Source organism: Puccinia triticina, chromosome 12A (genome assembly GCF_026914185.1).
Source record: "Puccinia triticina chromosome 12A, complete sequence".
Lineage (NCBI taxonomy): Eukaryota > Fungi > Basidiomycota > Pucciniomycetes > Pucciniales > Pucciniaceae > Puccinia > Puccinia triticina.
The window spans coordinates 5,791,798-5,929,757 of NC_070569.1; the positions used below are offsets into that span (position 1 = coordinate 5,791,798).

Consider the following 137,960-nt stretch of genomic DNA (forward strand, 5'->3'; position numbering starts at 1 on the left):
GTTGGAGGAGACAGAGAAAATCTTGGCGAAACTCTGACTGGAGTAATCGGAGAAATGACAGAGGGTTCTGACATGCCGAAAAATTTTATAATATGTATGTATATAACTCTATTCTTGATGATTGATATATAATTGTGAGGACTTGGCTACTACTCAGTTCGCTATATAAGGCTATGAAACTATCCAAGAGGATAGTTTGCCAATGCTTGAGTAATAACTAAGTTTATAGTTCTATGCGATTGCAATAGAAGAAAGATTCACAATGATAATGTAGTCTTTTCTGAGTGTTTTGAGATTTCTCGGATACACGAAGATGATAGTGATGGATGAAATGAAAAAGAATATATCGATGGGGAAAAGAAGAGAAAGGGAAAAGAGGAAAACATGAAAACCACAGAAAGATAACAATAAGAATCCAAACCGAACTGACAAAGGATTGTGAAAGAGATACGTCATGATCATTCGGATAATCTCAATTAATCCACCATTAGGATTAATAACCCAAAGCGCATGACAGGAGATTTGCCAACCGACAAATTAGCCGGATGAATAAGCATTTGCCGCCCTGTAACGAAAAACAAGACGTTACACCTCTCCCGGTCGACTGCTTCATACAGTACTTGACTCGGAGCGATCCCTCCCGTCCAACAAAGACATAGGATAGTCGACTGGGAGGGATCCCTCCCAGTCAACTAATACATGGAAAAGTTGTCCGGGAGGCATCCCTCCCGGTTGACTGATAAATAGAATAGTCGACCGAAAGATATCCCTCCCGGTCAACTGCTTCATACAATAGTGACTGGGAGGGATCCCTCCCAGTCGTCCGGGAGGGATCCCTCCCGGACAACTGATACATACAGTAGTCGACCGGGAGGGAATACATTTATCAGTCCTCCGGGAGGGATCCCTCCCGGTCAACTGCTCCATACAACAGTCGTCCGGAAAGGATCCCTCCCGGACGACTGTTCTATGTATCAGTCCTCCGGGAAGCATCCCTCCCGGACAACAGGTTCATACAATAGTCGTCCGGAAGGGATCCCTCCCGGACGACTGTTCTATGTATCAGTCGTCCGGGAGGGATCCCTCCCGGACAACAGGTTCATACAATAGTCGTCCGGAAGGGATCCCTCCCGGACGACTGTTCTATGTATCAGTCGACCGGGAGGGATGCTTCCCGGAGGACTGATATATGTATCAGTCGTCCGGGAGGCATCCCTCCCGGTCGACTATTGTATGAACCTCTCGACCGGGAGGGATGCCTCCCGGACGAATATTCCCTATATCAGTCGAACGGGAGGGATCCCTCCCGCAGGACTGATAAATGTATCAGTCGACCGGGAGGGATCCCTCCCGGACAACTGATACATACAATAGTCGACCGGGAGGGATCCCTCCCGGACGACAGGTTCATACGATAGTCGACCGGGAGGGATCCCTCCCGGACAACTGATACATACAATAGTCGACCGGGAGGGATCCCTCCCGGTCGACTGATAGGTCGACATGGGCTGGTCGACATGAGTGCCCTTTCATCTAGCCTTGTCAACCCCGCCTAGGACGGGAGGGTTTACTACGAGTCAACATGGGCGCATATTCTGGTTGACCTGGTGGAATTCCCTTCAAGGGCTAGTCAACAAGGGCTTGTATTATGTGTATGGAAATACATCCCCTTGTTGATGACCAATGAGCACCAGTACAGCTCCGGAGCTTGGCGCATGCAAATACTGAGCTACAATGCTGAGCTAGCTGAGCTGCCCTGTGATTAATCAAGGAATGAACGTGGATGTCCTGGAAGTCTCACTCTGGATTGCGCATGTCAACTGACGGCGCTTTCTCGAGTTTTTTTCACAGTGCCTATTATAGTTAGATCATCATAGTTAAGAATTAGATCATAAATTTAGAAATTGATAATTCTCAACGCAATCACTAGATTACTCACAGAAAGAATAACCTTGCCAGCGTTAGCCACCAGAAGAAGCCTTAATAATATTAAGTACGTAGACAATGATGTTCAAAAGATTAGCTGACCCATAAACAATGCGAAATGTAGGCATTGATCAATAGCATCATTGGAACAAGCATAGTTGAATGAAGGAGACCAGCCATTCTTGTCAACCAATAAGGTGAGCAGACTAACCTGCTCTAGTTCTCAAAGGAGAGCAAGATTGACTAACTTGGTGGGATCAACCAATAAGATCAATTGCAGATCTTTCTTTGTTCTTTCAATCATCTTTTCTTTTTTTTTCAAAATCTTCCTCCACAAAATCTCTATCTCAGTCAACTACCAGTCGACCATTTCACCTTCCATCAGAAACACAGCCAAGAAGCAAACAATCTGTTCTGCTCTTAGGTACTTAAAATTTCATTTATTTGTCTACAATGCAGTCTCTTTTAGTTCATTGTACATAGTTAAGAAGAAGCTTTAGTCCAACAAAAACAACATGCTCTTAGTGGCTTGGAATTTTACAGGTACCTGCGGCTTTTTTTGGCAAAATGGTACACCCGCACCTGCACCCGCAAAGTGGGTCAGAGCGGGTAGTAGGTACCTGCCCCTCAAAATCATTGGACTGGAAGGAATCCTTCCAGTCAAAGGGGTTCTGTAGCCTCTTTGACTGGAAGGAATCCTTCCAATCAAAGAGGTTACAAAACCTCTTTGGTCAGAAGAGATTCCTCCTGGTGAAGAACCTCCTCAACCGGAAGGAATCCCTTCCGGCAAAAGAGGTTACAGAAACTCTTTGGCTGTAAATAATCCCTTCTGGCCAAAGAGGTTTTGTAACCTCTTTTACTGGAAGGAATGCCTTCCCATTCCTTCCAGTTGTTGTGGCAGCCGCCACATGCCCAAAAAAGAGCGGGTACCCGCTCAATTTCTCCCAGCAACCCAGCATCTGCACCCAAAACCGTAACGCTGGCGGGTACCCGCCAGCAGATAACAGGTGGTGTGGTGTGCCAAATGTGTTTCAAGTATCAAATCACATAAATTCACAGTTTAATATTGAGAAGGAGCCATATTTCTAGATGTATTATTTCACAATTGAATTCTACAGGTCAATTAACCCCAGTCACTCACTGGAACCATTAGGCTAGCTGTACTCAGTCAAAAATTATTAGGATTGTACTGTTTTCATAAGCAGAATTACATACTGTAGAGATATTTTGATAGTATGTAGTATAGAATTAGACTCAAGTACATATTCATAGTATATGGGTGGCGTGGTTTTGGCCCTGCCCATGTACCATGGCATGGTTCCACCTGTGGAAACCTCCAGGGTTGTTGTTTTGCTCCACCCACGTACCACAGTATGGCTCCACCTGTGGAAACCTCCATAATTGTGTAGGTTCCATGGACACCACCACATGGACACCACCACTACCACGTAGACACCATATGGGCACCACCACCACAACCACGTGGATACCATCACCATGTACATGGACTATGGTGGTCACACCAGAAAAAATCCCTCAAAAGGATCCCCACCAGCAAAAATCCCTCACATTTTACTATAAAAGGAGGATATTTTCCCTCCTCAGTTTTGGCATGCCACTCAGGCAATCCTAACCAGAGCACACGTCTCACTCAGAGTTACAAGTCCCATCCACATAAACACAGCAGTGTGATCTCAATCAAGTTGCCCATCAAAATCTTTCATGCCTCAGAAGATATATAAGTAGTCAAGTAGCTAGAATCACCACTTGTGCTCTTAACCAGCCAAAGTGATCTTAACCCATTGTGCTCTTAACTGAAGGTTAAGGAAGAGGGCAAAGACACTTTGAATGGTTCACATATAACATCAGTTCACTCAGAAATCTTGTATCAGGTTATCTCTGCTTTCATATCTCACAAACATATAAAACCATATAAAACATATCTTATGTTAAGACTCATTGAATTCCCATTATCTGACTCAAGGCTGTTTTAAAGCACTCCGACCCCATTACCCATACAAAATCCACTAAACCCATTTCTGCTGAATTCAAGTCTGATCTAGGTCTGATAAGAGACTGCTGCACATAGTTTTCTTTATCATTAGTTTGCCACAACAATAAATAAATTTGTTGTGATAGCTCTTGTGTAGTATCATAGAGGGGCAGGTCTTTCAAACCACCTGTAACAGTTGTAATAGCTTCTTACATCTTTGAAATATTATAACTGGTATTTCCCCCTCGCAGAACTGCCACCCGTCCCAAAGGAGTTCTCACCATGGGTTCGTCGGGGCCATCTCTAGAAAGAATTTTAAATCCGACTACTGTTTGGTATTTCCATTTTTGACTTCTGACTACCAAATTGCATCTGGGTCAATTTTTGGTCCGCGCGACCTGGGGTGCACCTCCTCCCAACGTAAACCGCATTTGGTAGTCAGAAGTCAAATTTAGGGTCTGGGTAGTCAATTAATCAAGACTCAAAATTTATAACTTCTCACTGGGGTGCCCAAAGCCCGGCACTATTAACAGTACCAGAGGAACTGTTCACTAGCATACCCAGCATTGTTAGTAGTAGGAAATATGACAAAAAGCCCCACTGCCTTAAAATTGTTTTTGGTTTGTGGGTTGCAGCCTAGAAGCTAACAATTTGGAGAAAGAGTAATTCAATTGACACTGTGAAATTGTGGTGCACTTCAAGGCACCCATGCCAAGGTTTTGGTAGTTGTCCTTAGTAGGAAATCCAAGGCATCAAAATTCAGTCTTCTGGATGTCCAATAATTTTGGGAGTCAGACACCAGGGGTGATTTTGACGCACTCTCCAGAGAGTGCCATACCGTACCTTTTTTCCGGAACTGTGCTGGATGCTTTTGGTGAAATTAGTGTAAGAAATAATGAACAATGCTTGAACTCATCCACAACTGTTCTGCAAATGATCCTGGATTCATCCATAAATCATCAAGAATTCATGCAGAACTCAACTGGAACTCAATCAGAACACAGCTGAAACAACCAAGACACACTGGCCACAATTAAATCATAACTCAATTTGACCTGTTTTTTGATTGTGATGATTTCTTGGGATTCAATTCATGTTATTCACATGCTCATGAAGGTGTTCATTGTTTTCACTTTGCTAATTTTTCCCTCATGTGCGCGCGTAAAATGTTGTTACAAATTGTAGGCTGGGCCTCTTTCAGATCAACAACACGTACACACCGGTTAGAATCATGTGAAAGGCCCACCTGAATTGTCATATTTCCCTCAATAAAAGCAGGTATCATCTATAATTGAGCCAAAACAGGATGAAAATAGGGTGAAAGTATGTGTCAAGTCAAGCTTGGAGTTTTGTTGTACCAGATTTCAGCTAGACAACCTGGATTCTTAACACATATAAGATTGTGATTTGTTTTTATGGTTTTTTGTTTTTCAATGTCTTCATGCACATGCATGTGAGCTGTTTTCCATTTTTACAATGTCACCTTCGTGTACGCGCGTACATTGTGGTGACAGATCACCAGAGGGGCCTTTCACAGCTCCATGACAAGTAAAAACTGGTCAGAAAGCCATTAAAGCCCCAGCTAGTCACATTTATGTTGTGTGAAACCCCTTGCACATAGATAAATTGATCAACATAAATTCACCATAAATGATTGATAATTGGGCATTGAGTAAATATCATTTCATTATAGGTTGTAATTGAGTTATCCTTAAGGAATGAAACAGTTCTATACAACATTGCATGAGGTCCTGTGATACTTCCTCATAAATTATGAAAGACTTCCCATTGACTTCTGAATAATTTATCAATCATTTCCTAATACACATCTGACTGACATCAGACCCAGAACAACATAAAATTACAGTCAGGCACTCTCTGCAGAGTGCGTCAAATCCTCCCCTGGTGAGAATTCAAATTCTTGGGAGTCAATTGGTTAAGCCCCTGTGTAATTAGGTCCCGTTTGGCCATGCAGGGGCCAAAATCTCAATCTTGCGATATCAGAATCTTCCCATGGGCAGATTCTGATCTTGGCCAATGAAAGCCGGGCAGCCAAACATGCCCAGAATCTGTATCTGTGACATCAAGATCCTGATCCAGGACTGTTTGGCTGCCGAGAATCTTGGGTCAACCCTGCCAACCCATGCCACTTCACCAGCATCCAAGCAAGAACAATACCTATGTATGTACTGGTAGATACACAGGTATTGTTCTTGCCACCTGCAACAAATCCATTACAGGAATTTGTATTTTAGTGTATTGAACTCAAATGCATTACCAATACCATGTATTGGTATTGTATTTGTCCTGCAATAAAATACATTTTATTTTTGTAGATTTGTATTGGCTGTCCAATACATTTTTGTTTGGCTATCATGTATCAAGGGGGTCCATGCAATACAGATAAAATCCCAATACATTCAACATGTATACATGAGATCATCAGTTTTGGTAGTGGCTGGGCCGGTATGGAGCTCCGCTCGGTGCTAGGCCGGCGGCAGCGCTGGGAGGGGAAAAAGTGCCTGGTGGCTGCCCTCTCGGATGGTCCGGAAAGGAGTTGTAGGGATTTGAGTTGATAGCGTTTTGGGGAAGTGGTTTTGAGGTAACGTCAAGCTGTGGAGTCTCGACGGCGGTTGTTGGGTTGGATGCGTGAGGATTCTGGAAGGGACTGGGGATCGGATGAAGGACTCGGACTTGGGATTCTTGATGATGATTGAAAAGGTGATGCCCTTATTCTTGGATCAGAATGGCATGCCTCTCCCATCATCCAAGTTCAGCGAACTTGGACTCCGGGAGGCGACCTGTCACATACATTTCATCACATCCTCCTGTGCGCTACGCGCGCACACACACACACAACAAAACCGCAGAAAGAAAGAAAGAAGAGAACAAAGAACAAAGAAAACACAACACAAAAGAAAAGAAAAGAGGAAACAGAAAGAGAACAACCAGGACCAGAGAGGGAGAAAGAGAAGGGAGAATAAGATGAAATGGAAATCAAAAACAAACAGAGAATAAATCCACAGCAGATGCTGTGTTAGGACCAAGAAATGAGAAGATTGACTTGAGAGGGAAGGGAGACTATCAAGAAAAGAAGATGGAGGGGAAAAAAAAGAAAAGGTGAGGTAACAGAGCAGGAAAAGAGGCTGGGAATAAGAATCTGAAGTCTTGAGGATTGCAGCTTGGAGGTCCTGGAACTGAAACTTGACGTCTGATGCCGGTGAGAGCGGAAACTGAGGACTGAGCTTGACCACCGTATTGGTCACCACATCCACCCACCACTTACAGTCTATCCCTAGACTGCACCGCCTCTTGTTGCAAGCTCCAAATACCGCCCTAAAGAGAAGACGAAACACAGGCGGGGTCCCGCGGATGGCTCACGACAGTGTCATAAAGTAGAGCTTACGAATATTGCGGTAGTAGATACCTGAGGTGCATACTAAGGAGGGGGAACTTACTTTGAGTCCTCAATGCCCCCACAAGGAAAATACTCCTTAACCTGATCAGCCGCGAACCGGAGTTTCAACTCCGTACCATCGAGCTCGGCAAGAACATAGGAACCGCCCTGCACCTGCTCGACGATCCGATGTGGCCCGTTCCATTTGGGAGCAAAGAGCTGGCCCCATTGGACCTCCAGTGACCGGTCATAAGCGAGAACCAGCGTGCCAGGCGTTAGAGAACCGCGTATCCGACTAGGGTTTCTGTCTTGCCAATACCGGATAGCATCCGCCCGAGACTTCATCATTTGCTGATGCGCAAGTTGTCGAGAGTCTTCGCTGCGCTCCAGTTGACGTGAGCGCGCTACCAAGAGATCAGAGGTACTGCGGACCTCCTCCCAATCAACGCCGAGAAACGACTCGATATCCAGGTCGATGGGAAGCGCGGCGCGCTGCCCGAAAACCAACTCATAAGGCGAGTAGCCCGTCGATCGTTTGGTTGAGATGCGGTCGGCGAACAAAACAAGAGGAAGATACCTCCTGCAGTGCTTTCCCGATTCGCCCGCCAATTTGACAAGAGCAGCCTTAAGAGGCGCATGCCCGCGCTCCACCATTCCTTGAGCTTCCGGATAGTAGGGCGTTGATACTCAATGTTGTCCGGGCAGGGACCTAAGCATCTCTGCCAAGGCTCCGCCGAATTCGGAGCCGCCGTCCGTCGAGTAAGCGCGCGCTAGACCATATCGCATGGTCCAGTGCTCGTGCAGAAAGGCTGCGACAGCGTCAGAAGTTATATTGTTGAGGAATTTAGCCTTGACCCACCCCGAGAAGTCATCGCGGGCAACAATTAGATACTTCGCCCCACTAGCCTTGACATGAACGACGTCCATAGAGACTCTTCCAAAAAGTGTGTTCTCGCCCGTTGGATAGCAAATCTCCATCGGCCGCCTTAAGTCTCTCTTTTGACACGCCTCACAGCTCCGACACCACGCTTGGACAGACTTCTTCAGCGACGGCCACCAAAACCGCTCGGCGATCCGTCGATAGGTTTCGGTTGCACCCCGGTGGCCCAAATCTTCATGCAGGCGCCGAAGAATATCATCTTGCTTGCTCGGAATAGTGACTACGATCCTTGGGAGGGGGCTGCCCCTCTTCATGAGCCGCCCCGCCTGGACAAAGAAATCTGACGCCTTCCTCCGAAGGGCACGCAAGTCTTTCGGGTCCATTTCAGAGGAAGGAACCAAAGTTATCAGATACTGCTCCATCTGTCGCCAGAATCCCTGCTGGAGCCCAGAATACCCCCCTTCGTCGAACATGAAGTAGGAGTGTAACGGCCTGACGTGCGGAAATTCTTCATCAAACTCCGAAGAGGGCGGGTCCGATTCACTGTCTCCTTGGGGACGCCGAGAGAGACCGTCTGGCATTGTGAAACTTTTACCGGGCCTGTGCACCACTGTAAACAAAAACAAGTGGATAAACGCAACCCACCAAGTCATTGGCGCGTTTGGTAGACTGGGTGAGTTGATCATCTGCACCAGAGACTGAGCGTCAACTTGTAGCTCAAAAAACTGCCCCCACAGAATCGTTTGTAACTTCTTCAGAATGCGGGCCATGCCGCACAACTCGAGTTTTGGTTGCGAATATCGGGACTCCACGTCCGAGAATAGCAAGGATTCGTACAGGGCGGGTCGATCCCAACCGGCGGCGTCAGCTTGCGTAAGAACCGCTCCCACAGCGTGGAAACTGGAGTTGACCGCCAACTTGAGTAGACCTGCTTCCGGCCCATAGTCGATCTTCGCCAGCACGATGTCCCTTCCGACAAGATTTTTGTCAGGATTTCAGCTCAAGAAAGTGAGGCAAAGAACAGGGGTCAAGGAGATTGAACGAGGAGCTTATTGATGATGTGTTAGGCACCTGTGGGACTTAGGTGTTAATGCTTGGACTCGATGATTTGATTACATCTCCGAGGAGCGGACATAGACCAAACAACTAGAGAGCCCCCCAGCAAGATCCAAAGGGGGGCCTAGAACAGTGACATGACTGAAAACAAGACAGGACAGGGCAGGGCCACGCGGCCAGACAGAGACGGACAAAACAGGGCCACATGGCCAGACAGGACAGGACAAAACAGGGCCACTCAGCCAGACAAGACAGGACAGGACAAGGCCACGCGGCCAGACAGGAGGATGGGCCACTCGGCCAGACATGATAAAGAAAAGACCACGCGGTCAGATAGGACAGGTGACAAAGAATATTGAGCGGACAGGCTATAATTCTGACAATTTTTAAGCTTCTCGAAAGCCTCCTTGCACTCGGCCGTCCAGACAAAATTTGCGTCCTTCCGAGTCAGACAACGAAGTGGAACGCAGATCTCTGATAACGCCGGAATAAAAATGTGCACATACACGATCACCCCTAAGAAACCCCTAACTTCCGTCGCGTCGGTCGGGGTCGGCCAGGAGAGCACCTTGTTCACTTTGCTCTTCGCCATCATCCGACCCTCCTTGCAGACCACATGGCCGACGATTTCCAGCGCAGGTACACAGGCCGCCAGCTTAGATGCCGACACCGTGAGCCCGGCCTCCTCAATCCGAAAAAGAATGCGTTTGAGTGTCTCGGCGTACTCCCAAATGAACCTCCGAATGCCGCCATGCCAACTCAAGGTTTCGTTATTGTAATCAGAAGATGGGCCCTGTAACCCCCCCCTTCGGAGGTGTCACAAGCAGGATCACAGGATCCCAAATATTGATCCCGCTTATAGTCTCGCTCTTCCCCCGCCCCTCCTGACTTGGCAGAGATCGTCTTGACATCTCTCCCGAGTCAGGTAAGCTCAGTCCCTTCCTACCTCTTCTTCCCTCTCCCCTTATATCATGTATCTAGACTAACGCAGAGATTGTCTTGACATCTCTCCCGAGTCAGCAATTCATCCCGCCGCGGTTCTAGAAACCGCTCGAGGCCCTGCCTCTGTGTCCCTGAGTCCTGCCCCAGTGAAGAGCCCCGCCCCTCTGTAGCGGCCTCTTACAGGCCCTTGATGCCCCTGTCATCGATAAACACCCCAGCATGATCCGGTATCTCGTCCTGAAGGACCCATACCATTTGGGCTTGATAGACAGCCACCGAATTGGTGGCCCCCTGTGGTAGACGGGTGAGCTGAAACCTTCCCAACGGAGTGTCAAAAGAAGTCAAGGGCCGGGAAATAGGGTCAAGAGCACACTCGTTGTAGCCCCCCAAGATGTCTCCCAACCCGTAACAAGCACGGCCGGAAAAAGATTCGACGAAGTCCTCCGTTGCTGGAGGGATACCTGCATCCTTTACCATGACCTTGTTTAGAGGCTGGAGGTCGTGCACGACTCGAAGCTTCCCGTTATTTTTGAGGACACAGAACACTGGACTCGTATAGGAGGAAGTCAATTGTTTGTAGAGGCCGTTTTGAACCCACTCTCTCAGAATTCGAATGTATTCATCCATTTTCGCGGCTGGGATTGGGATTTTCTTCTTCTGCCATGGTTCATGCTCGACGACCGGGATGATATACGGCAGCCCATACGACTCCTTCAACAGACCACGCTCCGCTTCAGAGAACGCAATTGACTGATTTTGCTCCAACAAAACATTCTTGATGAGATTTCTTTTGTCAGGCCAAAGCCAGCCGTCCGGACCGAAATTCACCACCGCCAGGCGCTCCTCCGTAACCCTTCCCTTTGGGACAAATGGACCCGCTAATGATCGAGGAAGGGGCCGGTAAGGGTCCCGAGAGAGAGGCGGCCGCCGAAGAGGAGGGTTCAAACCCTGAGGCATGGCCTGATTGACCGGCTTGACTTTTCAAGACACCGGTTTGTATTTGGCCGCAAACGCCAAGAACTCCCCGACTTTCCACGCTTCCAGTAGGGCGGATTGGGAACGGTGATCCAACCCGTGCTGAAGCAAACGCCAGGTTCAAAACTCCGCCGGATTCTTGAAGGGTGCCTTATCTGCGTATGACGAACCAAAAAATGCGGGGTGGCTCACGAGTGTGGCATGTCTTAGGGTTTTGAAACAAGCGTGGGTATCTACCCTCGGAGGTGCACAATGGAGAGAACTTACTTTGAGTCTCCCATCCCTCCGCGGAATACCAAAATAAACCCATCCTTTCTCCGCCTCCACCCCATAGCCAGCTAGTTTCACCTCATTGCGGAGGATCATTAGTTTCTCCTCATCGCGGAGGCTTGGAAGTTTAGCCTCATTGCGGAGGGTCCTTGCAGACAGGCCTAGTTTAACCTCGTCGCAGAGGGTCACGAAGGACAAAACTAGTTTATCCTCGTCGCGGAGGGTCAGACCAGTATCTTGAGATGAAACGTTTTGTTCCATAGATGAGTAAACTTGCTGCGAGGTTAAGGAGAGGGGAATTTCCTCGTTGGAGAAGGGTACCCGGTGGGATGAAGGTCCACCTGGAAAAGAAGAAGAAAGCAGAACCGGCGAATTGCTCACAAGTGTGGCCCGAGGTGTTGTTTTTGAAATTGCAGTAGAATCTACCCAGGAAGTGCATACTTGGAGGGGGAACTTACTTTGAGTCTCCATTGCCCCCACAAAAGAACCATGCTGCGCGCCGCACGCAAATCGCGTGCCTTTGGAAACGTTGGAAGAAAACACGCAAGAGAGAAGCGGAGACGGAGAACGAAAAGAGATTGAGCCAATTTTTTTGAGGGTTTGCTGATTTTCTCGATGTTTTTGGTTTTTGTGTTTTCTGGTTGAAGTAATTGAGGAATGCAAGACTGATGAAGGTAAAGAATCTAAGTAAATAGGAACCTCTTGAATGGAAGTCGATCTGCCGGTCAGAGTTTGAGGCCTATGATTAAAACTGCCGGATGATGGACCGACGCCATTCATAAAAAAGGCAAGTCCTCCTCGGAGTCCTCGCGGATGCGCCCACAATGCGCCAACACTCCCTTCTTGCCGTAAGCCGGAAACTCGCGCTCCCACTTCCCTTTGTCCACAGGGCAGAGAGTCACTTCAATGTTTCGTCCACTAGAATCGGGGAGGATGATTCGTTCTCCGGCAGCTGACAAGAACATTAAAGTCGCATTGAAGTCCATCAAAAAGGGCCTCCCCAAAATGAACGGACCGTCGGCACGCGTAATCCAGAAATGGCAAGAACCGACGATAGAGCGCCCCACACGAATGGGGACATCCTCTGCCACCCCTATTAACTCGCATGCTTGGTTATTGATCCCATAGACGGCCGAGCTGAAGTTTACCCTAGGTGTCAAGTTCAGCTTCTTGGCCAACGTGTCCGAGATGATGTTCAATTGCGATCCGGAGTCCACTAACGGCGACGAGATGGTCTCTCCGTCCCCTACACTACAGTTGAGATAGCCAAGGGGACAAGAGTAGAGATTCGGGTCAAAGTCCCCGTCGGGGTCAATTCCTTCCGCTAGCGTCCCCGAGTTCACTTTCAGCGCCTCCGAACCGACCTCGACCCGCCTGCGGGAGACCCATTTCTTCACACCGTCCGCTACAGAAGGAGATATAGAGAAAATCTTGGCGACTGTTGTCGTCACCTGCAGGTCGAAGATCTTCTTGATGAACCCATCCGTTGCGTCTGGGTGATCCCGAGAGACCTCACGCTTGAACCGGACTTTTGGCTGCGATCCGGTTGCCTTCGGCGGAGTGGCCGCTTGAGCGGGGGTCTCCTGAGGAATAGGGGCTGTTGGATCCGGCTCGTTCATGATTCGGTCAAAGAGTTCGGGCTCCTCCTCTAATCCAGCCTTCTTAGCATCCACAGGTCTAGCGGGTCCTTTGCGAATTGGTCTCTTCAGCTGACGGGAAGGTACAAGAGGAGCCTTATACGTCCAAGGCTCCTTGTGACGCTTCTTCCCTGCTGGATCGGCTTTGTAAACGTCCGCAAAAGGCTGCGAAGAAACCGCGGGCGCATACCAAGGTTGCAGAGATCCGCAACTCGTCTTGTACTCAGTTGTAGCCGATTTGGATGCCTGGCGAGTCGGTGTTGAGGGCCTGGGTGGAACAGAAGAAGACGTAGGCTGATAGGAAGCCACAACATGTCGGATTGGCCGGCTACGATCGAATGGGATGAGAGCACCATTTGGGAGGAAGAAATTTGTTCCCCTCTGTTCGACCAACCCCTCATCCTTATCCTTTTGAAGTTCCATGCAACGAGATGTGCCGTGACGCTCACGGTGACAATAGTAACAGATTAACAGTGGGCGCTCGGTCGTGCCCGGAGTCTGTTCCTTCTTCATGTACTGTTCAAAAGCCTTGAACATCTTGGTGAGTTCCTCCATCGATGGCTCCGTCTTGGTCGTCGCCTCCGGCGCCTTTGGTCGCTGCTCATCGGCCATCTTCTTCATCACCTCATTCGCCACTTGAAATGGGGACGATACCGGCGCAGAAGAACGATTATCTTCAAAAGTAAGAGAGATCTGGCCTTTCATGACGGTATCCACAGCACCTCGCAAGACCTTGAAAGCAGGAAGCCGCGCCCAATTATCGGGCGTAACAATAAGTGTACCCTCTTTGATGAGCTGATCTCGGATTCGGCTCTGAAAACCCTCCGAGAAGGCCTGGTAGAATGGCTTCTTGAGCTCCTCGGCCGACTCGATGTGACTCTTCGAAACGAGGTAAGCTTGAACGGGGTCCCATGATTTGTGAAAGGCGTGATAATCCGAGACCGAAGCTACACCTCCCTTCTTAACCCACTGATCCACCAGGGTTCCAATGTCGCGCTCGGTAAAGAGAGCCTTATCGACATCCGCCCAGTAACCCAGCATCGCAGTTTTTAGCTTGGTCCAGTCAGGCGGCTTGTAGCCATCGAGAGTCGCCAAGATTGTACGCGTCTCCCCAGACTCGACGAAAGATCCGATCTGACGAGCCTTGTCGTAGTCAGACGCACCGTCCAACTCCGCCGCTAGCTCGTAGTCATCAAGGAATTGCTCAACATCGGAGCCCGTGAACTTCAGTGCCTTATCTTGAGGCTTGATCTTGACCATCCTCACGCGCGGAGGGTCCGGAGAGATATTGGCCATCGCAAAGGAAAATCTGAGGGGAAAACCAAACGGAGAATCGAAGGGCGGCTCACAGTGGTGGCAATGATGCTTACGACACAAGTGTAGACTTCGGAGGTGCTACTAATTAGAGGGGACTTACTTCTGCTACTCCTATGCCTCGCGACTGAACACCTAAAGAAAAGACAAGAAAAAAAGGAAAAGAAAACTGGAGCCTGAAACAACTTGATCCTTCGAATCGAGGACTAGGGCAGCTCCTGCGACGGGGTGCGCGGCGAAAAATGAGAGATGGCTCTGAGGCACCGTCAGCGCCTCAAAGGAATCTGTTGAGGTGTTGTTTTCTTCTTTATGCTTCCATCTGTCTGTGTTTTCCTTTTCTTGTTTCCTTTCACCTCTCATATCACAGTGTGTGACATCTCAGCTTGTATGTAGTCTAGGCCAGGGAGGCAGGCGCGGAAATCCTCTTCTTCACTCTTTCCGCGCTCTGTCCTTCCTGACCTAGGTTAGTGTCATTTCTTTTCTCTCTCTTTCTTTTCTTCTTATTGCAATGAACTCACTCTTTCCGCGCTCTGTCCTTCCTGACCTAGTTCATTGCAACAGGTTATGAGCTCCAGTAGCCTTTGAAGCGACAACCTCACTATAAGAGTCCGTAAGCTTTCGAAAAAGCCTAATAAACCTATGTCTTCTTCCTCGACACCTCAAGGCGACAAAACTACTTCCACCATGTCGTCCGATCCCTCTCCCGACTTTAAAGAGCATCCAGCTCTGAAAACTTCCGGAATCGAGCCTCTCAAGCCGCCAGGGATGGGCTCCAACTACCTAGACTGGTCTTGGACTCTCATGATCCATTTTCGCACTACAGGCGTGGCCTACATTCTCGAACCCGACGAGAAGAAAGCTAAAGCTTTAGCGGTCGGTAAGAACTGGTCTCTCGACAACCAGACGATCGTCGCTGTCATCTCTCGTACGATCCACACAGCCAATATTCGATACTGTCGTCAATATGATCAAGACGCTCGGGGCTGTTGGCATGCTCTCAAAACCGCCCACCTCAACTGCTCGGCGGGCGGCAAAATGTACTGGCTACGAAAGCTCAACAGCTCTAGAATGACTGGCGATGATGTCACCGCCCATCTCGACGAGATGACTCAAATCTACGAGCAGCTTACGTCCGTGATCACTCCAACAAACCCACTAACTCCTGAGGACATCTTTGCCTCGGACATCCTCAACTCTCTCCCTTCCGACTGGCTTTCCTGCGTGTCGTCTATGCTCAACGAGCCTAAACTCGAACCCGTTAAACTCATCCAGTGTCTGAAGGCCGAACATCTTCGTTGAAAGACCAGAGCCGAGGACCCTGTCTCATCTGAACAGGCCTCCAGAGTCTCCACCAGGCCTCCTTCTGCTTCTAGAAAACCCCGCACGGCTTTCAACCGCGACCTGTACTGCTTGTTCTGCAGACGAAACGGCCACAACCTAGAAATTTGCGAAAATGCTGCAAAAATCCTGGCCAATCACGACCGTCACACTTCCTCACCTTCTGACCGTCGAAGAGAGGGGACCGATCGCACACGATATCCCACAGGTAGCCGATCCAACAAAAAGCCTGCGGCCAAGGCCGGTAAAACCACGGTGGTGGAACTCGGAGGAGCCGCCAGCGGTGACGACTCCGACTACTCAGGTTCTGAAGTCGACACCTATGCCAAGTCCGCTGCCTCCCATCGCTCTGGGAGGTCCCATGCCAGGGCCAACAATGCAGTGGCGAGCAATGCCACCCTTGTCAAACGTGACCCCCCTCATCCCCGGTACAACACGCCCCCACTCCTCAGCCAACACCACCACCACCCGCTGTCGCGCCTCCCCCAGCCAGGAAGTCGTCTCGTCAGCGGCGACCACCTGACAGGTACGGCAACTGGGCCAAGACTACCACCACTGATGACTCAATTGACACGCCAAAGACTTGGCGCCAGCTCCTGAAGTCTCCCAACAAGGCAAAGTGGCTCAAAGCGGCGGACGAGGAATACGCCTCCCTTCTTGGCATGGCCACCTGGAAGCTGGTCCCGCGTCCGGAAAAACGAAAAATTATCAAATCGAAATGGGTCTTCAAGGTCAAACGTCGCCCGGACCATTCAATTCAGAAACTGAAAGCCAGACTAGTAGCAATGGGCTTTACACAAATCAAAGGGCTAGACTACCAGGAAGTCTTTTCTCCCACCCTTTGGCTCAAAACTCTGCGATTAATACTCAGTCTACTTGGCATCAAGAGATGGAAAGGCAGGCAGGTCGACTTCAAAACTGCCTTTCTGAATGGCAAACTATCAGAACCCGTGTACATGGCTCAACCTCCTGGATTTGAAGACCCGGCCCATCCTGACTGGGTCTGCGAGGTGACCCGATCTATCTACAGCCTCAAGCAGTCGCCCCGGGAATGGAACCTCGAGCTGCACAAGGCACTGCTTTCCGGGGGTCTCACTCAGTCCAAATACGACCCAACTCTTTATTTCCGTGTCGAAAAGGAGCAACTTCAAGGCGCCATCACAGTCCATGTTGATGATCTGGCGGTCGTCGGTGAACCCGCCTTTGTCGATCACATCATCTCCTTCCTTGGGACGCAGTTCAAAATCGGCGCTGACGAAGACCTCCACCATTTCCTCTCAATGAAGATCTCCAGAGACCTGAACAGTTGTTCCGTGTACATCTCTCAACCGCATTATATTGATGAGATGGCGTCCAGATTCCTGTCCGTTCCCCACACTCCGGTCCCGACTCCCACAGACTCCGCCTTCAAAGATCTCGGTCCTCGACGTCCCGAGGAGCCCGCGTGTCAAAACTCATACCCTCAGCTCATTGGCTCTCTTCTGTGGGCGTCTCAGTGCACGCGCCCTGACATTGCTTTTGCAGTAAATCGACTTTCTCAGTTCCTGAGGGATCCTTCCGAAGCACACTGGGCCGCAGGCCTGCGTGTACTAAACTACCTCTTGACAACCAAACATCTACGGCTTCAACTGGGTGGCGACCTCAACTGCTGCGGCTATTCGGATTCGGACTGGGCGGAAGACCGCCACGACTGCCGTTCCACCTCTGGATACACCTTCCGTATTGGTGACGGGGCGATCTCGTGGAAATCCAGAAAACAGGCCACAGTGTCTCTCTCCAGCACGGAGGCTGAGTACAAGGCCATGTCCGACTCGTGCAAGGAAGGCCTCTGGCTCTGATACATGCTTTCAGAGCTTCATCTTTGTCCTAAGTCAGCTCTTCCGCTCCACGTTGACAACGCAGGCGCCAAGGCACTCGCAAAAAACCCTGAACACCACTCCAGAACAAAACACATCCACGCTCGGTACCATTTCGTGCGGGAATGCGTCAAAGCTCAACGTCTGACGGTTCTCCATGTCTCCACCAAGGATATGTTGGCGGATATGCTAACAAAACCCCTCCCCCGAATCAACTTCGAATCTCAACGGTCCTCTTTTGGTTTAGTCTGATTTCTACTATCCCATCATCCTTCACATTCCACTTTCCAATTCTCCTCTCCTTTTGTGTTGTCTTCTTCAATTCTTTTTTTCCTTTCTTTCAGCCAGGTTGTCAGCAAGGGGGGGTGTTGAGGTGTTGTTTTCTTCTTTATGCTTCCATCTGTCTGTGTTTTCCTTTTCTTGTTTCCTTTCACCTCTCATATCACAGTGTGTGACATCTCAGCTTGTATGTAGTCTAGGCCAGGGAGGCAGGCGCGGAAATCCTCTTCTTCACTCTTTCCGCACTCTGTCCTTCCTGACCTAGGTTAGTGTCATTTCTTTTCTCTCTCTTTCTTTTCTTCTTATTGCAATGAACTCACTCTTTCCGCGCTCTGTCCTTCCTGACCTAGTTCATTGCAACAGAATCCGCTCAAAGAGGGGGAAAACCGATTGATCGAGATCGCTCGCGGAGGACTGATGGGATGGGTTCCGAGAGACCGTTGGCGCCTCAAAGGAATCCGTGCCTTGTGTTGAGGGTGTTCAAAGTTGAAATCATAAACTTTTTAATGCATAAAATCATAAAATTATAAAACTTTCAAGTGATGATTTCATATGTACCATTCTAGAAATGTTGCTCTAATTTGAGTGCTTGGGTGCAACATATTTTTTTCAGATTAGAATTTTATGATTTTATGGTGTTATGATTTTATGCAAGTCAACTTTGAACACCCTAGTTGTAAATGGGATGAAAATTTGATTGGGAGAGAATCGAAGCGGTTTCAGCTAGGATTCCAAGATTCAGCCGTATAGGAATCAAAAGAACAAGGGAAAAGAAAAATTATAACCGCCAAGCGCCTCAAAACCACAGTGCGAGACTGTAAATCTTGAGGTCGCTGGTTTGATCCCGGCTCGGGGGACCAAATATGGAGCTCTGCCCGGTGCTAGGCCGGCGGCAGCGCTGGGAGGGGAAAAGGTGCTCTGGGAGCTGCCCTCACGGATGGTCCGGAAAGGAGTTGTAGGGATTCGAGTTGATAGCGTTTTGGGGAAGTGGTTTTGAGGTAACGTCGAGCTGTGGAGTCTCGACAGCAGTTGTTGGTTTGGATGCGTGAGGATTCTGGAAGGGACTGGGTCTGGAAGGGACTGGGGATCGGATGAAGGACTCGGACTCGGGATTCTTGATGATGATCAAAAAGGTGATGCCCTTATTCTTGGATCAGAATGGCATGCCTCTCCCATCATCCAAGTTCAGCGAACTTGGACTCCGGGAGGCGACCTGTCACATACATTTCATCACATCCTCCTGTGCGCTACGCGCGCACACACACACACAACAAAACCGCAGAAAGAAAGAAAGAAGAGAACAAAGAACAAAGAAAACACAACACAAAAGAAAAGAAAAGAGGAAACAGAAAGAGAACAACCAGGACCAGAGAGGGAGAAAGAGAAGGGAGAATAAGATGAAATGGAAATCACAAACAAACAGAGAATAAATCCACAGCAGATGCTGTGTTAGGACTAAGAAGGATGGAAGGGAAGTGGGTGAGAGGGAGACAGTGGAAAGAAAAGAAAGAGGTTTGGGGATGGGAATGGAAAAGTGGGGGGGGGAGAGAATTTGAAGGATGAGAAAGAGATGGGGAAGGGGAAAGTTCTTGAGGATCTTGAAGTCTTGAGGATGGGTGAGAATCTTGATGGTTTCTTTAGATCTTGATGCTTGCTGAGTATCTTGATTATCTTGCTGGCGGTGGCAATGCTCCTGACTAGCTGACCACAAAATGGGTCACCACACCGGGCCTGACAGCGAAAACCCCTGTCCAGCCCAGCCCATCCCCTCAACCACCTCATGCGGAATCTGGACAGCAGTAGCCGGTAACCTCTCCACTCTCAATCACTGCGCTGGACGGCATTGCAACCTCCTCGACTCCAAATCACCCCACTTGCTGGAAGCCTCTCCAATTCCAAATCACTGCGCTGACCAGCAGCCTCTCGGACTCCAACTCAATCCACTTCCATATCCACAATGGCCCTTTCCTCATATTCTCCACCGTGCTCACAATCTCGTTCAAGCTGCAGTACTCTTCCCTCCCACTTCCCATATTGTCAATCTTCCCAGGTTCCAACTTCTGTCAAGTCGCATGCAAACTACATCTGTACAGGCAACAATAATCACCAATCCCTCCGTCAAGATACCGAGAATACCAGCTCATCGACTCACCCTGTTTCAAAAAAAACTGCACCTTGAAAGAAGCCAAAGTTATCAAAATCCAATCCCGGCAAACGCCCACGGGTCGAAACTCCTCATTTGGACTGGAATGTCACCCCTGAACCAGATGAGGATGCTTGCTTGATGAACCTGCCTCAAGATTCAGAAAAAGTGAATGCCAAGGTCATCACTCTTGCTCAAGCCAAAAAAAACCAAGGAGAAAATTCAAGTGATTTTGACAGCGTCGATTTGTACTTTCATCGTCCAGTGTATGATGACGGCCAAGTAAGTTATTTAAAAGCTATCCAAGTTTATTAAAATCACAGAAACACAGAAGGCAAGATCAAAGTTGTTACCTGTGCTCATTAGCAAAAATCACATAAAAGTTGAACTTAATCCCCAAACACCCCGGAGGGCACCTCGGATTGACCCTCCAGCCCGTGCCGGAGCAACAGGCAAAAGAAGGCCGGTCAAAAATGTCATCAAGGAGGCCCTAATCAAGTGATTAGTGGGCTCCAGGGAGGGGACGAAACCACATCCCCTGGGGGGACAAACAGCTTACCCCACGCCCTTTAAGTATCCAAACCAGCTGCACACCACCTGGGCCTTCATGCTTTGCACCCTGAAGGTTGCCAGGGCCCTGCGCCTGGGCAGGCACAATGCTGGCCTGTACACACTCATCCGAGTGGTTACAGGTCAGCTCGAGGGCCTAAAGAGGGTTCTCAGTATGTATTAGTACAGATGGTCTGTGACCGATCTGGACCACCGGTCCGTACTGGTCATTGGGACTCACATCTCTCCTACCGGTCATTGAGAGGACTCACCACCTCTCGATGACCGGCACAGACCGGTCATCAAGAGGACTCACCACCTCTCAATGACCGGTTAGACCGGTCATTGAGAGGACTCACCACCTCTTGATGACTGATTAGACCGGTCCTTGAGAGGACTCACCACCTCTCAATGACCGGCACAGACCGGTCATCGAGAGGACTCACCGCCTCTCGATGACCGGCACATACCGGTCATTGAGAGGAATCACCACCTCTTGATGACCGGCACATACCGGTCATTGAGAGGACTCACCACCTCTCAATGACCGGCATAGACCGGTCAACAGTGTATCCGCTGCGCTGCGTTTAGCGCAGCGAAGCGGGTAGCGCAGCGATTTTTCGGGTCGCTGCGCTACGCGCTACGCGCAGCGGGCAGATCGCTGCGCTACGCGCTTTTTGATTTTTCCGGAAAAAAAATCAAAAAATAGCGCGCTAAAGAAGCGAACACGTAGCGGTCAGCGTCGCTATTCTCTATGCCATGTGGGAACCAAAGAAAAAAAATGACAAAGGTTTTAAACCACATAAAAACATGTTTAGAACATAAAACTGTTCTGCTATCCGCTAATTTAGCGGGTAGCGTAGCAAATTTTCGCTTTCGCTGCGCTTTCGCTAATGGCCCTGGGAGGTAGCGGACAATCGCTGCGCGTAGCGATTAGCGCAGCGGTGTTCTCGCTGCGCTATCGCTTTTTGGTCTGGTCACGTAGCGGTCAACCGCTGCGCTACGCTAAAAGGCCGCTTTTTTTAGCGTAGCGCAGCGGATACACCGTTGGACCGGTCATCGAGAGGACTCACCACCTCTCAATGAACGGTCTAACCGGTCATTGAGAGGACTCACAGCTCTTGATGACCGGTTTGTGCCGGTCACCGTGGGGACTAACAGCTGTTGATGACCGGTCTTTGCCGGTCATCGAGGGGACTCACCTCTCCTCTCAATGACTGGTCAGACCAGTCATTGAGGGGACTCACCACCTCTTGATGACCAGTTAGACCGGTCATCAAGAGTAGATGTGATAATGTGACTCCCCCACCGTCCCTTCCCCTGCCGTACCGCTTGCGAGTCGAAGGCCCCCTCCCGAAATGAGCTAGGTCCCTCCTGGGCGCTTCGCGCCTGCCTCCGAAGGAGGGACTTCTGAATCAGTGGACTTTTTCAGATTTTCCAGAGAAAATCCCAAGTCAGCAATAACTTTTGCAAAACAATAGCTATTGTGGCACCGTAACAAACATGATGAGGGTCTACACCTGGCCTACAACCTCACAAAATTTTGGGGCTGTACCACCCCTCCTTCAACAAAAAAACAGCATCAGAAGTTGACCTGTGAGACACTCCACCGGGTACCCTAAAACAGTGAAGTGAATACAGTTCCTTTGAGGCAAAAAAGTGACACATTGGTCTTCTTTTTTTCCATAGCTCTGACAGGTGTATGTACAAAGGATGAGAAGCAGATGCAATTTTGCTTTTTTTGATGACACAAACATCCAATAGATTGTAATCTGTGAGACAATGCCCCTAGGGATCCGCGTCTTACCCATTATGAGACCTTCTTGCTAGCTGATTCCTTGAGCATTAAGGTGGGGTGATATATAACAAAACAAATACTGATAGATTTGCAGGCTTCTTGCCTGTTCATGTACATTGAGCAAACCTGTCATGCCAAAAAAGTTTTTTTTTGTTAGGCCCTCATTTCAAGGGGGGCGCTTTGCGCCCAGGAGGGACTTGGTTAAGTCCAGCCCCCTCTGACCAAAAACCCTTGCCCCTGCGTGGGTGGCACTTGTGCAGAGCAACTGGAAAGTGTCAATGGCAATCCGTGCTGCACCCGCTCCAGATGCATCTCCCTGGCGCCCTCCTCCCAGCAACCTTGATCAAAATCCAGACGGACTGGGTCACACAATCAGACAGCAGGGCTCATGGACAGAGATTGCTTGGATATGGAGGAGTATGAAGTGATTAGATGAATCATAATGAAATTGTCATTAGATTCTTTAATCATTTTTGCTATACATTGATCAGTCTCACAGAAACATCAGGGCTTGACTTATTCAGATTAAGACTTGTGCAATCCATTTTTTTTGCATGAAATTGATTTGAATGAGAAATTTGTTTTTTTTTGCATTCATGGGATGCAATGGAGTTTGTGTTCCTTAGCAGGGAATGGGGGATACTTCACAACAGTCTACTTAGCCAGTTTTAAAATCATTTTTGCCTATCTAATATGGCTAGCCTGTGAAGAGAAAGGGTGATTGAAAGTGGTGGGATGGTCATTGAATTTGCAGCGGCGAAGCCGCCTTGGCCTCTAGTTTTATTCATAAACGGTATTAATCAATTTTTATTTTGTTTATAGACCAAAGGCCCAAAGCTCCACTATAGATGCAAGTGGTGCTTGTGTAAATACAAGAAGGGTGCTCATACTTGATCCAACCTTTACAAGTATCAGTACGGCGCCGTGGGACATGCACCTTGCTCGGAGATAAAGAATGACATTGAGAACGGGGCCCGCTTACCGGTAACAACAAAACAAAAGGAAGCTGACCTAAAGAAGAAACAGGCATTAGACAACATTGTTGAGTCCATACTTGATCCAACCTTTACAAGTATCAGTACGGCGCCGTGGGACATGCACCTTGCTTGGAGATAAAGAATGACATTGAGAACGGGGCCCGCTTACCGGTAACAACAAAACAAAAGGAAGCTGACCTAAAGAAGAAACAGGCATTAGACAACATTGTTGAGTCTTCAGCCTTCGAAAACCGGACTCTGAACCAGATTCTTGTAATTTGGCTCATGGACTTGGCACTTCCTTGGATCTGACTTGAGGATGCTCTTCTGGCGATATCTTTCAACTATGCTTGACCTGGTATCAACCTTTTTTCGTGCACATGGGCAGCGTTCAAAGCTCATAAGCTATACATAAACTTGCAGGATAAGGTCATCTCAAACCTTATTTTATGTTTTCTCTCATTCCAACTCACAAGTTCTAATTCTTATTAATATACATTTGGCTAATTTTTGATTGGTATTTCTGCATTTTAGTCACTTCAATCAAAAATCACCTTAATCCACAACATTTGGACTACAAAAGGTAACCATCACGCCTTTTTGGGGATTGCTGCTGCTTATGTCTCCGAAGATTGGGTGTTTCACATCTGCCACCTTAGCCTCAAGTACATATCTTGGACTCACAAGGGGAAGTACCTTGCTGTCCCTTTTGCAAATTTTATCACCAAGTCGTTACTCCACAAAAAGATAAGAGAATTTCTTTAAACTGGTTTATTATTCTTATTGATTCCTATCTAACCTCCTTTTCACTTATTACATCCTAGCTCAGACAACAGACTTGGGTTCAAACAACCGCACATTAACTGCTGAAGTTGATTGCTTAATCACAAAGAAGACCGGGGCCAATCCAAACCTTAGCGCAAACCACATACAATGTGTATGTCACAAGATCGCCCTAATTCTGACACACCACCCCAAAAAGGGAGGCAACATGTGCATGTTGCCATGCTTGAAACATTGATATTATACAGAAATTACTCATATAATAGCCTTGAGTTACAATTGTATTACTCACTTTCAATCCTGGTGTTATATTTAGTGTAATTCAAACGTACCATCCACAGATGTGTTTTACTCAAATCCAGTAGTTTTATTTTATGCTTATTTAGTAGACAGTACTCATTTTTAAAGTCACCTTTTTTCCCTGTTGTTATTCTGTTGACTGTAGAATCATTAAATTTGTAAGGAAGGCTGACAGCTTAGGATGAAACACCCCATTAAGATGTGTTTGCAAATTGTATCTGAAATATAAGAAATATAAGAATACTAAAAGAAATAATTTTGCCATTCAAAGAGACAATATGTCAAGGTGACAAAGCATGATGCCTAGAATGCCGCCTGACTTTTGATCTTCAAGAAATTTTTCACAGTATGTTGTATTTTGATCAAGATGAATTGCATGCCAGGATTGCTGAGCTGGTCCTGTTTTTCTGTGTGCTAACAAGTGCAGGCAGTTCTGTGTTCCAGTTCAAAGTTCTAAAATGGTGTAGCAAGCAACATATCATATATGTTACCTCTCAAAGAAGCAAAATGTATCACTTAAAAAGTTTATAACTTAATCCAAATTTCAAAGTTATTGGGAGATTGCAATGAGCGCCTAGATTGGGTGATCATTCCTTATGAGTGTGCACTGGTTTTGAAGCCATGTGTATTTATCACAACCGCGACATTCATAGTCTTACAATTTGATTTTTGCTATGGGACGTTAGTTGCATGGTTGCCGAGTTTACTGTCAGCTTACACATTGGGTTTGATATCAACTTCAATCAACAAAATCTGAGCAGCAAATTTTGGGACCTATTGACAAGCTTTTGACCAACCAAAAGTTTGTGTAGGCACTCAGTCAACCCCACACTTGACCAAAGCTTACCACATAGGTCACCCGCAATGACCGGGATCACTAGATATGTATTTCATCTGTTATTCCCCTCTCCTACTATCTATCTATCAACTATTATTGCTAAACTGCCTGTTTGATTTCTTCTAAATAAAAATGAACCCACCCCCAGAGAAAAGTACCCAAAGCGAAAACCAAAAGAACCTCGAATGCCTTGGAACAGTCTCTGCTAACTGTGTAATGGTTGCCGGCCTTCGAGGATCAATCAAATACCCAAGCCAAACGCGCGCGCTCCTTCAAAAAGGACCTGAGAGCATCAATGTCTTTACCTGGCCAGGGGCGCAAGCCGGGCATGTCTCCGAGCCCCTCTCTGGTGTTTTGCAAAAGTTGCTTGTGGGGCCCATTGGCACGGTGTCAACGGAGCTCAATACATTTTTGAATTGCAAGCCACATGATCGAAGCTTGCCCGAGACGTCATTCCCAACCGTTATTATGGATGCCACCCTTGTCGCTTCCCCCACACCAACACCTACTCTCACGGTAGTCTTAATGCTGTTTGTCGCTTCTTCACACTCTGCCGAGGTAATTCAAATATTTCGCGAAAGCGGTCTGCAAGTTGAGAGGATCGAACGCTACCATCCGGAAAACTGCTGGGGGATTCCCCATTTGTTGCATCTCGAGGTCGGGCAACGGTTGCCAGCTGCAAGACCAATTCATGGCTGCAAAACAAAGATCTTGACGCACCAGCAACAAGCCTTGGACTTCATTTTGAACTTAGAATCCCCAGAATCAAGCACACTTTCCGCCTTTTGGAATTCATCGAGCTGCGCGTGGCTGAAGCAATTCTTTGAAAACTCAACAAGTACTGGCAGAACCAAGGAGCATATTAATCATAATAATCAAGGGTCAATCTTGGCCGACGATATGGGTCTTGGAAAGACTTTAACGTCCCTAGCGCTAATTGTCAGTTCAAAGGATGCGGCTGAATTGTTTGCCAACACAAACAAGCAAAACACAAAGGCAAAATTAGTGATATGCCCATTATCGACGTTGGCCAATTTGGAGGCGGAAATCCATAAGCACCTCAACCAGAGCCTTACCAAGTACGCTGTGTATCACAGAGAAGAACGCAAACAGTGGACAGCACAAATGCTTTGGGACAATGATATCGTTCTTGTCACTTATGATACGGTAGCAAATCTTTATGAGTCCAGATGTGATGCTTTATTTGAAGCAACCTGGTTTCGTACCATATTGGATGAAGGCCAGTGAGTTCATTCTGGCCTGTATAATGTGCTTAAAGGATGCACTGCTGACTGTTATTTTTTTCACTAGCTTGATTCGTGACTCAGCAACAAAGCGAAGCCGGGCAATTCTAGCGTTGGAGACCCAACGGAAACTATGCTTGACAGGAACCCCGTTGCAGAATAACTTAAGCGACCTTTACACGTTGATCAGATTTATAAAGGTGGACCCGTGGATGAGAGAAGAGGTTTGGCAGACGTTCATCAAACCAAACATACGACGAAAATCCGAGAAAGCAATTGAATTGCTTCAACAACTTCTGGCAACTGTTTCGATAAGGAGACTGAAAGCAGATGTGCTCCGTTTACCACCAAAAGTAGAACAAAAAGTAGGCTTACAGATGCCAGAACCTTGGGCGGAAGACTACCGCCAGCGATATCACATTTTTGCCGACAAGTATGGACTCGACCGAGAAAATGAAAGCTGGGATTCAGCAGAATTTTTTCAACAATTGACTATGCTCCGAATTTATTGCGATCACCCACGATTGGCTGGTGGGAGCCACTATGATCTACCACGGCAGGAAACTACATGGCACAATAGTCCAAAAATTGCGCATTTGGTAGAAGATCTGAAGACGCACTTAACTTCGGAGCAAGGTGGTAATATTCCCAAGGCGGTGGTTTTTTCTCAGTGGACCTCCTTCCTGGAAATGTGAGCTCCGACTTAGATTTTTTTACCTGGAATCTATAATCCGCTGATGAAATTGTGATCCAGTGTGGGTGTAGCACTTCTCAAAAATCAGATAGCCTTTGAAACACTAGACGGCTCCTGCTCACTACAGCAGAGGGAAAAAAGTTTGGCTAGGATTAGACAGGAACCTAATGTCCAAGTCCTTTTGGCAACGATTGGAGCAGGTGGCGTGGGGATTGACCTGACCTGTACACAAAAGGTCTACTTGATGGTGAGTTCAGTGTGTATTAACACTATCGCGCCTTGGACTGACAAAAAATGCTTCAAGGAACCTTGTTGGAATCCAAGTGTAGAAAGCCAGGCAACAGATCGCGCCTATCGGCTGGGCCAGAGCTGCACCACTCGCATCATTCGTTACTTCATAGAAGGGAGCATTGAGGTGAATATGATAGAGGTAAGCTCTACCTGATAATGTAGCTCTAAAAGAGGCTAATGAAAATCCGTATATAATAAATTTTAGATACAAAACAGGAAGAAGGAATTGGCACAGTAAGCAATTTTTATTTACATATTTCAAAGAAGAATTCACGCCAAACAATAGTGATTGCACAGTTTAGCATTGGATCAGCCGGGCGATAACATGAAGGAAGTGGTACGGATGATGATCGAATCAATTAATCTCAAACGCCAGCAAGAGGATCAGATGGAAGGAAATTCAAAGGGTTCATCCTGAATATTCAAGACTTCCTGGGCTACTTTTGGTCTGGATTGGAGAAATGCGGGATCGTAGCAGCTGCGAGGCAAGCCGATGGGGACCGCCAAATCTGGAGATGTGTTGATAGGGTTGCGACGTCGTAATTCAAGTAATTTAGTTCTCTGTACAACCCTAGGACCTTTTTCTTTGTGCAAGCGTTGTGGTGGCCCCTCTCGTGGCCAGCTATTCAGGAGCATCACCGCCGCCAGCAGGATCATCAAGACTCAAGTTTATTTTCACTTCCCAAGACTCAATTTCCACGCTGGGGTGGACAGAAATCCGTCATTGGGTCCCGCGACTCAATGAAAGTTGATTAGGTAATCCGTCATTGGGTCCCGCGACTCAATGAAAGTTGATTAGGTAATCCGTCATTGGGTCCCGCGACTCAATGAAAGTTGATTAGGTAATCCGACATTGGGTCTTGCGACTCAATGAAAGTTATGGTGCAGTCCCGACTCCCCAGGCCTCAAGATCTCTTCTCATCACATTTCCACCTTCAACTGGCTCCCCTATCTCTCCTTTTCCTTCTGTCCATTTTCCCATCTCCCTTCCTTCTCAGTTCCCCATGCCTCTTCAGCTTTCTTGGTCCTAACACAGCGCCTGATGTGGGTTTATTTCCTTGTTTGTTTCTGATTTCTTTCTCTTCTGTTTGTTCTGCCTGTCTTGAGTGTTTTCTGTTTTCTCTTTCCTCTTTTTATTTTCCTCCCTCTGGTTCTTTTCTTCCTGACTCATCACGCTGTGTTTTCCTTAATTTTCCCTTGTGTTGTTTCCTTTCTTCTTTTTTATCTTGTTTGTTGTGAGTGTGTGCGCGTGTAGCGCGCGGAGGATGTGATGAAATGTATGTGACATGTCGCCCGGAGTCCAAGTTCAGCTCGAACTTGGATGATGGGTGGCCATGGCATTCTGATCCCCGGAATACGGACCATCACTGAGCTTATAGATCCTATCTTCAGAGTTTCAACTTACGGGCTCCGCCCGCCGATCATCCTTCATCAGAGTTTTCCGGATCTTTTTCCTTCCTCTTCCTTAAGATCACATCTCCCTTCCCCTCAAACAAAACAACCGCCGCCGAGGATCCAAACCCCCGGCGAACTTCTCAAAACCACCCAAAACCCAATAGCTATCCCTGATCCCCCCCATTTTCAGCGCTCATCACCACGGACCACCCAGCCACGAGGGCAGCCTAAACAGCACCCATCCCCTCACACGACTGCCTCCGCTTGTACGGACAGGAGTCTCTCAGCGTTCAACCGTGGCTTTGTCCAATTTGTGAGCAAACTCAGTGAGTTCATGGGAGCGCCAAGGTAAGTGAATTCGAGAGAGGTCCCCTGCTCCGTCTTCTTCTGTGTCAGAGGTGCAAGCGGGATCCATGAAAATGTGAATTACACTTGTAGGGAGAGACAAGGCCACACAGGTATCCACACGACGATTGCTCAACTGCAGATATGCATGATTCAAAGCAAATCAGAGGGTGAAAGTCAGAGACATTTTAGCTTCTGTGAGCAACAAGAAAACACACCTGTTTTTGCCTTTTGCTTCGAGTTTCACGGGCAGACTTTGACTGACGCCAAGTGGGGTTGCGAGAAGATTGTTGGAGATCGGCATGGCGCCCATGTACCCAAAGAAATAGGACCTTTTGACCGTTAGAAAATGTATCGTCGGTGGGTGAGATGGCGAATTTGTGCAAAAGACCGTTATTTTTGGCAAAAGTCCAATGCTTCCAGATCATACTTGCAAACCACTCGTTGTAAGGAGATCCTGGGGATTCATACCATGCAAAACTAATATGCTGGATATTCACGGCGGCAAGATCTTCAATGAAAAATTGTCGGCAGATGATCGGAATACATTTGATTCTCCCCGCAACCTCAAGGTCTGAAAGATTGTGTTTGGTGAGGTACAAGCGGAAGCGGGCAAGAATTGCATCGTTAGTGTATGCCTCGTTTGCCTTCTGCTTGAACGTGGAAAGCTGTGATTGGGGTGGCAAAGGCGGGAGGTCGCTCTTGGCAGCGTCGATTCCAAGCAAAACCCTTGTGAAGTCGTAGAGGGATCGAGTGAATGCAGAGTTAGCAGATGAAATACCACTCGCAACAAGCTGTGAGTGGAGGTTAGTGACAGTGGTTTGCATAAGTCCGTTCTTGAGGCTGGGATGATGGGTCTTCATCTTGGTGATCGGAAGAGGTTGATCTGATAGTGTGACGATCAAAGGAGTGAGGGAGAAAGTGGAAATGGTGGTGTGGTTGGCAAAAAAATCAACACCCGGTGGCCAAGCACCCAGACATTGGGGATCTGTTGTACATGGTTGATTTGGACGCAGAAAATCCCCTTTCATTGATGTAGCCGCCCAAGATGAACCGGTCCCTTGTGGCGGAGGGATGAAGGGCTCATGGGTGGAAATTTCAAGCCCATGGTGTCCAATGAACAATTGGACATTTGGACGATCGTCCAAGTTGTCCTGAGGGGGTGAAATTTTGAGAGGCAAAGATGGTCATGAGTTTTTGCAAAAAAAATGCATTGCAGAGTATGTATTTAGATTCTGAAGCGAGGTGGTTTATGTTTTGGAAATGACTTGGACGATCATCCAAGTTGTTAAAGACCTTGGACCATCGTTCAAGTCAAACTCTGGCAATAAAATTGACTGCCATGGCTATCATTCTCTTAGACAATGTGCCTAAGAAGAAGGCGGTGCGGTAATTTGAAAAAGGAACAACTTGGACGATCGTCCAAAGCGTCCGGAAATGCTAGCAATGATAATCCCTTGGTTGGATGTTTAACCCCCAGCATATGTAGTACATGGCGAGTGGATCATGGCCCGTTGAGCTCCTTGAATTCACAGGGATTCAAGGATATCAGCCGGACGCTTGTGCCATTGCGCCAGCGGGATGGCAAAAATGTACAAACATGTGTGTGTGTACATATGTAAATTTTGGGCGCCCAGGAGCTGTTGCACATACGTAGAAAATGCACCCAAACCTTGCATTCATGCCAGTGCTGGTGTTTGCCGACAACCAGGAATTCATTCAACCTTCCAAACATCCCTCTTGTCGGTCAGCATAATCACACTCAACCACATACTCCAACACCATCTGTGAGTACCTCCTTGTCCTTTCCTCGCCTCAACAGCATGTAGCAATGATGGTAACGGTATGCATCTCAGGTTATGCGCGTTTGTAGCTGCGAGGAATTTGGTTGTGGGCAAAAGGTTTACCGTGACAGCAATGGAATTGAGCGGATGGGTGTTCCGTTGTCAGATGTGAGTTTTCGAAGACACAAAAGGTTGGCTAATTTGACCGGCATACTGGGAAGTAGACGGCTCAATAATCAAGAAACTACCCCCCATCCGCGGCCCCTCTCCACGGCCTCCGGAATACAAGCCGCTGAATCTCAAATCCCAATCCCGGACGCCGTCAACCAGGACAACCGCCCAGAAGGCCCAAGCAGCAACTCGGCCGTATTCGTTGCGAGATCCCAATCAGACACTGAAAATCCCAGGCGCGATCCCAACGACACACATAGCGTTCCACAGACGCAGGAAAACCACCATCTAGACCCAGGGCTGCGATTCATAGATCCACATTCCCTCCATGTGTTACTTCAAGCCGCTCGCTTCCACTTTGAGGATTATATGAGTGAAGAGGCGTGTGAGCGGTTCCTGGCTGACGAGAAACAAAAGTTATCTCGCTTGGGTACCAGATTCGGCTTCAAAACATCGATCATGTTGAAAAACATCCCAGCTTCAATGAGTACTGTAACATTGCATCTTGGGTTGGACTGTTTTTTTCAGGAGCAGGCGACTTGTCCAAAATGTTGGACGCTCTACGAAGCCATTCCAGATTCTGCTAGTTGGGCGAAGCAAAGACTTCACGCTACATTGACGACTCGCTGTACGGCCAAATTCTTCACATCCGCCAGGAGCCTCTCTGCGTCAAATGAACAAGAGCCTCGGAAGTGCGAAGAGCCAGTTTTCAAGGAATTCGTAGCCTCCGGGAAACCAGCCTGGCGACCAATTAAAAGTTTCTGCTATCAGAGGCTGAGAGACTGGCTGAAGAGGAAGCTTCTCCTTCAGGACTTTGAGGACCTGATCGAAGCGCCTTTGAAGTATACGAGTCAAGACGGTGTCATGCGGGATATATGGGACGGTACCGTATGGAAGACTTTCAAACATCCCAGCACAGCCTTGGAGCCTTACACACGCACTTCTGGAAACCTGGTATTTAGCCTCTACGTCGACTGGTTCAATCCTCATGGGAATAAGATAGGTGGAAAGTGTTTGGAGGCTGGCGCTGTAACCTTAGTCTGTCTTAACTTGCCTCCAGGAGACTGCTATCTAGAGCAAAATATTTTCCTGTTTGGAATCACTCCGGGCCAGCCCTCAGCCGATCACATACACAATGTCCTTCAACCGCTGGTGACGGAGTTCTTGGAATTTGCTGATGGAGTTGCATTCGAACAAACGTCACGCTTTCCCGGTGGAAGAACGATCCGCGCAGTTCTACTCCCATTGATAGCCAATCTCCCAGCACTGAGAAAGGTGGCCGGATTTGCGTCTCATTCAGCCACTCTGTTCTGTTCTTTGTGTAAGCTTACTCGTCCGCAGATCAATGTTTATGATCCGTCAAAATTTCCTCCCCGGAATCATGAAGATCACATTGAGTGGGCTAGAAAATGGCTCGATAGCCCTGATAGTACGCGCAGGAATGCCATCGTCAAAGACAAAGGTGTCCGCTGTAGCCCGTTGAACAAATTACCATACTGGAGGCCCCTGGAATACTCTAGTATTGATGTTATGCATGCTTTAATGCTGGGCGTGCTCAAAGACCATTCTCTCTTGTACTTTGGGTTGGCAGCTACTGGGAAGAAGCTCGAGGCCGATCTGAAGAAGATGCGAAAAATTCAACCGAGCAAACAAGAGGCCGTGTTTGAGGTGTTACTTGAAAGGAGAACTCAGAGCAAAAAACGTCCCGCCAAAGACGACGAACATCCAGCAAAACGCCGCTTAAAAACAGAAAATGTTCTAGCTTTGGCCGCAACAAGTGCAGACAACCTTCCAGCAACACGCCCACAAGGAAATTCTTCCCGAGGAACACAAGCTTCCGGCGCCACAGTTCATCAGTACAGCCTACGAGCGCGCCTCACCAGCCAAAAAGGAAGTGTTTCAAGCCAAGCAACCATAAATCCGTGCAAGGAATCTGCCCGAGCATCACGTCATTCTCTTGGGGGAAGCTTGGCGAGCGAAGCGGACACTCACGACGAGGAGGAAAGCACGCCGGAGAGGCAGTTAGACGATCAGATGCCGCGCTTGCTCCCTGAAGAACTCGAGTGTGTTCGGCGGGCTATTGAGCAAACTTGCCTACCGTCGTGGGTTGACTGCCTGCCTCTCAAATTAGGCGCCGCAAGTGCAGGTTCACTGAAAGCAGCCGAATGGGGAATCTTGTACACTGTGTTTTACCCTCTTGTCTTATTGCCTCAATGGGACCTTTGTGAGGAAAACAATCATTGTAAAGTGTTAGCCAAAAGCTTGGTGAAAATCGTTCACATCATCCATCTGTTGAACCATCGGATGATCACCAGTGCACAGTTAAACTCCATCCGCAAGGCAATCGAGCAGTACAGGAAGCACACGCTTGAGAGCTGGCCGACAGTTAAATCAAAGCCAAACATCCATATTCTCCAACATTTCCCGGAAGTAATTGAACGCTTTGGGCCACCAGCTTCGTATGCCGCATGGGCCCAGGAGCGCTTGAACGGACTCCTTGGGAAAGCCAAAACCAATAATCATTCCGGTCAGCAATTCACTTGGTTCTGATTCTGGATGTGTGGCAATTGACTAACATATTGTGATCCGGATCCAGGTGTTTTGAGCGAGACATTGTTTCGCCGATGGATGCAGCGGAGTACATTTAAACGCTTGAGTGAGCTTACTGATAGGAACGTTTGTGGCGTCAGTGCGGGGACAAGGCCAACGGTTTCTCAAACAGTGCTCCCAGGTGAATTATATGCCAACTGGAGAGATCATCTGAACAAATACCCTCCATACTCATCGTCCCAATGGATTCGCGAAGCATCGGAAAGGAATTCAAACACGTCCACAATTTTAAATCCTTTGGTGACCTTGCAGCCAAGCTTTAAGGATGCACAAAAGAAGAATTACACTGTTGAAAAGGACCATAAAGGCAACTCCTACATTCACTTTAGGTTGGGAGGAAAGAACCAGTTTGGAAGTATCCAAACAATCTTCACCTCTGAGCAGTTTCCTAACGCCACATGGGTACATGTGGCCCTCTTTGCGGAACTGGACAAGAAGGACGCGCATATCAATCCGTACCGAGAGGTTTTGAGGCTCCACTACCAACTTCTTGTCCGATCTAACACTCCTCAAACACTTGTGTTACCCACCAAGGATATCATAGGACATGTGGCAGTAATGACAAATCCTTCAGGGGTCTTTGGCGTGAACATTGAAACCATTTCAGTGGCCTTAGTCCATCATTGGGTGAGTGAACCCCTGGTATCATGCCGTTGTATCCCCCTCATTCTCATTGGCGTCCACTGATGCATAAGCTTTAACCTCAGGGCGTGACAAGGGATTGACAACATCCAACGGTTTCTTCGCTGGACGTATTGCGGAACTTGACACACAACCCTTGGCCCCTGGGACTTGGACAATCGTCCAAACCACCATTCCTCCCCAGTTGGACGATTGTCCAAGTTTCCAAACCTTCCCACTTGGACAATCGTCCAAGTTTCCGGCCAATGGCCATTTGGATGCTCGTCCAAATCTCCCTCAGCCTCCCTCTTTTGCCGTACGTGTCGCCGGCAACTTGTTCCACAGCCTCCAACCCTTTCCAAACATTTCCAACTTTCAAAACCCCCCTACATGTTTCTTTCTCTCAGCTTCTCCGCCCCACTCCCCCTCTGACGCAGTCCCTCTCTACAACCAATCTGTAGAAATGCTACCTACCACAAGATGTACGCCCATTTCTATTCCTCCCCCGTTTTGTTCCATTTCTACATCTTCCGCGGCGTGGTTCTCAAACTACAGCAATGTTGTAATTTCAATATATCTACCACCCCCTCCGATCCTCCCTAAGACTTTGGATATAGATTTAACTTTTGACAATCTCACTGCATGATAAGATGTGTCCGGCACAGCCCATCCTCTACTCTGAAGAGCATCTCCACATGTTTCAGTAGACCCTGTGCGGTGTTTGGTCTTCAGACTGCCATCTGCCAGCCAGCAGGCTTTCAAAAATAAATAAGAGCTCCCCCAGCCTTAATGGATATCTCTTGTGCCTGCCCCCATTCAAGCCTCCCGCAAGATTTCCCAACTGATACCCCTGCGAGCTCCTCAATGTGTTCCCACCCGGAGTCTTCCAAAAAAAGAGATTTGGATGGTTCTTGGTCCAATCACCTGACTCAATCCCAAAAGCAATGGATTTACGGCGTAATTGATTCCATGAAATCCTTGGTCAATACCAAGTTTGAACCAGACAACGACCCCAGGACCCCCCTCCAAAAGGCACTGGATGACAATCATGTGCTGAGGCACATTAACATTTACTACAATGGTGCAAGACAGGAAGCCGTATCCATGCGGTTGAGTGATCAATTCCCTGACCTTTACTCTCTCTGGGTAGCTCGCCGGGCCAAGCTCAGCAGAGGTTAGTCATTCTCCTGCAAAAACCCCCGGGACACACTTCTGACTATTCTTTCCAAGCAGGAATCCCCGTCAAGAAGGAATTCAACATAGTATATTGTTTGGCCGTTCAGAGAGGTGAAATCCCACTGGCCAAACATGACAATTGATACAAATAGATGAAGCTTTCTCCAGAACATCTATTTACAAACCCTACCCCTCTGGCGCCTCACTCCTCTTCATTGATAAACACGTATATATACACACAAATGAAATCAAATGAAAAACTACTATGTAAATCTATAGCAGGGAAAACTCTGACCACGATTTACCACATCCTTAAGTTATGTTGAGCTTTTATTGGCCCACATTTCCATACAAATACATCAAGTCATGTTATAAGTCGTACTTTTCCCCATCTCCTACGCCGTTGTGAATGATAAGCAAAACCAGATCGCCCATCATTATTCCCCCGGCTGTCCTATGAAAATTCAGACTCCTCTATCTCTATCCACCTCATCCCTGCCCGTCACATGATTCCCAATCAAGCCCAAATATCCAAATGTCTCAGTGGCAATCATAAAATTTTAGGTTTAACTGACTGGACACATACCTTCATCCAGACATTTGAACTTCTGGACCTGAGGAGCCTGCCTGTTTGCTGGCCGCCGGTGCCGCCTGTTGCGGCCCGGTTGAACGACTGCTTCCCTGGACCGGGGGGCGGTGATTTGATGCGCCAGATGATTTTTCCAACATCTCATTTGCCAGCTTATCGAGGTCCATGCGTTCACTCGCGATATGTTCTGCGTGGAATTCGCCAACTTCTTGTAAATAGTTATCCCCATATGCGTCGCGGGGGTAGCAATTGGGTACAGTTTGCTCGGTCCGTTCTTCAGCGGTAGGGCTTCGGGTGTCTTTGCGGTCCAACAGGCCTTTTACCAACATCTTCTTTTGAGGGGTTTTGGCACGCTGCAATGCAGCACGGTCAATACAGCGAATTATGTTTTCCATTTGCGCGCTCCGCCAGTATGCTGTGATTCGTCGAGGCAAGGAGTTCACATCGTCTTCTTCAAAGTCCGAGACTGCATCTGGATCACAAAGTAAATGCCCCAGAATCTTCTTTGTGGGGTAGAGGGATAGGAAGGTGTCCGCGCGGAGGTTGGCAATCTGATATAATTAAAGCCACATTCTTTCAATTAATCATGTTGTTCCAAGCGGGTCATGAGGACAAACGGAATGCACCTATCTTACCTTTCTCTTTGTAGATCGAACATACTGGGTGCGCTTCCTCTGTGCGACCACAACAGCTGGGGTGACCTGAGCCTTCAACCTAGTCAACCCTTGGTTGCTGACCCATTCGAAAAATCGTGTTTTGATTCCGGGAATTGCTGACTCAAGAACTTCAACATTGATGCGTTTCGCCCATGGCAGCCAGTGCCAAACCGTAATGTCTGCCATAACTGTGTTCCATAAGCAATCCCGTACAAACGGTGCATTCCAGTCAAAGGTGAAGCGGGGAAACCCATGCTTGGCTAGATTGGCTTCCATCTCCCTCTTCACATGGATCGAGACAGCTGAGGTCGTGTTAACGGGAGAAGCTCGGAAAGTCACAGGTACAAGGCAAGTTTTAAGTAATTCCATCTCAGTCTTCCGGATGAGTTTGATCTCCTGTTCATTTGCTTGCGGGTGCTTCTTCGTTGCTTCTTCCAATCGCTGACTAAAGGCTTCCTTTCGGCGCTCTCTCCAGGTGTCCCAATTCGCGAGTTCCTCTACAGTTACAGAAGTCGGAAGATCTTGTGGCTTTGCGTTGGGTGGTAGCCCCATCATGGCCCGAGTGAATGTTTGAAGACTCCGTAGAACTTTGTCCCGATGATGAGGCTTCTCATCAGCTGCCCGCGTAATGATCCTAGACAAGTCCTGATTGGTTTGTCGGTCCTGAGTGCGGGCCTTGGTGGCCCTTCGGCGACGGCTGCTGCCTTCAGCTAGGGTTTCCAGCGGGACATCTGTAAACATAATTAAAAGCAAAACTCATTAGTCATCAGATTTAGCACACATCGGTACTTAGAGAGAAACAGCGATTACCTCCAACCGCTCTTTCAGTCAAACCGGGATCCACAGCTGCCTCCGTAAAGAAGATGTCATCAATATCCATGACAAAAAACCGCGACGCTTGCAATCCGGGGGCGGCGATCCAACTACTAAAGGCTAGACAGGTAACGGGTGAGAAGTTGAGATGGTGTTGAGACTACCGGCAAGTGTACTTAGTGTACTTGATGGATACACTACAGCTAATCAAGTACCAGGTCAACAGGGGCACATGCTCATTTTTGCGGCTTGACCCGGCAATTGAAATACTCCAAATCATCACTGAAAGGGGGACGCAAAGCCCGCACAACTTCCAATGAACTTCTTGAATTCAATTGGCTGCATGGAAGTTACATTCAACCAGGGCAAACTGCCTGTCTACCATCGTTTGTGTTATCTTATGTATCTGCATTTGTTCGTGTAAGGTATTTCCCACCCCAATGGATCACACTGCCTTAGTATGTACTCAAAATCACAGGGCATCCCATGTTGGTGGCGGTGGTCGGCTCCAGGAGATATGATTCTCAATGTATAACCAGAAAGCCAACCCCAAGCACCAGGAGCTCCTTGACTGATCACCTGTTACCTTGCGAAGCCAGATATTTATTTGGCTTTTGTGTGGCTCGGATCAGCCACTTAAGACTTAGGCACATTTGTTTTGTTTGTTGAGAGGGAGCAAGAGCGGTCCCAAGTAGCTTTAAGTGCTGACCTCAGGGAAAAGCATCAATAAAGGTGTGCAGAATAAGGTATCGGCCTTCACAATCATCACCAGCTGCATCAATCAGGCGATCCCCACAACTGTCTTGATGCAATTCATATATAGCCTGCGCCCTATTGTCTTCAGTAAGGTGTGCCCGGCCGCTTGGACTTTGGCCAATCGTCCAACACAAGCACAATCAAGAAACGATGATGGGTGCTTGAACATGCATGTTCCCATACCCTCACAAATTGATTGTTGAATGATAAGGCCTTCCACCTCTCAAAGCGAATTGAAGTAGTAGGTAAAGGTTTCCATCGATTTGGCCCTTGCCCAATGCAAAACCCTCCAAACTGCCATCCCAATTCCCAGACAAGGTCAGACTTGCACGATTGTCCATCTTGAATCACGATCTCGATTGATCCAGATCGTGATCTGACCTGGATGACTATCCTGCACCTGAAGAATTGTTCAAGTTGGATGATCGTCCAAGTTGGACGATCGTCCAAGCTGGCCAATTGTCCAATCATCCGAGCGGCGTAGCTGGGATGGATATCATCATGGACATTTGTCTACAACTCCATTTTCCACCAGAATGATAGAGTCTCTCTATGGCAGAATTTCAGACAATGTGCGGACATCCCGCACACATACATATCTACTCCTGTTATTCACTTAGGTCGTAGCAGTTAGGTGCCCTCCACACCATTGCGGCCTATTATGTACATACATTTGCACAAGTCCAAACAATTTTGACATGGCGCAAAGTTATATGTATGCGCCTGCGTAGGCATGTATGATCATCGAACATTACATAGTGAGCCTGAAACGTGACAATGAAAATGTACATGAATCCGGACGTACATATAGCTGCAACCAATCACCCCACAAGTGAGCGCCCAACTTCTTTCACCTCCCCTTCACTTTCCACGCTATGTACATTCTAAGAAATATCTTATCTTGCTCTTTTGGAAAGGTTCACCCACTTACAGTTTGGGAACATCAACATCGACGCTCTGGCCCTTGTCGTTCCTCTATCCCTTCTGCTGACGTCCCATGAGCTCATCAATTTTCAGCGCTTTTCTAGCTTCAGAATTCTATGTAAGCCTCATCTCCCTTCAAGCTTTCGCGTATGTTTGAGCTCAACGCCTTCCTTTGCTCACGGCCCTATCTCTTTGCAGACTTGAAGATTAGATCATAAACTTAATCCCTTTTGTATTTTCATAGCAGCTGCCTTCCTTTGAGCTTTCCGTCAACAATCCAAACAATCATGAATGGCTCAGGTAGTCCGTCATCATCTGTCCGTAGGTCAGCTTTTCTACAATTTTCAAGCTTTCTTCCCACTACCTTCAACGATCGGTCCCTCCCCCAAAATAGTCTGCCATGTAAGGGTCTCAGTCTCGTCTTTGTTCCTTGGTGTTGTCTTTCCCCCCCTCTATCAATCTTCACTTGTCAAGCCGGCCAGTTTCATCCTTGTTAACTCTCAAAAAAATCTATCTATTCATTCCGTCACACTAGTGCACTCCCCTCCCACTTTTACTCTCCCCAGGCCTTATCTCTATGGATCCTGCTTCCGATGCCTCCCTGCTCCCAAATCCAGCCCTCCTACCAAACGCGCCCGCTCCGGATGTCCACAGTGATGCAGAAAATGTGGTCTTGTCTTCTGGTATGTACATCTAACACTTTCCTATCTCCTCCAAGCATTTACCAACTTCAAATTATGCTTTTGTAGCTTTAGATACGCTCAGGGGGCCGGCCCCTTCGCTCGAAGCCTACGCGAATTACAAGGCAATCTCACAACCTACTCTCCTTCGTAGTGAGAGAAGGCAAGCTGGAAAAAAGGAGTATGTGACGAGTTGTTCCAGGCTCGAGGAAATATTGGAGCAGGCTTTGGGTCTTTCAGAGTCTCTTCCTGTCCCTCCGGCCCAAATCATTTCCGGGATCAGAGACATCCAAGAGGAGTGCCAAAAGAGAAAGCAAGGTGAGTCATGTCTACGTGACTACTGGCTGCATGGTACAACACTAACTCCCCAACTTCTTTCAGACGTGAACGAAGGGAAGCCAATCCCTCCGGAGGATTTGATAGACCTTACGAACGAGAGCGACGATGAAGATTTTGATAAATCCACGCAAGTAACCTCAGCTTCCAAATCACTCCCCAAACGTAAGCGCTTAGAGGACAACAAATTACCGTGCAAAAAAACGAGTCCCCAGCAGTCCCCTCGCCCAGAATCCCCCCATTCTTCCCCATCGGTCGGCCAACACAAGCCAGATCATCTTGGTCCCGCCGAGGATGCTCATGATGCCCCGTTACATGGAAAAATAGGTAAGTTTTTATTCGACTTCCCCTTCATTGTTCAAAGTCTAAATGTGGCTTTTTTGTAAGATCATCCAGACGCTGCATCTCGGACCGCCTCACATACCACCGGTACCCTTCCTGAAATTGCTGCCCCTGCGGCCACCACCACACTCAACTCAACTCGGCCAGATCTTGCTAAGACTCAGACACCAGCCAACTTGACTGACGAGCAGGTGCGAGTGAATCTTTCCTCAGCAACATCGACTGGTCCGACTTCTACCAACAATCAGGCCTTACCACCCGCTACTGGGCCACAAGTCAACCCCAATTTGCCTCATGATAGCTTCCCAACTCCTTCGCCGGCCAATCCCACCAATGCTCCTCTCCTTAAAGCACCACCTGCCCCCATGATCACTCTTCTCTCATCGGCCGCAAACACAGGCTCAGCACATCCTGCTCCTTCAGATCAAACACACGCTCCTTCTACATCTACCAGCCAGCCAAGTCCTATCAGTTTCATCAAAGACGAATCTATCAGAAGCGAGGTGCATGTCATCCTGAAGAATTTCCAGGGAAACCTCAACCGTCAAAAGTTCACGGCTGCGCACAATTCTATCCATTCCTTCCTTGACTGTTGAGCAAAATCTATGCACAAGAGGACCCCGCCACCGGATTTACCTCAGTTCAGCTTGGTTCAGTCTGAATCTACCCATAAATCTTGGTTGAAAGAGATTCAAAAGCATTGTAAGTCTGACCGTTTGCCGGAATATTATTTTTCATAATAAATTGCTTTATCTCCTTCTTAATTCACCCTCTTCTTTTGTTTCAATTCAGTGGGAACGATTTTATTACCCGCAAACGATGAGCCTTGGTTCGCGCCTACATTGATTGATATCTCACAAATCCAGTCGGCAAACCTCGAAGACTTGAAGGCAAGTAGCCATGTCGAATTCAGCTTTGCCCTGTTGCTTTGGGAAATCCAAAAACCGTCAAAGCTCCAGTTGTCTCGATGGTCCAACTGCATCGCCACCTCGATCCAGTTGACTGCACAAGGATTCTCCGTTAAGCCGCCGCCATTAGCCAACTTGGAAAGCAACAACCTTGGGTCGCATTTGCGCATTCTTGACTATCTGACTAACTGCAAGACTTCTACATCGAACTTGAATGCAGACGACGGAACCGTGCGCAACGACATGGCACTTAAACCCTTGAATCAGTTGCATGACTTGATAATCGATGTTTTCATCACCTACGGAATCATCCGAGGTTCTGCTGCCGCCGATGTGGAACCCAAGGCAAATTCTGCAGATAGTCAGGAACTCGTGCTGCAAAAGAAGGACCTCGAAAAATATTGCTCAAGACATAATTATATTCCTTTCTGCCTTTACCTTGTCGCTGGTGTTCGTGGTCTTATGTTGGCTCCTAACAACCGGCAGTTTGCCTCCGGTGCATCGACTTTGGGTTTCCTGAGCGCTGTGGAACTCCTCTTCAAAAAAAACGTTCCTCAGCGCGAGGCTTTGGAACCTGTTTGGAAAAGGCTTGGCTCCTATATTGACGGTCTTTTCATCAAATCTTTCCTCACCCCCAACTGCCTATTCAATTTCCGCCGTCCACAAATCCTTCAACTTGCCAAAGCAATTACCGCCGACTTCCTAGTTTGCCTTCAAAACCAATTCCCGGCGACTAAATTTGAACTCCCTCGCAGCATTACTGCCAAATGATTTGTTTTTTCTTGCTCACCAATATGCTCTTCCAGTATAAAATTATTTTCCTTTTTAAATTATGTTACTTTCCAAAATATAAAAATACAAAAACACCAAATGTCAAATTTATTTTTTGTCTGTTATATAATGCTCATGTCTACAGGGTGGTTTGAAATGTGGATTTTCACTAACTATCTAGAAATGTCATGGATGCCTCTTCATGCTTCTGAATTGAAACATAATTTCCTGACAAAGTACTTGTGCCTGTCAAAAATGCTTGGTTAATCAATATTAATGAATTCCTGCTGTTGCTTGTGCCAATTTTACTCATTTTTGTTGAAACATTCTCAAGTAGTATTACAATCTTTAGCAAATCACATAGCATGTTTAAGACAACATGAGCTCTGGGGCCAGAATATAACAAAATGGACATTATGAGGCCCATGCATCTTTGTGGAGATGGACAGCCCAAACTGAATCCAGTGACATCTGATGCCCTGCCTGCATAGTTTTCATTGAGGAACCAGGTGAGGTGATGGAGGAGGGTAAATTGAAAAAAAAATCACGCAACATATCTACTTCCTCAAATAAAAAAAGAAGGCATTTTGACATAAATTGCACACTTTTGATGTGGTTTTTTTGTGCTACACTAGAAGTATCCATGCCACATTTCTGGGGGGGAAAGATTAGGAATACATAAGTAAAATGTAAGGATGATATAAAAATTGCATGAGAAACATGTAAGAAACATATAGGAAACATGTAAGAAACATATAGGAAACATGTAAAAAACATATAGGAAACATGTAAGAAACATATAGGAAACATGTAAGAAACATATAGGAAACATGTAAGAAACATATACAAGGCATGTTTCAGTTTTATTTGATGAATTTACAACTATTTTTATATAAATGTTTCAGCATGGCAATGTGCACATGTTGCCTCCCTTTTTGGGGTGGTGACAGCAGGTCTCAAGGCGATTGACACCAACCCTGAAGAACTAACAAATTCCAAACAAAAAACACTTGGCTATGTTCCGATCCTTACCTCAATTGCTGAAGACTCAGGGGTGCAAGACACGTCAATTGCTGAAGACTTGGGGGTTCGAGACAATGACAATCAAACAAGCAACTTTGTTTCAGATGACAAGGAGGATGGAGAAAATTCTGAAGAAGAGGGGAATTAAAATGAACATGGGAAAGACTCGGGTAGCCGCCAGACAATCTCAGATATCCTGATCAAGGTCGATTTTGTCATTCAGCGTATCATGTCCTCAGCTTCCAAACGTTCGGAGTTTGATGTATGGCACAGAAAGCTTGAAGACACTCGGCCAAATCTCATTGCTTGTTATGTAATTCGTTGGAATTTCAAATGGCAGAGCAGAGATTGTGCTTACCGGGCTCAAAATGTTGTGAACAAGCTCATTGAGAATGAGAAGGACCAACAAGAACGGGACGGTGGGAAGAATTTCTTTCAAAATAATGTGATCACACGCGAGGACTGGGATGTTGTGAAGCGTCTTAATGATATTCTGGGTGTAAGTATTTCAGATTTCTTTTCTTCTACTTTGAGCTATTGTCTGACACATCCATTGTGCATTGCACATAGGAATTTTATTTCATCACCAAAAAAATGGAAGGCGACCATTTGTCGGCAGGCCTGTTACTAGTAGAATACTACTACATCAAGGAATTTCTCCAAAAACAAATCAAATCTAGTACGGGACAAGAATTCAAGGGTATGTTGGAGAAGATGATTGAAAAAACCAAAACTTATCTAGACAAGGCATTTCTGTGATGCAATACTGCTTGTCACAATCTTGAACCCGTCCTATTGACTTTCCATTTTCCAAATCTATTTCCCTTCTTGTCATAGCTATCCCAAACAATTGATCCGACGGAAATTTGCTGAACAAAAGGCTGAACTTGCCATGGACAACCACTCAAGAGAAACCACTCCGCTACCCTCATCTCAACAACCAGCATCCAACCATTGCCGACCAATTGATGATATTGACTTATTCCCACAGCAATACCAGTCTCTTATCACTGACGAATTAGCCATATACCTTGGCGGGAAGCATAAACTTCTTCCTTCGCAAGCTGGCCATTCTCTTGAATGGTGGAAAGTAAGTGACATCCTCCCCATGATCTATATGTTTTGATTAGATTCTAATGTTGAAATTCCAATTTATTTTTATGCAGGAACACTGTGAGGACTTCCCCATTTTGGCTTCCTTGGCCAAGGATTACTTGGCTTGCTTGGCAACCTCAGCAAGTGTCAAACAATGCTTCTCAGCCGCCTCCAACATTTGCGGACATGACCGAGGTAGCTTGGTACCACAAACCATCAAGAGATCAGTGAGCTCTCATCAGTGGCTACAGCAAGGATTCCAGGCAGATGGCGACTTTAAAAATGCTCAGGAGGTCATCACACAAAGTTTTGCTGAATTGGAGGAGCACAAATAAAAAATTGTGGTTGCTTCAGGCTCCACTTAGCTGGTGTTACAGTTTATTTTTCTTTTTATTTGCTTTGGTGTCCCGTACATTTGCTCATCCTCTCACAACTTCACCACCCATGTATGTATGCTAGAACACACAAATTAGCAAGAAATGTGCCTGAAGTCTGTTTTCAAAAAACATACAACCAATACTGTATTTGTATTGTATTGGATACCTGATACAATACAAATCTTTTTTGAATTTTGTATTGGGCAGACCAATACATTGTATCTGTATTGTATTTGTGCCCCAATACAATACAGATACATAAAAAATCATGTATCAAAGCCAGAATACACTGCACAATACGTGCCAACACAATAAATGTGACACTAAAGTACATGAGACATTAGAAAAAATGTAACAAAAAAAATCCAATACACTGTATATGCAGATACAATACGTGTATTGGATTTGTTGCAGCGTTGGTCAGACTGGTCATTGAGTAGGTTGATTCCTCTTGATGACTGGTTTGATTGGTCATCAAGAGGGTTGATTCCTCTTGATGACCTCTGACTGGTCATCAAGAGGGTTGATTCCTCTTGATGACCTCTGACTGGTCATCAAGAGGGTTGATTCCTCTTGATGACCTCTGACTGGTCATCAAGAGGTTTGATTCCTCTTGATGACCTCTTACTGGGCATCAAGAGGTTTGATTCCTCTTGTTGACCTCTGACTAGTCATCAAGAGGTTTTATTCTTCTTGATGACCTCTGACTGGGCATCAAGAGGTTTGATTCCTCTTGTTGACCTCTGACTAGTCATTGAGAGGTTTCATCAAGAGGTTTGATCCCTCTCAATGAACGGTCAGATTGGTCATCAAGAGGTTTGTTGATGACTGGTACAGACCCATGAAGAGTGTTTTTGGGCAATCTCAAAGCTCCCAGGGAGCCATGAGATTGTGATTTGGTGTTGAGATACAGCAAAATAGCTGTATCTCAGTGTAATCTGTCTTTGGTGGCTGGTGAGATTGCCAACCGGAGATTTTTGGGAATCTCACAAATTTCTCATGTTGCGAGATTCTGAATCTCGCCAGAATCTCAATTTTGCAGGGGATCGCAAGTTCAGATTGAGATTCTGCCGCATGGCTGAACAGGCCCTTAACATCTAGACAAAGTACCATCCCTTAGAGCATCCGCATTGGTGAGGGTGTAACTCAAGGAGTAACAGATCTGCTTAATCCCAGCCAGCAACCGCATTGGTGTGGGATAAAGAGAGGTGTAAGTATGTTTTATGCACCTACAGCTTATGTAAGCTATGTTTGGTGCATACTTTTGGGTGGGAATGAGTGTCTGCATGCAGCACTTACTTTCAGGATTAGCAAGGAGTAAATTTACTCCTGCTTACTCCAATTCGTACTACTGGGAGGAGTTTAGTCTGATCAAATCGGACCCAATGCGGTTGCCAACACCAGGAAAAAACAATCATCACTTGTCTGCAAGTGACATAGCAAAGTACAAAGGCCCCTTTGTACTTTCTCATGTCACTTGTAGGCAAGTGATCATTTTCTTTTCCTGGTGCAAGGAGGATTATTTACGGGAGATGAATCTAGCCTAAGCAATTCTGCTTTGGTAGAATCACCATGGTTACATTGCTGGGCCAGCTACGCTAACCGTAGCGTAGCGGAATTCCGCTAACCAAAAATTTTCCGCTAAAAGCGCTGTAGCGCAGCGTAGCGTAGCTTAGCAACTGTAGCGGCGCGCTAACTCTAACAAAGAATTGGCACACTGTTAGCGCCACTAAAAATTAGCGCAGCGTAGCGGCGCTAACAGCGAGCTAACGCTATTCAAAATTGGCGGGTGCTTTTTGCCGCTACGCTAACGCGTAGTGCTGAATAGCGTAGTGTAGCGTAGCAGCCCACCGTTGATGGTTATGTACACACAGAAAAAAAGCTCAAGTATGTATGCTAACCATCTCAGGTGCCCACCCTCCCACCCAGCCACGGGTGGCTCTCATCCAGTATGACCAATACCAATTGCCTGCGCGGGTATTGGTCATACTGAAACGGACCAGAACAGCCGGAACAAAATGCCCATTGAGGGGAGTAGATTGATCCCCTCTTGATGACCGGTTGGGGTTGGCCATCAAAGGCTTGGTGAGTTGTTCTTGAAGGCCAGATGGCAGGTCCCAAAGGGAGTGTGTACCTGACAATGATCAAGAGGAGATTCACACTCCCCTCAATGACCAGAATAGACGGGCCATCAATGGGAGTGTGTACCCCCTCTTGATGGCTGGCTATCAAGTAGCGTGTTGCTCTTGATGACCTGTACAAGCGCCGGCCATTGAGAGGACTGTTCACACTCCTTTTGATGGCCGGATGTACAAGAAAGTAGAATATACACACCCAGCATCAAGAGTTCAGCCTTGATGACCGGTACGGACCAGCTACCCGGTGTGGAACTCCGTCCGTGCCAGGCGGCGGCAGTTGTTGGAGGGGAAAAGGTTGGGAAATGCCCTCCGGGGATTGGTCGCGGGAAGAAGGGGGGATCCGGGGAGGCTACTTGGCATGTTGGTTGCTTTTTTTTGTTGCACTTTTTTTTTGCTGTTGTTGCAAATCCACAACCAAATTTGTGGTCTTTGTTTAGGCTACATTCAGGTTTGCAATTAGTTACACTAATCCTTCCTTAATCCGCAACCAATGCAGATGCTCAGAAGAAGAAAAAATACAAGTTCACATATGCACCCTCATCAACACTGCAAGAGAAAGTCAAGCAACTACTAGCAGTTGACATGCAGGTTACTGCTGTTCTAGCTCCACCCAAACACACATAAGCTTTTTCTGCACAGTCACTGTGCATGATGCACTATGCATGATGCAAAGTGACTGTGCATTGAAGCTTGGTCAACAGTAAGCCTTGACAAAGCCTTGTGTAATACCACAAGCTTGCTTGGAGTTCTCACATGTCAACTGCTTGCAGTTGCTTGACTTTTTCTTGCAGTGCAACCATCTAACAACTTGATACCAGCTACATAATCAAATCCCTAAAGAAACATTTCTGAGATATTTATTTGCGTGTCATCTATAGAGAAAAAGTCCTATTTCTGAAGTTGGACTTTGAACGCCGCCGATTTCACTTGAATCTTCCGCTTGACTCCCTGGCAGGTGAACACAAGCACTAGAACGGTAGTGATGGGCAAAGCTAGAAACCAAAAACTGGATGATCAGACAAAAAAAGCAAGAAAACACTATCAGGAACATGGATACATCCCACCCCCCCCCCCCCAAAAAAAAAAAAAAAAAAAAGATCATACTTACAAGGCATCTGACTTTTGGATCGCATCAAACTTCACAAAGTTCATGCCGAAGTACCCCGTAAGGAAAGTTAAGGGTAGGAAGATGATCGTGACAATACTGAGCTGGCGCATCGACTCGTTCGTCGAGAAGCTCATCGTATCTACCCCAGAAATGTTTTTAGTCGTTCTTCCATCCACTCACAGGCAAGTAACAAAACCACTGAACTGAATGTGAAATCGACCAGGTTGGATGCTAAGCCACTGAATAATTCAAGCGAGCTCAAAACACTGTCGATGTGGTCCAGGACATCAGACATATAAATCTACAGAAACCGCCCAAAAGAGGTAATCAGCAACAAATAGAAATCAAACCGGGCAGCCATCAATCGAGTTACTTTAGCTTGGGAGGACAGAAAGCCCGTGCAGAATGTACTCGACTGCGGCTCGAGCGAGCGGACATCTTCGCCGCCGCCTCGTTCGGATTCTGACGACCGCTGCGTGCCGCGGTAGTTCGTCGCCCGCCGTTCGCTCGGGTCGTGGTTCATGATCCCATGGACGAGAGTCGACAGAGGATTGAGGGTCCGCTTGAGGAGCAAGAGCTCGCCAGACAAAACATGCACTACAAAATAAAGGAAACGGGAATAATGAGTCTCATTTTCGGATTGACAACAAAGTCGGAGATCGCAAATAGACAGACAGTGTCGGACGGTATCGAGGTCCGGAGAGACGAGCACTTTGGCTTCCAGGCCGGTCAGCTTGGACCGGAAAGCCTCAACGACATCCAGGGCTTGGTCGACGACGATGTCGAGGACAGCTTGCAAGAGCATCGAGCCATCCGCCGAGCTTCGGAGGAGGGTGTCCATCGACTTCAAGCGGGCCAGGAGTGGTAGAACACTCTTCGACCCGTCGTGCGAGAAGATCGTGATCAGAGTCCCTATTGATCGGTCATCAATCAGTCGCAACGTAAATATCTCGGTGTCAAACTCACTGACCGTCGCGCAGCAAGAAGATCGATAGCTTCTCGACATGGATCCGCACCTTGTAGTCCTTGGTCAACTGTCTTACGACTTCACGCTCGGCATCAAACACCTCCTAAATATCTCCAATGCGCGAGCAAAAGAAACCCTCTTGAGCATGAGAAATGTAACGTTTCTGAGTGGGGAGCGGGGCCAGAGCATCTACCTTTCCTGGCACCCGGGGTCCGTTGGTGGCGGTGCGAAGGTCCATGATGGGCTGGTCGGAAGGTTCGTGAGTGTAATCGGAGGACTTATACAAGCTGGGGGCGGACCCGACCGGGTCGATCTCGGGATCCATGGTCCCGCTCTCTAGCGGCCGATCGGAGGCGGGGCCAGGTTTAGATGGGTTCTTCTCAGCAGGCGGTGGCGAATCCGGCCACTCCGAGCGTTCTTCTAAGGTGTGCACCGCCGCATGTACGAAGAGGTGTTGCTTGTAGTACTCGCTTTTCGACCGGGCTGATGTGTGTAGGCAGTCCTCAACTGCAAGCGGATGCAGTTGGTACTGGATCGCTAGTAGCTTGATCACTTCCCAGCTGAGACCCTGGCAGTTTTTATAAATATGTACATCGAGTCAACATGCCCCTTTTGTATCCCGTCCGTTTTTTGAGTGTTATGTGACTGACATTGACATTGATCCATCGGACAGCAGCCCATGGAGGCCTGGACGTCTCCTCCTGTGGAGCAGCTTGGGCAGTGAATGGTCGAGTGTGCGCACCAACGGCGCGTTCGAGCCGGTGGAGCTCTGAAGGGAGGGCGGGTTCGAAGGACTGGAAGCGCACTTGTGCGTCCGAATAGTCCACAACGTCCACGGAGACCGGCTGGTTCGAGAGATGGGCAAATTGCGGCTGGGGGTGGTTGGGGTTGATGCCTGGCTCGAGTGGGCCCGTGTGGCTCCATTGGTAGCGGTGTTGGCTCGAATCGTTCGTCGTCGGTGAGCTGTGGAAGGTCGGGTTGGAGGGACCTGAGACGACTCTTTGGGCGGCGGTGACTGCTTGGACGCCGGCCCGAAAACGAGACCTGACTGACGGAAGAAAAAAAGTCCATCATTCTGGGCCACATAGTCTTCATCTTGCATCCTGTAATTATCTGAGGATTGGAGTGTCGACCTACTGGTTGAAGGAGAGCTCTCCCCAGACAACAATCGATCATTGGCGCCGTTTTGCGTCCCGGGCTCAGACGGGCCGCTGCGGGGAGCGGTGGCAAGATTCAGCAGCCGATCTGTTGACATCTATTTGCGATCACGGACCGGCTGAGGTGGGGTCAGTGTCCTTCCGGTGATGAGATCCTATGGGCCGAGATGGAGGTAAAACTCACCTTCACCGCTGCACTGTTCGGAGGTTGGGATTTGCAGTTTGAAGTTGCATTAGCTCATCGGGGATACGGTATGTAGCGGATACCCCGACTGCCCTCAGATTCACCCCGGGCAAATCGGGGTCATGACAGGATGACCTCAGGTATTGAATCCAGGTGTGATCTGAGTGTCAAACTCAGGACAACAACCGACAAAACAAAAGAAAATGAAAAAAAAACAAAAATATGTAGTTATGGGGTTGCGACGTTAGACGGAAACAAACAATAGAGACAGATCCCTTTGAATGAATAGTTACCTTATTTACGAACCTCTACACAGAAACATTCATTTAGATAATCTATCTTTCTTAAAGAATTCTCTTAAATATAAACAGTCCCTTCAGATTGTAAACTTTTCTTTTTCTCAAGAGACTTACTTTGTTATTTCCCTTTATCTTTCAAAAATCACCGACAAAATTCCAAAAAAGAAAGCAATATCACTTTATATTTCGTATCTCGTAAAAATATAGTACAAAAGTACTCGTGTGTCAGAAGTCAGAAAGTAAAATTTAGTCAGAAAGTACAATAGTCAAAAGTCAAAGTGCGAAAGTAGCGGTGTTCTTTACACTGAGGTCAGGACTGGGATTTGTGTGTAACAAGTGAATCCTCCCTAACTACGGCCCATCTGTGATCCGATTGCTTCTGCGTTACATTTGTACAGCTCCGCTTTAGGGTGGTCGATGTCCAGATTGTGATCAAGTCGGGCTGATTATGTAATGTGTTTAAAGGGGTCCTGCTGGGAAACGGACTGGTTTCTGACCAGCATGTACTCCATAACCTTAACTGAATCGGTACAGCCTTATCAGTCTTCCCTCTCTTCGTCTCTCCTCCCCACGAACCACCCAAAACCAACCATCAACCAACCAAACCGAACTCACGGGCCATGCACTCAGTCAACTCAACCCCATCCCCATCCCGAAGAAGAGCACAATCAGTAGCCATCCCATCCAACAACTCATCACCCGCAAAACCACCACCACTACCAGCAACCATCCCCAACCACTCTGCAGATCAAGAACATCCAAGCCCGTCATCCAGCAAGCAGCCCAAGCATACGATCAGTAAATCATCAGATAAAACATTATCCAGACCTAGCACTCTCCAGGAACTAATCCCAACCATCTCTCCACAACAGAATCCCCAGTCGACGAATCACTCCAGAGCTTCAAACTACTCCAAGCACTCAGGACTTCAGACACCGAATCCATCACCCACCTACTCTCAACCCAGTACTACCCCAAACACCAACCACATCCAGCCACCCAACTCACCCCACTCCATCTGGCCGTCCGCTGTGCAACCTGTAACAACCTCAATCACATCTCTATAACGCTTGTTCAGCCCTTCTGACCGTCTCTCTCTCTCTCTCTCTCCCTCTATCCTCCGACGACCACAGACGAAATTGCAGAATTGGTTCTAGCCAACTCACCCGCTAATGTCCTTACCTCACAAGATTCATCTGGACAAACTCCACTTCATATCGCATGCAACCTCTCCAGAGCCGATCTCGTCACCCTCTTGCTCGCCCATCCCCAGGCAGACGACTCGATTCGCGACCACCAATCTCGTACCTGCTTAGAAGTCTGTAAGACGGCTCAAGTAGCTAAACTCATCCAAGGTCCGGCTCCATCTCTACCCCTCGTTAAGTAATCATATGCTGACCCATCCCCACAGCCGCTCGCGATCAACTCAGTGCTAGCTTCCTAGCCCTTCTTTCAGCATACATAGCCTCCCCTCAATCATCGGTCGTCTCCTCCTCATCCCTCACCACTACTCAATCGACTGGCAATATCTCTGACGTCATCCCTGCGTCCACCGCCATCAACAACCACGAATCGGCTGCTGATCAACTCTATAAGTTCATGAACCTACCCAGGTGCAAGTCGATCGACTTCAACTTGAGAGAAGAGCAAACTGGTACCACTCTGCTTCATGAAGGTCCGTATATATATATCTCTCTCCTGACCTGTCCAGTTGGATGCTAATTGATTCTCTTGACTTCTTACAGCCGCGAAACGCAAGGATATCCATCTGATCAACCTGGCCATCTCAAGAGGCGCAGATGTCCTGGCCAGAGACAAAAGAAACAAGATGCCGATAGATGTGGCGATTGACGAAAAAGTTAAAGTCATCTTGAGACAAGGTAGACACATGAACTTCCTCCGAAAGCCATTTTCTGTCTAACAAAGTATCTGCTCCTCAGCTGCGTCCACAGAAGGCCAGGCCTTAAAAGCAAGCTCCCACGGAAAAGCCTGGAGTCCAGATACCCACCAATCAACTTCAACTTTTCCCAACTATCCAAATGCTCCAGCCATCACTTCAAGCGGTCCCCTCACTCAGCCCACTCTCAAAGGTTATCTAAGCAAGTGGACCAACATGGCTCGTGGCTACAGTACCCGCTGGATCGTATTGGAAAAAGGTAAAGAATAAATTAGCTGATCTGTTTTACCCTGAGCTGATCGCAACACTACCCATCTAGGTTTCCTCAGTTATTACCGTGACGAAAATGACGAAGGTAAGACTTTAAGAGGTTCGATTGCGATGTCGGTGGCTATCGTGGTGGGTCCAGACGTGACCAAAGATAAACTTCGATTCGAGGTCTCCTCCAAACTAGGCAATTCGTACCCGCGATTTTATCTGAAAGGTGCCCATCCCTTAGAAGTGATGAGGTGGGTAGACGCGCTGAAACAAGCCATCGAAGTGGCAAACCAAACCTCGTCACCGTCCCACGAAAGAGGGCTCTCTCGCAAAGCATCGGCTCCTCTTGGCAACGCTGACAAACGCAATTTCGTCAGTCGCCATCTGCGCCACTCGCGGCACATTCCCAGCACTGGTTCGGGCTCAACCCGTCGCAAGGCGTCCATGGCCGACCCCTCAGGTCGCCTTCGTGGTAACACCACCGATCCCGACTCTCCTCCGCGTAGTGTCTTTGCACACTCAACCTCCGAAGATGATGATGTCTCCCGCGCCGACAAGTCTCAACCGCCGTTTGAGAACGAGCTAGACCTGCTCGTCCAAAGCCTCAAAGCTCACATCGAAATGACTGACCAACTCGTAAATTCTCTCACAATCCCCTCTGGGGCCCCAACCCCACCGCTAGAGTCTTCTGTGAACAGCGCCCCCGCCACGGCCGTCGATGAAACTGCAACCACTTTCGCAGCTGCATCTCAGCGCCAGACTGAAGTCAAGCACGCCTTGAAGCGCTCAGTGGAAGACCTTAGTGTGATGTTCGATGACTATATTACGAAGATCAACAAAAGAGAAAAGTACCACATTCGGCGCTACGAAGAAGAATTGCAAGCCAAGAGGTTGTGGGAAGAGAATATGCAGGCCCTGTTGGCCTCTCAAGCTGAGATGGAGATGCAATTGCAATCAGTGGCACGAGATAGCAGTCGTAGGAAGAAACAGCTCAAATCACTCAGAGCCGGGATCAATGAAAGTAATGCGGCCATCAATACTAGCAATTTGGAAGTCAATGCAACTGCACACGTGTCTGAAAAATCAGAAGTCCGTTCACTTTTTTCTTACCCATGTTGATATTTGCGTGCTAACATTTATTTGTGTCCGCTCTCCGCGTAACCAGGACAGGAAGCTAAGCGGAACGCCTGCACACTCCACCAGCCGTCCAGCATCTGTAGCACCCACTCGACTCGAGGAAATCTCGGATTCCAGCTCTGAAGACGAGGACGAGGATGATGAGTTCTTCGAAGCAATCGAGACGGGCGCAATAGCTGTCGAGCCGATGTCGGTCACCAAAACCGAGGCCTCCGAACGCATCTTGCCCGAATTCGACATCGAAGCCCTCAGGGAAGGCTACGAGACCAAACGGACTACGCTGCCCATTACCGCGGATGACAGACCTTCGGTGTCCCTCTGGGGCATCCTGAAGAACTCGATCGGCAAAGACTTGACCAAGATCTCGTTTCCCGTTAGTTTTAACGAACCGGTTAGTATGCTTCAGAGAATGGCTGAAGACATGCAGTTTTCAGAATGCCGTTAGTCCCTGTCTTTCTTTCGAAGGAGTATTGACGTCCTAGCATAACAATTTCAAACAATTATCCTTCTACAGTCGATGCAGCTGCTGAGCAACCAGAGTCATTGGTCCGAATAGCCTATGTGGCGGGTTTCGCCATGAGTAATTACTCAAGTACCGTGGGCAGATTAGCCAAGTACGTCCCACCCTGCTCGGACCTTTTCACGTTCTAGACCTGGTGAGACTGACGTTCTACGTCTACACCCAGGCCTTTCAACCCTCTCTTAGGTGAAACGTATGAATATATTGATCCGGATAAAGAGTTCCGCTACCTTTCGGAGCAAGTCAGCCATCATCCTGTAAGTTATATCCTACTGAGGCCCAACAATATTTCCGCATGTAAACTGACTTGTTTATGGATTTAGCCCACAAGCGCATGTTATGCCGAGTCTCCACGATGGTCGTACTATGGGGAAACAGACGCCAAGAACAAGTTTACCGGAAAATCGTTCGAAATCAAGCCGACAGGAGTCGCCCATGCGGTCCTCAACATCCCCAAGACCTTCGAAGGCACAGAGGATTATCCCCCGTTCAAGAGGAACCCTAATCGAGTTGAGGAGCATTACAGTTGGAAGAAGGTGACGACGGTCGTCAGTAATTTTCTCATGGGGTCGCCGACGATCGATCACTATGGAGTAAGTATCATTCCCACTTCGTAATGTGAAGCTATCAAAACTAATTGTTTTTGTTTTTGTTTATTCAGGATATGGAGATCACCAACCACCGAACCAAAGAGAAATGTATACTGACTTTCAAGCCTCGAGGATGGAGAGGAAAAGATGCCAACGAGGTGAAAGGAAGTGTGTATGACAAGAACGGGGAATTGGTGTGGGAGTTGGCAGGTAAATGGACTACCCAACTGATTGGCCGACGCGCAGGGTCAGCGAGCGGCGATCTCGGGCCAGACGAGTCGGTGACGGCGAACCGAGGACGGGAGTATCTGCAACTGTGGAAGAACGGGGAACAGCCAGGGAACATGCCATTCAACCTGACGACGTTTGCGATGACGCTGAATGCGATGAACGGGCGACTGAAGCAGTTCCTGCCGCCAACGGACTGTCGTCTACGGCCGGATCAACACGCGTTTGAGAAGGGCCAATGGGAGAAAGCCAACGAGCTTAAAATTGCGCTCGAGGAGTTCCAGCGTGCCACAAAGAAACGCCGCGAGCTCGGCGAGCTGCCCCCGCATTCCCCTAGATGGTTCATCCAGGTCGACGATCCAGACTCCGGCGAACTCACATGGGACGCTATACGTTCCCCCGATAACGGCGTCTCGATCCTCTATTGGGAGGAACGTAAACGCGTAGGCTCGGCGCGGAAACAGAACCAAGAGGTCGAGTGGACCGATGTGACTCACGTCAGTCTTCTTCTCCCACTCCATTTTTTCCCTTCCTTCTTTGCTGACTTTTCGCTCTCCCCTCTTTCTCGATCAGATTTTCGGAGAATTTGAATCAGTTGAAACCGACTGTTGATTTTCACCCTTCTTCCATCAGCTGGCTACCTTTTCTCGACCTCTTACAACCAACCCCACCTAGTAATGCCGCAATGCACTCTGTTCTTTTGTTCGTGTTTCCGTCCTTTCCTTCATTTCTTTTTGTGTCCTCTTTGTCGCCGCCGTCCTTTCTAAGTGTATTCGATTGAAATGAAGCCCCCAACAGTAGAAGTAATCTAAACAGTAGACAAGAAACACGTTTTTTTTTCAGTCCCATCATCTTTCTCTTTTTAGATGGTGAGGATGGGGGGATGAATGCATACACGAAAGACATACAATTTTTCCATCTTTCTCCGTTCAACTTCTGTCTCTTGACAGCTTCGCAGTTCAGTTGCACTAGCCTTGTTCATCTTGCTCGAAGTTAATGCTGGTGAGTATACGTACAATCTTTCCGCTTCAAATTTCTTCCAGATGTTTTAGACACGAAGAGTGTACATTCTCGCGGAGGACTCACGCCCTCGTGGCTTTTAAGTGGCATCTGCATGCTGCCCAGATCCTGACGGCAAATGATTCAGCGATTGTAACCCACCGGATCGAACTACACCCAAGTCCCCCTGATGCCTGGCCCAAGATCAGTCCATACTAGTGTTCGGAAAACCGATGGGCCGATGAATAACATGAAACATAAGGGAAGGGTGGGTCATACATATGCAAGAAGAATATCCATTTATGGTCGTTTCACTAGTCGTGTCCCGATGTGATCAGGGTAGATATTTTCCTGATCCTCAAAGAAGCAGTATTGCCCTTAAATACGAGCGCTCCTTGTGACATGGGCGCTGATTCCATCCACTTCGCTGATAGCCAGCAAAACAGTAAACAGCATGAGGAGCGGCATTTCTAATCTAGGCTTTCTGCTCTTCGTAACTACCTGCATTGGCGTAAATGAATCCCCACAGCGTATTACTAGGGATGTTCTTTCTCCGTGGATCGTGGACGGTGAGTGAACTGCCTTCCTATGCGCTGCTGGTCCCCGATTTTAAAGGACTCACTTTCCAATCGATACCCAGGCAACACTGGCGATACTCCACAAGTCATGCATAGCTCGAATTGGCTCGCATGCGGTTCCGCGGGTCACGAGCAAACCAAAGAATTTCATCTCTTCTCAAAATCGGACTCTCGCCCTCCGCTATCCTCCGGCAACTGGGAGGGAATTCGTCTCCGGGACCCCCCAGGGGCTCACAGTCGAACGAAGCATGGTATGCCTCTTGAACCTCACATTCAAACGCCATCGACCAAAAGGAGGAAAGAAGACGAGATTCGCATGGAATCATACGTGGACCCCGGATCCCCAAACGCACCGCAAACAATTGATCTTTTCAAGTTAGAAATGCTTCAGTCGCCAGACCCCTCGACCAACCTCGATAAGATTCCGATACCGGTAGTGTTTGGTGCGAAACTTGTTCATAGTCCAACCCCGGATAAGCCAGCAGCCAACCGCCATGAGCCCATGATCCAGGCAGATCTTGCGCCTCATGGAGAGACGCAACCTCCTTCGACTCCTGTCCATGAAGAAAATGCTCGAAATTCTTTTCATCAAATGCCAGGAAACCCAGCCAGCATTGAAGGCAACTTGGAGGAGCCGCTACAACAATCGGAGTCTGCTCGTGGTACCACTCTTTCTCCTAATCCGACGCCAGACAAAACAGCCAGGCTTGATGAGCAAGCGATGCAGGCTGTCTCTTCGCACAGGGCGGAAAGATCTGGGTCGAGTTCCGTGCAGATCGAAGGTCAGGCAAAAAACCTTCCACTCGATCCTAGTACTCTTCCTATAAAAAAGAGGAAACTTCGTGTGCTCGAAACGATTGCAACAGATGACACTGTTGAGGGATCTTCGTTGCACTCCGATCCCAAAAACGTCGACGATTCTCTTCCAACCCCGATAATCCAAAACAGAGCGAGTTCCCGTCAAAAAAAGATGAGAAAAGCTACCAAGGATCCTCACCGCACCGAGGCTCTCGAAAGTCAACCTTCAAGTAGTCGTGATGGTCAGTTTACTAGAGTCAAATTTACTTATGAGGTTCTTCAGGAAGAGAACCCGTTGCCCGAAGATGGAAAATTTATTAGACAACTGAAAAAACTATGTCCAGATGAGAAGAAGGAAATTGTCATTTATGAAAGCAGCCACAAAAAGGCTTTCAAGAGGTTCCAAAAGTGTGCCAACATCATGAAAGGTTCCAAGAAGGCTGTTCTCGCGGCCAGATACAAAAATACGAGACCAAGGAGAAAGTACATCACAGTGTTTCAAAAGATGCTATGGAAAAATCGGGGAATATGGACCGACTTTTGGGCTAAAAAAACTAACATCAAACTCAAAAAGGTCAATCCTCTGAACCTGGCGCAATCAACACAAATAAAAAAAGTATTTATCCTCTTCTTATTTTATGTGGAGATGATTAGCGCAATACTTCCCAACATTCGGAGAAAAGAAATGTTGCTGGATGAAGATAATGCAAAAATCCTCAAATCCGCCGTTGAATTCTTCCAATCAACGATTGAAGATACAAACCTCTATTCTGTGTTAGATCTCTCCAAAATTCAAATTCGCTTCCAAAAATCATTAGCAGATCAAGTTTATCCAGTTCAGAGAATCAATCCTAATACATTGCTTTGGAAGTACTTGGAGATTTGGATTCACCAGTCAGACAGATATAGTGCTCTGAAACAGTACTTGCAGGCAGACGCAAAGAACCCATTAGTGTTACAGGTTTTCTTCAACAAAATATTCTGTCTTTTGTTTGTCAATTTCAACACAAAACTCTCAAAATATAATCAAGTACTAGAATCTGGTCAAACTGGTCAAAAGTGAAAGAATTCAGACAACTGAGAGATTGTATTTCTTGTCAGATTTTGTGCAGTACATGATAAAAAACAATAAAATGAAACAGTAGTCTTTCCTGAGGTGATTTATCTAAGAGCAGGTGTTAGGCGGCTCTCTGCTGAGATAAGATAAAGAAAGAAGAAATGTATCCGTTTTCACAAGAATTGTCTTGCATCAATCTACGGATATGTACAATGCATTAGTTCCGTCATTTTTATCTCTTGAGACTCTGAGATGTCTTGTCTCTGACGCTCTTTGAGCTCTAGGCCCTTAGGGTCCTTTTGTTTTTGCTTTGGAAAAACGGTGGAGGAGCTGCGCTACGTTATCTGAAATAGTATCACACTCCACCAGGGTTGATTTTCACGCACTCTCCAGAGAGTGCCATACCATACCCTTTTTCCGGAACTGTGCTGGATGCTTTTGGTGAAAGTAATGTAAGAAATAATAAGGGGTTTCAAAGTAGACCCGCGCATGCAACTTGCAAGGCAAGGCAAGCGGGCGTTCAACTCAAATGTTGAACATTGACTTGCAGTCTCCCCGCAAAACTGGGTTATGCAAAGTGACCTGCATGCACGTGCGGGTCTACTTTGAAACTCCCCAATGAACAATGCTTGAACTCGTCCACAAATGTTCTGAAACTGATCCTGGATTCATCCATAAATCATCAAGAAGTCATGCAGAACTCAACTGGAACTCAATCAGAACACAGTTGAAACCACTAATACACAATGACCACAATTGCATAATAACTCAATTTGACCTGTTTGTTGATTGGGATGATTTCTTGGGGTTCAATTCATGTTATTCACATGCTCATGAAGGTGTTCATTGTTTTCACTTTGTTAATTTTTCCCTCATGTGCGCGCATAAAAGGTTGTTACAAATTGCAGGCTGGGCCTCTTTCAGATCAACAACACGTACACACTGGTAAGAATGATGTGAAAGGCCTGCCTGGATTGTCATATTTCCCTAAAAAAAGGCAGGTATCATCTATAATTGAGTCAAAAAAGGATGAAAATAGGGTGAAAGTATGTTTCAAGTCAAGCTTGGAGGTTTGTGGTACAAGATTTCAGCTAAACAACTTGGCTTCTTAACACATATAAGCTTGTGAGTCGTTTTTATGGTTTTTTGTTTTCCAATGTCTCCGTCTTCATCCACTTCCTCTTCTCCGCCCTTGTCACCCTCGGCCTGCTCCTCCTCCTACCCAAGGCCTCCCTTGGCGAACCCGGAACCTGTCCAGACACCCCCATCTCATTCTGCCAACATGCACATGCATGTGAGCTGTTTTCCATTTTGACAATTTCACCTTTGTGTACACGCGTGCATTGGGGTGACAGATCACCAGAGGGGACTTTCACAGCTCCATGACAAGTAAAAACTGGTCAGAAAGCCATTAAAGCCCTGCACCAGGGGGGAATGTGTTGCACTCTCCAGAGAGTGCCAGACCATCATTTCTCTCTAGAATTATGCCAGATATGATCTGTTGCATCATGTGTAACTGAATCACAGGTTAGTCTTATGTATATACTCAACTCATATTTATCTGATATGTATTAAATCTTGTTAGATCTGGTGAGTCAAACTCAACTAATGGATTTCTCCACTGCGTGGCCAGTACAAACAGGGATTCTCCACTGATTGGTTTGTACCCATCATCAAGTGGGGACATTTTCACTTTATTAATGGCTTTCATTATGGCCATCAAGTGGAGAAACCTTTGAATTGATGACTGGTTTTTACTGCCATCAAGTGGAGAAAACCTTTGATCAACTTCTGTATTGTCCATAGAGTTAAGAAATCTTCCACTTGAAGACCATGTATGCTGGCCATTGAGTGGAGACATCCTCCAACTCAATGACTGGTTTGTATTTCCATTGAGTGGATGAATTCTCATCTCAATGACTGGTGTACACCAGCCATTGAGTGGAGACACCCTCCACTTGATTAAAGTTTACTGGTCTGTGGAAAGCCCAGTCAATGATACATACATCTTTTTCATTGAGGAGGTCCTTTCCCAGATTGGTGAACCAGCAATTACTGTATGTACATTGGGCTGGGAACGTCCCGTCTCAGCGGCCAGTAAATGCTTGCCATCCAGCTGGGATTTTGCGAGCTGGATGGCCAGTATATACTGCCTACCAATCTTGGGAGGGCCAGCTCAATGACCGGTATGTGCTGGTCATCGGGCTAGGGATTTTCCATTTTCATGACCAGTAGGTACTGGTCATCAGATTTGAGCTTGGTTGATGTGCACTGAACTTGTCGACCACCATGTTCGGCAAAACATGGCGGTGGACAAATGACAGGGGTCCTTGAGTTGGGGAAGCCCATCCCAATGGCTAGCACATAATGGATATTGTTCCAGCCTTTCTGAGATTGGCAGGCAGTATGTACTGTCCACCAAGCTCGGAAAAGCTCAACTGTATGGCCAGAATGTGGTCTTCATTGAGATGTGACTCTCCCAGCGTGATTAAACGCACACACTGCTCATCAATTCTGAATACATGTGCAAGCTGCTTGTAAATGTCCACCCCAATGTTTGCGCGAACATGAGGGTGGACATAACATAAGAAAAAAACACTCCCCAAGGAAACAGGGGGATGCTGAGCCAATCCATGTTTCCCCACGCGGCCATAGTTCACTTGTGCCAACCTTCAAGCCCCCACACACACATTTTTTTAATGATTACAATCACATATCTGTGTCCCGATTTTCAATAATTCTGAGTGGTAAGGATACAGCAGGTCTGCTTTGCAGGAGTTTTAACTTATAGCCGGTTCTACTGAAGGACCATGTGATAAGAGCAATCAACACCATTTTTTGCACCATGCACATGGAAACAAAGGTGCCTGTGATGAAATAATTCTATGAAAAGGAGAAATGTAATGGGAACTGGTTGTGGAAAAGATGTGAAGATGATGAATCTACAAGAAAAAAGGTATTGCCCACACTGGGATGTTCCTGGGAATTCAAGAATTGAATGTTCACATTGGAGTTCTCAGACCAGCTTTTGAATTATTTCTCCAGCTGCCTCCAGGAGCAAGGGAATACTGGTGCGCCTGTTAATATCCACCAATATACTTTACCTTGAGAATCTTTATTTAGGCCTCTAGAACCTTCAATTTTCAGCCAGTTCTAGGTAAATTTACAAGAATTGTACAATTTTTATTCTTCCACTAGCCAAGAGGCATATTCACAAATGAACAGCTATTCACACTTCAAACATTAACATTGCTTTATGGTTCATACCTTGGTGAAAATGGTTGGGAAAACTCCGTTAATTGCACATTTCATATTGCTGGTTGTAAAATTGCACATTGCACGGGTTTGCCAGGCTTTAGCAGTGGGCCCTGTTTGATACTTGAAGAATATAAATTTTGTTGAGTTTTTGACCTCAGGTTTCTTCCCTTTCTGCCTTCTACCTCATTCCCCTTCCTGCTCACTCTCAAATGAGTCCATCTGATTCAACTTCTTCACTTCTTATGTTCAATCACATCTTATGATCTGGTGTAGTTAGTGGTCATGATTGTATCCGTACTTGCCTTGTGACCTCGTTCCCTGCCGAGATTAGATTATCAATCTTTCTCAATTCCCCTTATTCTCTGATGTGTGCGTGCTCTGCTTGTGACAGTCCTGATTCATTTGTGATATCTCTCAGAGTTTGAGAATCTTCTATTCAATTTCTTTTCATATTCATTATAGCTCTCAACCACAAGTTGATATCATGTACTTAGTCTATATATACATTGCCTAGTACACTGAAATCAAATCATTGGTTCATCTCATTCTTTTTCCGCGTCACCCTTGAGCCGCATCCAGTGAGCACTCATACTCACTGTCCCCCTTCCTCAAGCCTTTTTGGCCTCTCTTGTTGTGCTCGCTTTAGACATTGCTTCCGGAGTCAAATCTCAACAAATTTGATGTTGAACAACTTTGCTCCCAATTTAATATGTGAATTGGCATGGCAGAAATGTTCCAAAAGGATTCATCTGCCAGCTTCATGATCCTCTGAAGATGCTATATCTTACAATCATGTTTCATAATGTGATGTTTTGTGTTTTTTGAATGAAAAAACTCTGTGATTCAAAACATTCCCTTGCACTTGGCTAAGTATATATTTTGGCATAAAGATAGATAAATTCTCAAAATTATTTCTGTGAAATGAAGCTCACTTCTGAATTTGTTACCATGATTAAACAAACACAAAACTTCAGCAGAGATATGTTTGTGTGCTGGCATTGAGTGACACATCACTGCACAACAAATTGACCTACAGTTAATGTTGCATTGTGTATAAAGTGGACAAAGAGTTAAAATTAACATTTGACTCACATCAGACCCCATGACAAAAAAATTACAGCATGGCACTCTCTAGAGAGTGCAACACTTTCCTCCCTGGTGCTGGCTAGTCATATTTATGTTGTGTGAAACCCCTTGCACATAGAGAAATTTATCAACATAAATTCACCATAAATGATTGATAATTGGGCATTGAGTAAGTATCATTTCATTATAGGTTGTAATTGAGTTATCCTTAAAGAATGGAACAGTTCTATACAACATTGAATGAGTTCCTGTGATACTTCCTCATAAATTATGAGAGACTTCCCATTGACTTCTGAATACAATTTTCAATGTTTACTTTGATCAATCTATGCCCAATACACACCAGGGGGGAATGTGTTGCACTCTCTAGAGAGTGCCAGGCCGTAATTTTATACCCAATCAGGTCTGATATGAGTCCAATGTTAACTTGAACTCTTTCTTCACTTTATTCCCAACACAGGGGTAACTTTAGGTCAAGTTGTTTTGGAATAATCTTTCACTCAATTCCATAACATGAATATCTCTCTGGTGAATTTTTGTGTTTGGTTCATCATGATCACAACTGTGGAATGAGCTTCAATGCACAAAATTTTTGCCAAGAATTTCCCTATCTTTATGCTCAAATATCTCCTTAGCCAAGTGGCAGGGACTATTTTGCATTGCAGAATTTTTTCATTCAAAACAAAAATAACGTCACATTATGAAAAATTCTTGTAAAATATGGCAACTTCAGAGGATCAGCCAACTGGCGGATGAATCCTTGCAGAATATTTATGACATGCCAGTCCCCGTATTCCATTGGGCAGAAAGTGGTGTGAAATCAGTTTTGTATTCTTCAAGTATTGAACAGTTCCAAAGCTAGGAATGCCTGTGTAATGTGGAATGCACTCCCAGCAACATGGAATGTGAAAATACAGGAGTCGGTTTTCCGTACCATTTCTACCAAGTTATGAACCATAAAATAATATGAAAGTTTGAATTATGAATAGCTGTTCATTTGGGAACCTGCACCTTGCCTAGTAAATGACTACAAATCATTCAATTTCTGCAAATTTAGTTACCACTGACTGGAAAATGCACGGCCTAGAGGCAAAAATAAAGCTTCTGATAGGAAAGGGGGGTATATTGGTGTATATTGACAGGTGCACCAATATTCCCTTGCGACTGGAACCAGCTGGAGAAAAAAATCAACAGCTGGTCTGAGAACTCCAAAGTGAACAGTCTATTCTTAACTTTTTGTGCACATCTAATCGTGGGTAACACCTTTTGTCTTGTGGATTGACCATCTTCACATCTTTTCCCCAAAACGTTTCCATGAATTTTCTCATATTTGATGCATTTTTTCATCACAGCTACCTTTATTTCCATGTGCATGGTGCAACAAAATGGTGCTAATTGCTCTTGTCACATCGTGCTTAAGTAGCACTGGCTTTTAGTTATGACTTCGGCACTGTTGACGTGCTGTATCCAGACCACTCAAAATCGTTGGCTTTAGGACAGCAGGAGCAGCGCAAATATGTGAGGACAAGCATTAAACAAATGTGCGTCCGGGGGTTTGAAGGTTGGTGCAAATGAACTATGGTTGCGTGAGGAAACACAGTTCGGCTCAGCATCCCCCTTGAGAGAAAACAGGTTTTATTATTGAAACTAGGACCAGAACTAAAATAAAAGGATCAGAATACAATAAAAAGTTTAAGGATGAAAGAGTTTGAAGAGAGACAATGATCGTACCACGATAGGATTGAGTTTTTGGAGGAATCAAGACAGCCAAACAAAAGTAAATGAAGGTAATAGACACTGCAAAAATAAGATTTGTCGAATGAGAGAGGTCAATAAGGAGATTGAATGAAGGTTTGCTGAGAGGTTTTTTAGACTGTTTTCTCACCAAATTGGAAGTATCCAATTGATGAATTCAAGGTTGAGAGTCGGAGCGATCAGAATGAGCTGAGGTGAAGCTGAAGTTGGTGCGATGTGAGATCGGAACCGATGAGATCGAATGATGAGTGAGAATAGCGAGAGAAGGAATAGAACAAGGGAAGGAAGGAGACGAAGTCGGACTGAGAAGTTGAGGTATGGAATGTTGATTGATTTTTTAGGGTAGGAGAGTAGGTTGGGCAGCTGAGTAGAAGTCGAATGTCGCAGGGAGAGAGGCGAATGTCGAAGAGGCCGCTGACGAGAGATGGCCAGCTTTTATAGGTTTGAGAGGGAGGCCGAGTTGTGGTTGAGGAGATTTGAGGATCGGGCCGACTTGTGGTTGAGGACCGGATTGAGAATTGATCAGTTTCGTCTCTGTTGAAGTGTTTCGAGATCGTTCTTGTTTGAGGATGATTGAGGTGTTTGAAGGAGAAAAAAGGAGAGTGCGGCGGAGTAAGCGGATGAAGAATGAACGGGGAGAGAAGCGGGGAAGACCGAGGGAACGGAGACTCCAAGCGAAGACTGGAGAGATCATTCCTGGCAGAATTCCAACACCCCTGTTTCCCTGGGGAGGATTTTTTTTTAATTTTTTAATGTCCACCCTCAGGTATGGGAGAATGTCAGGGTGGACACTGGCCAGCAGCTAACACCTGTACCCAGACTCGATGAACAGTTAGTGTGGTCCTTCGCGCTGGGAAAGTCCGGCTTGTTGTCCACCACATGCTGGCCATTCAGCTGGGATTTCCCGAGCTCTTTGGACAGTATATGCTGTCTAACAACCTCAGAAAGGCTGGCGCGATGCCCATTATCTGCCAGTCATCGGGATAGGGCTTCCCCAACTCGGGGACCCCTGTCATTCGTCCACCGCAATGTGCGGCCGAACATCGTGGTGGACCAGTGCCCTGGACATGAATCCGCTGCCTCTCCAAGCTTGAAACCAATGACCAGTACCTACTGGTCATCAAATTGGTGAAGCCCTAGCCCGATGACCAGCACATACTGGTCATCTAGATGGCATTCCGAAGCTCTGTAGGCAGTATAAACTGGCCACTCAGCTTGCAAGAGCCCAGCTGGGTGGCCAGAATGTCCTGGCCGTTTAGCTGGGACTTCCCCAGGGCGATGCACATTAATTTCTGGTTCATCAAACTGAGAAAGAGAATCCTCAATCAGCAACATGTAATGGTTGTTGAGCTGGTCCTTTCACAGCCCAGCCACCTGTAATCAAGTGGGGGCTTTCTCCACTCAATGGACGATATACACAAGTCATTGAGATGAGATTCTCTCCACTCAATGTCCATACAAACTGTTCATGCAGTGGAGTGTTTCTCCACTTAATGGCTGTCATACATGGTCATCAAGCGGATGATTTCTCTGCTCCATGGCGAATACAGACAAGCATAGAATGGAGGATTTCTCCACTTGATGGCCATCTAAACAAGTCATCAAGTGGAGGGTTTCTCCACTGGATGGCCATACAACCCAGTAATAAATTGGAGGCTGTCTCAACTGGATGGCAGGTACACATCGGTTGGTGGAGAATCCCTTTTTGTACCGGCCACTGAGTGGAAATATACCCATTAGTTCAGTTTAAATTGCAGGATACAACAAGATTAGATACAGATAAGATCAGTATGAGTTGATTATAAACATACAACCAACCCACAATTCAGTTACACATGAGACAATGGAACATATCTGGCAGAATTCTAGATAAAAAATATGGTCTGGCACTCTCTAGTGAGTGCAACACATCCCCCCCTGGTGACAAGATTGCTTTTGCGAAGTGCTGGACAGGTAGGGAATGGGCTTTTGTCAAAGTGTGCATGCTTTGCGGTTATTACTTGCTTATCCTCCAGTTTAAATATTTTTTAGGAGGATTAATTGTTTTCATAACCTACCAGAACTCCTTCCCAGGAGATTGAGTAAAATTTGTTGAGACAGTGTTGCTTGGGTTTAACCACCCAGACGCGGCAGCCAAACAGTTTGAAGAAATTTATGTTTGGAGGAACTTTGAAGAGAAGTTTGACTGGACACTTTTTGCTCTTTGCTAGAGATGGTAGGCAGTTTGTTGTTGCTGTGGCCATTTGAACAGCCTCACCCCACCATTTGGGGGCCAGATTTGACTGCATAATCATGCATCTTGTCATCTCAATCAGAGTCTGATTTTCTTGCTCTGCTAAGCTGTTGTTCTGAGGTGCATACGGCAGAGCCACATTGTGCTGGATTCCAGCTTCCTTGAGGAGCTCACCTAAAACCTGATTACAGAACTCCCCACCTCTGTCTGTGATGAGCTTTTTCATGATGAGGTCAGTTTGCTTCTCAAAGGTTTTTCTGTAGAGACTGTAAAGTGAAGATGTGTCTGGTGAGAGTCAAACTCACGACCTCAGCTAAGCTGAGAAACATACTAGCAACGCTGAAACCGCTGCCCTAAATGTAGTTGCAGCGGCCAGTAGCACATCTTAAAAAAGCACAGTTACAATGCAGCGGTAGCGCATTGGCCAGCCGCTACACTGCATTGAATTTGTAGCGGCAGGCCAATGCGCTACCGCTGTTTCTGGATTGGTGTACAAAACGTGGCTTGCGGTGTTTTACTTCAGACCTGCCAGAAAAGACAGTCTAGGTCTAGCGGTAGCAGTACTGGTACCCGGAAGCTGGGTCCTAGCCCGGAGTTGTCGCATCTTGACATTGGCTTTGTTCTCCGCTGATGTGACCCATTTTGCCACCAGATCAATCTGAAGTTCTAACAGGAGCTTCTGGATGCTCTTACACTCTTTGTTGACGTGGATGTCGTGGGATACTACATATGGCCATTGTAATGACAAAAAAAAATCTCAAAAAAAGACACCACCCCCAAAGAAATCCTCCTTCCGCAAAAGGACCATCCTGATGCCCCGGACCCTGGGGCATGACACCGGGGTCATGACCCGAACCCCGCTTTTGGGTTAACTTCACCCGTGGTGTACATGCTACCCCCCGGTAAGCGGTCACCGGTGGCCCCGACTGGTTTCGGTCGGTTTCTATGTACTTTCGTGCACTGCCTCGTTGTTCCACGAGTAAGACCACCCAGGACCAACTCCACGACCATCAACCCTTCTCATCAAGAAGTACTCCCCAGCGAAGAATTTGCACGATGTCACCAAATGGCTACCCCGTACCACCACCGTCTTACTCTGGACAACAGCCTAAATCTCCCGACCAAGAACCACTCTTGCCAGACCACACCGATAAGCGTCGTGATGGCGCTGGCTGGGGACAAACCAATCTCAGGAACTCGTGGAGCGATCAAGCCCAGCCTGGTGACATTCCTGAAGACTTTCTGATCGGCGTCACCGTTTCTCAATCGAGTATCGAGATCAGGATGGCATTCATTCGAAAGGTCTAGTAAGGATTTCTCAACACAAAGTTTCAATATATCCCTTACGAGCCCAAGACAAGAAACCTAACTTGAGGCCGCATTCTCTCCGTTTCTTTTTATTTCTCCGACCGTAGTTCCATTCTTTTTCTCCAGATTGCAGCCACGACGATCGTTGCTAGTTTGATGCGGCTCGACAGCTGCCGAGCCTTGCTTCTGGCACACTCCTGGATCATATTCATCCCCCTCGTCGGTGCTCTGGTTAGCATGTTGGTGCTTTTTGCCAAGCGCCATTCATCGCCCGCCAATTTGATCCTTCTGGGGCTCTTCACCGTGCTGGAGGCCATGGGGCTTGGTGCCGCGGTGGCCTTTGTGAATACGGTCATCGTCCTTGAAGCACTTGTTCTGACCGGATTGGTCTTTATCGGCTTGACCATGTACACCCTACGTGAGCATCACTCATAGCATGCGTCCAATGTGATCATATTCTCATCTAATCTGTCTGCGTATTGTCTGTAGAATCGAAACGGGACTTTAGTGGAATGGCCCCCTACTTGGGCACTGCCCTTATGGTGATGATCTTTTCGTCCTTCCTCACCCTCTTCTTCCCTCTCAGTCGGACGATGGATGCTGTTTACGCCGGGTTCGGAACGCTCGTCTTTTCGGCCTATATTGTGTACGTGCTTGCCTACCCATCAGTTCATCAATGGCTGTGATACTGAAATCTGTTTTGGATCGTTTGAACCCGGTAGGTTTGACACTCAAATGATCTGCAAACATCTGAGCCCCGATGACTGGGTCGTTGCCTGTGTATCACTTTACCTTGATGCTGTGAACCTCTTCAGTAAGCATTTGGAGAGACGTGTTCTCTTTCTCCTTTATCACAATATGCTTTCCCCGCGGGCCTAGTTTTATGAACTAACTACGGCTTCGCTTGATCTTCCTATAACCAGTCAACATTGTTCGCATCCTTTCTGACCTCCAAGAGCGTTAAGCATTTTCCCATGGCGAAATGCTTTCATTGCATCTGACCACCCATACGTAAATATGCACGTAAAACTCGCCATGCATCCAATACCACAGCCTTCGAACCGTTACATTTCGCCAGACGAAGTCCCCCCCTCCCCGAGAAGTCTCATTCAGATGTGAATGGGCGGTCACTCAAAATCTTTGCAGGACACCTTCCTCTGGATTGTCGCTCCCAATTCATATGATCTAACTGTACATCTCCTTAGCTCGCTTGTATTTCTTTTCTGTCATCTATGCTGCCTTATCTCGTTCGTCTCAATCCCATATGTATGTATACATGTGCACACCACATCGTTTGGCTCTCTAAAACTTATTCGAGCCTGACTGGCCAAGTTTCCAGCCCATGCTCAGTTATCATTCATATCACTCTTCTCCCCACCGTACGTGAGAATACGCATGCAATCAGGCCCTCCACGTTACATATAACCGAGGTGTACAAATTTCGCAGTAAGATGGTCAACTCACAGCACCATCAAAATATTGTCTGCCCATAATCATGAAATCCAGTGATTGATTGATCCAAGAACCAGATAATATAATGTGTTTGCAAGAGTGAGAGATCTGTGTGTAGATAAGGATAGGAACATCAATAAAAGTACAAAGCTGCAGAGTTACGTTCCAGGAGAAACAGAAACACAGGGAAAGAAGCAAGGAGGAAAAAGGGAACAAGAAATAAAACAGGTGGAGAATGAATTGAAGAGAAGACATGATTTTTCATGAGATCATTTCCGTGTGAAAATATATAGTTATGTATAGCCAAATAATTGTACAAAATGAATGCTATCTATTGAGTCCTGGGCGTGCTGGTTCATGTTTGATTTGGGTGGAAGGAGACGGTTGACACTGGTGACAAAGGAAGCATGGTCTATTTTATTTTTCCCTTTTGATCTTACCAGTACTAGAGCATATCTTCAACGATAACCTCCACTCTCCAGTAGGAGCATATTTTCAACGGGAAGTTCCACTTTCCAGTACCGTAATAACAGAAGCTTTGTCGATTGAATCGGGACATAATTGTCAGCCATTGCTTTTCAATTTCGTCAGTGGTTTCGGACGTTTTTGGCCTGTTCGAAAGACTGGGGCTTGATCATCAAGGAGAAAGCATGGGTGATGAGACAAATCTACGTCGAAGAGGGGAGAACGTTCTGGTTAGAAACGCATAGGGTTTGTGGTTCGCCAAAAAAGAAACGTTTACCAAAACCATGATGATCCAAACGAAGTTACCCCCCAGAATATTCAAAGATATGCTGAAAGCATATAAAGAGGTACCGACGACAGGAGCAACAGCCTGAGCGAACGCGCGAACAGTCTAACAGGGGGAAGAGATCGAGTAAGAAGCGACACAAAAAAGTGAGACAGTCAGAGCTGCAGTACTTGTGTCATCCCATTCAATGTTCCTAGGGCCAGCGTGTTCGGCGACAACATCTTGGTCATCATCAGCGTACAGACTAAAGGAGAAGATCACCAGATGGAATCGAACACAAAATCATCAAACGTAATCAGCGCAAGACCAAACCCAACATATTACACCGGTCCCCCAGGCCCATATCAGTGCCCAAATCTTACCATAGCACATGGTCGTTGGGCTCCTTAGCATCAAGACAGCCGACATATAGGCAACCGTTGACGAGACCTTGGTATTGGGTACTGAGGGCAAAGAAATCGAAACAATCAAAAACAGATCGATGAAAACCATTTTCACACAAGAAACCAAATTGGTTGTGGTGGCGGGAATATTAATGAAGGTTGGACTCACATCGAGCAAGGTAGGTGACGAGTGGAGGTAATATGGTTGAGATCGTGAAGAGTCCTAGCGTCAACTGAAAGACTCTGAGGGCACCAAACCTCCTTTGCAGTGCTGGGAAGACCCATAGCTGGACGACAATCATGCCAAAGCCACTAGTACTGAGCATGAACCCTTCAAAAAAAAAGTATCAGCATGTTCTTGCTTATCAATTTTGCGCGCTTGCATGTAAAAAAAACTCTACGCGTACCGATATCGTCCAAGCCTAAACCCAGTCCGCCGTTTTCGATCTCTGCGCGAAAAACAAGGAGCATTCAGATGACTGTCCGGATAAGTAGTGGAGAAAAAAAATAAGGCTGGTGGAAAAAATAGGGGAGCAAACTTGTGTAGCTGTACAGAGGTACAATAGCCCCCCAGGCAGTATTCTGGAAATGCATGAGTCCGAGGGAGAGAAGGACCATCAAGAGCGGTTGGGTACAGAGAGAGCGGATTGACGGGGGCTTTGCGTGTATTATGATGGCCGGTGACATCATCACATCCGTCGGCTCCATCGCGTCGACGTTGGTCGTTATCGTACCATAGTCCGCTCGGCAGTCGTTTGCTGAGATGGTCGTGGCAGGTCGTTTCTTCTTCGTTACTAGCGTCTGAGTGTTTGTGGTGCACACAATGTAAGAGGGAGAGAAAGAAAATTGAATGGGTAGGCAAGATTATTCGAATTTGACTAAGAAAACTTACTTCTTCCATGAAAAAAAATCCTACGATAATTGAAGCGAAGTTCAAAAGTCCGCCCACCAAACAGGGCAAAAAGTAGGGATATTCGATCAACAATGCCGATCCTCCGAATAAGCTGGGATATTGTTGGGCGGGTAATGACAAGTATCCACCAATGATTGGTCCGACAATGCTGCCAATTGCCTACGAGCACATAGGTCAGTAGGAGGCTGGGGTATGGTGATGATACAATGTGGACACATTTAATCTTACAAAACAAAGGGGCAAATACGAGGCGGCGCTATGTTTGTAAAAGAAAATAGATGGCATTTTTCATTTTAAGTTTCGCCAAAATACAGGGTAAAAGATAGACAAAAAGAAGAAGAACTAACTCAGCGAAATTCGTGGCATCCGTAATTTCCCCCACAATACTCTGTCATGAGCAAAAAAGGTGAAATCAGATTACAGAAGCTGAATCGAAGTGCAAACAAAAGCTGGGATTGTTTTCCTTCGAGGAAGAAGGTCAGTGCGTGTAGACGAACCTGTAGGACGGCAACATTACCTGTAGTTGATAAGAGGATCAGCGGGGGTGAGGATGAAGAGAGTGAAGGGAGAGGAAGGACCCGTACCATTCATCATTCCGGCAAGAAATCGACAGATGATTAAGCCGCAATAGGTCTTCTGCAGTCCGAATAGGATCACACTAACAGCCATCCCTAACAGACCGGTCATCATCACCGGTTTCCGTCCAATCTTATCCGACAATCTACCCCAGAAGATCGCTTTTTGGAGTTGAGCAACATTAGCAATACTGAAAATGATGCTTATTTCCTGCTCTCTCACATGGAATTAGAGGAACAGACTGACCGGTGAGCAGCTGGCCAATTGCAAATAAGCCTTTCATCACATGGAAGATGTGAGTACAAGGCCCCTTTTTCCGCCAGAAAAGCCTCCGGAGAGATGTTGAACATTCAATCGGTGCTTACTTTCAATCACTCCAGCATAATAGCCGATCTGTCTAGGATCTTCGGTGACTTTCATGTCTTCTAACATTTGGCTGCAGTTGATTGTTTGATTGTTTCAAATTTGAATGTATCTAGATCAGTAGGGCACGTTTGATGGAGTGGGCTAGAAGACTGAAAGTGGGTTTGCTTACTTGATGAAGGGAAATATCAAGGTGTACGATATGGGTTCTGCGTTGTAGAGATGTGGATCAGGGGGAATGATGGTCAGAGGAGGCACCCGAGGTTTGATGAAAGAGTCCACTGACCTGATATTCTCATCATACAGAGTACTACTAGTTGCCTGACGGGTAACGGGGTACGACTGGCACGCTCTTGAGGGCGAGAATGCGAATGAGATCCCTCGGCAAGTAACGACTGAGCATGTTGCTGCTGGATAAAAAATAATTGATGCAGGGTATTATTAATCGCGTACATCTATATGTATATGCTGATTGTTTCATCTGAAGTTGAGGAACACTCACTTCTGCATCTTCGGTTGACTCTACTGATGAGGATGCCCTTGACAGAAGCGGTTTACGTTCGTTTGATGGGTTTGATGCCATTTTCCTACCTGGTCTGGTTCTTGTTGAGGATATTCAAGTGCTGGTGTTTTGTATTTTGTTGGCGCTCTTGAGGTCGTAATGCTTAGGTTTTTCTATGGAATTTTGTGTGTTTACCGTTTGGCTGTCGGGGTTTTGATTGGTATGACGGGTGTGATCTCTGTCAGATGTGTGTTTGATGGGCAAAGTTTCCCGAGTCTGTTGCACTCTTTCAGTTTTTTTGTCTCCGCTCTGTTATGTAATCGACCACAACACTGCTGAGATCTGTATGTACATGTAGCCGCGGGCGTATTATAGTTCAATCGGCAATGTTTACATATCAAATACAAAATATACATGCATATATCGTCGGAGTTGCACACACAAATCGGCACACCTATAAGGCTCCGTTTGGCCGGCCAGGGCCGGCCCCAAAAATGTGGGAGCGTATTGATAAGCAAATAGGCAGATTATTCGGGGGGACAGGGGAAATGACAATATCCCATGTCCCTGTTTGGCATCCCGCCGAGCGTCATAAACGTGACGACCGGAGTTGACGCTCCATTATTCCCCCCGCCAAAAGGGATAATTCGGTCCGACCCAAAATTTCCCTGTAATTTTTGCTTCCCGCCCGCCTCAAAACACAGCCTCAGCGCTACATGACGGTGGCCATCCCAAACAACCAAGTAAAATAATTGAAGCCTGGTAATAATCCCAATAAGGTTCATAAACCTTAGGCCCTGTTTGGCACCGATATAATTATAGGTGATATAATTGCTGATTAATTCACTAAAAAATAGAAAATTCAACATACAGCCTCCAAATTTTTTTTGTAGGCAACCTACAGTGCTGGTCTCTTCAACATTGAAATCAGATTCAACTGATTCAGCCATCTTCAGCACCATAATACCATTATATCACTTTTGACCAATATGAAGTGATATAATGGTAGCCGCGGGGCAGCCGCCGGCGAGTTGAGAGGCAAGGGGAAGTCGTTGAGGCTTGGGCTGAGCGGGTTCCGGGCGGACTCTCGCACGGGACATGAGCCCATGAGCCGCAGCGCCCGTTCGGCAAACCGGGAGGAGATGCCGAGGCCGGTGTGCTGCCAGAACCGGAACTGGGAAACTCCCCCAAGGGGAAAATAGTATTGAATTTGATGTAAGGTATTTATAGTATTTACAAGTGTATATTTGGGTTGGTGAGATAGTAAATAAGGGAATATTCTAGAACTTGTAAGTGAATAGTATGTGAGTATGTGTTATGGCAATAAGAAATATGTAATAATCCATAAAGCCATAATCCCGCCACAACAGAGGCGACCCGCCACGCAATAAGCAAGCGGTCGCATGTTGCGTGGCGTGCGGCCCGGCACGCTGAACTATATGTGCATGCGGCTCCCACACGCCCATTTTGAGCGGCGTGTGGGCAAGCGTGCGGGAAACAGGGGGTGTGCGTTTATCAACGCCCAAACGCGCGAGCGTACGTTTGTGTGACACAATGTGTTACAGAAACCCGCACAGGTTACATGGTTGTGTGACAGCTGGCCCCACAGCACCAAATTCAAACCGTAGTACCAGAGAAAAATCAGACCTCCCACTAGAGCTGACACTTTGCACCCGGGTACCCGCGGCGGGTGTGAGTACCTGCCTGAATTTTGACCCAGAATGCCCAGAGTGGACACCAGCAACCGTACCCAGAACCCGCTGGCAGTTACCTGCCTACTTCCATGGGTACCTGTCCACAGGTACCTAGTACCCGCCAATGGGCACTAGGGGCAAGCAGAGCTGTGCAGAATGGCAATTTGTGCACAGGTACCTGCCTGAATTTGGACCCAGACTGGACACCCGCACCGGCACCCGGCAGATAACTGCACACTTCCACGGGTACCCGCCAACAGGTACTAGGGACCAGCTCTACCTCCCACAGTATCACTACACTCCATCCAAATTTTTCACCATGTGTAATAGAAAAAACTTAAAAAGAACTGGCGGCTTTTTGGTGTGTGCCCTGAAAATAAATAAATAAACGTTTCAGAGAAACCTACTGGGTATGGGTTTCCTAAGAGGTTGAAAATCATGATAATTGAAATATGAGGAACTTTGGTCAAGCTTGAGGATCAAGTAAAACTTATCATTAAAATGGCCTTGTTTTTGGCGTAGGTATAGCATACATTTTACACATACATTACACAATACATCAAGTATTGTTCCAGGTCATTTCAGGATATTTTGTGGCAGACATGAACCTTGCCTTCAAACCAGCATCTACGTGAGATCCAACCAAATCTATGACTGAGTTAAGAGATGGCACTTGCACGCAAGTGCTGAGGAAACTTCCATGGTGTGAGTCCAAGGTATACAAGTCCAATCCAAGTCCAATAGTCCTATGTATCCAGAGTATCCATAGTCCAGTTTCCAATCCAAAGAGTCCAGTATCCAAAATAAGGTCCAATTATCAATGAGGGGTGATGATTATATCACCTATATTTATATCAGTGCCAAACAGGGCCTTACTTGGGATTATTACGCAGCAGCTTATTCCTACATATGACGCTGGGCCCTGCCAAATGGGGCCTTACATATCAGCGTGTTACTAGTTGCAACATGCCACAAAATATAATGCTTGTAGGTAGATATCATGATGTTCATAGTGTGCAATGCCAAAGGCAAAACTTACACTTTTCAAAAAAAAAAAAAAAACATGCCACTGTAAGGGTTCTGTGAACCCTCACTGGAAGGATCAGTGGGATGGAGGGCCAAAGGCCAGAAGTCTATAACAAAGAATGTGATTCCTGAGATCGGCCGATGAAAGGAGGAGAAGGGTGAAGACCAGCTTGAGGGAGAAGAGAAGAGATGGGATGAAAACTATATAAAGCGGGAATACTATGTATAAGCATGGATAACAATGCTTCTATCAAAACACAGCTTATGTAAGGGTGGAGCCTTGGTGAAACCCTTACAGCCACACTCAACCAAACAACTTGGGCTGCTCCAGGAATTGAGGAATTGACTTGGCTTCATGAGCACATCACTGTCAGAACAAAACTTCGCTAAGTCCAAAGGTTGTGCAAAGCGCCTCCACTGGAGGGGGTTATGCGTTATGACCAGCCAACTTGTGGCAGCACCATGTACTGCAAAAACAAGCTGGGTCAACTACCCACAGTTGACATGCAGGATACTCCAGCCAATCTGCCATTGTAACTCCATATGGTTACATAATGGTTTTTTTTAGCAAAATCAATGTGCAATGTGCCACGTGACTGTGCTTTGAAGCTTGGTTGATTTAAGCTTTGAAAGTTTGAAGTAACACCACAAGCTTCCTCAGAGTTCCCACATTTCAAATGCTCACAGATGACACAGTTTTGCTTGCATTGATGGAAGACCTGATCTCCAGACATACCCTGGAGACTTGTCCTGACAGGAATGCCTGTCAAAACAACCTGTCAGATTTCTTGCCAAGGCTTGCTGGGGTTTATTGGGATCAGACCAGAAAGCTCAAGAAAAACTGATACAGATTTTTCCCCCTACTTTTGAGCTGTGTGGATGGCTTAGCCTTGATGGACAAGCACCAACAACTTGTTGGTGCTTTTCAATCAAGTTTCGAGGTCCTGCCCCTGATAAAACAACCAACAGGTGACAGAACAGTTGAGATATTAATATGCTTATATTACATATAGTGTATGCTTCAACCAAAACACTGCCAATCTTGTATTTAGTCCTCACTAGATTGTCATAGGAGCTTTTCCTCTTAGTGAATCATGACCATTTTATTCTCACTCCCAGAGTGTCAACCATGAACTTTGGTTTTCATCTTGCGTCCCCTGCAACAGGTTATGAGTCCCATCTGCTCATCCTGCTTGCAACTCGTCATTCTCAATAAACCTCAAACTCAACCTAACACAACTTTGACATTCCCACAAACTATTGACTCCAGTCTCAGACCAATGTACCTTGACTCAGTAGAATGCCTCCAAGAATGATGCATAATCCCTTGGCTCTTATTGGGAACGTTCCTGTTCTTGACGGAAACTTGTTTGGTTTCCTGGCATGGTGCACCCGACTCAAAGATTTGTTTGCTATCCAGGGTGTGCACAATATTGTGGTCAGCAATCTTCTCTGACCTGAAACTGATTGGAAGGACAGCGTAACCAAACCAGTCACTCAGGGGTCTCATTGAGTTTACTGCGCCAAAGAGTCTGGATCAGACTGGGATACTCTCTCCAACGTAGCCCAAGCAACCTTGAAGATGACCTTGTTGGTTGATCTGGCAATAAGATATAAAGATCTCAGACCAGTTAGTGTCATTTTCAAAACAATCTGCAACACATATGAAAAGAACACTCAATCCAGATGCTTTCTGGTCTGCTCAACATGATCCCTCCAAACCAATTGCGACCTGGATCACTTGGATTCAAAACTTGGCCTCCAACCTCAAGTTGGTTAAGTTGTCACCTGTGGATCAACAAATTTGTGATCAACTTCTTTGTGGCCTGGACCAAGGGTGAAACACTGCGCTATGCACTATTTCCTCTATCTCCAAAAATGAAAACCAAGATAAAAGAATTTTATGAATATCTTTATATTATTGCTCCTCCCACACCCAAGAAGCAAATTCAATTTTTCAGCTTCTTGTACTGCACTTGAAAATCCTCAACTACATGAAATAAGAGATATCTTAAGCAGTAAGAAAGCTGCTCCAAAAAAAGTATTAAATCTCTGTTATTTCATGTATTTGATGATTTCTAAGTGCAGTAAACAGAAGCTGAAAAATAGCATTTGCTTCTTGGGTGTGGGAGGAGAAATAATATCAATAAATATTCATAAAATTCTTTTATCTTGGTTTTTATTTTTGGATATAGAGGAAAATAGTGCATAGCACAGTGTTTCGCCCTTGCCTGGACAACTCTTGGAAGCCAATCTGTGACCATCTTGTGTAATCCCCAAACGAGATCTCCCAAGACAATACAATCAGTTCTCTCAAAGCACACAAAGTCTCTCTGCAGGTGTCCTTCAAAGCTAGTCCGGAAGTCTTTGCAGCTCCTGCAATTGTCAAGAAAAAGAAACTTGGTTGTTGGACCTGCGGTCAGATTGCCAATTGGTCATTATTCTTTGGCTTATCCCAATCCTCCAGCCAAGAACAAACCAAAAGCTAGGTTTTAAATTTGTGCCGGTGTGGTGTTGATGGTATATGTTGGAGACGGAGGTCCTAGTGATGAAGAAGAAGAAGAGGACAACTTTAACCCGGAAATCAATGTTGCCTGGTGATGAACCCCAAAGTAGAAGACATTTAGATTTGTAGGAAGCGCAAATCTGGCACAACCTGATACACTTTGAAAAAAACTTGAGAAACTGCTGCCAGTTGACATGTGGCATACTTGAGTCAATACTCAATTAGAACCAGGTTCATACAAATGAATCCCAGGCTGGAACAGCCTGGAATATTTGAAAGTTGCTCAAAATCTTTCTAGTGCACAGCTGTGCACTAGACAAGACTGAGCTGATCTGAGGCAATTGCTCAGCTGGGATCTGCATGGTCACTGAGGCAATTGCTCAGCTGGGATCCAAGTTTTGCCAACCTGGGCTTTTCAGCCAGCATCACCCCCCTCAGTGTTGACTAGGAATAGCTCCTGGTCAACAACAGGAAACCATGTCAACCAGGAGCAATCCCTCCTGTCCAAAAACAAACCCACTCAATGAACGGCACACACTGGTCATCAAGTGGATACTCAACCCACTTGATGACCGGCACAGTCCGGTCATTGAGTGGATGCATAACCAACTCAATGACCAGCACACAACTGTCATTGAGTGGATACAAAACCCACTCAATGACCGGCACACACTGGTCATCAAGTGGGTCTCAGCCCACTTGATGACTGGCACACACCGGTTATTGAGTGGGTCTCAGCCTGCTTGATGACCGGCACACATTGTTTATTGAGTGGATACATAACCCACTCAATGACCGGCACACACCGGTCATCAAGTGGATACTCAAGCCACTTAATGACCGGCACACACCGGTCATCAAGTGGATACTCAAGCCACTCAATGACCGATGTGGTAACCCTGTTCCCACTCATATCACCATTCTCATATCATACATATCCCTCACATATCCATCATTATTATTCCAGATTCAGATTCTACACCTCATTTTACCCCTAGTCACTCACTCATACCACCCTGAAATTCCCTTTGGATCAGAAGTTATTAGCATATACAGTTTCATTGGTATTTTCCTGCTTCTCACATTTCATCTACATTACATATTCCAGTCATCATCACCATAGCTACATATATTACACATTACATAGTGCTCATCATTACTTCACTTCATCATTACATTACATAGTGCTCATCATTACTTCACTTCATCATTACATTTCATCATTGCTCATCTTCAGACCTTGTTACATTGTGCTCATCATGATTTCCCCTTGTTGTATTTCCTCACATATATACTCCCCTCTAGATGTTGTATCCCCAGACATGCACATGCACATGCACTTTCTACCCCATACACCCTGTATGACCTTTTCACCACACCATTAGATAACATTGCCATTCACACATCTTATACACTTTCACACATACCAGAAATATATCCCCCTGCATATATCATTCACATTTGCACACCACCTTTCATCTTTTTCCCCACTACTCCTCTTCTCCTCCTCATACCCTACAGGTACAAGTAGTCAGCTCATAGTATTAGTCAGTCTAAGATCATAGTAGAAAAGCCACACCTTTCTTCTTTTTTTCTTAGTGTTACACACTGCAAAAATAACTTGGTCAACTGCTTGCAGTTGACATGCAGGATACTCAAGCCAAGCTGCCATTGTAACTCCACATGAATGCAGAAGTGCCTTTGTTGGCACAGTTACTGTGCAAGGTGCACAGTGACTGTGCATTGAAGCTTGGGTTGAGTCAAACCTTGATTAAGGCTGGTGTAACACCACAAGCTTCCTCAGAGTTGCCGCATGTCAACTGCTCACAGTTGACACAGTTTTTTTTGCAGTAACACTCATCCCCAGCAGTATTAGTCAGGAAGGCAGCTCTTATATCAGCATCCTTGGCATAGCTTACATTAGTACTAGTGTAGTTATACATTTCCCTTCCCAGCTCTATTCTCCCATTTGAGTAGTTCCACACCGGAACACACCGGTCATTGAGTGGATACACAACCCACTCAATGACCAGCACACACGGGTCATCGAGTGCGTGGGTTAAGTATCCACGTGATTACTGGTGTGTGCCGGTCATTGAGTGGGTCTCAAGTGGGTCTCAGCCCACTCAATGAACGGTGGGTGCCGGTCATCAAGAGGGTTGTGTACAGCAATAGCGAGAAAGCTTATGGGTGGGCAAGGCTGAAAATCCAACAGAAATTTTTTTCGCTTCAGCCCCGCCCCCTGTATTCTTCCAAATCTTCCTGTCTTCCAACCTCTTTGCACTCGACCATATTGGATATGGCCCCCGACCAAATTCCCCCCACCAGACCCACTGGTCAGATCCATTTCTATGGTTAATTAATCTATTCCTGAAGTATGCATGTACATCCTGAGGAAGAGTCTTTCCATCAGAAGAGTTAGCCTGGAAGGATAATTGTTTTATGCTTCAAAAAATTTATGATTTCAACTTTGAATGCCCTTAATAAATAGTCAATCCAGAGAGTACTTCATGAGAATCACAGTAATTCCATACAGCTTAGATGCTGAGACCTGAGAAGCGGCAAAGCCGCCTTGGCCTCTAGTGGCAGTCTAAAATGTAATTTGACCCCCTCCCAAAAAAAAAAAAAAAAAAACTTCTCACTGGGGCGCCCAAAGTGCACCAAAGTTTTGAAAGAATTCAGAGGTCTAGGAATTTTGTTTCTTTTAGTCAGAATCTAAGTAACTGGACAACAGCTTTTTTCTATCTATGTATTAATGTGGAGGAAACAGTCGAAGTATTCACCTAGGAGCAAGCGAGTGGGCCGCTCTTGACAATTGAGGATTGGATGAGAATGAAGATGAGAAAACAAAAAGAGTTCCGCGTGTGTCGTCTTTGCAATCTGTACAGTCTGTTTCTTACGCTCTTTGAGCCTGCGGGTCTTAGGATCCGTTTGATTGGTTCTCAGCAAAACGGCGAAGGAATAGTGCTACGTTGTCTGTAGCAGTTATGCAATGCTTTTTAGCACTTAGTTTCCATTGCTGGGTTGTGGACTTATTCACTCACCGACTGTTTCCCCTTCACTTTTTTTGGGATTGGTTTGAGTGGTCTTTTTCTTTTTGACTTGGTCCACAATTAAGGATCAAGGTGTTAGCATACGACTGGTCAGTGTTAAAGCTTAATCATCATTTACTCACCTTTGGTGGGTAATGTTATTCTTGCTTTAAGGGAATGTGACTTGGGATTTACCGCAAGCTTGGTTTTGCTATGCACTGGAGCCGAGCCTGCTTGCATCAAAGTTTGATGAGTCAGTTTCACAACCCTGCGGAGCGAGTTTTTGGACTGCGGAATGTGGTTTGCTTTGCTTGCTGTTTTCCGCAGCTGATTGATTTCCCGGCCGCTTGCTCAATTTATGAGTTCGCGGCCGTTCACCTAGGCGTGTAATCTCACAAGTTTTACAGCGGGCAGAAACACCCCACAATGACAAGGGCACATGTTGAACTGCGCGTAGTCAGAGAACCCCAGTAATGGGCTCTGCACTGTGGGTATGATTTGGAGGATTCACTACAAAGGAAATCCACCAGAACATTAGCCCCTGTGCTCCAAAGGGTCCCAGAATTTTACAGCAACAAGCAAATTACTATTAAGTCAAATGGGTAGCTTCTAGGCAGTAACCCATGAACCAAATTGTTTGAGGTGACAGGGACTTTTAAGCTCCTATTTTGATTATCCAGAAATTTTCATAACATGCACTGTCAGCAGTCATTTTCTTTCTAAGCCCTCTGTGCACCCCTTAGGTTTCATACTTTTATGCCTAACCATTGATAAAAATTTTGTTTCATGAAGAATATGAAATATTAAACTATTCCTGAAGTTTCTAGACTGTTGAGGTGTGTAAACAAAAGGTTACATATACAGTTGGCAGTCATTTTCCTACTAATTCCGCCGTGCACCACTTATATCTCATGTTTTGATGTCACAATATTGCTAAAACTTTCAGGTATTTACTCTCATGCATAATTCTATTTTCTCTCAAATTTTTATCTATGTGGTACATGGGAAAAAGAAGTTATGAAAATTTCTGGATAATCAAAATAGGGGCTTAAAAGCCCCTGTCACCTCAAACAATTTGGTTCATGGGTTACTGCCTAGCAGATACCCATTTGGCTTAATAGTAATTTACTTTTTGCTTTAAAATTTTGGGACCCTTGGGAGCACCTTGGCTAATGTTCTGGTGGATTTCCTTTGTGGTCAATCCTCCAAATTATACCCACAGTGCAGAGACAATTACCGGGGTGCGCTGATGCCGCGCAGTTCACCATGTGCCTTTGAGAGGGTTTTCTGCTTGCTGTAAAACTTGTGCGCTTTGGGCGCCCCAGTGAGAAGTTATAATTTTTGGTATAATTACATTTTCAACTCCCATTCTAAGCAGTGGAATTACATTCTGACTCCCAAAACATATGTTTTGGGAGTTGGAATGTAATTCTTGGGAGTCAATTAGTTAAGCCCCTATTTTTATGCTGGGCATGCCTGTTGACTCTCACAGAAGGCCATTGTCAGAAGATCAGCAAATGACTTTCACTGTGCAGGCATTTCGCAAGCCCGGTGCAATAAGGGGTATTCAAAGTCGGCCATGTACAACTTGCATGCACTTTTGCAAGTTGGTGTTCAAGGCTTTTATTGAACACCAAATTTCAAAAAAACATTCAAGCAGGCTTAGGGAGTGTAGTACAGTGTGGCTTGCATGCACTTTTGCAACTCAGTGTTCAAGAATGAACTTGAACACGGGCTTGCAAAAGTGCATGCAAGTAGCATCTGGCCAACTTTGAAACCCCCTCATTTCTGTTGCGCACAGCAAGGCCTAGTCCAGGATGTGCCGACACACTTCCGTTATCCAAGCCTTGCGTCAAGGATGTGCTGATGGGGGACCTTGACGCAAGGCCGGCATCTACATATAACTAAAGAAATGGCCTCTGGGGGCCAAACAAACCAGTTCAAATACCTGTCATGCAAGTAACGCCGGCGTCTGTATGCAAGTAACGCCGGCGTCGATAATTTTTTGTATTACATATGTAGCCGCGTCCGTTCAATGCATAGTCCGTTCCCTCTGAATTGACTCTGCTTGAACGGACTCCTGGTGCGAATCTCTGAAAGGATTTGGTAAGAGAGTTTGCTCTTCTGCTTGAACAGACCAGCAACTCCATTAAAACAGACTCCAGAGTCATGTTGTCAAGTCTGTTCAAGCAGACTCATCAAGCGGACTTGGTGTGATCAAATTTCACCGAGTCCGCTCAACCATATTGCTTGAATGGACTCTTATCACACATCAATAATCAATCCCGTTCAAGCAGATTGCTCAAACAGACTCTTACAGACACCAGTTCCATTCAAGCAATTTTAAACTGATAATTGATCTGCATGAATTCAGCAATCATAACACCTACATAATTCCCCTCATCATATATGCTTGACAATCCCATCATCATCAACTTTCACACTCTCTTCATTCTCAACAATCCCATTATCATCAATTATTGCCCTCCCATCATTACCAGAAGTATTCACATTCCCATGTTCTTTTTCTCTGTGGCAGGAGCACCAACATTCTATTTATCAGCCTCAAGATTTTCCTCATACTCAACAATCAAATAATCCAAATCATGAGTGGTCTTCATCCCCAAATTTCCATCAACATTGACAACAGACCCCTGCATACACAGTATCATCAAAATCATGAATCTCCTGAAAATTTCAATTGTCACACACAAAACCAATCTAAACACAGTATGATCTAATTGATTCTAAATCATGAATCTTCTTACAATTTCAATCCTCAACCACAAAACCAATCTGAAAACAGCTCACACAAATCTCCATCCCAGCATGGAAATAACAATCATGGCAACCACACCTCCAGGTTGTCTATTTTTAACCTGCTCAGCTCCCAGAGTGCTTCACCATAAAATATGCAGAGTCCATTTCAAACTTATGAATATTCTTCAAAACTATCCCCTGTGCATATACCCGCAAACTGGAATGACCCACCTGAAATTGATTTGGGCCTTATTCAGGAACAAATTGATTCAAGTTTATCTCAAGAGAAGGATTTTTAAATGATCCTCCTGCTGGAAATTTGGTTGAACATGATTTCACAGGTAACCATTCCTTTGGAAATATTCCAAGAATCATGTAAACAGACCAAATGCATGGTGTTGGACTGAGCCTCCTGGGTTCTGGCCAGAAACTTTGAGGGCAGTGAGATGTTGTGTGAAGTGTCAAGCCATAATCTTCACAGGACAAACAACCTAACTTTGCTGCCGCCAAGGCAGGATCACTTTATAAAAACCACCCCCACCCCCTGAATTGCTTCAGATCTTCAAAATTACATGTCAACCCAATATACATGAGGGAAATCAACTCATTCTATCCATCCGCTTGATAAATAGCAACTTCACATTTACATCTCTTGGAGTCAATGCCTCAACCAGAGATACACTCAACAATCAAGGTGAAGGTATCCATACATTCAAGGTGAAGGGTACAATTCACCATAACATTGGAAGTTTGCTTCCACTTTCACAGGAATTCCCCAAATTCTTACAGCTGGACATATATGACACAGAAAATGAGTTTGAAAACCACAGAGTTCATGGTCAAGATCTACTTCCAGGACTTATGCAGAGAATCTAAACAATCCTTCACCATCAATATCCTCTCATGCAACAGTTTGAATTTGTTCCATCTGAAATAAATCCAAATCACTCAATAAGGCTTACTGATAATGCTACAAATGTGGATCAAAGAGTTTACAAACTCCCAACAGGTGACCAAATTACTTAATAAGAATGCTCAGGAACCTTGATTGGACAATGCAACTTTGTAATGGAAGCAGGTTGGGCCCAAATGTGATTTAATACACAAGAGTTGTATCAGGTAACAGAGTTAATGATTCTGTGCCCATCCCTCAGAGTCACATTCCTTTCACATCTGACCCAGATAAGTCTGGAGCTGTCTGGACTGCCTTTCAAGCTCATACACAAGAAATTTACTGTCAATCTGGCCTTCTCCCTCACAATCAATAAATCTCAAGGTCAAAAAATTGGTAATTTTGGTATTGTACTTCATGAACCTGTGTTTTGCATTGTCAAGAAGCAAGTCAAGCCAAACTACTAAGGTAGTGATTCCACAGCCTGAAAGTGGCCACCCTTCATAATAAATTTCAAAAATTGTTTAAAAGGAATTTCTCTCACATTTTCAGAGTTTTTGAGTATCTCTCATCACCATTTTCCCAAATATTTACTTTTTCAGTAACAAATTTTGTGTCTTTTCCCAAAACTAGACTTTTAGGGCGGCTTCGCCGCTGCTTGTCTCAGACTGTGCATTAAGATCAGGTTTAATTCAGACACTATTGCAAAGTCTCCCTCACAGCCACTGAAGAAATATAATTTAATAAGTGAAACCATTTCATTTGGGGACATCAGATGATTTTGAAATAAACAATGAATCAGTGTTGAGGAAAAGTATACATAAAATTGTTTCACAGCCCCATGTGGCTGCTAATGCAGTGCTTGATTGTTTGGACCAAAAGAATAGACCAAACTGATGAGCACACCTTTGCTGCGCCATAGAATGTTTGTTTGACCAAAGCAGAGCTTGCAGGACAAGCAAGACAGTCACAAGCAATTGGGGTGCGCATACGGGAAGATTCTCTGCGGTTTGATTGATGTTGATCACTGGCGAGGTCGGGATTGTTTGGAGGGGTTGGTTGTCTGGGGTCTTTGTCTTTGGCAGCCATAACTAAAAAAATTGAGAAGCAAAAACTCTGATAGAACAGATGATGGGGGCGACAGACTGAGGAAGGGGGGGTAAGTAGAGCTTGAGGTACCAAACCACAGCGGGATGTATGAATTGGAGGAGCCAAGGGGTATTTGCAAAGCCAGCGGCCACCCTCTCTGGAGTCTCTTGCAGCGCACAGCAGAGGTCTTGGGATCCATCATATCCAAGACCTCAACTGTGGGCTATGCTGCCGCCTCAAAACAAATCAGAGCTGCTGCGCTATTGCGCTTTCACAGCAGAAAAGCACATGCAGTGCAACTTTAGCGCCAAAAAGCTTTTTTCAGCTGCGCTGCACTATATTAGCTCAAAGGAGCAGCCTTTCCCGCTGTGCTTGCGCTTTTTCACCTGAGGAATAGCACAAGTGAGCTACATTTAGCCGTAGCACAGCGGTTTATGGCTGCGCTACAGCTTTTTGGGGCGGGCACGTAGCGGGCGCCCGCTGCGCTGCGCTAAATGGGGCTCTTTTTGTAGCGCAGCGCAGCCTTCGACTGGAAGGATTGCCTTCCAGTCGAGGGGGATCTGCAGCCTCTTTGACTGGAAGGATTCATTTCCAGTCGAAGGGGCTCTACAGCCTCTTTGACTGGAAGGATTCCTTTCCAGTCGAAGGGGCTCTACAGCCTCTTTGACTGGAAGGATTCCCTTCCGGTTGAAGGGGCTCTACAGCCTCTTTGACTGGAAGGATTCCCTTCCGGTTGAAGGGGCTCTACAGCCTCTTTGACTGGAAGGATTCCCTTCCGGTTGAAGGGGCTCTACAGCCTCTTTGACTGGAAGGATTCCATTCCGGTTGAAGGGGCTCTACAGCCTCTTTGACTGGAAGGATTCCCTTCCGGTCAAAGGGGCTCTACAGCCTCTTCGACTGGAAGGATTCCCTTCCGGTCGAAGGGGCTCTACAGTCTCTTCGACTGCAAGGATTCCCTACCAGTCCAAGGTGCTCTGCAGCCTCTTCGACTGGAAGGATTCCCTTCCGGTCGAAGGGGCTCTACAGTCTCTTCGACTGGAAGGATTCCCTTCTGGTCGAAGGGGCTCTACAGCCTCTGCGACTGGAAGGATTCCCTTCCGGTCGAAGGGGCTCTGCAGCCTCTTCGACTGGAAGGATTCCCTTCCGGTCGAAGGGGCTCTACAGCCTCTTTGACTGGAAGGATTCCCTTCCGGTCGAAGGGGCTCTACAGCCTCTTTGACTGGAAGGATTCCTTTCCGTTTGAAGGGGCTCTACAGCCTCTTTGACTGAAAGGATTCCCTTCCGGTCGAAGGGCTCTACAGCCTCTACGCCTTCCAGTCGAAGGGGCTCTACAGCCTCTACGACTGGAAGGATTCCCTTCTGGTCAAAGGGGCTCTACAGCCTCTTTGACTGGAAGGATTCCCTACCAGTCCAAGGGGCTCTGCAGCCTCTTCAACTGGAAGGATTCCCTTCCGGTCAAAGGGGCTCTACAGCCTCTTTGACTGGAAGGACTCCCTTCCGGTCAAAGGAGCTCTACAGCCTCTTCGACTGGAAGGATTCCCTTCCGGTTGAAGGGGCTATACAGCCTCTTTGACTGGAAGGATTCCCTTCTGGTCAAAGGAGCTCTACAGCCTCTTCGACTGGAAGGATTCCCTTCCGGTTGAAGGGGCTCTACAGCTTCTTTGACCAGAAGTAAATCATTTCAGGCGAAGAGGCTCTACAGCCTATCTGACTGGAGGGAATCCCTTCCTGTCAAAAGGGCTGTAAACCCTACCAACTGGAAGGAAGACCTTCCAGTAGAAAAGAATATAAATTGGGCCTCCATTTTCACCAACTGTTTTCCCCCACGCTCCCCCACCTAGGCACTTTAAAGCCACAGGGGAGTGTCAAAGGCAATGGGGGCTTAGGGTACTGGTTAGCAGGATTTGCGCCAGCCCTACTGAGTTAAAACTCATGGTTTTTTTGGTTTTGATGAGGGGAAACCCTTGAACCAAAGTTCCATGAGTTACAGGTTTTAGTGAACTTAGATAAAATGCCCTTATTTCACCCAGTTTTCACTTGAAATGTTGTTTTTCTACCTATTTTTCAGTTGAAAGTTGGTTTCTCCTTTGACTGAATGCATAGTCACCCTGAAATTGCATCATCAAAGGTTTGAAAATTTAATGCCATTTCCTTTGCTCTGTCCCATTCCCTTTTGGGCCTTTCACATCCTGTGACTTTCACACCCCCTGTAACCCTAAATTTGGGGGCTATGCCCTTGCTGTAATTTACAAACCCCTATGACTTTAACACCCCCTGGAACCCCAAATTTGGGGGCTTCCCCTTGTTGGAAGATATGCCGACTGTGGCTCCGACGGCCTCCCGGGCAGAGCCATCAGCTAGGCCACCAAAAGTTTTTCGTGGTCGGGGAGGTCGGGCCGACGCAATTCCTACGTCGGTCATCATGGGTGTGGGCGTGGCGCCGTCAATCCTGGACTCGGAAGTCCCCGATTCGGGAGGTGACTCCCGCGGAGTCGTCAGCAGCCACATGACGGGGAGCCCGCACAGAGGCTCGGTGGTCTCGCGGCCGGACGAACGACTCTGGCGACACATTTCCACACACAGCCCGTTAAGTAATTTCTTGTTAATCGGAACAGACAATGAGAATCATAATCAAAGGGGGTGTCTGGAGGAACACCGAGGATGAAATCCTCAAGGCGGCCATTTCAAAGTATGTTGTTCGATATTCCATCATCATTCCTCTGCCGACACATCCAGGAAACTCTTCCTTCCTAACCGAATTATTCATCTATCCACGCGCAACAGATATGGGAAGAATCAATGGGCTCGAATATCCTCCTTGTTGGTTCGAAAAACTCCCAAACAATGCAAAGCACGATGGTACGAATGGCTAGACCCATCGATCAAAAAGAGTGAGTCAGGAAACGAATCAGATCAGGGTTTCGCTTGATAGTCCCAAATATGCAGGTTCCCATTCGTAACTCGAATCTCTGACGTTTTAGTTGCATTTTTAAACAGCCGAATGGTCAAAAGAGGAAGACGAGAAGCTACTCCATCTTGCCAAGTTGATGCCAACCCAGTGGCGTACGATAGCTCCCATCGTTGGCCGAACAGCGAACCAATGTCTCGAGCGCTACCAAAGGTTGTTGGATGAAGCTGAGCAACGAGAAGCAGCTGAGGGCGATGATGATCTAGGGCTCACCGGGACTGGGGCCGAAGCTGGTCCGAGTGCTGATGATGTGCGGAGGCTACGGCCTGGTGAAGTAGACCCGGACCCAGAAGCTAAACCGGCAAGACCTGATCCGATCGATATGGACGAAGATGGTGCGTAGCTGGAAGAGAGAATCTACTGGCACCTGACTCACGACTGATCTCGTCCTGTTATTCTATCGTTACAGAAAAGGAAATGTTATCTGAGGCCCGTGCTAGGCTAGCAAACACCCAAGGCAAAAAGGCGAAGCGGAAGGCACGTGAGCGACAGTTAGAGGAAGCTAGACGATTGGCCATGCTGCAAAAAAAACGTGAACTCAAAGCCGCTGGGATTGTGTACGGAAATATTTTGCTGCTATCTCTTAGTGATTAGCAAAAGTCACGATTCTGATTCTCCTTTTACCTTTCAGAATGCGAATGAGACCCAAGAAAGATGGCATGGATTACAATGCTGACATCCCCTTCGAGAAACAACCTGCGCCTGGGTTTTATGATACGACGCAAGAGAAGAACAAATTCATTGCTGCTCCAGTTGGGAAGAACCTTCGTCAGTTGGACTCTCACAAACGTACCCGTGCCGAAGACGAGGAAGAGCGGCGCAAACGGGCAAGAAAGGCGAAGGAGATGGCAGCCGACAAAGATGCCTCTGCTCACTTTGTACCCGCCAAGGACAGCCTAATCCAACGTCAAAAGGAAGAAGCTAATATTCTCAAACGGCGCGCGTTGGTTTTACCCGAACCTCAAGTTGGAGACTCTGAGCTTGAAGATATCGTCAAAATCGGACAGGCCGGTGAAACAGCTAAAAGCTTGGTCGAAGATGGTGGAGAAGGTGCTAGCCAAGGGTTACTTGGAGAGTACTCGACCCTTCAACATGTCCAAACCGCTCGAACACCCCGCACTCCCGCTCAAGCTGACAACATTATGGCTGAAGCCAGAAACCTTCGCAACATGACGATGGCGCAGACCCCCTTACTCGGTGAAGCCAACACACCATTGCATGAACTGGTGGGGCGGGGTACCGGGTTTGATGGTGCCACACCTGCACGAGTTGTCACTGCAACTCCGAACCCACTCGCAACGCCTTTGCACAAAAACGGTCGCGATCCCAGCGCCACACCTGGTGGCGATCACGCTAGTGTCGATGGTACACCCATGAGGACTCCCACGACCCGTAACACTCTCAACATCAACGCAGGTGATGATAAATCGATGATGGGCGACACGCCCCGCGCCCGTAACATCGACATCAAGCAGCAGTTGAGGCAAGGATTCATGGCGCTCCCGAAGCCAAAGAACGATTACGAACTTGTCCTCCCCGAAGAGGAGCAAGAGCGCATCGCGGAACTGGTGGATGAAGCTGGATCTATCATCGAAGACGCGGCTGATCGACAGGCCAAAATGCAAGCACTTCAAGCTGCCGAAGAAAAGAAAGCGCTCGCGAGACGGTCGCAGGTCATTCAACGTGGCCTTCCACGACCGGTTGAGTTGGATGAACAGCGCTTGAGAAAGAGTTTGGTCCAAGGCTCAAGTACATTAGAGGACAATCTTGAGCGCAAGATCATGGACGAGATGATCCAGCTGTTATTACACGATTCAGTGGTCTATCCAGTCGCAGGTGGGAAGATACCGGGAGGGGGTCGGTCTGACTTGGCCCCGATAGAAGACGGGGCGATTGCGGCCGCCAAAGAATTAGTTCATTCAGAGATGGCTAACAGTTGCGGATTCCCTGGTGCGAACTCTGAACAAATCAAACGAGTGGCTGTATTAGCAGAAGAAGAGCTCTTCAATCGGACTTGGGAAGATTGCTCGAAGAAGTATGCTTTTGACGCGCGGACGCTCGGCTGGGTGGAGTCCTCGACGCTCGACGAGCACATGAAGATTGCGGGTTTGAAGCACATGATCGATGAAGGGCGGACGAACATCATCAAAGATGCAAATGCTTGCAACAAGGCTGAGAAGAAGTTGACCAAGCTCGTGGGTGGCTATCAGGCTCGGTCGAAGGGACTGAGTGATAAATTACGAAGCAGGGTGGCCGAGCTGGATCGCTACCAAATCGAGCTTGCTAGTTTTGAAAGACTCGAGATCAACGAACAGGGCGCGGCAAAAAGAAGACTGGAGAAGTTAGAAGAGGAGGTTCAAACTTTGACTCGTAGGGGCAGGGAAGGACAAGATACTTACAAAGTTTGCCTTTCTGTAGACTTACCTTGCCTTTATCTGAATGCCACATTGATGAATTTGATTTACATGATTTCCAGGAACTTGTAGGCGCAAAGGCTCTGCTTGAGGCCGAAATTGAGGACATGAAAGCCGAGCTAACGGTGAGTGCTTTTGGATCTCGCCCTCTTCAGAATCTTATCTCACTGTCCGTATCTCTCTTCCAGATGCGAGAAGTCGAGGCGGCTAATGAAGCAGCGTTGGCATGAGCGGAATCGACTAGGTCGTAGAGAGACCCGATCGAAATGTTTCTTTCTTATCATCTCCCCCCCTCTCCCCCTCTCTTTTGAATCTATCCATAAAAATTCAAGGCCTGACAATCGTTGGCTTCAGACCACTGTTTCAATTTTGTAATCAGCTGATAAAAATATGACCAATAAAATTCCGTAACACCAATGCATGCCACTCAGTGAAAATGTATGGCTCTTGAACGCAATGAGGAATCGCTGTCAGTGTAGGACATCAAGTCTTCGGGTCAGATGTCCCATCACTTCGCACACAAGAAACAGAGTCATGTTGTCCAATCACCAAGTAGAAGATTTCTAGTGAGCCCATGTACCGATAGGAGTTTGGTTGCCACCTGGAGACTGATAGGGGTTGAACGGCTAATAGTAAAAAAATCATTGGGGTGAAGGAAATTTGTCTTTGTGTTCCCCTTGTCAACGCCAACCACCTTTTTTTTATGTATCCATCCACATCATCAAATGACAAGTTGGCCGCTCCTCTCGCTGAATGACTTGTGGTCGGGAGTCGATCGTGACATCCCCGGGAAACAGTGTGATGACGATTCCTCAGCTGGGCCTGTGACAGCCACCACCCACCGCACAAGAAGTCAGCCAATCGGAGAGAAGCCACGCCACCTCGCCCATTGTCTTCTGCTTTTCGCTTCTGTGGTGAACCAACGCGAACAGACAACCTAGCAAGCACAACAAAGGGACTCACGCAAGACAAGAAGCAATAGGACTCGGAGGGAATCGATTTTATCGGGCTTAAGGAATTCATTCGGTCCTTCGCATCATGAAACTCACATTCAGTTAGTCTGGCCTTCTTTCTTATGAGTGATAATCCAAACCCAAACAACATTTTGCAGTTCTTTGCAAAAGTGAAATTCCAAAAAAAAAAAAAAAAATGCCGTGGAAAGTTCGTTAACCCAATCTCGATTCGATTTGTTTTATGAAAGAAACCCTTCAGAAGCAACAGTTTGTCTTGGATGTCGAACCTTCGACAACGGTTGAGAAACTCAAGATTCTCATCAAAGAATCTCAAGGTTTCGAACCTGAACAACAAAAGCTGATCTTCAGTGGTAAGGTCTTGGCAGATGACAAAACAATCGAGCAAATCGGTGTCAAGGAGAAGGACTTCTTTGTGGTCATGCTGATCAAAGTCAGTCGTACACTCCCTCCTCCTGCCACCCCTTTGATATATATTCGATATCTGTACGGTGCACTGATACTCCCATCCAGCCCAAGACTGCTCCAACCGTCCCAGCCCCTGCTACTGCTGCTGCTTCAACCAGCGCCACCACACCTACACCGGCCGCCGCTCAACCCGCTACGGCGGCCCCTCCGTCAACTACTGCCCCCGCCTCGATTGATGCTGATAGTTCCAGCGCGGCTCCCCCGGCTACTGAAACCCAAGATTCAGGAATTTTGGTCGGTTCCAACCTACAAAAGACGATCGACGAAATCGTTAACGGGATGGGATTCCCGAGAGATCAAGTGACGAAGGCGATGCGTGCTGCATTCAACAATCCAGATCGGGCAGTTGAATATTTGATGAATGTAGTTTACCCACTCACTCTATATGATTATGTTATTTTAATTCCTCAACCCTCGCTGAGCATCTCCTCATCTTTCTCAGGGTATTCCGGCAGGCTTAGATGCCCTTGCACCTCCAGCTACTCTGCCAACCAACGCGCCATCAACGTTGAATCCATCCGCTACGATTCCATCCGCTGCTGCTCCCCCCGCAGCGGGCTCGCGCAATCTATTTGAAGCTGCCGCAGAGCATGTGGCTCAACTAAGACAGCCAGGCGAAGCCGCCCTTCCGACTCCGGCGCCTGCTCAAGCTGGGGCTCAATCGGCATCTACAACTCGTGCGCTCGAAGCACTACGGAACAACCCTCAGATGATCCAACTTCGACAGCTGGTCCAACAGAATCCCGCTCTCTTACAGCCGTTCTTACAGCAACTCGGACAGAGCAATCCCAACCTACTCGCCCAACTGACCTCCAACCCAACCCTGTTGATGTCTTTCTTGGCCGAGGGGGCTGAGGGGCTGGATGACGATCCGTCATTACCGCCTGGGATGTTAGGTGCAGCCGGAGAGCCGGAGGACCAAACCCAATACGTCCAAGTCAGCCAAGAAGAACGGGATGCGATCGAACGATTGGTCGGTCTAGGCTTCGACCGACAATTGGTCGTCCAGGCTTATTTTGCGTGTGATAAGAACGAAGAGATGGCCGCAAATTACTTGCTCGGTGAGTGGTTGTCCCGTTCAGTCCTCTTCGCAACCTCATCATCCTTGTCTTATGAGCGATGGGAGCTGATCGATGATGAATGGGTTATTTTTTGGTGATCGGTCATCTTCAGAACACGGGTTTGATGATTTTGAAGACGCGGCTACTGGTGGTAATGCTTAAAACTCTGGTAAAGCTTATCCCGTGGTTTCTATCCCAATACTCTTCCCTACAAGTCTCTGTTAACATACCACTTAATCAGTTCCGCATGTTATACAATCCTCCTCTCCCGTTATACAAAAACCACAGACAAGACAGGGCAGAAATGCAGAATACAAATTTCAGCTGGCGATGTTTTCCCTTTCTCGCTTTTATCATTTGCTAGTCTTTCTGTATACGTCCAAGTCAAAGAAAAGGAGAGCGTAAAAACAACGAGAATAACAAGAGCCACATTTTTCCTATCTCAAATTCTATACGTCTACACGTTACCGCACACGGGCTGATTAAGAGGAATGAAGCATGGCTCATTGGGCTAAGCATTTCTAAGGATCTACTAGTTTTTGGTTGGACTGTTGGATGGGCCTACAAACTGTAACCTGACAAAAAAGGGAAGGATTAAAGTACCATCCATGTAGAATATGGAAACCCAGTTTGTCTGTCGAACAGCCTTGTGTTTAGCTTTTGCTCATCGGGCTTGTTCATTTTCTTCAGCTCTGGTTGTGCACGGCTGGTAGCGACTGAACTCGCGAAGCGGAGGGCTATCGGAGGCTTGCTTCGCAAGACCAGACGCCCGCAGCAGCGAGGGTCTTGGGTTAAGTTCGGGCTGGTAGTCATTATCCGTCCTCTGAAACTTCAGTGGCTGAAGTGGAGCCTGGGCTCAGTAGAAGAGCTCATCCTCCCCCCCCCCCCCCCCATCTCCCAGCAGCCATATCAAGTCAACCACCGCCATGGGTCTGATCAACATCAACCCCACCTGCCTCTACTGCAAGCTGGGGTTCCGCCATTATAGGGAAAAAAGGTGAATGATGTGTGCTTGACATTCAGAGCAGCTCCAGAGCCATGTAAGAAAATGTGTAGATGGGGAAGTGACCAGGAAATGCAATGCTCTTGAGATTAACACCTGCATATATTTCAGATCAATGGCCTGGCATTGCTGCTGAATTCCCAAGGGTCAGGTCGTCACAATGACAAGACCATCGTAAGCTATTGTAAGCCATGTAAGCAAACGTTGGAAAATGTGGCCTCAATTGGCCCGGTTCATGAATCTGGACACATAGAAACTTTTGGACATTTTCACCCTGTCAAGTCGACATGCTCCTCAAGCATCTCTATATAGCACTGTTAAAGTCATCTAATTTTCATCTCGCATGATGATTGATAATTGTCGTACTAGCCAGAACTTGATCCTCGAAGACAATTTGATTTTAATGAAAGGTATCCTAGGGAGTCACAACTGTGTCAGAAAGCTCTGCAGATTATTCTTAGCGTTAGAGCCAGACTGCTGCTGCTGCTGATCGGCCTGTTTCCTGAGTTTGAGGAGGTCGTTCAAGGCCGAGCGAGACGGGCGGTTCTTTGATTTCTTCGCAGGCTTCAGCTTGTCCGTCGCTGCAGCAGACGTGGAGGATGGAGCAGGGGTGAGTCGATTCGCCGGCTCGCTCTTCGCTTTCTTGGTGTCCGTCGTCGCCGTTGGTCGGTGGATCTCAGATGTTTGTTCATAACTGGCCGAGATTCCGGATGGAGAGAGAGGGGGGGGGGGGGGGTAGTTTAGATGGGGGATGGACAGATTTCTTTGGTTAAATGCGGCCAGCGACGTACCTCCAAGTTGACAGAGGCTCGATGACGAGTTTCCGGCACGTCGGTCTTTGACAGCGGATGAGAACCTGGTGGGTGTTCATCTTGACAGTGACGGAGCAGGACGCCAGGCACTGGTCGCACCATCTCAGCCTCTCGAGGGCAAACTGTCGCCGCTGATGGTCATGATGGTCGGTGGTAGTCTGGCTGGTTGCTGGCTGCTGTTGTTGTTGGCTGATGAGGGTGAAGTAAGTCGAGAGGGATGGGAATGCGTGCTTGGTGGCTAGTTGGGATGAGTCTTGGAGATGTTTGCGCTTGAGCTGTTGTTCGTGTGGGCTGAGCTCGGTGGTCGTCGTGGTTTGCTTGATGGCTATCATCCTTTTATTCTTATCTCGAAATGTTTGAGTTTAATCTGGTTTCGTTGGAGCCCGGGCAGAAACCTCGGTCTTTTTTAATATGGACCCTGTCACACTGCGGCTGTGTCCACGCTCGGCTTCGGTATGTACATAAATAAAATAAGTAAAATTAACTGGAGTCAACTTCTTTATGTCCTCCCTGCATTCCAGCATCGATCGTCAGCATGAGTACCACCACCACCGTACTACCACCCCCGCCCGTCCTCTTTCCTTCACTGGCCGGTCTGGATAGAGCCATCGGTAAAGTCCTATGACTTCTCACATCCGAAGAGACCAACTGATTTATGTAAAACTCTTGTGTGTGTGTTGTGTAATGTAGTGATGATCATCGTCTCGGAGATCGGGGATAAGACGTTCCTGCTCGCAGCGCTGCTGGCCATGCAGCATCCTCGGCTGATCGTCTTCACTGGCGCCTTCCTCGCCCTGCTCGTCATGTCGGTGCTCTCAGCCGGATTGGGACACGTCTTACCGAGCCTGATCTCGCGCCGGTATACCGTCCTAGCAGCCTCGGCCCTCTTCCTGGTCTTCGGGCTCAAGATGCTCCGGGAGGGGATCGAGATGGAGGGTGGGACGGGCAAGGTGGAGTCGGAGATCGAGGAGGTGGAGCAGGAGATCAGGGAGAAGGGCGAGGATCTGGAGCCGGAACATGCGCGCTTGGAGGAGGCCCGGCCGACTGCCCGCTCGCGTCAGCTCACCGGAAACCGAGGCTCCTTTAAACGCTCTCGATCACAAGATCATCAGAAGTTGGACGGACTCAAGAACCTCGTCTATCTGCTCATCTCGCCCGTTCTCATCCAAACCTTCATCATGACCTTTCTGGCCGAATGGGGTGATCGCAGCCAAATCTCTACCATCGCTCTTGCCGCGGCTCATGTTGGTTCAACTGTTCTTCTCTAAAAAAGAAAAGTCAAAAGAATCTGATGATCCCTCTCTCTTTCTCATAGAATGTTTATATCGTCTCACTGGGAACTGCGCTTGGCCATGCACTGTGTACATTCTTCGCCGTCATGGGGGGTCGATGGTTAGCCACCAAGATATCGGTCAAATACGGTCAGTGGCCTGTTGAGAGGATGAGGCTGTTTTTTTGTTTGTTGGGGGGGGGGGGGGAAGCAAATGCATCACTAATTTTCTATTATTTTGCTGGTGGGGGCGGGGCTTTTTCTTACTGTTTCTCTCTCTCTCTCTCTCTCTCGACTGATAGTGACCTTGGGAGGAGCGATCTTATTCCTTATATTCGGGGTGCTCTATCTGTACGAAGGCTTGACATGGCAAGAGATCGTGGTGGAGGGGCTCGAGCCAAGCGGAGAGTTGCGTGAACGTGCAAGTAAGATTGCCATGGGAATCGCTCCGGTCGGCAAAGTCGAGGGATAGACCACACACTTCAACTGGCATCAATTCTTATTCTTCTCCGGTTTTCTCTTCCATCTTCATTGTTCGTTTTTTTCTCCCTCCTCCTGTTTCTCTCTCTCCCTTATTTATCAGTTCTTCTCTCTCTCTCTCTCTCTCTCTTTGTTGGAAGAAAAGAAAAACAGAAAGTATATAAATACACATGATGAGCAAACAGATCTGAGTTGTCTACATGATCAATTTGAGTTTGGTGAGGTTGCTCTGTGACAGCCGGGTGCCCTGTTTGTGTGACAGTTGGGTGTCCAGCGTGCTGATCTTGGATGGACAACGCGGCATGCCCATTGTGGTCAGGTGACAGGCTCAGTGACACCTCGTCCTCCCCGCTCTCTCATAAGCCAGTGCTTGGCGAGTTTGCTGCCCAGCCCCGGCCCCCCGCTTCTTCTTCTTCTTCTCTCTCCTCTTTTCTTGCACTTTCTTTCTTTCGAAAATAAATAATCAAATAATCAAATAATCAAAAATAAAATAAACTCAAAAACCCCAATCAATCCGCCACTTCTTCTTCTTCTTCTTGACCCTAACCCAGCCAGCCCCCGTTCCGACATGAGCCTGACTCTCAACCCAAACGGAAAACGAACCAGCAACCACCATGAACACCACCATCGCAGCCCACTAGACCCACTCATCAACAGCGCAGCCAAACGACCCAGAACATCCACCCACTTCCCCCCAGACACCATCCACAAACAACGCCCAGCGATCCGAAAATCACTCTCAGCACTCATCCCCAACCAGACCAACAACAACACCCCACTCGACCTGCTCAACCCATCCAACCAATCACCAACACTCAGAACAACAGTCCGCCAGCACCAACAACACCACCACCACCACCAGCCAACACAACCAACCCCACTCAAACCAACACCCACCAATCTCGCCCGTCCAACCCCAAGAGAGCGCACGGCGATCAAGGACAAGGATGAACTCAAACGGGAGATGGCCCAGTGGCAAGAGAAGTACAGGGTGGCCATCAAGAGCTTTGTCTTCTATCTCGATCGGCTCGACCCAACCACCTCCGCCGACCTCAAGTCCAAGATCCGAGCGTGGGGTGCTGTCAGTATACTATTAACGCCTCTCTCTGCCTCTACACTAGTACTGATCTTCATCCCTCTCTTTTTCCAGCGTGTCGACCAATTCTTCTCAAAGGAAGTCACCCACATCATCACCGACATCCCAGTCCCAGCCAACATCCCTGCCCTATCGCCCTCCCCACGCAAACGGAACACGGCTTACTGTCTACCCTCACCTACGCGTAATAATAAGGAGAACGGACAGATGTCAGTCGGCATCCGTCGGAACCTCAAACGTCTCAGCGTCCAGTGCTCCCCAGAGAAGGAGAGATCACCCGAAGCAAACATCCCCCCCTTGATCCGTAAAGCGTTGGAACTCAAGATCAAGATCTGGAAAACTGAAAGTCAGTCAACTCAACCCTCTTTCTTGGCCCTGGATCCCACTCAAGCAATTCTATCCACCTCCTCCCCTTAGAATTGCTCAACGTGCTCCATCGTCTCGGAGACCAGAGATCACCCCTCAAACAACATCAGCAGCAGCAGCAGCAGCAACAGTCGCTACTCAAACCCTCTTTGCCCTCCTTACTACTCAAGGAAGCTCAACAGGGGCATACTAACGAATTCGACCCAGTCGCCCTTCGCTCTGATTACCACTACTTCGGTCCCAAGGCCATGTTCATCATCGTCGAGGATACCACCCAAGAGTACAAACCCATCATCGTCAAGGAGTACTCTCGGCCCAAGACCCGCGAGGCTTCCAGTTGGCCAATCATGTGGGGAGGCACCGAGGGCAAGTCCGTCTTCTCGCGTCACACGGCCAAGCAATCCTATCTCCACGTCCGGAACCGGATCCGACTGATGTTCGAGACGCTTGCCCGGGACTCGGCACGTCAGAAGAAAATCAACAGCGCCCGCGAGCGCTCCCAATCCCTGGACTATCCTAGCCCCTCAAACAGACCGCTCATCGACCGCACACCGCCCGCCCAGCAGCAGAACTTGCGACGCGCCGTCAGCATGAACATGATGCAACGTCGCCAGTCTGGTCGTCTGTCGCGCATCACCACGGCAACTCAGCAGAGCGAAGAGCAGACCACCGAGCATGACCCAGAGGATGATGAGTGTCGAGTGACCGACCACGTCAACCAGACCGCACCCGACCACTACCGCGGCAACAATCGAGTCTTCCTCGCTGCCTCTGGCAATAGCATCTCCATCACCTCCAACGTCGCCTCAGCTACCTCGACCCGTTCCAGCGCGGTGCGCGTGAGCCAGGTCGGAAGACAGTTGGTCGATAAACGTCTGGCCGCGCTTGGCAAGCGTCCCACCTTCGAAATCAACCAATCCAACTCCCCCGCCGGAATCGGTAGTAGCTCACTCAAACGAGAGATCGGTGCTGAGAGCTCCAAGGATCGCTTACTGAATCTACAAAACGAACTCGAATCGACCAATAAGCTCAAGAGAGCTCAATCCTTGGATTCATCCATGATTGCCAAGAAGAAAGCCGCGGATGAATCGAAGGCTAAGTCAACAAGGCGTGGTTTGGGCGTCCGTGCCAAGCTTGGAAACGGGTTCGAGTTGGTCGATTTGAGAAGACTTGCCAGAAATGAGGAACCGAAGACGGGCTATTGCGAGAACTGTCGATTGAAATATTCCGATTTCCGAAAGGTCAGTTCACCTCTAGACGGTCTGTGTACCGCGAGGGATTGATGACTGATAAGAATTTCTTTCCAGCATATCTTGACCAAGAAACACCGCAAGTTTGCCTTGGATGAGAATAACTGGATCGACCTCGACGATACGCTCAAGAAGACCACCCGTCGACTGAAGCCCGGTGTCGTAGTCCCGCCGTCGGTGCGCGAGATGATCCTGGCAATGCATGCGAGTGACGATGAGCAGGAAGAAGAAGATGAGGTAGATGAGGAGGAGGAAGAGGAAGATGAAGAGGATCATGATCATGATCAGGGAGAAGAAGAAGGCGACGTGGAGGAGGATGAGGAGGACGCGGCAGATGATATGGAGGAAAAAGATGGCGATGATGATGAAGGGGTCGAAGAGGAAAGTGAGGTGGAGGAAGAGGTGGATGTACGAGACGACGACGACCGCCGCGAAGAGATCGAGCACGGCTCATCAGTCGAAGAAGTTGTTGGCGAACAAGACGAGGAGCATCGGGTGGAAGCGGACGAGCTGGAGGAAGGGGAATACGACGAAACTGAAGACGGCCATAAAGAGCAAAACGAGAATGAAGAACACGAAGAAGGAGAGGAAGAGGAAGAGGAGGGCCAAATCACCCAGAGTAATTGCCGCGACCCTCTTCATCTGTCTCCAACCTCAAACTCTCAGCCTCAGCCGTCCCATCATCATCCTCAATACGAACTCGAGGAAGGCGAGTGGGAACTCGACGATGGCGAGCCATCGGGCGGAAACATCTTCTTCTAGTCCCCCCCCCCCACCTTCCGTCTTCTCCCTCCTCCTTGTACTCATCCCTCCCCCCCTACCCCCCCCCCCCCCCCCCCCCCCCCCAAAAAAAAAAAAAAAAAAACACCACACAACCGTTTATTACTAATGTATTTTTTTCCGTCTTGTGGTTGTCAAAATCGTATTTATTGTCAGTTCATGTTCTGTTTTTGTTTTGTTTTGTCTTTTTTGTTTAGTTTTTGTGTGTGATTGGATCGTGAGGAGAAAGGCAGTGCGACGAGAGTAGTACATTGTATGTAGTGATGAGAGAAAGAGTGTATAGAGAGAGGGAGGTTGGATTTACTTGGGGACGTAGATGATGAGGATGTGTTTCTGGACATTGGGATATGTGGGGCTAATGTATAGAGGCTGCCGGAGGACCACCCAAAAAAAGTATATATTCAACTGTCTTTATCATGTCTGATGTTTGTGCATGCTATGGGTACATATGTGCTTATGTTTCTGTTGATCTTTTGTTTGGGTTGTTCTAAAATGGACTTTAACTCTTTTACATCCAAGGCTCTCAAAGTTGAAAACGTAAAAATCTATCATATCATCGCACGATGGGTAGTTCTTTACTTCACTATATCCAAGGGTCTTTTTGTAAAGTAACTACCTGCCGTTGCTTTTGACGCCGTTATTGCTAGCAGTAAGGCGCGAATAGCGGCATGATACGTAGCGTCATGGGCCTCTATTTTTGGGCTGTTACTGGTGAAGTAACACGTTATCCAAATAACAAGCAACAACAGGCCTTAATTTGTCCTTTTATTGCCCAATATCTGTTGCACCGCGCGCAGATATTGTAAAGACCATCAAAGAGAAAAAACCTTTTGGTGTGACATATTGATATTGCGTCACAGTTACTGGTAGCAATAGCGATAACGGCCAAAAACCGTTGCGATATTGTTATGTCACGCGTTACTATAGCAATTACTGTGCACCGTTGATTGTAACAGTACAGAAGAGCCTTGAGGTACTGGAGTATTTGCAGGTAAATCTTCCTGAAGCAAAATTGGATTTATGAGGAATTGATTATCTTGAGTTATGCGCGTTTAGTCTTTTGGCTTGAATATGTCTTCCGCTTTCGTTAGATGTCTACAAAGTTATTTTGGAAACTGTTTTATACTCAGACAAACATAATATCTCAATTATTGATGCCTCTAAGAAGGTCAACATATTTTCACAGATGAAACACGAGAAATGAAAATAAGGCTAGGCCACCGTAGCCTTCCAACCATCCTTCATAGCTTTGGCAGGATAGATTGTTTGGTTGGTCTCTGCTCCAAACCGCTTGCCGGGAGGGCTCCGATCGGAGTGCGAGGATGGTTTGATTTTTCCGGAAGATTTTTGAGTGGGGACGATTTCGATCTCGCAGCTCGTCGATTTGCGTGGACGTTTTTTCTTGCTGTGATTTGGGGGCTTGGGAGGAGAAGGAAGACTAGCTCGTTCTTCGTCTTCCGATTCCGAAGGCGATCGGCCGTCCGATGAAGTCGGGAACTCATCCTCATCAGGAAACATCAACGTCCCGAACGTCCGGCTGTCCTCTAGCGTCGTCCGGACCCGCGTATCAGTCACTTTCAATTTCATGTCATCCGCAATCAAACAAAGTGCCGTCTCAGGTATCAGAACCTTCCGCATGAGGAAATCAAGTGTCAGCGGCCTGGCCAGTTGAGTGATCAAATCGATTTGCGACGAGCTCAGATATATCTTCTGAAGAGTACGGTAGATGACTTCGTATCCGCGGACCCCATAACTAAGACGAGGCCAGGAGAGTAGAATCAAGTCAATACGTCGCTCCTTTTTTCACATATAATAGGAAACCTTTCAGGTATGGAAGTTTTGGATAACTTACTAGCCCGGCTGTTCGACTTGAAACGTCCCCATTTCATTAGCAACACTCTGCGCTTTTCTTCCGCCTTGAGCCGTCCATTCCTTGAGAGCCATATCCATGAAGTCGGAGGCAATCTCCCGCCTGCATACCCGAGAGAGGTGCCGACGATGGCCCTTTATCCGGCTATTGTATTATGAGAACAATAGTTTTAGTGTGTCAGCTTACACGGTTCAAGTTAGGGGAAGCAGCTCACCTCGGAAGAGTTCGGAAATCAATCTTGGTGGGCCAGCCCTTCTGGATTCCTTTCGGGATTAATTGCCACTCTGCTCGATGCAGTTGGCAATAGCTGGCGATCTTGGCAAACTAAAAAAAAACAATGAGTGAACACAAATAAATCAGAGCTGTCTGACCAAGGCTAAATACCTAAAAAGCTTACCGGTAGGTACAATGCTAACGGGTTATTTGATTCTTTCCTCTTTGTAACACCAGGGGTGTTCTTCAGGTACTTTAATGTTTCAATGAGCCGGGTGGAGGGCTTTTGCGGAAGCGGCTCATCGCAAAAGGGACATAAGGATTCTGTATTGTAATATTGAGATCAGCAATTAATACATGCAGAGTGTAGGCCAAAAAAAATGCAAGGGTTGGTGTGTGGAACAAACCAGGATTGTCAATCATTTCAGAGACTTCGAAGGAAAAATCTTCCGGCATTGTTTGATCGAAATCGTGGGTGCTATAGTTTGCGGGTAGAATGGGCCGGTCGGTCTGCAGAGACATCCCCATGACCGATAGCGTGTTCTGTATATCTGCCATGAGATCGACGGAAGGCTGGCATGGCGCTTTGCCTTTAGACACGACTGATACCGAATCTGAGGATGAGCATCGCGTGGGGACCGGCAAGTCGGGCAGGGAGCTCTGGGTGCTCGTCCAGTCTCGCATGTCACTAGAGCTAGAGAAGCCAAATTGAAGTGCAGTCTGAGGATGAAACAAATAACAGAACCATTTGTTCTCTGTGGATCTGCGCAAACAGATGGAGACTCACTTAAGCAGTTTTTTGCGCGATGATGAGGCTTTTGGGGATGGAGGTTTTTTATTAGATTTGGGCAAGGGAGCGACACTGGTGCGTGTCAGCGGCGTTCTGGATGTTGAGGCGGATCGAGATGAATCGGTGTAGGTATTTTGTGCACGTGAGCTGGTGGGGGAAGCTCTTGTGGAGGCAGAAGAGGCTGGGGAGTTGGTGCGGTTGACCGATAGATGACGCGAGGCGGTGGAAGTGAGTGGAGTGGGTCTTGCTTTCCCTAGGATTTCTGCAAGCGGCCGGTCTAACGATAGAATCCAAGCAGAAAAATAAACAAGGAACTGCTGGTTACCAATATAGACATTGCAAGGGTTGATTTGGAGGATATATAAGTTAGGATAAACTTACTTTGTAAAGTCTTAGGAGGATTTGTTTGCGGCTTGCCGACTCGAGTTGGTTTGAATTTTTTCGATGGGGGTCTGGCTGCTTCAGCTTCTCTAAAGAATTCGGTAAAGCGGTCATTTTCGGATCGTTTGGTAGTAAAGTCATCTTGGGGGGGATTAGCTCGACGGCTAGTTGACTGGGGCGGTTTAAAGGGCGAATAGGCCTGGCCGAACTGAGGAGGAGCTCGCTTCTGCTTCGAAGTAGGGGACTGGTCGATCAGGGTCAGGTCGATGGGGGGAGCCGTAGGCGGTCGTGTGCGGGCGTTCGGGACAGCGATTGCGGTCCCTTTTCGGCTTGGGGACTTCTTGGTGAATCGTAAGCTTCGGAGGTTCTCAGAAGTGAGGAAGGTGCTTGAGTTCATCGCGTCGTCCTGTTGGAGATGTCAGCGGTCAAGAGGGAAGATATGTACAGATAACGGACAAGGTGCTTGGAGGAGCCGAGGGTAAACAACTGTCCAACTTAACAAACCTCCTGCGGGCCGCCAAGGTATTGGTGGGAGCGGCAATTGTTTCCATCACCGCACCTTCAATACTTCTACAGATTCTTTCTAGGTTTTAGGAAATGATAGATCTACTTCTTGTTGATTTTTCAGTGTTTTCTTTAACACAGAATCTTGATTAATCTGCTTCTGTTGAAAAAAAAAACTGAAGTTCAAGATTTTAAATTTGAACTTTGATTCCGCTGGTATGGAGCAACAATGGGCCTATACTATACTATAACCAGGCCTTTCTGTTATTGTATAGGTCTGGTTTTACCACCCTATACTAATAACTGTACTAGTATTGGCCCTTGCTGCAAGTGGCCCGTATAGTATTCTGTGGTTTTTCTCTGAAACAAAAAATACAGGTATAGTAACTTTTTTTGCCCCTGGTTACCGCAATAACGCACTTAACCAGGTGTAAACATATAGCAATGACATTTGGGCTCCTGATTATTGTACAGGCAAACCATGACACCTACCTGGTCCTTGCGGTAATAGCAAGGGCTTATTAATTAGGAACACCGGGTAGGTCTTATTCTGTTGAGAGATTGTTCTCTGTAGCTCCAGACGTGGTTGTCTGTTGACTTCAACTGCTTCAAAATCCATGTGGCTTTGTGAGGATTTTCCCCTCTCAGGGACTTTGCTGAGGCCGTAAAGGCTTTGGGTGCTCTGATCCCCAAGCCCAAGAAATAGATAGATTTTCATCCCTACTGAGTAGCTAGCCTAACTAAGCCTCTCAAACGCAGGGGGGGGGAGCCCCACGTCCCAAAGGGACTCGCCATAGGAAAGGCTTATGACTTATGTCATACTTTTTGCCTGAGAGTTTGGGGCTTTTGTGGCTTTTTATGCCCTTTTTTCCTTTTGTCCTCCACACAGCAAAAACTGACAAGCCTCTGCTGAAGCCCTGAAGGGTCAATATAGCTGACCATCTTGGCTTCATATCCATGTCCTCATAATGAGGATTGGATGCATGAGCTGGATTGGCCAAGGCATATTAACCAGAGCTTGGAGAGCTTGGATCCTGTGGGATTGAATTGAATGAGCACACTGTTTTCCGAGGTCAGTTCAATCCACACATGTCATACAGCCCAGAATACCCCAAAAACCATAAGTTTGGAGGGTCATGGGAGGAGAACGCTTGGACTTCCAGAGATGTGTGTGGCGGCAAAAGATAGGGAAGAGTGAGACAAGTTTCATGATCCAAAGGGCATGCCTGTGGCCCTTTGGGAACAGGGTCAAAATTTGAATGGCACAAAACACCCACCAAAAGGCCTCAAACCCTCAGGCCAAAAAGTGGACATTAGTCCCAAGTCCCTCCTTTGAAGGTTGCGCTTCACGCAAGCAGGCTGTACCAGGGCCCTCCGAAGTGGGGGACTTGTGTCAAGTTAGACTGAGTAGTGGTACTGGCCACATCTGGCCAGTATGCCAGTATAGTATTGAGATTTTTTTTATTTCTTCCTTCATTTGGATATAGTATTTTCAAAAAAAAAAAACCTCATGTAATTGGATATAGTATTAAAAATTCATTATGGAAAAAGGAAATAGTAGTACTGTTATTGGACCAAAAAAAAATACAATAACTATACTATACCAATATCTGTACGGACTTACTTTGCGCACTGCAAGAAACTCTTCGCGCACTGTGGGGGTCGTCGTCTCGACGTCCCGCCCCCAGTGCGCGCTTTTGCCACGGCTCTTCGCGCACTGTGCATTCCCCCCAAAAAACGGCTTGCATTTCTTGAGATATTTTTTGATGAATCAATAGAATGACTTTTTATGATCCCCCTAAAAAATAATCAAGTCATTTAGGGGTCTCCGTGAGCCTAGAGAAAATTGACATGAAAAAATCATATTTTAACGCGGCAGGGACCTGTAATACCGCTTCCTGTGCCCCAGTAGCCCCAGAAATTTCACAGTATCATGGTACATGTGCAAATTCATGACCTGATAATTTTCAGAATTTTCACCAGCTTTCCTTTAGCCCAAATAGGTATTGCGTTTATTATTTTGCGTATATGTATAACTTTTTTGTTACACACAACAAAGGTACAAAATTTTGAGAGCACAGAGAAATATGCATCAAATTAATTCCCTGAAATTCCTAGCAACAGTGTGACATTATAAAATGAGATATAAGGGGTGCGCAGCAGGCTTAGTAGGAAAATTACTGCTAACTGTATAGCTTTTTTGTTACACACCCAAACAGTCCCAAAATTTCAGAAATGTTATCATTGTGGATATTCTCCGCGCCATAAATTTCTTGGCAATAGTGTGTCATGATAACATGAGATATAAGGGGTGCGCGGCGGGCTTAGTAGGAAAATGGCGGCTACATGTATAGATTTTTTGTTACACGCTGAAAAAGTCTGAAATTTGCAGGAATGTTTCAATTTTGCATATTCTCCGCGCCATAAAGCTCTTAGCAATAGTGTGTCATTAAAACATGAGATAAGTTAGCAGTCATTTTCCAACTAAGCCCGCCGCACTACATCTCATGTTATCATGACACACTATTGCCAAGAAATTTATGGCGCGGAGAATATCCACAATGAAAACATTACTGAAATTTTGGGACTGTTTGGGTGTGTAACAAAAAAGCTATACAGTTAGCAGTAATTTTCCTACTAAGCCTGCCGCGCACCCCTTATATCTCTGGGAAAAATTCTGAAAATTATCAGGTCATGAATTTGCACATTTGCCATGATACTGTGAAATTCTTGGGGCTACTGGGGCACAGGAAGCGATATTACAGGTCCCTGCCGCGTTAAAATATGATTTTCTCATGTCAATTTTCTCTAGGCTCAAGGAGACCCCTAAATGACTTGATTATTTTTTAGGGGGATCATAAAAAGCCATTCTATTGATTCATCAAAAAATATCTCAAGAAATGCAAGCCGTTTTTTTGGCGGAAAATGCAGTGCGCGAAGAGCCGTGGCAGAAGCGCGCACTGGGGGCTGGACGTTGAGACGACGACCCCAACAGTGCGCAAAGAGTTTTCCGCAGTGCGCAAAGTAAGTCCGTATCTGTATAGTAAAGGCCCATTGTTGTATGGAGGCCCTGACACACCAATCTTGCCATAAGAAATCAAAAACCCTGATTTCCCACCCTGAAATGGCAAACTTGCCACAATTTTCTTAAAAAATGCCTCTGGCCCGCCATACTTGCCAGGCTGATATTGATCTCATCCGCCATACATGCCAAGTTGCAGGAAGAATCACTGTTTCAGGGTGTTGGGCCGCCAACTGTGCCACAACCAACCCCCAAGATGCCAGACTTGCCATCACCCTTCCCCAATTGTCCGGCCCGCCCTGTGGCTCATCCCGTCCGCTCCCATACACGGAGCATGATACAAAATATACAGAATATAAGGCTATGCCCCCATTGCTAATGTTACCCTCATGGTAGGGCTGGACCCCGACCAAGGCCAGTTGGGTATACCTAGGGATGAAACCGGGTTGGGTTTGGGTCGGAAAACAGTGCCCAAACCCGACCCGGAATTTAGTGCGGGTTGGGTCGGGTTGGGTCAGTTTTGAAAATATGCTGCCCGAACCCGACCCAGCATCTTACTGTTTTGGGTTGGGTTGGTTTCTGACCCGACGGGTCTCGGGTCGACCCGACCTAGTAGGCGCCAAAAACACCCAAATTTACTGTTGGAGGTATTGTAGTTGGGTCGCAGGCCGACCCGATTAGAAAATACGCTGCCCGAACCCGACCCAATAATCTAGCGGGTCTGTGGCGGGTTGGGTCGAAAACTAGTTTTTGAGACAAAAGCCAACCCAAACCCGGCCCCAGACCTGACACCGGTCGGGTACCCGGCGGGTTGACCCGACCCACTTTCAACCCTAGGTATACCTGACTATCCAAGAGTCAGTGAGCAGGAGGATGTTTATATATCTCCCCCCGCACCACAGATGCCAACACCTGCACCAGCGTTGACTGACGCGTGTCCCGCGGCCCATCCGACTGTGTTGCATAGTCAGGTATACCCGACTGGTGGTTGGGGCTCAGCTGTAAGCCTGACTGCTTTGGCAAAAAGTCCTTTCGACGAGTTGGACATATGTACCCAGCTCGAGCTCGCTGGAATCCTTTTGTCCCACCCAGCGAGCTAGAATGACATCCCTTGCCGAGGAGTCCCCCCAGCAAGCTGAATGTGTCCAGCTCTTTGGGAGGACCTCCTTCGCCGAGCTGGATGCACATGTATCCTGCTCGCCAGGACCTCACCGAGCTGGATAAATATGTATCCAGCTTGCCGGGACCTGACCGGATCTGATTTACACCACGGGGCGCCTTTTTGGAAAAGGCTGACATCCTGCAGATGCTTTGGGCTGAAAATTGTCCGCATGATGTCCGGGGAGCATCCAGCAGATGCCAGGTGCACTGAGCATCACTTGGATGCTTTTGGATGCGTCCAAGTGATGTTCAGCCCTCAGCCCTCAAAGACATCACCTGGACATCAAGAAAAGTTGTCCTTTGAACACTCTCAATCAAAAGTGTCCAATGGACATCCTGAGATTCAACATCCATTGGAAACTCTGGCTGGAGTGTCCAATGGATGTCAACGCAGTGTGCACTGCATATCAACCGCGTGTGCTCCAATTACTTACACATACCCCCTGCCGTAGTGGGGAAGGGCTGCCTTCACCGGGACCCCCGATGCCACAAGTTGTGCGTTCAACACCCAGTCTCTCCAGCCATTGCAGCACCAGGGCCAAGTCACCTCCAGCACCCAACCTCACTGCCTCTGCCCCCCCCCCCCCAGCTTCACAGCGCACCCGTGGCCAGAGATGGTGCTTGCTGCAGGAGTGCGCTGGCCAGCGCACATTGACCAATATTTTTCCCATCGGAGGATGGTTTGAGATATCCGGCGGATGATTGGGTTACATCCAGCAGATGCTCAAAGACCATCCGTTGGATACTTAGTTGGGATACATCTGTATCCGTCATGAAGAGTGACATCCTGCGGATGTTTCCTGCCCTGCATCAGCCGGATGTCCAGGGACATCTCCAAAAGGGTGTCCCATGGACATCCGGCACAACCCGTGGTGTATCCAGCTCAGCAAGGGAGGTCCTCCCAACAAGCTGGACACGTTCAGCTCTCTGGGTGGACTCTTGCCGGGACCTTCCTTACCGAGCTGGGTTCAGCTTGGCGAGAGAGGTCCTCCCGGTGAGCTGGACACATCCAGCTTGTGGGTTGACTCACTTCTTTGACGGAAAGAATCCCTCCGTTCAGGGAGGTGTACATACCTCTTGACTGGGGGAATCCCTCTGGTCAAGGAGGTATCAATGACTGAAGTCATCCAGGTGTATACCCAGGACCAATGGTACATCTGTGGGATAGGTTATGTTTTGATGTGCGGACCCTTCCACATGCAGAAGCCCAATATGCTCCTGAAAAAATTTTAAGTGGGGGCATTGGAAGATTGCAGGAAGTTTTGGTACTTGTATGGCGACTCTGGCGCTTGGATTCAATCAAAAAGCAGCGGTGGGTAGTTACGATACGCTACGATAACCACCGTTATCTGTGTAGCGTAACGCTTGCCGTTACTGCGCTCAGGCGTTAGCGCTAATAGTAACGACCAGTTGTAACCCCGGGCCTGATTTTTTTGGTGTGTTACTCGTGTTACTAGTAGCGTAATGCGTTAACCACCGGTTAACAAGATAAAGAGGGGCAAATGGCCCCCTCTGGATCATATTCAGTCAGATATCTGCCCCTCCGTGCGGGCAGATATTGTAACGGATGTCAAATTTCAAGCATCCTGGGTGTGTGATATTGTAACGCACTTCTGTTACAGTTAACGGTAACGGTAACAAGAGAAAAACCGTTACGATATCGGTACGTTACCAATAAACGTACCGTAACTACCCACCGTTGCAAAAAGCAAGTTTCATTTTTTGATTTTTTTGTGGCCAGAATGGTGTGTCAGGGCCTCCATACGCTGGTGCCTCATGCAACAAGGACGGAGCGCACTCACACCACTTCTTGTTATCAAGTTTCAAAAATGAAGGAGGTAGTACACAACAATAAAAAAAACTTCAAAATCAAGAGGATGTTAAACAGTCAGAAAAATAGAACAGCAAAAAATTACAAAGAGTGGCATAGAAGCCAGGAGAGAAAGAATGGTCTCTATGTCACACCAGGCCCACTTGGGCTTTGTGTGCTTATGCATAAGCCTCTCTGGTGAGACTGGGCTGCAGCCTGCCGCCCAGACTGGCTCACCACGAGTGGCTTAGTGGAGCTCAAACAACTATGTATGGTGTTCAAAATTGCATAGGTAAGGGGGGTTCACAACAGGATAAAAATAAAACTTCAGAGCCAATTTCAAGGCCATTATGAACAATTTTTTACAAAATGCAGAAATTGGTCTAATCTTCAGGGGAAACCCAATCCTGTACATCTTGGCATATTTTTGAAATGTTGTTGATAAAGGCCTGAAAATTGACTCTAAAATTTTATTCTTATCCTATTAGCCTGGTTCACGTTGGACCTTGACCAGCAAGATTTTAATTAAGATGAACTGCACTTGACACAATTGTGGTGTTCAAAATTGGATTTCAAACTACTTTCTACATAAAATCATAAGAACTACATGTCCAAAGTTTTGATGGGGTGAAATTTGAGGGTTCTCTTCATTTCAAACACCTCTGAAAACTTTGATAAATCTTATGATTTTATGTAAAATGATATTCAAAGATCAATTTTGAACACCCTAAATTATTTGCTGACAGTTCAATTCCAACGGCCATTTTAAGTCTTTTTAAGCTTCATGTTTTATCAATCCTTTTTAGGTGGGGACATAAAATGCCCCAACATGAACCGGGTGAACTTTGGAGCTAAATTTAAGGCCTTCATGAACTTTTTTTTTTTTTTGTAAAATGCACAGCAGCAAGTGAAACTGATCAGTCAGTCAACTCTATCAATTTTTTAAAAAAAATGATCATAAACACCTCAAAATGTCTCCTGAAGTTTTGTAAATTTCAATCATGAACCCCCCTTGTGTCACCATTGACATAAATTCATAAAGCCAATTTTGGCTGGGAGATATCAGGACTTGTGTGCATTAAAATTAAAGTGATATCTCAAAATTTGTATGATAACATTAATGGCTAAAAAAATGGACATGTAGGTATGCATCTTCAATGAAAATTTTTACCATTTATGCTTCATGTATTATGTTTGTTGCAGCATTGGCTGTATGATAAAAGCTGGAACCATGAATCCATCATTCTACATTACTTGTAGGTTCAAGGCTATTGTAATGACAAAATAGTGGTCTATGTATGTTTTCACACCAGAGGTAGACCTTCCTTTTGGTACCAGGGCAGGCCATTTGGCCCACAAGATACTATAACATTTGGGCTTCAAAGATTGACACCAGCCAAGTGAGTGTAGTGTCCTCAGCTTCCACACTAAATTCCAGAGCTGTGGTGTCCCAAATGTGTTTGAAGTATCAAATCACATAAATTCACAGCTCACTATTGAGAAGGAGACATATATCTAGATATATTGTTGCATGATTGAATTTGGACTATACAGAGATATAGTGATAGTCTATATTATAGACTTAGATTCAAGTACATAGTATAGGGTAGTTTATGTATTTGTGTGGTGTGGCACCATCCAGGCCCCACAGCTTGGTTCCACCTGTGGAAACCTCCTGCACCACTGTGGATATCATGTAAGGGTTGGGAGACCTTTCACTGTTTGGAGGCAGAAGGGGCACAAGGGACCAGGCTGAAGCAGCTAAAAGGTTCTAGTACCAACTTGGGGGACTGGATTACGTGGAGCTAGAGCCTAGAACCAGGAGATATCATAAGGGCCCAAGAATCTCTGTGTAATTACAACTCAAATGAAGGAGAGAAAGAAGAGGGGGGAGGAAAAGGGAAGAGCTTACCTAGCACCAGGAGAGATCATAAGGGTCCAAGAATCTCCGCCAGGATAGGAAGGATGTGGAAGGGGACAGGCTAAGTGCTCAGGATACCAATAGATTATGTAATCCTGTGATGAATATGTGACAGGCTTTGAGAGAACCCAAGAGAGGGGGCTTACATACCACCACCACCAGGGGAACAAATCAAGTGCTCAAGGAAATTGTTTTATGAACTGTAGCAGTTTTTTTGAGGACAAAATTTTGTCTGGGGTGGAAATTTTCTTGACCTATGGAGTTCCTTTTTTGTTGTTGTTTTGTTCCCCGGGCTACACCACGGATTGTGTTCCTGTAATTGGCCCATGTCCAGCGGAAAGTTTTGACAGAAAAATGTCCACCAGATTCTGGGAGAGCAACTCACACCATGAAAAAAATGATGTGAATAGGTGTCAGGTGACATTCAGTAAAATATGCTGGAATTCCAGTGGTACTCCAGCATTACTCCCCTTGAATAACAATGGCCCCTTTGTCATCATCAGGGGGTTCTACCACTTTTCCATAAGTGTATGGTTGGAGTTAAGGCTGGAGTTAGCTTCACGTCACCTACCACCTAGTCCCCTCAGGTCTTTCATGGTGTCATGGATGGCAGGTGCTCTGAGACTGAGCATCACATGGATGCTTTTTGAAACTTTCCATGTGATATTCAGCTCTCAAATCTGTAATTAGGTGGAAATCCCAAAAAACTGTGCATCAGAAAATCTTGATTGAGAGTGTTGGATGAGTGTCCAAGCAATAAAGCATCCATCTGACACACTGGCTGGAGTTTCCAATGGACATCAAAGCGGCATAGTCCATCAGAAACTTTTTATTGAGGGTGTCTGGTGTACACCAAAAATAACTCCCTTGGACCCTCTTGATCAAGAGAGTGTGACTGATTGGGAGTGTTTGATCATTCAAGAGTGCCTTATGGGCTGTGGGCCAATATCAGACATTCAGGGCTGAGGGGTGTGAACGGTGGTCTGTTATGTGTGATGAGGGTGTATTACTTGCGGGAATGTGTTTTGGGCATGAGTTGGGAGCGTGGAGAGCTTTCATGATGTGAGAGGTCAGTCTGTGTGCATGTTGTTTGTTCAACTCCTGCTCCTATCCCCTGCCCAGGTCCCAGATGACAGTGGTCCCAACATTCCCCCAAGCTTCCAGTGGATGGCATTCATGCCAGATGGGCAAACTCCTTTTTGAGTCCTGAATGATGCCTTGAGACATCCAGCAGATGCTTCAAGGACCATCTGCTGGATTTCTCAAGGCATCAGTTGCATCTCAGAACCATCTAGCAGAGTTGTGTCTGCTGGAGGGTCCCTTCTCCACAAGTGGTGTATGGCAAAAAATATGTCCAACGGAACATCCAAATTCAATAAACATTGAATTTTTTCTGTGGTGTAGGAACAAAAGCATCAACTCAGGTGCCAATTTACATATCCCTATTTTATTAGCCAACACAAAAAATTGCAGGTATCACCTCTTGAAATAAACTTTATCTGAGCCTTTCTGCTATGTATTCAAACCAAAAGCAGCCATTTCTGTGCGCAGTAAAAGCAAGTTATTTATCATATTCCGGTTTTAGAAATACCAGTAGTTATGTACTTCCACATCTAAACTGTAAAGGTAGACAACATTTTGTCTCAGGTGGGCATACATACATGTATGTTTCAACTATTTTGCACCCTTGTTTTCCCCCCTTGGAAAGGAAAGAAAGAACAAACACAGCCAGGGCTAGACTATCTCAAAATATATTCATTTGTGCTTGAATTGTTCTTGCTTTTCAACACAAAATCATTGTATTGGGTGCAATCAAAACCACTGATTTATACTATATCCTGGTTTTGGAATTAGCATGTGTTAAGATTTATCTTTTTCACTGTCTATTTGGTTCTGCTTCCCTCTGATGGCCCACTTCAAATAGCTTGACTTTTGATTTTAACAAATTTACTGGGAGCTCCCCAATCTAGGCATGCAAGAGAGTAATGTGTTTCAGGCGGCAAAGCCACCTCTGAGCTCTGGTATTTCTAACAGCTCACCCACAGCCTATACACACACCCTCCGCCCGTGTTCCTGAAAACTGTGCAGCTTAGTTAAAATTTCTCTCCCTCAGATTAGGGGGGCTCACATTGGAAAAAATCCACTGCTGATTTTTTCTGCTCATGCAGCCTTCAGTAAGGTTTATGCACAGTGAATTACTTCCAAAGGGGATCTTCCCACCAGAGCCTTGTAGCTTTCTCAGGATAAGCAAAAGACACAGGTGATGGTTTTGATGACTGATTTCAAAATAAACCTTAAGTGGACCCCCTTATTATTCCTAGCACTATTCATTGATTTTAATGGAGAAGCCTTCAAAATTTTTGGGCAGAAGTTCAAAATTTTAACAACTGTTTAATTGCCAGCACTGTGAAAAAAAAAACTCAGGAAACTGCTGTCAGTTGACATGCAATATTACAAAGGCGCCTTTGTAATAGGGGGTTTCAAAGTTGGCCAGATGCAACTTGCATCCACTTTTGCAAGTCGGTGTTCAAGTTCATTCTTGAACACCAAGTTGCAAAAGTGCATGCAAGCCACACTTTACTACACCCCCTAAGCCTGCTTGGATGTTTTTTTGAAATTTGGCGTTCAATAAAAGCCTTGAACACCAACTTTCAAATGCATGCAAGTCGTGCATGGACAACTTTGAATCCCCCTAATATTGCATGTCAACTGGAAGCAGTCTCTTGAGTTTTTTTTCACAGTGCAGGATCCAGCCAAGCCAGTGTGACTCTTTTTTGCTACAAATTGCATGTGGTCTTGAAACTTTGAAGAAGGACAGACTGCACATGAACTCTGGGTGTTAACATTTTGCCCTTTTCCTTGCTCTTGAAGGACAGATTTGTGACATCATGAGTGAATATCTCTTCTGGCCCAATTTGGGATTTTAAGGTACATGCAAGCCTCTTCTACAAAGTCCCTTGGAACCGTTGTTAGAGTGCTTTAATCAATAGCTATTTCCTCTGAGAGCATCCCAGGGACGCTCTCAAAGCAAGGCAGCTGATTTTTGTCATTCACATCCTGCAGCCAGCTTTTATTCTCACAGAGCAGATAGATACATATACACAAGTCCATTCTTTCCCCAAGGGGATGTCAGATTTCATGATCTTAGAGCATCCTTACTAGTTGAGCTCATATCACATGAGTTGTGAAGCCAAGTTATTGCTAGCTGAAGTAGCAACAGTGAAATCAAGTGTATCTGTGGCTAGCAAGGTGCTGAGTTATGTTTTGTGTGGAGTTCAATGGCAGTTAGCTTGTGAGCTAACTGTTGCTAAATGTAGCAATGGTTAGCTTGATTCAGAGATTCCATCTCATTTAGCTTGGGTTTAGCTGAGCCTGGTGTGGTTGAATTTGGTAGCTGTACTGGTTAGCTTTGAGCCAAACTAGCCACTGGTAAGGATGCTCCTATGTATTGTGATTCCACTTAAGCTTGATCAACTCAAGTTTTCATCCGGCTGAAGTTATGGCCTTGGGGTGCACATCACCATTAGTATTTTGTTTTTCTGTCCAAGCCAACCCATGATTTGTCGCTCACAGCATAAAGACTTGATAAATGCCTGAACTCAAATTTCAGGATCCAATGATTTTGAGTGCACAGCTTAAAAAATCTGTCCAAGCATTCCTGGAATTACAATATGTCAGTGGGATACATATTGTGTTTTGCTTCTTGGTTGGACATCAAGTGTCAATGTGATGCTATAGTTATGGGGTTGTTGGGCACAGCCCCATTTTGATCTCCCCCCATTCTGCCATAGACAGCCTGGTGGCAACAGCCTTCCCGGCTGCCTGTGCCAAAGTGAAATAATTAAATGATCATGATGATCTTTACTGAATGCGAGGCAAAAACAAAATATGTACAATCACGGAATGCCATGATTTGAGTACAGGCATTTTGCAAAACACAATATATACAGCGAGCACATCATCGACTTAATATGTGATCTTTTTGCCTCAGTCTACAGCCAAGTCCAATGTGCGGCGAAAGTCCGTTCCAATTTACATAGATTTTGTAGTGTCGGTTTCCAGCATCGCGAGTTCGGCGGTGATGGTCAGCGCAGGACGTCGGATGAGTGATCACAGCCGTGTCGGTATAGGTACATGTTTACACATTTAAATTAAATGCGTAGAATGTGTTTCTATTTCTGGAGGCGTGGTTTGGTGGATAGCTCGAGCGCGTGACTGATGATGAAGCAGAAGCTGTACATTTTCCCAAGGGAACTGTAGGGAACTGTAGATCGGCGTGGGGGGAGTGCTCTGGAGATCGACTGTGATGATGATCAGCAGTGCCGATGTGTCGGTACATAGAACTTCAGCTCGGTGGACGGGTTTTCGATGAAGTGATGATGGTCCTTTCTCGTTCATTCATTCATGGATTTTCATTTCTCTTCTTCTTCTCTTCTCTCCGTGCTGTAAAGCGAGCCGAGTGATGGAGTGATGGAGGGCGCTTGCTGAGCCAGCGCCTACCATATTTGCGATCGACCTGTGGACGGATGGGTGAGATGAAGGCGAGATCGGTCTGGCGACATCGACTGCTTCTACATATTTACATATTGATGAATAAGTATTTGCTGCTTGCTGATGATGGTGAGCTGTTGCTGAGACGCTGATGACGGGTGGGCGAAGATGCCGAAGATGCCGACGAGTGGCTCGGGCCGGGCCACTGAAAGAAGCCACGCGCACGGACTGGCTGGCTTGCACTGGGGATGTATGCATACACCCAGACAGTATGCATACATGCCATGGGTACTGGGCATGCACGTCTTGGCTGTAGAGCGCAGGAGAAGGATTACAAATTGGCCATTTAAGGCTTTAAACTGTAGTTTTACTTCAGCCTAGTGTGGTCATGAAGGGCTGTACATATTCATATTTATTGGTACTGAGGCAGAGGGGAAGTTGAGACAACAAATTGGGTTGATGGCTGATGTCGTCGATCGACGAGGACCGAGGCTTTTGGTGATTTTGAGCATTCGTGGCTGCAATGTATGTATGTCCAGGGTTCATGTAAGGATGATGAGGATGACTGGCCTGCTTTTGCCTGAGAGGGTGTTTTCCTTTGAGTGATTTCGAGTTGAAAGCGAAGCGAAGTGCTGCTCAGCTGGCGCTCTGCCAGTCGAGTCGCGTCGCGACACGCGCTCGATGTGGAAATATGTATACGTGTCCGCCCTGTGTGTGTGTATCCGTTCCCTCCAAACTTCGAACTTCACACTTCAGAGTCCAGAATATCATACCCTAACTTATACTTATCTCACCCACACTCTCGCAAGGGCATTAAAGGCTGATCGGCTCGCCCTCGGCCCGCTTGCAGGGTGCTCTTATCTCCTCCTGCTCTTCCCATCCGAACCACGCCCCGCCCCATCTTCCCTCTGCTCCGAGCCTCGCTGTCAGTCACCCCTGCCCAGTCCCAAGCATTAAAAAACGACTGCCCAGTGCTGTACACGCTATTGTACAGCTCCCATGTGTACAGCCCGACTCTTTCAACAACCATCCTAGCCAACACCCGAGCTTATTTCCAATCCACTCTGCGTTCGTCCTCTTCTCTCCATCGCTCATCCATCCTCTACTGCCCCTCCATAAACACATACCTCTTTGCAACATAAATACATCCATCCATAAATAGCAGCCCCCCCTCCCTCCCAGCCTTATCCCCCCCTCCCCGCCCCCCCCCCCCCCCCCCCCCCCCCCCCTCCACCCCGTCGATCTGAACGCTATCGACCAGTAGCAGTTGTCTTTTTTTCTCTTCTCCCTCTTGCCGGCTCAACCCCCATCGCTTTCCCTCCAGCAGCAGTGACTGCATACACTAGCGCAGCGCCCAAACAGCGGCCCCCATCCGAAACCGCCCCCAGCACCCCAAACATGGCTCAGCTCCCCTCGTCCCCCCAGCCCGCCCGGCGGACATTCGATTCACTCAAGAAACACTCCTCCTCGACCTCCCACAAGACCCTCTTCGGAACGGCCGCGCCCAGCCATTCCTTCGATTCCCCGCTGGCCCATCCCTCCCCCGCACTAAGCCCGGCCTCGGCCCACCCCGCCGATCGATCCGCCTCCCGTCGATCAAACTCTTCCAGCCAGTCCAACCCATTCCTATCATCATCCTCATCCCAGACCCCCCCAGCCACCTGGGCCGTCTCGGGCAAGCTCGTCAGGAAAAAGGCTAGCGGTCTGTTTCGTGAGGCTGCACGCAGCTGGGGCCGATCGAAGAGCAAGGAGGTCCTGAGCTTCGGCCTAGGCGTCCTGATCGGCAACCAAGATGCACAAGCCGCTAACCCACCACCCCCAACACCCCCACCACTACCCGCCAACCCATCCATCCCCCCAGCCGCACCACCAGCCACCACTACCGACCACCACCACCACCACCAAGACCCCGCCACCCCCAACCAAGCCCCCTCGAGTGGGACAGCAACCATACCTAGCTCGGCCGGAACGATCGGCAAGGGCCCAAAGAAACGCATCTCGTTTCACAGCTCCAAGAAGGTCAAGGGAAAACCTAAGGATAACAACGCCAAGATCATCAAACGTCGCTCTGAAATCGGCTTCGGGGACTGGGCTGGTGAGCAGTCGCTTCGTCTTCCATCACTCATCAATCCTTCTTTTCACACTGACACCGCTCTTTTTTCCACCCCCCCCCCCCCCCTATCATCCTTTCTCCCCCTTTGAACTACTCACCCCGCATTGGGCAGACACCCTGAATACTGCAGTTGACTCTTCATCCCCCCAGTCTCAGCCGCACACCGAACCTAGCGAGATCCCCGCCTCATCATCAGTCATCCACCCTCAATCCCACACACCCCTCCTATCCACTCATCCCTCCTCCAACCATCTGTCCTCTCACCCATCTGCCCCCATGGCTCTTTCACACCGCCGCAGAGAGCGTTCGGCTAATCTGACCAAGCAATCCGGTGTTCTCACATCATCCTTGGAGATTGAAGTACGTCACATCCGCGCTTTCATCTGTCCTCCAGTGACTCCATCTAACGTTTTTCTCTGTCTTATCAACTAGGCTGCTCCGTCTGCCCTCAGCTCGCGCGTACCTCGCTCCACTTTCCCCCACGCACACCGCTCCCCACGCTCCCCTCGTCGGTTCTATAACACCCGAGCCGCTGTCCATCGATCTCAATCCCAAAACCTGCCCTCTCAATTCCTGTCGATAGGAGAAACCAGTACTCCACAAGCTCAGTTCACGCTCAACGGGCATACTCAAAATCCACTGCTACCAAACCCGACCACGTCTTCTCTCTTCCAACGTTCAATCAGCCCGATTAACCAGTTCGACGATGATTTCGACGTCGAATCACCTATCGCTTCAAAAGCCCTCGGTCGCGCATCCTTCGTCCCTCCCCGACTGCGATCTGTCAGCTCGGCTCGGGCCAACCTTTTTGGAGCCATGCCTAACAAGAGTGGTGGCCTCGAACCCTCCTCGTATTCAACTCCGGCCGCCAATTCATCCACTCCTCACGTTGCTCAGCCAAATCACCCGCTCTCACAGTGGCTCAACGGGTCTCAAGTCGATCCTGCGCCCCCAAATAGTATCCCACGGTCAAGGCAACGTACAGTCAGTGCCACCTTACAAGAACACTCAAGTCGACTCAACCCCAAGCATCTTACCACTCTGGCGGAGGATGGATGCGATTCCGACCCTGAAACTGGCAAGTCTGGCTTTGGCTCGAGCCCCTCTCAAAGCCCTCCCCTGGATACGATTGATTCCAATGGAGTTCGAACGCGTTCGTCGTCATCGAGCCAGAAAACCGGCTTCCAGGACTCGCGGGCTCATCCAAATGACCGATGGGTCATGCCCCGAATAGAAGGTCTTGATATGACCCCCCGACGACGTAGTCTCGATGGATCACTGGATGATAGTGATCCGGACGAAAAGGGGGGCCTGGCCTTATCCAGCAAACCTTCTAGTCGAACGAGCATCGCATCCAGTCTGACCACTCACGAGTCAGAGAACCCCGGCTGCGGTGCTTCTGATTGTTCGCTCAAGCCTTTCAGCGCGGCATTCGACGGTTTTGGTGCTCTCCCCCCTCCCGAATCTCCATTCCCCGGACCCCATCGTATCAAGCGTGGCGGCATTCCTCCTGCCAGTCCAAACAACCTCAAGCGGCATGTTGATGGTGAGCTGGTCAGCTGTACGTCGCAGCCCACGCTCTACCGTCACCGCACCAGTGGACCAGCACCCCCCTTATCGTTTCCTAACCTACGCACGAAGAATGATCCCTTTGAGCCGGTTAACCCTCAACGGCACTCGTGGGGTCTTCAATCCAACAACCCAAGTGAAGATGACGAAGATGATCTCGGCCAGGTAGCTCATCGCGAACGTGATGGCCACAATGGCTCTCATGAATCTCACGAAGCCATGAGTAATCTGAGTGTCCCAGCCTTAACGGACTCCAGTTCGCTTGCTTCTAGCCTTGCCTCGTCAAGTCAGAGTAACAACCCATATGCTATTCGCCCCCCGGTTGACGGCCCCGCCCTAATCTCCAGCTGGGACAAATCGCCTGCAGAGACAGGCCGAGAAGCTAAACGGCGAAGTCTTCCGACGGATGTCAGTCGGGCAGCCGGTCATCACTTGACACCCGCCCCACCACCCTTGCCAATAGGGCTTAGTTCTACCCCTATATCGGTCAAGCATTCACTTGTCCAACACCCCTCTCTCCGGCCTTTAATTCAATCAGCCAATTCCTCCTTTCAGGAAGCCGAATGCTCTTTCCAGAACGTCAAACCTAACGCCTCAGCCTTCCTTTCTTCTGGGATGATAAGCAAGAAAACTGTTGCCCGCGACCGAAGGGAGAATAGTCTCAGCAACTCCAGCGCTCTCTTCAAGTATGCCCTCTCGAACGTCAACGACCCCAATGCATCGATCGGCGGCGAGAGTATCTGTAACGTATCTGTCGAGGCTTCTATCGCTGTCAAATCCATGTGTGAAGCATTAGGTGGACCTCGGGTGATTGTGGCTGCTAAGCGCGAGGATGAGCATCAGAGTCGCTTGTCGGAACAATACGAGCAAAGCATTTCGATGCAAAGCGGCAATCAATCCTTTAGCCCCAACCAGAGCTCGTTGGGAATCGTTCTGCCTGAATGTCTCCGCCAACCATCCGTCTCGTCCTTGAGGATGCCAGACACACCGATGAAAAAGCCCGCTGTCTTACACAAGTCGCATCCTCACATTAACAAGCCTTTCATGCCCTCCGGCCTGAGGAAGCTATCCAGTTCTTATTCCCCCTCCATTGGCGGTTCACCTGTTGATGATTCGCCAACTTCTCGCGGTCACCACTTTTCCATCGATGAGTCGCCGATACCCCAATTCCATTCACAATTCCCACGGGATCCCCTCTGTCTGGCTGCCCAGAATGACACAACGCCTGACGCCGGTTCATCGAGCTGGGTAAATCTTAATGACGTTGATCCATCCCCTTCACTTTCCCGCGCAAACACGAGCGGTCAAGTCCCCTCTGGTTTGGAATCGCTCGTCAGGCAATCTCCCATCTATCGGCGCCGAAGCAGCGATGGTGTCCTGAGTAACCACAGTGGAAACGGGAATCTCAGCAGGGCCTCCGGATCCCGACAAAGTAACCCCTTTGATGATCCAGGCACGCCGACCAAACCCACCACGTCATGGTTGAAACGAGGCAAGTCTGCTTTTCACATTATCATCATCATCGTTATCAGTCTCTCCCGTAGAAGTTGTGCGTGCTAACATCTATGTGTTTTTATTTCAGCGCAACTTCTCGCCTCACCAGGAAACTCGATTTCCTCGGTCACCAGCTCGCCCAGTATGCATCATCACTCACATACCGACCGACTCAGCACAAATAACAGCAGCGCTGAACACTTGCTTGATCCGCAAGTCACTCCTAACCGCCAAGGAGGCCGTTCGTATACCCCTTTCGCCCTTTCCCCCATGCTCGGTACGGATTTTAGGCAAGGCTCCCGCTCCCACCTGACCCCCGGCCCCGAAAACTCAGCTTCACCGCCCCCGCGCCGACCTTCATTCAACAAGCGACATTCAAGTCCAATGATTGATGATTACCAGCTCAGAACTAGCAGTCATCTATTCGGCCAAACTTTCTCGCGGCGTCTACGCTACGACGCTGAGTTTGATGAGCTGGAAACGATTGGCAAAGGAGAGTTTGGCGAGGTTTTCAAAGTCCGTCAGAACTCGACAGGAAAAGTTTTTGCCATCAAACGGCCGACACGACCTGCCAATGGGCCCAAAGCTCTGTAAGCATACCTTCATCTAAGTTTTTTTTTTCTTCTTCTTTTGACTGGAGAACTGATCCAATGTCGCATCCTAGTGCACGGCAATACGAGGAAGTCGACATCCTAAGGCGGCTCACCCAAGGACCAACTCGCTCTGCCCACATCATCCAACTTCACGCTGCCTGGGAAGAAGACAGTCGCTGGAATATCCAGACCGAGTTTTGCGAGAATGGGACGCTCGAACATTTCCTAGGACTCATAGCCGGCTTTCAAGATCGGGTAGACGAAGAGCGTATTTGGAAAATCACCGCTGAGCTAGCTCAGGCTGTTGCCTTCATGCACTCCTCTGGCGTCCTCCATCTCGACATCAAGCCTGCCAACATCTTCATCACTGCTCACGGTGGCTTGAAAGTCGGTGACTTTGGCCTAGCTCGAAGGTGGCCAAGAGTCAATCCTAGCGAGGTTCGCGAGTGTGGATTGATGAACGGTCGCCATAAAGTGTTCCAGCACGTACCGATAAATCCCTCCGAACACGACGACAGCATTATTCCCTCCCGATTTCTGCGGTATGAAGACGTCAGTGACACTGATGCGAAGCAAATGATGCGCTTCAAAAGCTGCGGTCGTTTCGTTGGGTTCGACCTCGAACGTGAAGGCGACCGCGAATACATTGCCCCGGAAATCTTGAGCGGACGTTATGGCGAGGAGGCGGACGTGTTTTCAGTGGGTCTGATTGCGCTTGAGATCGCAACGAACGTGGTGCTACCTGACAATGGCGACGAGTGGCGCAGTCTGAGATCGAGCGACTTCAGTCGGACTGATCTCAGTCACCTGAGCTCGGAGCTCGTTCTTCTAATCAAGCGAATGATGGACAAATGTCCAGACCGTCGGATCACCTCCTCTGAACTTACGCGGCACCCGGTCATTGCCAAACTAAAAATCCTGAGGGATGCTGGTCTCGCTCAAGAGAACCAAGGTATCGATGGAACGGTGGAATACGAGGAGACGGAGGTGTTGGATGTCCAAGCCGACCCAGCTGGTGACATTCTTATGGCACCAGGTGATGACTCGCCCGATTTTTCAGTTGAACAAATCAAGCCTCTCCGACCGGTCCCTCCTCCGGATCGCATTTGGCGGACGGCTCGTGGAGCAGTCCTGCCCGAGGCCGAGGGCTTTCTGCCGTTCATCCTCACTGGCCAGAGTACCCCTTCAAGGTTCAAGAACTCTGTTTCATCGTCCTTCAACAACCGCAACTTCAAAACCACCCCTTGTCAGCTGTCTGCCCGAGGACCAGAAACGTCCAATGACCAGATGGAAATCGATGCTTGACCGGCTTCATCCACAACTTTCCGCTCCTTCCTGCTCTCGAAACAATCCCCAAAAAAGACAGATCCAAATCGCAACGCTCACTCTGAAGAACCTCTTCTTAATACCTCATTTCACTTTCATCGCAGAAAAAGAAGGGCGAAGAGCAAAAAAACATTCCGTATACCTACCTTTTTTCCTTTTTTGTTGAAGCCATTATTAATTCTTTGATTTATCTTCGTCTCTGTGGCGAAGTGGTGTCAATCAAGATCCCACCGTTACCAGATCAGTCCACTCTTTTACAATCATCGTCATCACCAGAAAAAAGGAAGATCGTTATAGAATAATGGTCTTGCAAAAAAATGGTCCTTCACCCCCAACATTACCCTCTTACTTATTCTTGTTCGTTGGGCTCGTCCGTTCTTTCGAATGCTGGTCAAATCCTCCCCCCCCCCCCCCCCCCTCATTCTTATTTTTCTCCGACTCTCGTTTGTCAAAAAATTTCTCTCCTCGAACTACTTGTAAGATTATTATAATGTTTTCTTTTATTATTTCTACAAGCAAATGAAGGTATACATACATAAATAAATATCCAAATAATCAAGTTACAGTAATCAAGTTTTGTTGACTGGTTTGATCCAAGTGGTTTTGACTTCCCTTTTTTCTGCTTGCTTGTTCGCGTTGGTTGAATAGTCGTTATATCTGTGTGTTTGTTGAAGTTGTTTGTCTCTCCTCTATCTTGCGTCTTGGTCTTTCTAGTCATTTTTAGCACCTTACCATAAGTATCTCTGAGTACAGTATCTAGCCACAATGTTTCACGATGTATCGAAACTTATTATAGTAATTGGTTGTTTTTTGTTTCTTGACGTTCTCTGAAACCAGTTCTGTCCGGCCGGTCGTATTGCTTGTACTTGGTCCCACCATGATCCTCTCTGTCTGTTCTGCTGGCTAGGCATTTGTTAGGTGGGGAATGGCGGTGTTTCTCTGTATCCTCCTGCCCTCATGGCATGAGGCTTGTGTCTGAGTGCATGTGATCTACGTGAGGCTAAGGGTCTGCAAAGTTTCTTGACAGGAGGGGGTTCCCTTCTCTGCTACCTCCTTTGTTTCCCTCTCCCCCATCGTGAGCACCCCTTGGTTTTGTCCCCGGAGTGTCTGGAAGTGAGGAAGATAGATCAATTAGTGTACTGGATGACATCCTCTTTTGAAGAAGCCAGCCAACCAGGGCAAACAGATTTTCACTACCCGCTGGGCAAGCGGAGTCCCTCACTGGGCACTTATCAAGGTCATGTGTGTAGCCAGACACTAAATATTCATCATGTGAAGAAAGGGCAGCAGATAACACAAAATATATTAGGGGGGTTCACCATTGAATTTTACTAAACTTTGGAGGCAAATTTAAGGCCTTTATGAACAAAACTTTTAAAATTTTGGGAAAATGCACAGTAGCAGGTGATACAGATCAATCAGTGCAACTTGTCATTTTTTTAAAAAAATGTTCATAAACACCTTAAAATGTGTCCCAAAGTTTTGTAAATTTCAAATCAGCAGAGCAGTTAAAATTTTTACTTAAAAGTGATTCTGAGCCAATTTGGCGGGGAGTTGAAGTAATTTCTGAAACCAGCAAGCAGAGCCGCATAAGAAAACCAGCACTAGTGCTTGACTTCAAATGTGAACTGTCCTATATTTAGACATGAATGATTTCCCTGTCCATAAAAACTCTTTTCTTCTCCAAGTCTGATTTCCCACCACTACTTTTCCTCTGGATGGATGCAGCTATGTTTTTACAAACAGAAGGCGCAGCTTCTTCTTATTTTTTCTGTTATTGGTTTTGTCACATGTGAGTTCATTTGCTTTCTTTGTGCAGAAAGTCCTGGGGACAGGACTTCAAAATGGGTGGCAGATGTGGTGATCAATTCTGGAACATGTGTCATAAAAGCGCTGTAGCATGGCATTACGCAGTGTATAAGCAAAACATGTGAGTTCTTTTTCCCTGGCTCTCATGATGATGTCATAAAACACTGCTTGGATGCTCTCCTAATACCACACATGGCAGACTTGGATTTTCCCACCAAATGAGGAATTTGATGGTGGGTTCTCTAACTGCTTATTTCAAGGAGGAATGTGATCCTCACAAATTTCTTTGTGGCTTGAAAAAGCAGATTGAGAGTGTTCTGGAGAATGATACATTAGTTTGTGTTGTTTATGTACATTGAATTTCTGTTACCTTTCCTCTCCTATCTTTTAGCAGTTTGATTGGTTCAACTGAAATCAAATCTTCCCCATACTTTCCTGGTAGTGTTAGCGCGCCGCTACGCTTTAGCGCAGCGTAGCACGCGCTCTTTGGCGCCCTCTGTGTGTAGCGTTAGTGCAATTTCTCAAATCTGCGCTAATGCTACCCTAACAGCTAAATTAGCTGCGCACCCTGTGCGCGTAGCGTTAGCACAGAGATGGTGCAATTCCGCTAACGCTACACTAAAATTTAGCGGAATTCTGCTATGCTACGCCACGCTAACGCCAAGGTTAGCGTAGCTGGCCCACCGTTGGTGCGGCGGCGTAGCCGCCTTATACTCCATTTCTCTTAAAATCTTATGATAACACCACATACCGCTGCTATGTGTAACAATAACTGTAACAGCCAGGTGTAGGCCCAATCTACCTAAAGTTGCCGCAGAGTGTGTCAACTATACTGCCTGGCACTGCCAAAGTGGCTGCGCAAACTTGGGGCTGTTTGAGGGTGGTACATTGAGCACCACTACACCCACTGCACTTCCAATAACCAACGATGCAGTTGAAATCGTATCATTGAGCTAGAAAATGCCATTTAGTTCAACATCAAATGAAATTGTGAATTTGATTGATTATATTTGACACCCCCTAATAAAGGTACTTTATTGATGGCAAAAGTTTGTGAAGTTTTCATACACCTATTTCCATGACTCATAGGTACATAAGTGTACATATTATTTTTCTTTTGATGCCTCTATCTGCACAGCTGCATCATGTATTTCCTCCCCTAAATCTACCTTCTCTTGACAAGACGTGCATGGAGGGAGTGCCAAGAATAAAATTGCAAAAACAATACAATTTTACAAACAATACAATTTTACAAACAATACAACTTTACAAACAATACAATCCTACAAACCTGCTGTTCATTAATGGTATAATCTAGCAGTATTTTTATGCAACCTTGGCTGCTGCTGTAAATTTGGATGATACATTCTCTCTGTCAAAATTATTTCTGCCCAAGGTTTCAAAAATGAAGATAAAAGTGAATGACACAGCTGGCATGACCTAGGAATAATACTTCTTCCTCCAACTTCTCCTGATATTCCCTAAAGTTTTGAATTATTTGAAGCCATCTGAGTTTAAAAACTTTGTTTGAAACATCCTATAAAAACTACTTTTTTCAGATTTACCTGATCATAAATTCTTTCAGCCAATCAAAATCTACAAAATCAAGTGGTTGGAATCACACATAAAAAACACAGCTTTTACCTAATCCTTCTAAGTTCTTGCACAGATTCAGCAAAAACCACTGTTTATAAATCACAGGTTTGAAAGATGAAAATCTTCCAAAAAAATGCAACCCTGATGATATGCATTGTGGGGCTTTTGGGGAAATTCCAAAGTGGTGGAGTCCGGCCTGGAATTGTGCAAGAATCTTTGGAACCATCTCTTGCAGAGGAATTTTCAACCACAGGTGTGCCTGATCAAATCTTACCTGTTAGGGGAGAAATTTCAAGCACCTTGAAGCGCTCTAGGGAAACAATGATGGGTGGAAATCCATTCAACCCATCTCACAAAGGTATGAGAAAAATTTCTCTATAAATTCAAATCCTTCACTGTAGTGGCTCAAGGTGGAACTTGTGTACAACTGGAAATTGATGCAGTCACTGACTCCTACCATCAATCCAGATAAGTACAAAATGGCCAGAATGGAAGATCATGACAGTGAGTATACCACATTATATTTTTCATAAATGAATTCAATTATAAAGCAGCTGTATGATTTTTCTTGAATGCAGGTCCTGGATCATGGAATAAAGTTTGGGAATGCTATATGGAAACATTAAAAAAGTGGGATAAATGGAGCTCTGAGGCTGTGAATTTGGAACCAGATGATGAGAAGACTCAAACCAAGAAAAAAATTGATGAAGTGGTGAAATCAATTTCTACCCTGTTTCAAAAAAGAATGCATGGATTAAGGGGTCAGAAGTTTGAAGTCCATGAATTTTTAGGAACAGAAGCATATTTTCCTGATGATGTTAACCAGTTAGTTGTTGAGAAGTGGGAAGGGGGCTTGCTACAATCTGTTGCACAAATATCCAGGCTTTGGCAATTGGATTCAACATTGTTTGATTGCACAAATCCAACAAATCTTTTACTGATGAAAGAAGGAAGTGATCTGATGATTGATTTCTTTATTGATGTACAAAAGCATCAAATCATAGGAAAAAACAGTCTTTCCCATTTCTTAAACAAGCAGGACATGGGAAATTTGATATTTTCCTACATCACTGGAAGGTTCCCTGTTTATGAATCAAAAGATAATATGATAGAAATTTACCTGAACTTCAGCCTTAGACTCAGTCTCCAAGAATGTCCTTCCACAAAAAAACTTGCAGAAATACTGAATCGTAAGTTACATTCTTTTGATTTGGAAATCCTTATGATCTGAAGATCTGATTAACATTATGTTTAAAAAAAATCACATCTTCATTTTATGAATACAGTCTTGGAGCCATACACCTGGGAGAAAATTGAATTGCAGCACTTTTACTACAAAGTTGAGCAATTGCAAGTTCAAAGAAAACATTTTCATCAAGTTTATCGTGAATTCTTGAAAGCAATGGGAAATGGGAGAAAGTTTATGCCTCATAATGAACATTGCATGGAGAAATTCTTCCAAGGAATTGTCACCTATGTAACAAAAATCAACATTGGAAGTCACATGAACTTTTGTGCACAAACATGGATTGAATTAAAGCTTTTACATGAAATGCTGACAATCCTTGGGCAATACTATCAGCCTGTAATGTTGGTAAATTTCAAGGAAATAAACCCAGATATTGTGAATAAAATATGTACATTTGAACAATTATTTGCACTGTTATCAAGTATCTTGCATGGATGCTATATTAGATGCAAAGAAATTGAAGTTTGGGACCCATTAAGAAATTTGAAATTAGATTTCTTGGTTGACCAGAATGAAAACAGAGTATTATCAATAATTGGAGAAGATATAATACCAAAGAAATGTTATCCTTCAGAAATTTCAACACAAGAGTTGAAAAAGTTTGACATGTTTAAAAGGAATATGAAGCAGTTTTCTTTTACATCAATTCAAGGTGATCTAGAAAAATCATTCAAGAGATCAGAATATCACCTTGAAAGATTTGGAATTATTTTAAGCCACATGGAGGCAAGAGGGAATCCCTCCAACCTTCATTTTATCAAAGTCATGCAATTTCTTACACAATCTTTCTATAGTAACTTGACATTATACCACAGATTATTTTAGAAGTGATCTCAAACTGTTTTATTCTTGTGTCTTTTGAAAAGTGAATCCAATCACTATCAAACAATATACAGATCAATCCATGTTTTAGAATCATTGTCATCACCCAAAAATTTCAATTATCCTGCAATAATTGCTTTGAAAACATGGTTCTTTTCACCCTGAATATTCATTACCCTTTTATATTTTGTTTTTGTTTGACTTTTCTTTTATTTCAAATTCTGTTTCCCCCCATTTTCCCATCATTCTTATCTTCCTCAAATTCCATTTTCTATATATTTCATTTTTCTAGCTTCTTGGTCTTTATAATCCCAAGAATTATGGGCCTGCTTGGCGCAAAAAACGCACAACCCTGGCAAAGGTATCCCAAATATTGGTAGAGGGAAGATTGAATTTTGTGCTGCTGCCAACAATGGTGAAAGGCTATGCTGCACTACAAAAAGTGCCTGCTTTAGCGCAGCGCAGCAGGTACCCGCTACGTGCCCACCCGAAAAAGCAGTAGCGCAGCGCGCTACCTGCTACGCGACAGCTAAACATGGCGTACATGCTCTTTTCGCCCCAGGGGGAAAGGCTTTGGCGCAGCGGAAAATGCTGCACTTATGAGCTAATATAGCACAGCGCAGCTGAAAAAAACTTTTTGCCACTATAGGTGCGCTACATGCGCTATTCTGCTATAAAAGCACAAATAGCGCAGCAGCTCTGATGCGTTCCAGGCGGCAGCGGCCATTAGACCGCAGTCGAGGTCTCAGATCTGATGGAATCTGAGACGTTGACTGTGCGCTGCGAGAGAGAGTGGGTGCTGGCTTGATTTTTATGTAACCTGCCAAAACTTGGTTGGTTGGGTACACCATCCCTCAAAAAAAAAAATTGAGGGGCAGAAGGTCTGGCTATTTGTAGCCCACAACCGCCATGCCATTGGCCGGCACAGGCCTGTCATCAAGTAGAGTGTACACAACTCCCCCAATGACTGGCCAGTGCAAACATGGTGTTCAAGTTGCAGGTCATTGAGGGGCTTATGTCTCTTGATGACCGGTTCCTTCTGGTCATCAAGATAAGTAAACATGACTGGTTTGCTCTGGTCATTGAGAGGAGTTAGCACTCCCCTCCACTGTAAAAATACTTTGTCAACTGTGAAAAGTTGACATACCATAACTCTGAGGAAGCTTGTGGTGTTATACCAGCCTTGCTCAAGGTTTGACTCAACCCAAGCTTCAATGCAGAGTCACTGTGCACCTTGCACAGTGACTGTGCCAACAAAGGAACTTGTGCATTCAGGTGAAGTTACAATGGTAGCTTGGCTTGAGTATCCTGCATGTCAACTGCAAGCAGCTGACTAAGTTCTTATTGCAGTGCTTGATGAATGGGTCAATCCAGTCATCAAGAGGGGTGAGCACTCCCCTTGATGACTGGTTTGCTCCGGTCATCAAGACAAGTGAAAAATCTTTGATGACCAGTTTTCACCAGTCATCAAGAGGAGTGAGGACTCCCCTTGATGACATGTTTGCTCCGTTCATCAATAGTATGTAAACACTCTAGCCTCTTGATGCAGCTGAGGAGGAGAAGAGAGGTCACAGTGGTTGTAGTGTGATAGTATTGCACCAGTTCTCAGTTGGAGGGGAAGTACCTTCACCTCCAAGCTGAGCCATAGCCAAGGAGGCTACAGGACAATTTCACAACAGCAGTGGTCCTCCTCTCTGGGGCAGCACACATGGGTGTGTGTTGGCAAGGGTGTAAGACCCTTGCCATGTGATTGCCTTCTTGGCCCCAATTTGAATGGCCTTCTGGGCCCCATTTTATGGGTGTTTGGGTGGTGCAGGGCTAACCAGGCTTTAAGTGTGGTTTGATAGAACCGGAACAGGAAGGGGAGAGGGGCTGATGAGTAGTAGCGCACAAGACAAGACTGTTTCTCGGAAAGAGACTCAAGGGGCCAGACTCTGTCCCTTCAGACTGAGCTCTCCCTCTGCCAATGCATGCAGCAGTCACTCCCAGGATTAGCAAGGAGTCAGTTTACTCCCACTTAGAGCATCCACATTGGTTGCGGATTAAGGGAGGATTAGCGTAACTAATCCTCCTTGGCAACCGCATTGGGTCCAATTTTATCGGACTAAACTCCTCCCAGGAGTACGATTTGAAGTAAGCGGGAGTAAAGTTACTCCTTGCTAATCCTGGGAGTAAGCGCTGCATGCAGACACTCCTCCCCACCCAAAAGTATGCACCAAACACAGCTTACATAAGCTGTAGGTGCATACCACATACTTACACAGCTTTCTATCCCGCACCAATGTGGTTGCCGGCCGGGATTAGCACTAATCCGGGAGTAAGCAGATCTGTTATTCCTTGAGTTACACCCGCACCAATGCGGATGCTAGTACTTACTCCAAATTGTACTCCTGGGAGGAGTTTAGTCTGATTAAATGGGACCCAATGCAGTTGCGGATTAGTTACACCAAACCCCCTTAATCCGCAACTGGTGTGGATGCTATAGTTGCCATTGCAGTGTTTTAAGCAACCCAAGTTTACCTCCCCGGGTGGAGATGCTCTTAGGGCCCGTACCATAGCTTTCCGCGGATCAGGAGCTTGGATCCCGAGCCCCCAAAATACCGGTTTGTTGGGATTATTTTCCCTGCACGGTTTCCCCAAGTTCAAACACCAGGGGAGATATGTTCCCACTCCCCAGGGAGTGCTAGAGCTGAATTTTATGTGAGTTTTGGTTGGATGTGAGCCTGATGTGGATTAGTAACTCATCCCCAAAATAGTAAATTGGATGGAGAAGTTAGTGAAAAGTCAGTCACAATTGATTTGGAAGTCAACACAATGTTGTGTAGAATTCTTTTGTTTTCTATGTACAACTGTGGGAAGAAATATGATGAAATAATATTTCATCAAAGTCCAACTCATCAATTGCTCCTGTTTACTGATTTTTAAGGATAGCAAAGCAAAATTCCCATTCTCAAAAGTAATTCCTCCAAAAAAATGGGTTTCTTGTAATTCACATTATATGCCCTGATGTACAAAATTAAACTAAAAGTTGACTTGGTATTATTGGGTTTAGATTTTTGGAATGTGGTAATGTTGCAGTCATTGAAATTGAAACCCATTTTCTTGGAAATGTGGGAATTAATTTGAATTTGGCTGATAAAAATGACAAAAAACTGTTTTAATAGGGTGAAAGTCTGAGTTAAGTCAAGGTTGGATTGCGGTGCCAATTCACTTTGGCCATATATCCTGTCCTCCTCACAAAAATGATCTAGTGAATTTTGTATTTTTTTGCTTTTCAAAATTCACATGTGCACATGCAAGTTAACCTTTTTGCACTTTGCTAATAGTCACCCTGATGTACGCGCGTACATTGAGGTGGAAATATCACAGGATGGGCCTTTCACAGCCACATGAAAAGTAAAAATTTTGTTTTGAGACACCAATTGTCCCCCTGATGTACGCGAGTACATGAGGGGGAAAAAATCACAGGCTGTGCCTTTCACATCTCCATGGAAAGGACACACTGGTCATGGAGCCAAGAAAGGACTATATTCTGGATGAGTTCTGGATGAATTATAGATGAGTTCTGGATGATTTTTTGGCAAGTTATGGTTTATTTCAGGATGATTTCCAACTGATTTCCACGCTGACTTCCAGTCTTGTTCATACCTATTCAATATTGCTTTACCAAAGGCCTCCAGCACAGTTATGGAAAAAAGTTACGGTAAGGCACTCCCTGGGGAGTGGGAACATATCTCCCCTGGTGAAAATCTGAGCTGTCCAAAATGTGTACAGTTGCACAAGGCATCCTACCGTACAGCCTCGCCTGCAACAAGACATTTCAAACGCGGGCCGGATCTACGACTCTGCATATGAGCATTATGTCATGTAAATGACATTTTTGAGCTCTTTCAAGGTTGTAGATTCCAGTTCTATGAGGGCTAAGGTTTCTGACCAGCCATTTTTTTTTTTTTGGGGGGGGGGGCCTCACATTACGGACACTGGCCCAAATACATACTGTAAAGCCATATTTATGGGCTTACATATGCTAAAGCCATATTTATGTATGTGTTACACCTGTAATACCATACATTAGACCATCGGGGGACCTCTGATCCCGGTGATGACCGGTCAGCCGGTCATCGCAGAGGCGAGGATACAACCTCTTGATGACCGGCTGACCGGTTATCAAGAGGGTTTATCCTCTTCGATGGCCAGCTGAGCGGTCATCGACAGGGATACAACCCCTCTCGATGGCCGTCTGTGACCGGTCATCGACAGGGATACAACCCCTCTCAATGGCCGGCTGACCGGTCATCGACAGCCCCTCTCAATGGCCAGCTGACCGGTCATCGAAGAGGGTAAAACCTCCTGATGACCGGTCAGCCGGCCACCGAAGAGGATAAAACCTCTTGATGACCGGTCATTGCTGCGGATCTTGGCCAAAAAATACCGGGAAAAATTAAAAACTCAGACCCTGGAATTCCGGACGGGGGTCCCCCGGGGGTATTTCCTGTACGGGATGCCTTGCGCAACTGTACCACGGGACCACGGGACCGCAGATTAATCAACTCCTTGGTACCGGTACTGACCGGTCAGCCAGAGCAGTGCACACCGGCCATCGGGAGCACCCGCACGGTACCGGGTCCTCTCATTCCTTACCAAGATTGGATCCGATACCGAGTGAGGCTGACCCTACCTGCGACGCATTTCTTATCGTCAGATTTGTATTCGCTCCGTTGAGCGTCTTACAATATGTAAGGTGCGATGCCTGTACCGCATGAGCTTCCTGTCGGCTCGACTGTACCCCCGGTACGAGGACGGGTCCCTGTTTCGCCAGCTTGTTAGAGATGACGGCCCGTGGGCCAAATATTCCATCTCCCGTTGCACTCCCGCCAAAAGAACATGATGCACACGCGATATTCTCTGCTGGAGCCTCGTCTCAACATGTTTGACATCCCCAAGACTTGTCTTATCGACCAGACGTGCATAGAGCGCCTTGCAAGATCGGATGATGGATCGCACATGATTACACATTTTCAAACCTGCTTTTCACTTTCAAATCACAGTACCCGGATATATGTAAACAATTTTTTTACTGACTGTCTTGGGTTCAGTCTGGAAAAAGTCAGAGTCAGTGGAAGTAAAGTAGTTCGCGCTTCAAAACTTCTTCCACCCAGCTTCAGGCCTCCCAAGAGATCACTCCAGGATCGAAACTGTTTTTGGCCCATCATTGGGTACAACAGTCATTGATTTCAATACATGCGCATAGAACCCTGTTTTTCTCTTTTAGATTTCCCTTATCAAACTTCTTTGGACCCATCAAAATTTACGACAGTCATTCAAATCGCCTAAAGATACAGAGCACTACTTTGACCAACCATCGATTAACTTTTTAAACCGCGAGTTTTGAAAATGCCCATCTTCTGGACTCGTGTGGCCTTGCTAATATGCGTTATGGGGGCACTGAAGCAATTGCAACGCATTGGGGGCACACCCGTCATTTCTGAAGAAGCTTCGGCAATTGAAAAGGAGATATCAAGCGCAATTGATGCTCATCAAAGTTCACCTGCTGGGGCTCAAACATCAGGCAACTTGAAGCGCTCTAGGGAATCAATGATGGGAGGTGATCCATGTCACCCATCTTGTAAAGGTATGAGCGAAATCCCTCAAGATACTCAAATCCTACCCTGCAATGCTGGATCTTATGCCACGGGCTGCCCAAAAACAACACAGCTGATAACTCTTTCCATCAATCCAGAAAATTGCAAAATGGCCAGAATGGAAGATCATGCTAGTGAGTATACTATACTATATTTTACATGCATGAATTGATTCTGAAGCAGATGCATTTTTTGAAATGAGGATCATTTGAAAAGGTTTGGGAGTGCTATATGGAAACATCAGAAAAGTGGAAGAAGTGGAGATCTGCAGTTGTGGCATTAGAACCAGGAAGAAATGAGAAGATTCAAGTTCAAAAGGAGATTGACAAAGTGCTTGTATCAATTTCAACTCTGTTTGAAAAACGACTGCATGAGTTAAGGGGTCAGCAGTTTGACTTCAATGAATTTTTAGGAGGCAAAACATCTATTTTACCTGATGATGTCAACCAATTAGTTGTTGGGAGATGGGAAGGGGGATTGTTAGAATCTGTTGCAAAAGCATTCTGGATTTGGAATCAGAAGCCGTTTTCATCCACAGAATCAAGGCAAATTTCACTAATGAAAAAAGGAAGTGATCTCATGATTGATCTCTTCATCAACATACAAACGCATCAAATTATCAAAGAAGGAAGTCTTTCACATTTCTTAAACAAGGAAAATAGGGGAAATGTGATCTTGTTTTATGTTATCAGCAGGTTCCCTGTTAATAGATTGCAAGATTATATGCCTGAAAGACCAGATGATGTGGAAAATATTTACTTGAACTTCAACCTCAGACTAAGTCTCCAGGAATGCCCTTCCACAAGAAAAATGGCAGAAATACTCAAGTGTAAGTCACATTTTGTTTGTGTGAATATCCTGATGAGATCTGAAAAGCTGATTCAAACTTTATATATCAATTCACATTTGTTTGTTTGATGAATGAAGTATTGGAGCCAGACACCTGGAAAAACATTGAATTGCTTTACCTTCACCACCAATACCAGCAACTGCCAGTTCAAAGATCTTGGAGGGAAGATTTTGATCAAGTTTATTTCTATTTTTGGACAATCATATCAAATGAGAAAGAGTTCACAGCTGAAAATCAAGATCAATTTGGAGAATTCTTGCAAAAAACAGTTGCCTTTATATCACAAATCAAACTTACAAGGCATAACAGCTTACATCGACAAAGATGGATTGAATTAAAGCTGTTGCATGAAATGCTGAGACTACTTGTACACTACCATCAACCTGGAATATCTATGGCTTATATGGAAAAACACTCAGGAATTTTCAATCAAATCCGTACATTTGAAGAGTTATTTGGGCTAGTATCAAGTCTTTTACATCGGTGTTATGTCAGAAAAAAAGCAATTGAACTTCAGAAGCAAGTATTTCCTCCCAAATTAGATTTCCTGGTTGATCAGAATGAAAATAGGGTTATTTCAATACTTGGAGAAGGCCCGGAATTCCAGAAAATCACTCTTTCTGAAAGTGCACAACGTGAAAAACATAAATTCCAAACACATGAATTAAAAATGTGGAATGCTTCTTCTCTTCTGATAGAAAAAGATGGACTCAAGATTGCATCCAAGAAATCCAGATATCATTTGAAAAGATACATAACCATGTTAAGTCATCTTGAGAAGAACCGGGATCCCTCTAATCTTCAATTTATCAAAGTCATGAGATTTCTTACCACATCCTTCAATGATGTGTTGATATTGTTGGACAACATTACAAGTGATGAGGAACTTCTTGCACTAGTAGAATGAAATTGAACAAATTTGTCAATCTTAACATGAGCTACACAAGAATCCAAAATGCTTGTGATTAATGTTTGGTCTTGTGGAACTGAACAGAATAGTAAAAAAAGCTAGCTGAAAGAGTTTCTGATAATCCCCAATCCTATCTAATTTCCAGTTCCACTCCTTACTTTCCCTTTGCTTAATGGATGATCTGTCCTTCTCACACTTTTCTCTTTGATCTTACAATGATTGCTGATATGCAACATTCAAACAGAGTGATGCCTTTTCTTCGTCTGCATTGCAAATTTGCAAAACCAATGATTTTCCTATATTTCCTAGATTTTTCATTAGCCTCAATAGAACTTACAAAAATGAATACAATTAACAACAACAGCCCAATTCCAATAGTCTAAGAAAAACTGGTGAGGTAGAAAGTGTATTGGTTGTGCTGTGAAATCCTGCCCGGTTGCTGGTTGTCCAGAGGTACACAAAACTGAGGTTGTATGCAGTAAACACAGTTTTTCTTTGCTTGGGTTTGGCCATTGTCCTCCTCCCAACTACTCACACCC

At 46.6% G+C, this 137,960-nt stretch overlaps 13 protein-coding genes across 13 annotated transcripts; 9 read left to right on the forward strand and 4 right to left on the reverse strand.

The window, feature by feature from the left end:
- Positions 1–39,607: 39,607 nt before the first annotated feature.
- Positions 39,608–42,694, forward strand: PtA15_12A569 (uncharacterized protein; the record flags this gene model as incomplete). The annotated part of the gene is made up of 4 exons (XM_053162191.1): positions 39,608–39,645; positions 40,545–40,663; positions 40,733–40,953; positions 42,692–42,694. The coding sequence occupies 4 exons, from the start codon at positions 39,608–39,610 to the stop codon at positions 42,692–42,694; spliced, it is 381 nt and encodes a 126-aa protein (XP_053026134.1).
- A 5,184-nt stretch (positions 42,695–47,878) lies between these two features.
- Positions 47,879–50,320, reverse strand: PtA15_12A570 (uncharacterized protein; the record flags this gene model as incomplete). The annotated part of the gene is made up of 9 exons (XM_053162193.1): positions 47,879–47,996; positions 48,099–48,237; positions 48,303–48,399; positions 48,472–48,695; positions 48,774–49,010; positions 49,069–49,168; positions 49,259–49,633; positions 49,716–50,113; positions 50,203–50,320. 9 exons carry the CDS (start codon positions 50,318–50,320, stop codon positions 47,879–47,881), a joined length of 1,806 nt encoding a protein of 601 aa, XP_053026135.1.
- Positions 50,321–50,389: 69 nt separating this feature from the next.
- Positions 50,390–55,947, forward strand: PtA15_12A571 (uncharacterized protein; the record flags this gene model as incomplete). Its single annotated transcript, XM_053162194.1, has 14 exons — positions 50,390–50,474; positions 51,453–51,503; positions 51,578–51,745; positions 51,839–52,060; positions 52,117–52,380; positions 52,451–52,585; positions 52,646–52,861; positions 52,922–53,949; positions 54,026–54,437; positions 54,512–54,611; positions 54,684–54,774; positions 54,841–55,110; positions 55,179–55,832; positions 55,909–55,947. The coding sequence occupies 14 exons, from the start codon at positions 50,390–50,392 to the stop codon at positions 55,945–55,947; spliced, it is 3,735 nt and encodes a 1,244-aa protein (XP_053026136.1).
- An 841-nt stretch (positions 55,948–56,788) lies between these two features.
- Positions 56,789–58,409, forward strand: PtA15_12A572 (uncharacterized protein; the record flags this gene model as incomplete). Its single annotated transcript, XM_053162195.1, has 3 exons — positions 56,789–56,903; positions 56,975–58,284; positions 58,365–58,409. 3 exons carry the CDS (start codon positions 56,789–56,791, stop codon positions 58,407–58,409), a joined length of 1,470 nt encoding a protein of 489 aa, XP_053026137.1.
- Positions 58,410–68,155: 9,746 nt separating this feature from the next.
- PtA15_12A573 (uncharacterized protein) lies at positions 68,156–69,371 on the forward strand (the record flags this gene model as incomplete). The annotated part of the gene is made up of 5 exons (XM_053162196.1): positions 68,156–68,406; positions 68,515–68,825; positions 68,897–69,053; positions 69,130–69,221; positions 69,331–69,371. 5 exons carry the CDS (start codon positions 68,156–68,158, stop codon positions 69,369–69,371), a joined length of 852 nt encoding a protein of 283 aa, XP_053026138.1.
- Positions 69,372–70,446: 1,075 nt separating this feature from the next.
- PtA15_12A574 (uncharacterized protein) lies at positions 70,447–73,428 on the reverse strand (the record flags this gene model as incomplete). Its single annotated transcript, XM_053162197.1, has 17 exons — positions 70,447–70,527; positions 70,602–70,715; positions 70,781–70,854; positions 70,973–71,053; positions 71,163–71,324; positions 71,401–71,442; positions 71,533–71,794; positions 71,886–72,065; positions 72,135–72,162; positions 72,254–72,294; positions 72,404–72,423; positions 72,491–72,643; positions 72,729–72,758; positions 72,848–72,918; positions 73,018–73,054; positions 73,132–73,255; positions 73,348–73,428. 17 exons carry the CDS (start codon positions 73,426–73,428, stop codon positions 70,447–70,449), a joined length of 1,581 nt encoding a protein of 526 aa, XP_053026139.1.
- A 15,536-nt stretch (positions 73,429–88,964) lies between these two features.
- On the forward strand, positions 88,965–91,958 carry PtA15_12A575 (uncharacterized protein; the record flags this gene model as incomplete). The annotated part of the gene is made up of 7 exons (XM_053162198.1): positions 88,965–89,035; positions 89,131–89,237; positions 89,344–89,649; positions 89,724–89,871; positions 89,946–91,716; positions 91,791–91,853; positions 91,917–91,958. The coding sequence occupies 7 exons, from the start codon at positions 88,965–88,967 to the stop codon at positions 91,956–91,958; spliced, it is 2,508 nt and encodes an 835-aa protein (XP_053026140.1).
- Positions 91,959–92,766: 808 nt separating this feature from the next.
- PtA15_12A576 (uncharacterized protein) lies at positions 92,767–94,390 on the forward strand (the record flags this gene model as incomplete). Its single annotated transcript, XM_053162199.1, has 5 exons — positions 92,767–92,782; positions 92,930–93,132; positions 93,213–93,530; positions 93,610–94,228; positions 94,341–94,390. The coding sequence occupies 5 exons, from the start codon at positions 92,767–92,769 to the stop codon at positions 94,388–94,390; spliced, it is 1,206 nt and encodes a 401-aa protein (XP_053026141.1).
- A 1,264-nt stretch (positions 94,391–95,654) lies between these two features.
- PtA15_12A577 (uncharacterized protein) lies at positions 95,655–96,375 on the reverse strand (the record flags this gene model as incomplete). Its single annotated transcript, XM_053162200.1, has 2 exons — positions 95,655–95,925; positions 96,023–96,375. The coding sequence occupies 2 exons, from the start codon at positions 96,373–96,375 to the stop codon at positions 95,655–95,657; spliced, it is 624 nt and encodes a 207-aa protein (XP_053026142.1).
- A 203-nt stretch (positions 96,376–96,578) lies between these two features.
- On the forward strand, positions 96,579–97,785 carry PtA15_12A578 (uncharacterized protein; the record flags this gene model as incomplete). Its single annotated transcript, XM_053162201.1, has 4 exons — positions 96,579–96,654; positions 96,734–97,287; positions 97,359–97,464; positions 97,616–97,785. The coding sequence occupies 4 exons, from the start codon at positions 96,579–96,581 to the stop codon at positions 97,783–97,785; spliced, it is 906 nt and encodes a 301-aa protein (XP_053026143.1).
- A 576-nt stretch (positions 97,786–98,361) lies between these two features.
- On the forward strand, positions 98,362–101,267 carry PtA15_12A579 (uncharacterized protein; the record flags this gene model as incomplete). The annotated part of the gene is made up of 4 exons (XM_053162202.1): positions 98,362–98,874; positions 98,944–99,235; positions 99,307–100,496; positions 100,563–101,267. The coding sequence occupies 4 exons, from the start codon at positions 98,362–98,364 to the stop codon at positions 101,265–101,267; spliced, it is 2,700 nt and encodes an 899-aa protein (XP_053026144.1).
- A 1,230-nt stretch (positions 101,268–102,497) lies between these two features.
- On the reverse strand, positions 102,498–104,936 carry PtA15_12A580 (uncharacterized protein; the record flags this gene model as incomplete). Its single annotated transcript, XM_053162204.1, has 6 exons — positions 102,498–102,859; positions 103,266–103,299; positions 103,553–103,692; positions 103,776–104,062; positions 104,156–104,435; positions 104,540–104,936. 6 exons carry the CDS (start codon positions 104,934–104,936, stop codon positions 102,498–102,500), a joined length of 1,500 nt encoding a protein of 499 aa, XP_053026145.1.
- Positions 104,937–118,846: 13,910 nt separating this feature from the next.
- Positions 118,847–124,522, forward strand: PtA15_12A581 (uncharacterized protein; the record flags this gene model as incomplete). Its single annotated transcript, XM_053162205.1, has 5 exons — positions 118,847–119,543; positions 119,674–119,921; positions 119,994–122,622; positions 122,713–123,214; positions 123,289–124,522. The coding sequence occupies 5 exons, from the start codon at positions 118,847–118,849 to the stop codon at positions 124,520–124,522; spliced, it is 5,310 nt and encodes a 1,769-aa protein (XP_053026146.1).
- Between the last annotated feature and the right edge of the window lie 13,438 nt (positions 124,523–137,960).